This window comes from Camelus dromedarius, chromosome 15 (assembly GCF_036321535.1).
Source record: "Camelus dromedarius isolate mCamDro1 chromosome 15, mCamDro1.pat, whole genome shotgun sequence".
Classification (NCBI taxonomy): domain Eukaryota; kingdom Metazoa; phylum Chordata; class Mammalia; order Artiodactyla; family Camelidae; genus Camelus; species Camelus dromedarius.
The window spans coordinates 41,945,099-42,089,277 of record NC_087450.1 but is presented as its reverse complement, the minus strand read 5'-3'; the positions used below and the strand labels follow the sequence as shown (position 1 = coordinate 42,089,277).

General features: G+C 45.9%; 2 protein-coding genes and 1 long non-coding RNA gene across 3 annotated transcripts in view; 1 reads left to right on the top strand and 2 right to left on the bottom strand.

Annotated features, from left to right (window-relative positions):
• EHD3 (EH domain containing 3) overlaps nt 1-2,058 on the top strand; it is a 25,757-nt gene extending 23,699 nt beyond the window's left edge. The window contains exon 6 of the mRNA XM_010987769.3: nt 1,379-2,058. Within this exon, the coding sequence (XP_010986071.1) occupies nt 1,379-1,906 (528 nt within the window). The 3' untranslated portion in view covers nt 1,907-2,058. The remainder of the gene's footprint in view (nt 1-1,378) is intronic.
• A 46,083-nt stretch (nt 2,059-48,141) lies between these two features.
• XDH (xanthine dehydrogenase) lies at nt 48,142-99,809 on the bottom strand. Its single transcript, XM_064494206.1, has 36 exons — nt 99,771-99,809; nt 99,321-99,378; nt 96,477-96,573; nt 95,054-95,162; nt 91,844-91,970; nt 90,477-90,538; nt 87,260-87,325; nt 86,856-86,945; nt 85,724-85,865; nt 83,486-83,578; nt 82,733-82,884; nt 81,415-81,508; nt 79,967-80,076; nt 77,674-77,858; nt 76,143-76,317; nt 74,635-74,718; nt 72,862-73,031; nt 71,346-71,469; nt 68,853-68,972; nt 68,284-68,380; nt 67,260-67,384; nt 66,415-66,548; nt 65,916-66,003; nt 64,570-64,656; nt 59,654-59,845; nt 59,309-59,454; nt 58,419-58,500; nt 57,758-57,853; nt 57,003-57,131; nt 56,303-56,377; nt 55,890-55,942; nt 54,061-54,175; nt 53,343-53,408; nt 51,789-51,977; nt 50,356-50,532; nt 48,142-48,746 (listed from the first exon to the last, which is right to left on the bottom strand). Exons 1-36 carry the CDS (start codon nt 99,807-99,809, stop codon nt 48,696-48,698), a joined length of 3,999 nt encoding a protein of 1,332 aa, XP_064350276.1. The 3' UTR covers nt 48,142-48,695.
• A 5,184-nt stretch (nt 99,810-104,993) lies between these two features.
• Nucleotides 104,994-143,262, bottom strand: LOC135323083 (uncharacterized). The gene is made up of 3 exons (XR_010384238.1): nt 143,187-143,262; nt 112,431-112,553; nt 104,994-105,115 (listed from the first exon to the last, which is right to left on the bottom strand). It is a non-coding gene; the product is annotated as an uncharacterized LOC135323083 (long non-coding RNA).
• Nucleotides 143,263-144,179: the final 917 nt, after the last annotated feature.

Genomic DNA, 144,179 nt, shown 5'->3' with positions numbered 1-144,179 from the left:
AAATGGTTTCACCTTCTTGCTCATTTGCCAGTCGGACGTCAGGTTCTGTTGTTAGGGATGCTGCATCAGTAATGGAAACAGTTGTCCTGTCGGGGCACATGTGGGTTGGTGGAAGCACCCACTGTGTCCCCTGGAAGATATTGGGACCTCTAGTTGGGAGCCCACCAAACACCTAGATGTGGACAGGCTGGGAGAGACAGAGGGACCTAGAGCAGAAGAAAGGGCTTGTCCTCCCTGAAGGGAGGTGAGCACGCCCAGCCTCACACTTGCTCTTGAAATGTAGCTGTGGGCGTTTTCTGAATTTTTCTGCGGTGACCTCACTGTGCTTGTCCTGAGACTGTCCCCTGTGCACCGGCTCCTCCCATGGCCCTGAGACTGCAGTGGCCAGAGCCAGGGCAGAAGTGGGAAGCTCTCATCTTGTCATTATAGAGGCCAAGGAGAAGCTGGGTGCTGGAGACCCAGGACCTTTCAAAGCGGCAAAGACATGCAAAGCAGGAACATACTTCATTTACAGTGTGGTGGGGTCTTGAGAAGTCAACGAGGGGAGCTTTACAAACCTGCCTGCCGCCCCTGCCTGCTGTGTCAGGACCCTCAGGGAGAAGCCGATGGTTGAAAACTCTTTCCAGATAATCCCGTGAGCGCCCTGATTAAGAGCCGCTGGCTTGGGAATGACCTTTGCCTTCTGCTGTGATTTGTTTTTCGTTGCCTGTGCCTCCGTTTTTCCTTCCCTAAATGGCAACAGAATGTGATTGCCTGCTCTCACAAAGGCACGAGCTGTGGGGGGCAGAGTGAATGAGATCATTAATGGAGTGACAGCACTTCCGGCGTTTTCAGGTGTCACCCTTACCGAGGTGGACACCCACATGACCCAGTCTTCAGCGTTCAAGAACTAGCGTTCAATAGCCAAACTTAGAGAGGAATTTAATTAGTCATTCCCTAGGTATCCGCAGGGGACTGGTTCCAGGACCCTCCACAGACACCGAAGTCCACAGATGCTCAAGTCCCTTAGACAAGATGGCACAGTAGAGTTGGCCCTCCTTATTCATGGATGCAGAGCCCTCGTATACAGAGGACTGACTGTATGTGTTTTCTGGAACATTAAAGGGAATCCAAATGGATCAAACAGATAATTGTTAAGTTTCCCTTTCTTTTCCAATCCCTGTCGCTGTTCTGCTCTCTCCCGAAAAGAGCCAAGGGCCAATGTGCCTTTTTTCTCCTGCTCTCATATCTTTTATGATTTTGTGATGTGGATTCACTTAGCCTCCAGGCCAAAGAGCTGTGACCATTCTTGCATTAGTAGGAGGTAGCCTCCCCAACGGGGGAGGGATCTCCTTCCATTGCCTTCCATCCCCACCTTCTTTTCTCCCCCTCTTCCCAGGACCAGCTACAGGCCCAGGACTTCAGCAAATTCCCACCTCTGAAGAGCAAGCTGCTGGAGGTGGTGGACGACATGCTGGCCCAGGACATCGCCCAGCTCATGACGCTGGTGCGCCAGGAGGAGACACGGCGGCCCATCCAGGGGGTGAAGGGCGGAGCCTTCGAGGGCACCCTGCACAGCCCCTTCGGGCACGGCTACGGGGAGGGGGCTGGGGAGGGCATCGATGACGCCGAGTGGGTGGTGGCCAGGGACAAGCCCATGTACGATGAGATATTCTACACCCTGTCGCCGGTGGACGGCAAGATCACAGGTGCCAACGCCAAGAAGGAGATGCTGCGCTCCAAGCTGCCCAACAGCGTGCTGGGCAAGATCTGGAAGCTGGCCGATGTCGACAAGGATGGCATGCTGGACGATGAGGAGTTCGCGCTGGCCAACCACCTCATCAAAGTCAAGCTGGAGGGGCATGAGCTGCCCAGCGAGCTGCCTGCCCACCTTGTGCCCCCGTCCAAGAGGAAAGCTGCCGAGTGACGGGAGGTGCAAAAGTGCAGAGCGGGAGGTGTTAGAGGAGCTGGGAGAGGCGATGTCACATACACACACACAGACCTTGAGAACAGCACTGCAGACCAGAGGGGACAGTGATCCCCAGGTTTCCAGGTGGATCTTCAAGTTCTCGGCTTTGGTTGAAGCACAGGCGCACTCCCAGGGCCCCAGGTGTCAAGCCTAGGTCTCCAGCCCTCCTTCCCTCCCATATCCCACTGCCCGGAGACCTGCCTTCCCCTGCAGAGGCGGTTCCCTTGCCCACAGATGGCCCACCCACCTCCCGATTCTCCCGACTCAGAGCAGATGGAGAGGGCTTTTCACTGAATACGCAGTCCATTTTCTCCCTGTGCTTTCTCCCCCATCTTTGGCTTCCTAGTACGAAATCTGCTCTGGGACCAGGATATGTGAGGGAAGGTGGGGCGGCCGGCTACTGCAGGTGGGGAGGGGAGAGGGAAGCACCCTAGGGGAGCCAGGCCCCCGACTTGAAGAGACATGGCCCTGAGCCATGTTCTTTCCCCGGCTTGGGCCCTGACTGCTTCAGCAAACCTGGCTTTGAACCCTGCTTGCACTTCATTTCAAAGAATCCCAGAACCAGAGAGACAAGAGAAAAAAATTGGCAGGCAAGAAAGCCAAGAAACTGTCCCGTCATCCTCTGCTCTCACAGCCAGTCAGGGTGGCTTGATTCCACAGATTCTGTGAGATTCGTGTTTTTCCTACCCGGCCTCTCGTGTGGATGCTTGTTCTTGACTCGCATTTTGAGTGCCAGAAGCACTGGATACACGTGAGCCCACGTGGTCCTCACCACTCTCCAAGGAAGTATGCCTTAGTCCCTCCTTTTGCAGGGAGGAGCCTGAGCCTCCGAGGGGTTTAGGTGCCCCTCCCAGCGCCACAGAGCTCACATGCGATCGAGCCAGGGCCACAGACTCTTCCCTCCGTCCTGATAAGGTGCAGGAGCCCAGTGTTTCTGGTTGAGGACAAAGCATGGAGAAGAAGCAAAGTATGCAGGCCCCTCACGGCCTCTCAGAGCAGGCTGGTGGGGGAGAAGGGCCAGCCAGCATTTGGTGGGCCATCAGTCTGGCCATCTGTCACGTCACAGAAGCAAACCATGCCTTCTGGCGATGCGCCCTGTGTTCCTAAAATCGCAGAAGCCCAACATCGCCAGCCGGAGAGTGGGCTGGCCTGCTGGGGGCTGTTTGCCTCTGTCTCTACTCCGCCTCCCACCCAGTAGCCTGAATCATCCCAGCTCAAATGCAGCCACCGACTCTTATCGAGTGGGACCTCCTTTCAGTTCTCAGAGGGCCAGCTTGAGAGGGCTGAGGTCGTGTTCCCTGCAGGACCCCCATGACTCTGCGGTGTCCTTGGCAAACCCACACCATTCTCGGTGCCCTCCTGCCTCCCTCATGGTCCCTCCCTTGGCTTGCTTTGTGGCCACTGAGCCAGTCACTTTGTATGCTATGCTCCTATTGTGATGGAAAACGAAAATAAGTATAACTTATTTTGTACCTACATTCAGACTACATAGAGAATATTCTGTGATCTATGATGTGCTTACTACTGCAGTGCATTTGTCATCAGTATTCATGTCAATATAGCACATTTATCCTTTGGTACCTTCTTGGCCACAGAGCATCATTCCATGGGAGGCTGAGGAAGAGGATCTGGGTTCTTCCTTGGACATCTTTGGCAGAGGATCAGGGCTGTCCGTAGCCAGCATCCACAAACAGTATCCCACTGGCCTGGTGCCTCTCCGGGCTCATTGACTATCCAGGCTGCCCCGGTGGAACCACCCTGCCACTCTGGAGTGGAGCTGGTCCCTAGCTCCTGGGCTTCCTTCTGCATCCCCACGTTTCTCTTTCTCCTGCAATGAAGGCTAAAGGAAGACCGAGGCAGAGAGGTCTAACCTCCTCTAACTCAAGTGCTAGGCCCAGCAGAGGGACCATGTCTCAGCCCTGTGCCTTTACTTGAGCTGAAGGAGAAGTGGGGAGACACAGAGGGAGGGGAGGTGTCTGTCTTTATTTTAGATGAAAGGGGGTGTGTTAGCCCCCTACATCTCCCATGCCACATGTACCACCTTCGTGCCCTGCCTCTCCCCCTCCCTTCTTCAAGGCTCCGCTCCTGAGAGATCTGGGAGGGGTGGGAGTTACATGCTGGCACTTTTCCCATCTCCTGAGAAAGAGGAAATGGTGCCTGAAGCTCCTCCCCATGGGTGAGGGGACACTTGAGGAACACTTTCTCTGGGGCTGTCCCTCTGGCTCTTGCTGCCTTGCCTACTGACCTCTTGCAGGCTCTGGGGTCAGGGGAGATCTCGCGCCTCAGCCTGGAAACCATTTCACGTGGAAACGGAGACACGCTGTGGCAGTCTTAGCAGCAGGACTCCCTAGAGCCCACGCTGGCCTGTGGCTCGTTCCCCTACACTCAGCCTGCACCACAGAGATTATCACTGTCTCCGGGAAGCCTGCCCCTGGCAACTGAGGGCTAAGTCATGACCAAAGCTTAGTGTTCAGGGGACACAGCAGGGCGTGGCCTCAGTTTGCTGAGTGGGGGGAGGTTGCTTCTGCTCCCCTTCTGCTCCAAGAACCGACATTCACGTGTTTGCTGGTCCGAGTTAGCACAGCTATCGGGGGAACAGTCTTATTTTCCCTGTGAGATGTTAACTAGCCTCTATACGTATTCAGTCTTTTATTATTTAATTTGTCCATCCATCCATCCATCCATCCATCCTTCCATCCTTTCACTCACAAGACACTGAGAACACCCTGCAGAAGAGGCCCTCAGATGAGATTTGTACATCCACTGAGCCATTCAAAAGTACTTAGTACATGTCCTCTGTGCAGGAGGGACAATTCCAGATGGATCTAACCAAGTTCCAGCTCTCAAAGTGCCCACAGCCTATTCAGGGAAATGAGACATTTACGCAAACCTTGACAATACAACGAGGGACCATGACAGGTCCTGGAACGGGGGAATGCAGGCAAAGTGGGGGCTCATGAGGGTCAGAAATAGCTTCCAGCTGGGGAGGAGGTGATCAGAGGGAGCCTGGGGGGAGGGTGGGGCACTTGAGGTTGACCCAAGTCCTCCTGGGGGCTGCCCCGTTATCTCCCTTCCCTAAGCCGAGGAAGACAGGATTTTTGTACAAAAGCCAACACACAGCATTCCCAGCCCACGAAGTCCTGACAGACTCAGAGTCACTGATGTATCTGAGGAAAAGCACGATGAGAATTTTTCCCCTGGGGAATGGTTTTTCACAGGCCACTTCCAAGAACAAATTTTATCAGTATCCTTAAAGTTGAAATTTTCAGTGCCTGAAGAAAAAGGAAAAGGACAGCAGGGGAATGTGAGTTATCCCAGCTGGAGCCGTGAGGGAAATGGGAGGACGAAAGGGGCATGCTCACCCCGACCTCCCCTGGAAGTAATGAGGGCTGTCCCCGGTGCTGCTGCGGTCCTCTGGTCCTGCCGGCACAGGGAGGACTGAACTTTCTACCTCCTTCAAGTTCAGTGAGCTGGGGGACTCGCCCCGGCTGGCGAGACATGGTGGTGAGCGCCGTGTCCCTTCCTGGCAGAAACGAGCCTGCTGTTTGCCACGTTCTGCTTCTCTTGCCTGGCGGGAGTGTGTGCGGCAGGCTTGCTGAGCCCGAGTCCCTGGCTCGCTCTGACGCCCATCACCAGCCGGCACTGGGCAGGTGGCACGAGCAAAATGTAAACTCTAGTCATTTTCATTTTAAGCCACTAATAGTCCCGGGCTAATTCTTACCCGGCGTCACCTAGACCATCATGACCCAAATACCCGCGAAGTTCTTCCCATTGTTTAGTCCAGTGAGTAAGTGTAAAGAGAGGAAGTCTTCTGGGAGATTGAGTTCCTGCTTTTTAAAAACCAAGGATACCTGAAGCCTAAGGCATAGGTGATTTGCCCAAAGTCCTTTAGGGTCCTTAAGCCATATTCTGCAATGTCCCAGACCCAACCATTCAATATTGCTTTTTAAGCTGGAGAACTTCACACCGATGGAGCTACACACTGATAGGACCTGTCTTTTTCCTGCAATAATTAAGAACCTGGGGTTTGGGCATGTGTCTGCCTAGAGCTAATCAGAGAGCGCACAGGTTGGAAAGAGAGAAACTACAACTCCCAGAACCCCTTGCAGCCAGGTTCAGGATGTGACTGCAGGTCCTGCCAGGCAGAAATACTCATGGGAGAGTTTGCTGAAGTGGATCGTGCCAGAGGTGGACCAACAGCTAACACAAAAGCTTCCTGACCTCACAGCTTCCTTTTTATGCCTGAGAAACTAGAGGTCTTGCTTGAGGCCAGGTGAAGTGGTGGCCTGCACTAGTGACAGCCCCATAAATGATCATCTGTCACCTGGTGTTTGCCCACCTGAGCAGGGTGCCAGAGCACCACTGACATGTGCAACGGAGACCCAGGCTGCAGCAGGGGAGGCTTTGTGGAGGGTGTGTGTGTGTGTGCGCGCGTGTCAGGAGGATACACTAATGTGGTTCGCGCTGGAGGAGTGGGGAAGAGGGGATAGCAGGGCTTTCCGGAGAGAAGATGGCTGGGGAATTTTCAAAGTAATAATCCCTTTCTAAGAATCCAGAGGGTCTGAAAGTGTGCACTTAGAACACTTGAGATGTTAAAATAAGGAAATTTTAGAAACAGCAGTTCTGTCTCCCCTACTAGAGTTTCATGATGGGAGTTTCCGCCAATGCCGCCTGAGGAAATGTCACTAAAGCAACATGGCGGCAACCACGGCCCAGGGGCAGGTCAGCGTATACACGCATCATTACACAGAGGAGAGATGGAAAGGGCAGGGACTGGGGATTCAGGCTACCCCCGAGTCCCCAGGCTACCCCTGAATCCCAGCGTCAGAATAAGCTGGGGTGGTCTCTCTGTGCCTCCATTTAATTTTCCCCTAAGGAGGGAGTATTTCCATTTTTTGGAGATATTGTGAGAATACAAAGAAATGATAGCTGGGAAGGTTCACCAGTGACATCATCTCTGCACATATGAGTTTCTTTGGCACGTGCTTAAAGAGGATGGATCAGGAAAGAGGTGAGAATCCTATCTATGGAGGGAAGGAGAGCAGCCAGGCCCCCAAAAGTCACAGAGAGCAAGGAGAACGGAGGAGGAGATGTGGAGGCTCTGGGAAGAGCCATGCTGGCAGTGCTGGAGTGCCTGAGAGGTGCCGGGGCCCAGAGTCTACCTGTGGGTACCTGCAGGCCCTGGACCACGGCGGCTCCTGCCACCTGGGCAAAGTGCACAGCCCTGCATCCCTGCCTGGACTCCTGGGCACCACGGTCTGGTGCCAGCAGGGGCTTCAACAAGCCAGGTACACTCACTGGGTGGGTTGTGGGGAGGGACAGCATGACAGCCTAGCTCTAACACAGACCATTGACGGATGTCATAGGTCAGAGCAGATCCTCCAGTATAGTGAATACACAACATATCAAAAGCTTATCTTCATTCATAAACTTTCAGAATCACACTACTGTGTCAGGTAAAGTCTCCTTTTCTGCCAGCCAGTGGGTTTTTTTTGTAGCATTTCTTAATCCTTGTTTAAGACAAGGAGCTAAGACAGTAGCAAAGGCCAGGCCAGCGCAGGAAAAGATGACCTTCATTGCATCCCAACCTTATCACCGGATGGGACTGGGATTTGATTCACCTCGAAGAGACTCTCAGATTTACTGGCGGAACGATAACGCTGGTGAAATCTGACTTCAGTCCAGGCGTCCTTTCTCAGAGGCCACTTCTCTCTTCTCTCTTTCTCTATTCTCCTTCCCACCCCCATCTCCTTCTCCCCAGTTGGGCACTCTGCCCTCTCCAGGCCGGTGACACACACACGCATGCACACACACACACGCACACCTCTCCCATCAGCCATGTTTCTCCATCCCATATAGCTCGGTCTTGCCATGGAACCATCAGCTGATCTGAGGAACCAAGAGTCTGCACATGTGACGTGGGGTCAGATGCTGCTGCCATGACTCTGGTCACAGGTGGGAGCCTAGGAGGGTGGCCCGGCAGGGAGATCCCTGTCAATCCAGCAGAGAAGAAGGCCAGAGTCAGGGTGAGGCCAGTGTGGGGACATGCCAACACGCAGGCACCTGCTCACATGCAGGCTTCTCTCAGGCTCTCATCTGCTTCCTAAATGCCTCCATTGTCTCAGCAGTAAGGCAATTCCCTTCATTCCAGAAAGTTCTACTCCTCAGGAAGATGCCCCAGAGTGAAAAGATATAAACTGCAAGGAAGTCAGCTGGTGCCTCTGGCCCCGAACAGAGTAGCTGTCCAGGCCCCAGAGCAGATGCAGCTCATCCTCTTGATACCCTGGCACGTCCAGGGACCACAGGAAGTGAGGCCTGAGATAACAGTAGCCCTGAACTCTGCAATGACATTTCCTGGAATTTCTTGAGATGAAGAGAAAACAAGCAGACTGGCTCTCAGCTGCAGCACTTGGCCAGACGTCACTCCTCAGCCCCAGGGACTGACTCAGCGTTCAGCCTGGAATCCAGGTCTAGTGGTCTGTGTACAAGAAGCCCCACATTATGCAGCAAGGATTTCAGTCAGGCTGCCTTGACTGAATAATGACAAAAATCCACAAGCCGGGATTTTCCAAGCCCTGATTCAGATACTCCCGCAAGCAAACGTGACACCCACCTCCACCAGCTTCTCCTCCACCTGCAAATCCCTAGGGCTTTGGGGTCTCCATCTGCCGCTGCTACCTTACAGCACCGTCATTCACGTACTTGGGTAATTCCACCATCTAGATAATAAGCTCCTTAAGGGCACAGGACAGGCTCAGCACAGGGCAGAGGATGACTTGCTGTGTCCCCTAGATTGTCCTTGAGTACTCACCGTCCCTGCTGCAGGTATCCCTGCCAGCCCTCACCTTCCAGCTGCCTCCAGAAATTATCCTCTGCTGCAGAGACCTGCCTGCCCCCGTGCCACAGCCTCTTCCCAGGGCCAGCAGCACCCAGTGAGTGCTCAATGAGGGGACATAAAGGCCTGGTCCCTTGCCCCACTTGGAATAGCTCCAAAGGGCCATTAGAACTCCCCACGACCCGGCCGAGCCCTCAAGATCACACGTGCAGCCCACCTGCTCCCTGTGCCCACTCCTGCCTCCTTCCCTCTCTCTTTCCAAGTGTCCAATCCCAAGAGCATCCTCTCATAAACTTGCTGCAGGCTAAACACCAGCCCAGCCTCTGCCTCCCAGGGGACCCAGCCTGCAACAGAGAGAAGGGTCTGGAAAATAGAAGCTGCCCAGTAAATACCGGTCGGCACACCTGCACGGTCAGCTGCTTGGTGATAAATCCCATCAGAGTCTGGCCTCATGGGGACTAGGCAGCTGACCAGGCAAACAGGAGCAGTGGCCTTGCCAGAAAATACCTGCCGCATGGCACCAGGCTTACTCGGCCAGCCACTCTCAATTCCTGAGAGAAGCTGGAGCCCTGGAACACAGGGGACAGGCAAATGGTTCCAGAACTGTTACACCTCATGCACCTCCAGCCAGAGGGTTGTTTATTAGTAAGTGAGGAGAAGGAACTACTCTCCTGTGCAGAATGAGACCATTTTTCAAATCACTCTCACTTTGCAATGTCTTCTTTTCTTACTAAAAGCAATCCCTCCTGTTTTGGGTCGTGCCACAGCTCAGAGAGAGATGGAGACCACAGATGATGGAGAGAATATCCTTTCCTGGGTTGCAGCTCCAGCCAGTTTTCCAAAAAGTAAGCATCAGAGGGAAGGACCCTTCCTTAGGAGCGGATTGGTGAAGATGCTGTCCTTAAGTAGAAGTCTGGAACCACTGCATACAGAGGCAGACTTTTCTACATTTGCTATAAAAGCCCTAGTGGTAAGAATGAGATTTTTTTTTGAACTGGAGGCTTACAGGATATAATAGAAGATGGGTGGATGTCAAAGAACTAGGGCAACTAAAGGAAATCTGACAGAGATCAGGGTACCCACAGCTGGTTTCCACCTCCAAGTGGCCATGGACGGGTAGCAGCTTCCTGGAACACTGATGGGAGAAAGAGTGTGAAACCCAGGGTGCTGTCCATGACCAGTCAGCTACCTCTTTGGTGGCATATTCACCCTAAAGTGTCACCAGTTCTTTAGTGAAGAGGAATCAAATTTAATATGAGAGTCACATTGTATATTATATATGGTTTATTATATAAATATTATGTGCCAGACATAGTTAATAGTTAAATAAACCATGTAGATCTCATTCTATATTCTCAAATTTTTTTCAATTTTTTAATTGAAGCATGATTGATTTACAATGCTGGGCTAGTTTTAGGTGTATGGCTAAGTGATTCAGCTCTGCACACATATATCCATTCCTTCTCGGATTCCCCTCCACTATAGGCTACTACAAGATACGAAACACAGTTCCTCGTGCTATGAAGCAGGTCCCTGCTGTTTATCCGCCCTACACAGAGCAGTTTGCACATGTCGATCCCAAATGCCCAACCTATCCCTCCCCCTCCTTTCTCTTTGGTAACCATAAGTTTGTTTTCTATGTCTGTGAGTCTATTTCTTACTTTTAAATAAGTTCATTTATATCATTTTTTTAAAGATTCCACATATAAGTGATATCATATGATATTTGTCTTTCTCTGTCTGACTTACTTCACTTAATATGATCATGTCTAGGTCCATCCACATTGCTGCAAATGGCCTTATTTCATTCCTTTTTATGGTTGAGTAGTATTTCACTTTATATATATATTTCATTATATATATGCGTGTGTGTGTGTGTGTGTGTGTATGTGTGTGTATATATATCCCACAAATTCTTTATCTATTCATCTGTTGATGGACATTTAGGTTGCTTCCATGTCTTGGCTATTGTAAATAGTGCTGCTATGAACATTGGGGTGCATGTATCTTTTTGAATTAGAGTTTCCTCCAGATATATACCCAGGAGTAGGATTACTGGATCATATGGTAAGTCTACTTTTAGTTTTTTAAGGAACCTCCACGCTGTTTTCCATAGTAGCTGCACCAATTTACATTCCTATCAACAGTGTAGGAGGGTTCCTTTTTCTCTACACCCTCTCCAGCATTTACTATTTGTAGACTTTTTAATGGTGGCCAGTCTCACTGGTGTGAGGTGGTATCTCGTAGTTTTGATTTGCATTTATCTAACAATTAGTGATGTAGAGCATCTTTTCATGTGCTTGTTGGCCATTTGTATGTCTTCTTGTCTATTCAGGTCTTCTGCCCACTTTTTTGATTGGGTTGTTTGTTTGTTTGTTTGTTTGATATAAAGCTATATGAGCTATTTGTATATTTTCCAGACAAGGGAACAGGATAAAATCCCAGAAGAAGAACTAAGTGATGTGGAGATAGGCAATCTTCCTGAGAAAGAGTTCAGAGTAATGATTGTAAAAATGATCAAATATGCAGGAGGAGGGAGAATGCACAGAGCGAGAAGTTAGAAGTTTTCATCATTCACTTTGTCATTTTTGAAAAGTCTTGAGAAAAACAATCCTCTTCAGATACTTCTAAACAAATAGAAGGCTGGACACAGTGAACCCCAATTAATCATCGTGGTAAAGACCCTGCTGGCCAGAGTAGGCAGAATGGGCAAGCAGCACTCCTTATGGAATACGCCTTCTTAAGGCTTGTTCCTCATTGTGTCTGGCCTTGGTTATAGAACCGAAGGTCTTGGAGCTGACTTTGGACATCATCATGTCCACCCAGCCTCAGACACCCAGCAATGGGCTTCTGTATCCTTACAGTCATAAGGTCATAACCCTAACCCTGCCCACCCACATGTCTGGACCAATTTCTTCTAGATGCAATATCTATCAGCAGTCACTATCCTTAATATGCACATGGAACGACATCTGAAAAGAAAGTAGGACCAAGATACATTTCAAAACACATAGGGTATATACAACACCAAGAGTGAGCCCTAATGTTAACTATGGGCTTTGAGTGATGCCAATGCATCAGTGGAGGGTCATCCATTGTAATGAGTGTACCTTTGAGGTGGGGGATGCTGATTGTGGGGGTGGGGGCATATGAGAACTCTCTACTTTCTGCTCAGTTTTGCTGTGAACCTGAAACTGTTCTAAAAATAAAGCCTATTAAAGAAAGAGAAAGAGAAAGAGGAAGAAAGCAAGCAAGCAAGCAAGCAAGAAAAGTCAGGGCCCTCTCTGCACACATGGAGCTAAGTATCTCTGCCACAGCAAAGGGAGCACCGTCTGGCATGAACTCTGGGGTCAATGGGATTGGGTCCTCTGGTTCCTTTCCCATCTTACTTTGACAAAATGAAATCAATGACTGCTAGGTATTTTGAGGGGTTGTTTGAGTTTTGAGTTGGGGGAACTGGGGTCCAGAAAAGAAGGAAAATTTACATAGTGATCATTTAGTTAACTTTCTGCAATGTCCTCATCTTGACAACTGCAGCTCATCTTGGGAGCTCTTGGTTCCCCTTGTCCCCATCCCCTCTTCTCAGCACCCATTTCAGTTCTCCTGTTGAGGGCCTGCCTTCCACCATGGCCAGGCTTTGAGGTCATCATGTCCCATCATTTCCCTCTGTTGTTGGCCTCATTTGATCCAGGCATGGAAAAAAATAACCCAAGATGACTTATTGTTGAAAGAAAAGGAGATAAGTCACGAGAAGGGAAAGAATTTCTTTCCTTTGCAGCAAGGAAATGCAACTCTCTAGATAAGTTTTAAAAAATGAACTCTAATTTTCTTCCAGTGCAAAGATAAAATTTCTCTTGAAAACCAAATGTATCATTCATGTGTCTCAAACCAGAGTCATTTTTTAAATTAAGACAGTGCAGATTTGGGATGTAGGGGAAATGATCAATTTCAGTCCACTCCTTTGAGAGAATTAATTAAACAAGGATGAAAAGTAAGATAATCCTTCCAGTGCCCTTGCCCTGGTTCTTCTCACTGCCCATAAAGACTTCATACAGTTATTTTAATTATTGTAGCTTCTGGCTCTAGTCCAATAATTTTGCCAAAGTCTGTAACTGGAGCACTGCGCGTCTACAGGACTTCAGCATTCATGTGCATGTGTGTGTGTGTGTGTGTGTGTGAGAGAGAGAGTGGGGAGCGGCTGTGAGCATTTGTGTGTGTGCCCTGTGTGTATGTATTTGTGTGTGTGCTTGTGTATGGGTGTTGATAACTGTTTTTGTCCTGTTTCTCTGGTGGTGCGACAGTTTTGGAGGGTACCTGAGAACAACTTTGCAAAACATCTTACCTGAACCTTTATCTCTTGTTTCTGGTAAGCCATTCTGGCTGTGGAAAGGCAACACTAAAAAGTGCTTCCTGCTGAGCAATTTGACGACTAAGGACAAGGTTTACATCTTATTAAACCGTCAGCTCTCTAAGTCACCAAGCCCATTCCCAGCGCCTCTGCAGCCTGTCACCTGGGTAGGTGGTCTCACCCTTCTGTGAACCACATCTGTAAAGTACTGATAAGTATGCCCGCTGTCACGGGGTTCCCATGAGAATAAAAAGAGGCGGTGTCTGTAACGGCCCCAGCACAGGGGAGGTGCCCAGGAAGTAAAACCTGCCTTCCTCTCCTTCACCCCTTTGTGGCGCTCGGGCCAAGGCAGAGCTGCACACCCTTCCCTCCCGCGGCTGCCGCCGACCCCCTCCCACAGAGGGCAGCTAGGGGGGACGCCCTCTCTGGTTGTCGCGACTTTCCCCTCTGTTCAGCCCTAGTCACAGGTCCACAGTGACCTCTCCCTCTCCTGAACATGATGCGCCCACAAATTCAACCCTTAGTGACACAAGACTGAGCTGTCTACTGAGCATCTGCAGTGTCTTTATTTTGTCTGTTGACCAGAATGTTAGCTACCACGGGCAGGCTTCAGCCTCCTATTCCTGTTGTTTCCTCCCAAACTGCCTGCACGAGCCAGGGGCCACCTGCTGGTATCTGGTGCTGGACAGACTGGCACAGGCCCAGTGAATGGAGTCCCTTGTGGGCTGCAGTCAGAGAAGCCTCCAGCCTTGTACAGACGTAGATGAGACCTGAGACTTGCTTGACATCCGTTACATGACAGGGCCAGGACTGGCAACAGCAAGTCTTTCCAAGGGCTGCTGTTCTTATGTATGTCTTGTCCTCCCTGCTCTAACTGGAGACCTTTCAAGAATAGAGATACAGCTTCTTCTGCTTTTCATATCCAACTATATAGCCTTAAAAAAAAAACCCACAAATTCTTTAAAAAGGAGCAAGGACACAAATTTTTTAGAGAAATAATAAGAATTAGAATACAGAAAATCTGAGATTATTTACATAGAGCCCCATTAAAGATCCAGGAGAAGAGACAAATTATTTTTCAAAGTCCTTTCTAGACTTGTGACACTGGATACTAAAATAGCTTAAATATTTAAGCTGTTGACCTTGTTCGTGTCTGAAATTTCTTGTGATCTACCTGATCATTAGTTGCTGACCATCGTGCCCTCACTGCGGCCACACTCTGCCCCTTAATTACAATGGAAACAATAATGAGTCTTCGATGAGTGAAAAGACTTTAATCAGGAGCATTTTTTTCCCACGTTAACAACGCTCCCAGGACTTGACCAGCTGGTCTTCACCTGCCCCCATCAAGGTCCCGACTACACTGTGAGAACCCTGTGACTAGGAACTTAATTAGCTGCTTGGGAGGCGGGAGGGTGCAAAGCCCTATGAGGAGGTGCCTTCTCATCCCCATGCAAGGACAAGAACTCTTCTCCCAAGTCAAGGATGGGATATTTTCAAAAACCCTGAATTCTTGCCTAAGGTATATCCAGATTTACATTCATGCCTTTGGGTGGAAATACTCTATTCCCAGATTGGATCAAATTTACCTCATGTAACAGCCAAACTCCAAAAACACTCAAACCAAGGGTAGCTGATTCTCTTGAAAACCTGCTAAAGTGAACACCTCTCTAGATGGAGCACAGACTCTTTGGTTCACCCCACCCCCTACTCAGCCTACCTAACAGATTATATCACCTGCCTGCCTCTTTTAGGCATTATAGGGGTCAGTGAAAGCACAGGACCAAGACCTGAGCCTTGAGGGGTGTCCTGAATAGGCAGAGAGAGCAGAGAGGGCGGCACTCACTCTCTAGACCTGAGACAGAGAAGCAGCAGCTTCAGAGCTAGAAGAGAAAATGTGATCTCAGAACCCGGTGGTACTCAATGCAATAGAAGAGCTATCAAGAACAAAGACTGGTGAATTTTGATAGGGGAAGGTTCAGGAGTCATCTGGAAGAGGCGCAGGACACAGTGAGATGGCAGACTACATGTGAAGAGGCGTATAAATCCACAGATGAAAAAGAATGGAACAGGAGCACAAAGGAAGCAGAACTGCTTAACGCAGAGGATTTCATGAGCAAATGCACAGGTCAAGAAGGAGTCCGTGGAGGGAAAGATCTTTAGGGTGACCTATGGCCCTGGTTTGCCTGTAACTGAGTCATTTCCTGGGATGTGAGACTTACACCACTAAAACTAGCCAAGTCCGAAGCAAATCAGAACATGTTGGTTATCCTACAAAATGCAAAGGGGACAGCGTAGGAATGCAGAGAGAGAGAATCACAAGATTCTGGGAGAGGTAGAGGGGCTGACTCAGAAAAGGAGGCTGGATGCTTTCTATGCACCAATTTTGATTCCACTGAGAAGGATCTTGGTGCACAAAGAATATGTCGGTTAATGAATTATAGAAACACATTCTCAGTCACTCCGTTAGCTTGATGCCGAGCTGAAGTCTTGGTGTCTCCAGCTACTCCTCATTCAAGCTCTTAGTTAACTCATTCCAGCGATCTAGAAGCTTCTGTTCACTAATCTTCTAACTCTCTGCCATCCACCTCAAGTTCAAGCTTTTGTTTTATTAGTCCTCAGCTCCTGACAAATACAGCTCCTTACAGCCGAGGTCCCAGGCTGGGTCCCTGCTTTGGATCAGAACATTCTTCCAAATGCTGCATGCACGGGAAGCACTCAATCTGCAGCAAACGTGTGACTTGCTAGACTGTCCCCAGCCACCTTCCACTCCCGTCTGGCCACATCCCTGCAGAGCCCACACCTCCAAACCCCTCTTTGACACCTAATCTCCCCCAGCACCCTCCCTACTCCCATCCTGGGTCCACTTCCTTTAACCACGGTTTCACAGGAGCAGGGTTTGGGCACACTTTTCTTAGAGGTTAGGAAACTCTCCCAAACTGACAAACCTCTCCTCTTTCTATTTGTCAGAAGTTAGAAGCAAGCAGGGTGTCCTGGAAAGTTGGAATCAGAGTAGCTGCAGGCTCTATTAGCCACGTGACTCTGGCTAAGTAATTTAAGGGCTCCAAGTCTCCCTTCCTTACCTGCAAAGTGAGACTGTAATGCCTACCTCCCAGCATCAGCCTAATTCAATTAGAAGGGGTAAACGGAGACCGTTTGCAAATTCTCAGGGCATACTACAAATAAGCTAGTAGCGCCAGAGGTAACAATGAGTTAGAAAGACACCCTGGAAAGCCAGCAACAAGTATCTTTTGAATGGATGAATGAATGAATGGGTGAATATAGAATTGCTGAGGTCGGTCAGATCCGTGGAGAAACTAAAAACCAGTCAATGCTAACCTAGGTACGAAACAAGAGTGAGCAGTCCCAAGTTCACGAAGGTGGAATTTGAAGTAAGTCGGAGGCGTAAAGACTGACAAACTGGCAGGACACCAGGTGCAAAGCATGAGCCACAGTGAATGCCCCCACCGTGAGAAGTGTCCTAAGAACGGGGCCAAACACAGGTAAGCCGCACGCTAGACCGTCCAAGAACCATATGCACAGGGGCTGCTGGAGACAGAAGAGGTTCAAACCCGAATGTCAGTGCATAAAGCAGACGCCTGCACAACAATGGGGCTGCTGGTTGCTGGTGAATTGGAGAATGCATGCCCTTTTAGATGGACGTATTTAAAAGTCACTTAAAATCAAAACCTTTGCCAGCCAAATACAGATGAAGAAACCAGCTCAGAGAGTGGAAGAGCCTGCCAGTTACGACAGCCCGATGACCGGAATCCAGATCTTCCGACTGCAAGCAATACATCATCATACATCTTCAAGACTGTGGGGAAGAGAGGAGGGTCTGTGGACAAGCAGGTTCAAACACAGATCTTCTGCCCGTGACCCTCAGCTTGAGCTGAGCTTCAGACCGCTTTCAGCACTGACCTTGTTCTGATGCAGATCCCAAGATAAAAGTGCAATAAATAATGTGCCAGAAGCCCACATGAGGATGTAATGCCCGCTGGTAATGAGACACAGAGACAGGTTGGCTGTGCTAGTCTGCTCGGGCTGCCAGAACACAGCAGCACAGGCGGGGTGGTTAAAACAACAGATGTTTATTTCACCGCGGTCCTGGAGGCTGCAAGTTCAAGATCAAGTTTCTTCTGAGGCGTCTCTCCTTGGCTTGTCTTCTCCACGTATCTTCACATGGTTTCTCCTCTGTGTGTGTCTATGTCCTCATTGCCTCTTTTAATAAGGACATTGGTCATACTGAATTAGCCCCCACCCCTCCACTGACCTCATTTAACCTTAATTACCTCCCTAAAACTATGTCTCCAAACCATAGTCATATTCTGAGGTACTGGAGGTTAGGACTTCATATAAATTTGGTTGGGACACAATTCAGCCCGTGAGACTAACTGCTGGTAGAAATCAACAGTCCTTCAGCATTTTAATGATATCTGTCCTCTCTGGCACTGTGCACACTACAAATAATCAGAAGACCTTATGGGCACAGAACAAGGGGGCCTTAGATGATAGCACAGCAAACCTCTGATAAGCAGCCTCCCCACCTCCCAGACACCTTCATTTTCTCATTTGAGAACGAATTTTTTTGGACTGAACCTACTGTATTCCAGGCATGTCTGCCAGGTGCTGGGGACACATTTGGTGAGCAAAGCCAACCTGGCCTGGGCCCTCAAATAACTCAGAGTCTGTTGAAAACATGATTCCGTCTGGTTCCACATCTTACTACTCACGTGATGTAAACCAGTTTGCTTAACCTCAGCGAGCCTCAATTTTTGACATCCGTGAAATGAAGAAAATAATGCCCCAAATTAGAGACAACAGCATGACACATACAGAGGGTCTGTCACAGCACGCGGAACTCGTGTGTCCTCCATCAGCATAAACTTCTTACATAAGTCCTATCACCTAGGATTCCACAGAAAATAATACTAAAGAATTAAAGTTTTCAAACTTGAAATGGAACATCTTTATTGTGCCTGAATTTGGCACTTTCCCATTCCAGGGCAAGACAAAAACAGGCCCATAACTTATTAGTGGAGACAATGACCATGTTATCAGCAGAAATGCACATTCCGAGATAATGCAGGTCCTGCTTCCCAGGGTCCAGCTGAGCTGTTGCCTCCCTCCTCCATCGCGGGGTTGGGGGGGGGGGGTTGCTGAGGGGGCACTGGCGCCATCTTGGACCATAAATCATCTCCCAACAGTTCCTGGAGGGCACAGACCCCTAGAGCAGTACCTTCCACGCAACTAAAGAATTTCCTGCCAAAACGGATAAGAATTTCCTGTTTTGCTTTTCATTATTACTTTAAGTAATCATATTCGGAGCCTTGCAGATCGTAAGCAGCAGGGGCTGAGAAGGCGCATCAACATCTCTCCTGGATTAACTCTGGACGCTTGCAGCCACTTTAGAAATGACAAATTGAGATCGGGACAAAGTACACAAAATAGGCCAGCTGGAATGAGAGAAGGACAGCTGACACATGGGGCCCCCTTTGTTTGGCACTGGACTTTGTCCATGCCTTTGACCATGACCCCAGACCAGGCAGGAGGGCCCTCCCTGTCCCTCAGCCTGATTCCCCTCTTTGAGTTGAGGGAGCCCCCACAAGCCTCAGGTTACCCCCTTTCCCACCTGAGAAGACCCCAGGTGGCCTTAGAAGCATGAACCTCTCTGGGCAGACCCTGACAACTCCCATAGGGTTAGGTGACAAACGGGCTTAATGGCATCTGCACATGCTCAGAGAGCACAGGCCGGGCCGCGCAAGGATTCTCTCTGGGGCTTATGGGGATGCTGGGTTGAAATTTCACACCCAGAAAGACTGCTTCAGCACAGCTGCACACTCCACAGCCTGCTCTTCTGTTCTCCACGAGCTCCCCTGCCCAGAGAACGGAACAGAGACCCCCTTGTTACATCCAGGACTGAGCACACCTCCCCGCCTCCCTCCAGACCAGCTCCCACCCACGATGTCCTTCTTTCTGTAGACGCCACTCCTTTCTTCCAGGCATCCGTACTCAAAACCCTCTGCTTATCTTTAATTTTCCCTCTTCCTCCTTAGACACCGTCAGCCATCACCAAATTTCAGCCATCCGTCCCGGGTGCCAAGACGTGGGCGGGGTTCTTCTACCTGCAGTCTCACTTCCATCTGACCTATTTCCCCTGCTGCTCTGTCCTAGAATAAAGCCTCAGGGCCTTGGTCCTCATCACCTCCAGCCCTGAGGGTAGAGGCGGCCCCCTACCTGGCCTCCCCAGCCCACGTGCTGTTCTTACTGCTCCTTCTCTAGAGCTGCTAGTACCGTCCACACACCACTAAGTTCACAAACCTGCTCGGAAGTGCCAGGGCCTAGCAAACACGGACACGCCCCTTCTCCTGGCGCTCAAAGCCCTGCCTGATCTGGTCTCAGATTTCTCTTATTATTCGTGCAACTGCACTTCAGCCAAACTAGGCAGTTTCCCATTAAGTTAGCATTTCTTGTCCTTCACCACACCCCTGCTTCTGCTCCTGCCACCCCTCCTAGATCCAGTGCTCTCTAATCCCTGACTCTCAAGTGTGCAGCCTCCTCCATGAAGTCCTCCCATCAAGGCGTCTTGGGGCCAGTGCTCCCATCCCCACTGCCCTACACAACTCTCTGTGTTGTTTTGTCACAAGGTAGGCACCGCATGGCTGGTAGGGCTGCTGTCAGATATTCCAGCCTCTTCTGGGCATATGGTAGCCAACCTTGTGACATGCTTTGGCCAATGAATGTGGATGAAAGTAATCCGTATCATCTTTGGCCAGAAGCTTTAAAAACCACTATATAATTTGCCATATTTTCTTCCCCAATGAAACATGTCAAGGTAGAGCTTCCACCAGCCTGAGACCCTCCTGACACTTGCTATGATCATATTGTGAGAGTGAGAAATGTCTTTGATTCTTAAGCCACTGAGATTTGGAGGATGTTTATTATCCCGCAAAATCTAACTTATCCTGACTGCATAACATGAGCTCTAAGAGACCATCTAGCCTGTCCCCTGCTTTACAGACGGGCAAACTAAGGCTTAGAGGACATAAAATGACCTGCCCAAGGTCACATCATTTGTAGTGTCTCAAGTCTAAGGCCAAGTTCCCCCAATGTCCAGTCCAGTGCTGCTTCCATAGCACCATCCTGTAGGATCCTTGAGACCAAGGACCTGACAACAGGAGTCTGGGATCTCAGCCCCTGCCCTCCACCTCCTGGCTGTGGGATCCTGGATAAATCATTCCTGCTCACAGACCTGTTTCCTCACTTCTAGGATGAGAATATGGGACACAAATCCCTTCGAGGCTGTCTTGCTATGTGCCCCTCTGTGTTCTCCAGTGTTCATGGCAGTGCCCTGTCCATGCTGAGGACCAATGGCCATCTCAAGGGCTTGTTCCATCACTCCTTGGAAACATCCAGGCCTTCTCCAGGTGGGGCAAAGGCCAGACTGCATGCATCTTGAATCATCCTTCATGTCTGCTAGTTCCTCATTCAGCTGCCCACAGGTATGAGTTTATACTTGACTCTCTCCCCCAAGCCCTGCCTTTAACTGGTATTTATTCAGTTAACATTGACAGTCCTTCACTGACTCCACAAAAGTACCTGACCTTTGACAACCGAGTATACGCTTACAATGAGAGGTGCGAGCTTGTTTCTTCCTGTGTGTTTGTTTCTTTTGTTTTTTCTTATCACACCCGTTCTTGGGTATTCTAAGAGCTGTCAGCCTTTTAACCAGGTCACGGATTTCTGTCCAGAACATGCCCTTAATTCCCTTTTGTCTTCTGATCTCCTTTCCTTAGGCAGCCTTGGCATGAAAAGCATCAATTCTTTGGAAGGTAAGACACTTATGAAGGTTTTAAAACATGGCAGATGGCCTCATACTCCTGGCCATAGTATCAAAAGTTGAGGCTGCCCTTCAGCCATCAGCCCCATGCCCAGCATCCTTCAGGGCGTGGCCCACCCCGAGCAGGAAGGATCTCAGAGTGTGGGTGACCTCTTCCTCATACTGGTGGCAGAGAGGACAGGCCAGGACCCGGTGCACTTCCTTTCAGAGCAAACACTTTGCCACAGAAGTGAGTTGTTTACAAGAACACTGGCAGTCGTGGGCTTTCCCATCCCACTTGGGCCAGCACTGTGAGGGACCCCTGAGCAGAAGACCAAGGAGCAGCCAGAGGCAGGGGGCCCTGTGGACACCTCGAGTCTTCCAGTAAGCCCCTTTGTCACCCAACCCCAAGCAAGTTAATCAATCAGGCCCCAAATGGAAAGGAACCCAGGAAGTCTAGTTCAACCTGTCCATGAGACACTAACCACAAATCACCTCTGTATTTTATATTTTAAATATTCTAATAGCCACATTACTAAACAAATCGGTGAAATTAGTTTTAATAATATATTTTTATTTACCCTCATATAACCAAAAATTATCATTTCCATATGTCATCTGTATAATTATTACTAATGAGAAAGTTGACATCCTTTCTCAGGAACCGTCTTCAAAATCTAGCATGTATTTTACACGTACAGCACATCCCACTTTGGACGGGTCACGGTTCAAGTGCTCAGGAGCCATTTGTGACTAGTGACCTCTGTATCAAGAGCACAGGTCTGGTTAAGCCTCTTATTATTAGAGATGAGGAAACTGAGGCCCTGAGATGAGAAATGAGTGACAGCACAATCCCCACTCCAGAAGTTCAAGCCCCAGTGTTAGTTACCCCACTTAAAAGAAACAAAACAAAACAAAACAAAACAAACCAACAACCAAATAGGAACAAAACAAGAATACCGCTCAGCAGCGAAAAAGGTGTGGGTTTATACAAACCTCGCAGGGTGCATTAGCAGGTTACAAGAAGGAGTCATGTGACTTTCAAGTTCAAGCAAGCTGGGCACTGAGGGAATTTCTTTCTGCTCTCTGCCTGGGGTGGGGATTTGTGCTCTGGTTAAAGCCAAGTGAAGGCAGCTGCCCTGCAAAACAGTCAGACGCTCCCTCCAGGAGAAAGGGGTCCTGGCGGGCTGTCACTCATCCAGCTGGCACACCCACCCTAGTGGCCACTGCATCCATTAGCCTAGCTCCTGACCTGCAGCAAGGTGTTGAAAAAGATATTGCTGGTAAAGAGAAACGAGCGTGAGTTCCGGAATCCAGCTGACAGAGTTCCAATCCCTGACAAGCTCTGTGAACCTCTGCTCTCTCCTCTGGGAGACGGGGAAGATCTCCATCAGCTGACGGTGCTGCTGATTCTGTCCCCGGACGGCTGCTACGAGATGGAGTGGGCTGACCCTGCCTAATGAGTCCTCTGCACACGGGCAGGCCTCAGCCAACTTTAGCTCTCCTTCCCTGATGGCCCCGAGGCTGGTTTCAATGCCATTCTCCTAACTGCGTTCCTGGCTTCGGGACCCCCGTGGCCAGGGCCACTCAGTCAACTGGGGCCACCTTGGTGTCTCAGTGAGTAGGTCTCTGGAGTGTCTTTCTAGGCCCTGTCGGGACGTGCGGGGAGCATCAGCCCTCTGCAGTCATAGGTGGTCCTCCTGGCAACCCTGCTGCCTGGGGTTAGAAAGAAAACCAAGTCGGGGTGTCCTAGCTCTTTGTCTATCTGTGCCACTGGGGCCAGGCTCACAGGGAGCCGACCCTGGGACCAGTTTGGAGGGGAGCATCTCAGTGGGGGATAAACTTAGTGCCCAGCTTGGCTATCGGAGTGCCTCCCTCTCCTTGTGGTATTTTTAATTCTAACATCGAGTAAAAATAGAATTTCCTGTTGATCTGATAAGAAATTCCTGTTTTTCCAGGGAGCAGGCAGCCTCTATCGGGCAGCACGGACAGCAGGGTTTACCAGCTACTTCCGAGATAGATGATTAAAGAAAGGAGGGGCCCAATGGGCCTGGGTTCACATCGATTTATTTTCAAAGTGTAAAGACAACCGTTATGCTCTCTGCCCCATGCCTTCTGAGACGGCCTGCACTTCATCTCTGGAGTATGTATCTACCTTTACTTTAAGCTGAGCACCCAACCCCGCACCTCATGGGCTTTTCTCTTGCCTTCTGAGACAGCCTGCACTTTGTCTATGGAATACGTATCTCTATGAATAAATCTACTTTTTCTTAAAAAAAAAAAAAAAAAGAAGAGAAAGACAGCTACCAAGGAGCATCACAGGGTGTGATGAATCATCTCTTACATACACTGAAGACCTGCTTGGCTTTGGGCAAGCTCTTTCTGCGGGTTCCCGGGAGCCTGGGTATTTTTAGCTGCCAGATGCAGTAGGTCCAGCTTCTCAGGCAGAGCTGCTGGGCCTCCCAGATGGAACCTGGCCTGTGAGGGCAGCACCTTGCAGGGGTGTGTGGGTGTCAGGCCCCCACCTTCACCCAAAAACCAATCTCCACTACCTGTGCTCTGCTTCTAGGGCAGCCCTCGAGCCTTTGGCTCAGCTGTCCCAGCCTTGCTGGCTTGGGCATAAATAGTTCAAAGAGTTTGTCTTGAGTGGATATTTGGGGTTTGGGGGTCTCCCTGCATCCACTTTCTATTCTTTCTGTTATTGGCCCCCTCAGTTCCATTCGGGGAATCACCTCTTCCCCTCAACATGCAGGCTTGCTGGCCCTCCCCGAGTCTTGCCCACCAATCAGGCCCTCTCTGGGGATTTGGAACCTTGAGTGGAGTGATGTAAAGACAGGAAAATGACCGATGCTCATTTACCCCAGCAGTCAGCCTCCGACCCCGGGACCCCGGGACCCTGGACCCTGTCTGGCCCCGGCCCTTTGGAGCCAGATGATTCATTTCTCCAATCTGCTGGTCTACCCAGGTATCATCGGAAGATCTCACTTTCTAATACTCATAAATAAGCCCCGTGACAAACACAGCAGCGTACGGACGGTGAGTCAGAAGTGTCACCTCGCTTCTCTTCTAACAGGGAAGTAACAGTCACAGCACAAAGTGTGATCCCTGACTGGCTGAGAAGCACCCCGACACGAGGCAGCTCCTCAGCCGTTTAACAGCTGTGTGAGGAAGGCAAGCAGCAGTCACCACGCCTTTTGAGAAACCAGGAGGCTGAGGTTCAGAGGCCCGCTTACCCGCTGCACGGCCTGGCGATGGTGGAGCCGTCACTTACACGTGGCTCTGTCTCCCGACTACAGGATGCTCTCCCTGAGACCACTCTCTCTCCCGAGCCTCTGGAGCAGAGCTGGAGCCGTTTCCCCAGGCTGGGGGGCGAGCCAGTCTTCAGCCTCCTCTGCCTATTTATGTCCATGTCCTGGCTCATCAGTAACAAAAACTGGGACACTGACCCCTAAGCTGTATTTCACAAAGTCTGACTTGCCACAGCATCCAAGCAGAAACTCCATGAGAACACATCTTCAAAATCATCTTTAAAATGTGATCGGCATTGTATGTGCCTGGTCCCATTGCCTATTCACAATAGTGAAAATGTGGAACCGTCCAAATGTCCATTAATGGACGGATGGACAAACACATTTTTGTATATCCATACAATGGAAGAGTTTTCTGCCATTACAAAGAATTAAGTCCTGCTGTATGCTACAGTGTGGATGAACCTTGAAAACACACTAAGTGAAAGAAGCCAGACACAAAATGTCACATACTGTACGATTCCATGTATACATAGTATTTGGAAGAGATAAATCCATAGAGACAGAAGACAGTTGTTGGTTACCAGGGGCTGGAAGGAGTGGGGAATGGGGGAAACGGCTTAACGGGTACAGGGTTTTACTCTGAACGGTAGAAAAGTTTTGCAACTAGATAAAGGTGGTTTTCGCACAACAGCATGGGTCCTCTAAATGTCACTGAATTATTCACTCTAAAATTGTTCATTTTACACTATGTGAATTTTATCTCCATAAATCATATAAAAACTTTAGTTGATAAAATAATAAAAAAAAAAAAAAACTCATTTGAACAAAGCAGAACAAAAATATCATTGGGACTCATCCTTTCAATTCCGGTTGGCGTCCCTGGCTCCCTTCTCTTCCTTGGTTGTGTATTCACATTCACCTGCCGGCACAGGGCTTCCGTGCACCGCTTCCACTCACACTGCTCTCTCAGCAGTGCCCAGTGACACCCTAGTGACCAGAGGTGAAGGCTCAGCTGTGCGTTCAAAATCTTCCAGTCGCTACATCTAAATGGCCAGCATCCCCTCTACTTTACCCAGACTGTTGCCCTCAACTGTCATGGTCACCTCAGTAGCTATGCTCTTCCTGACCCCAGCCCTCCGAAGAGAGGCAGTCGTCAAGAGCCTTTATCCTCTGTAAAGGTGGGTGATGGCGGTGTTACAAACCACTGCTGCAATGGCTCCTAATAGCTTCCGTTCGTCTGAAACCTTAGATGCCCCAGCTCCCCCAGGTGTTTTACATTGGGGTGAGGCTGCTTCCCACCAAACTGAGACAGTTTTCCTGAGCTCCCTGTTTGTGGGGTGGGCTCTGGCGTTAAGCGCTCTGGTGACTATTTCTTGCCCTTTTTCCTTTGCATGAGATAAGGTGCAGCTTTCTCTCACTCTGCATGCCTACCACGATAACCTCTACTCTTCTTTGTTTTACATTTCCCCTTGACCTCTGCCTTGGTTGATATGTGGCATTTGGTATGTGTACGACTTATGGAGCCTGGACCTACTGGAGCCAAGATACCAGGACAATCACCATCTATCAAGAACCTTCCCATGGGGACAGCGCTGTGTGTTAACACACTGAGAGGTCCCAAGAAGAAGATAAAATGAGATCTCTGAGAACAAACATCTTTGACTTGTGACTTGTGGGCAAAGTTCCCTGGACAGGCTGTCTTCCCCTCTCATGGCTGTGGAAGGATGTAGCTTGATCAGAGGATGGGAGGGGCTGGATGGAGACAGTTGTCAAATGTCGCCATGGGGGTCCCAGGTTATTTGTTTGAGGTTTTAGCTGGTTGAATGGCTGTTTGTTTCCTCCTGATTTCTATGACACACCTTTGAGCAAGGCCACGAGTTGAACAAAGCCCATGGTCAACAGGAGTCAATGAGCACTGAGATTCTGAGAGCCAAGATGCAGAGACATGGCCAACAAAAGATAAAAGGGTGTTCTGGTAACACTTTACATATGCTATTTTATTTAATATTTATAATAATTGTAGCTGGAGAGAAAAGTAACTCTCTCCCCATTATAGATGAGGAAACAGTCCCAGAAGGTTTAGCCAGATCGCCCAAGCCACATCACTAGGACACGTGGAGTGCGGGCTGAGTTCCAGTCTCACTTTTCCTCCACTCCGGTATCAGTTTCCTGTCTTCTCTCTTTTCTTACTTATTCCTTGGGGCTTTTCTCTCTCAGAATTAGCTGGCCTGAGATTAGCTCTCCCACTTCTTGTGGGAGACTCCTACAGTGCACACGAGCTGCGTTACTCACTTGAACGTTGACTTCAGAATCCTCTAATATACTCTAGTCTAACCGAGTCTCCTGACATATTACTTCTGGTTTCAAGCATGCTTATTTTGTATCCTCGATAAAAGCACAGACTTCTTGAGAGAGGACAACTGCTCTGCTCCCCTCTCCCCAGCTCCACCTAGAAAAATGCTGACTAAGCAGGAAGTGACCACCATGTCCTGGAATCTGTGAATTTAATTGGTCCTTAAAGATTGTTCTCACCCAGGACTAGACCACTGCAGAAACTCAAGAATCACATGAACAAATGAAGAAGGAGATGTATTGTTTCACCTGACTTCACTACCTCTGGTTCTTTTTGCACTTAAATAGCAATCTCTACATTCTTCTAAGAGGATAGAGAGTTAATTCCATTCCTTGCAGGGTTTTGGCTCTCAGAGTTCCAGAGTTGACAGTTGACAGTCCCTCCTGAAACTCATTTAGGGGACGCACTAGCTCTGCTTTTAAAAGCACTGCAGGTTCACAGTCCCTCATCCTAAACTCTTATAACCGGGTGTGTTTCAAACTCCAGATTTTAGGAAGGTGACCTGGTGCACATTCACTGTATCATGAAACAACCCCAGCAGGGTCCAGAGCAGCACCTCGTTACTATTTTTAAATATAGCTGCCTGCCGCTTCAGGAGAGGTTTTGCTTCCAAATGAGTTTTGACACCAACCATACAATTTTCAGAACTTGTTGACCAGAATTGTAGATAACAAAACGTGGACCCCTAATAGACGACAATTATTGGGTGCTTATTATAGGCTAGACTCTGCTAAATGCCTACTGTGAGTCACCTCATATAATCCACCAATGGCACTGGTTCTCATTTTACTTCCGTTTCACGGGTGAGGAAACTGACGCTAAAAGAGGTTAGCACCTTGCTCAAGATCACACCCAGAGTGAGCATCGGAGCAGGACCCTAGGGTAGCTATAGGCATCCTCTTCTTCCCCCATTTCTGTGGTCCCCTCTGGGGGCACCTAGGATGGTGGGCCCAGGAGAGGCAAGTGACTCCCATGGGACCACTGGGCTATAGGCCTGGGCAGAGTTCACCCTCAGACGTGAAGGGGAAGAGCCCCAGGTCTTGAAAGCAAGAGTCAAGAGGAAATCAGCCACCTTTCTGAACTAACTGAAGGGCTAAACCTCAGCCTTGACTGTGAGTGGGACAAGCGCGACCTGGGCATCACCGGGCCTGGAGGGTCCGCAGACTGTGCTGTGGTTAACAGCAGGGGCTCTGGGGTCAGACCATGGGGGTCCAAGCCTGTAACTAGCTGGGGGATGCTGGGCAAACTTCTTTCCTTGCCCAGTTTCAGTTCCCTCTTCTGTAAGATAAGGTTTCCTGATGCTTTAGCCCAAGGCTGTTTTGGAGATTAAATGTGACAATCCATGTAAACACAATGCCTGAAGCAGAGGAGGCCCTCGATATTAGCTGTGGGTAAAAGCCTGGGACGGAAGGGAACAGGATGGTAGACTGAGATCATCAAAGAAGAGAGGAATCGATTGTCTGAACTTTTCAGTGTTCGAGTGCCCAGTCTGAATCCTTTCGCTGCTATAACACCCTCGTTTCAGTCCTTCTCTGCTCAGCCACACTAGACTGATGGTTTGAGGAGGTAAGGGCAAGGCTGTGGGGCTGAGGGAAGTCATGTGTGTCCAGAACAGGCCATGTGGAGATGGTGCGGCCTTTTCACCCTGGCCTGGTGGTAGGTGAGGGTTATGGTGCCTGGTCCCGACAAAGACCTTGGACTTGACCTGCAGTCTCTCAACAGCTCAGAGACAAATGGATAGGTCACTACTCCTGTCAGTTCCTGCTACACAAACGCCCTGGGAAATGGCCTTGGTCGCCCACGGTTTCCCTCCGGTACCCCTGAGAATAACTGAAACGATGGTGGGCCTTACCGACAAACAGTTTGCCCTTCCCCCCACCAAACACGGCAGAAACGGCCCCCTGGGGCAGCAGGGACAGCCACCCATTCCATTGGCCCTGAGGCAGCCAAGATTTGCCCGGGGGAACGCTAACAGGACCAAACTTCCCTGAGGTCTTCCAGGGCCAACACTGGAGTCACCCCAGGCCTGGGGCCACATTCTATAAGACACTCCCGGAAACTCTGCAGCTCAAAAGCCTTCCTCTGACCCACAAACTCATGGCCAGACATAGGCACCCAACGAGGGGCAACAGAAAACAAAATTCCAGGAAGATGGAGCATTTGACCATTCACCATCGTGAGTCCCTGGTCACCACTGAGTCCTCAGGGAAGAATGGTGTTCGGCAAACAGTTGGTGCTTAACAAATGTTTGTTGAGTGAGTAAAGAAAAGCACACGCACCTTTTGGACACTGCAGTCGGTGTACGGCTCAGCCTCCCCTGAGGGGTGTCTCTGCCTTGTCCTCCCGGTCCTGGCTCAGGCATGTCTGGCCAGCGCTGGGGGCACATCTGACCACAAAGGCCCACACCGGAGGCAAGAGGCACCCACGCCAGAGGAATCGGCCGGATTGGCTGGGCTGAATCGCTGTCAGCTGTGGCCTGTCAACCCCTACTTAAAGCTCACAATGTCTACTCTCGCTCCACAGGCAGACCTGCCATTAGGAGGTTTCCAGACCAACACTCAGCTGCTCTGAAGAGCAGTAATTAAATCAGCAGAGCGCGATGTCCGCCTTCTGTTCCTTCCCCACCTGTCTGCCAACAGGATTACTGGGTGAAAGATCTTGGTTCTGCCCAGATGGGCGAGGACTCTACAGAAAAATCCAGAAGGCCTGGGGCTGGTGGGGAGGGAGGTGGTGGCCAGTCACATGCAGGCCAGCTTCTGAGACCCACACAGCAACTCACTGACACTGACACTGGGGGGCTGCCATGTGGCCCGGGGGAGCTGTGGTGGGCTGGAATGAAAGCAGCTCACAGAGTCAGTCATAGGCTATAGATTCCGGCCAGGAGTCATGGCTCCTTCCCGAGGATTTATAAGGTGCTCCTAGGTGTCAGGGCTGTACCGGCGTCTCTCTCTCTCAGCTCCCTTCTTAAGTGGCCCAGAGGTTAGCAATTTCCCCAGGCGTGCCCACCAGAAATACTTCCAGACTGGGCAGAGGCAGAGGTGGGTGACAGTCCAGATTAGACGCCAGGGCTGTAAGAGGCTCTGCTACTGGGTTCCCCTCCTTTCCTCACACAGCTCAGTGACCCGCCCTGGACAGTGTCCTGGGTTTGGTGCCGTGGGCTCGGAAAAGCAGAAAGGAGAAGCCTCTAGGCTCCCAGGGGCTGTGGGAGTGGAGGTCAACATGTCACTTTCCTCTCTCAGGACCCCACGGCCTTCCGCAAATACGGCCTGGAATTCCCCAAAGTCCCAGCTGATTGTCCAGGAAAAAGAAAAAAATAACCACAGAGCCCCCACTGAGCCCTGCCCTGCTCCAGGTCCCATAAACACGGGGTGATAAAAATACCTGGAGCCCTTGAAAGGATGCCTTCTGCACCATAGCTGAGGGTGAGGCCCCAGGCTCTGAGACAGGCAGGAGCTGCCCTGAAAAGAGAAAGCGGAGGCTGCGACCACCTCCAGCCGGGCCTGGGGGCCTCTGCCCTGAGAGGTTCTGGTGAGGAAAGCCGGAAGTAGAAGCATCTCTGGAGCCTGGGAGCCAGGACACTCACCTGGGAGGCCCTGGAAGCAAATGATGTAGGAGGCCTGCCAAGTCTTACTGAGAGAGAAACCCAACTAAGGTCGGTCATGGTTTTTCTTTGTAGCTGAAAGGTCTAATGAAATAACAAGCAGAAAAACCTGTTATCATCAAGTGGCTTTTCTGAAGGTGAGCCTCCACCCAGGGTCGGGAAAGAGCTCCTTTGAATGATAAGCTGCTGCTGCACCAGACACAGCGAGTTTTTGTCACGAGCTAGAAAGTAAGAAGTCACGGTCCCGGCAGGGGTGCCTGACGGGACGGCAGGAGGCGGTCGGGCTGTTACCCAGTGGGGGCAGGGAGCAGTGATGACACCAGGGAGTTCGCCAGGCCGTCCCTTGGTGCTCTGGCTCAGTCTTGACAGCACATGGGAAATGAAGCAGACATGGGCTCAGAATAGCACTGAAGAGGCTCCAACTCCTCAGGGATGCGGGTCTATCTGGGTCTCACCACCAGGGATGCTGTTGAGACCAATAGGAGGGCGGACTGAGGATGAGGGCGACTGGGATGGAGAGTCAGGAGGGAGACCAGCCGAGGTCTGTCTCATTTCCTCTTGTAAGCTTCCCCCAGGAAGAGAGACCTCCAGAATTCTAGACAAGCTGCTTCCAGAACTGACGGGAAGACATGGGTCCAAGTGGCACAGAAGACGGACCGTTGAAGACGCTGTGACGAGCAGCTGAGATGCCCCTTCAGGGATAAGGGACTGATTCCCTCTGCTGCTGAAGTGCTGCCAGCTGAGAACCCCCTTCAGCACTGCCTTCAGAGTAGAGAGCTGCCCTACTTCAAACCACACCCTCTTCCCAGGGCATCCTGCATGGACACTAACCACAACTCAAGGCGACTCTGGAGGCCCACCCCAGCTTCCAAGCTCCCCACAGGGTTGGTTGAGGCCTCTGTTGCCTCTGCACTGCACCCCAACTCCCCCCGACTTCCCCCTCCCTCCAATCCTGCTTCCTCCTTCCCTCCCTTCCGAGACATCCTCGTAAACCTGTGCTGCCCTCCGGTCCCGCCTCCGCCTGGCGTACTGGCATGGAGTTAAGCACCCCCATGTGTTTGCTAAAATAAATACATCTCCTGAAGTTTGTTCACTGTGTATGCATTACCTGCTAAAAATTTAAATAATATTACTAGAGCAGGTGGAAATGATCTCCTTCCCCCGCCCCCCTACACACACACACAAACCTCCTGGAGAAGCCCTGGAGTCACCTCCAGGAGACCTCTGGACTTCTGAAAACCAATAGTGTAGGTCATCACTTGAGGCAGAAGGGAGGCTGGGGCAGGGCACTGGTTCAGGGCTAGGGTGCCCGAGTTTGAGCTGCGCTTCTATCCCTGCAGCTGGGTGAGCTTAAGTGTCAGCCCCCTCCTCTCCTGGCCCCTCACCTGTCTCAACTGCCCCGCCTCCTCCCTGGGTTGTGTTGGAGAGCAAGTGAGATCTTCAAATATTATATCTGGAAGGGCATTTAAAACCACAAAGGGCTATGCAGAAACAGAGAACATCCTTTAGCAGATGGTCAATGAACTGTGTTCACTCACTGTATTCCTGGCTAATTCTGGACACTCATCCGCCCCCGCCTGGGGTTGGATAAACAAGACAGCAGTATGATCTGCCCTAAATACATCCACTGTCTTTCTCTTCTGGTTCACGTTGGAAGACTCAAATAAGATAACAAATGTGAGAGTGCTTCAGACATCATACTAGTGTGTTTAGGTGTGATAAACTGTGTATGTGCATGGGGCTGGGGAGGGGTGGGCTGGAACCAAACAAGAAGACCCAGGTTCCACACTTTCTCTGCCACTTACTAACTTGGTGGCCTGGGACAAATCACCTAACTTTTCTTCTGTTAAATGAGACTGGTAACTCAAGCTTTGCTTTCCTTACAGAGGTTACCCACCCCTCCCCCATCCTTTTTTTGAAAGTCAGTGAAAATACATATTTGGAAGCATTTGGGATAAACAGGAGGTCTGGCCCCCACATAGCTGCCCAGGATCCCAGTGGGAAGGGGAGCTCACCCTTCTGGGGTGAGAAGGGGAGTGCTGGGCTTGTATCTCAAATTCTCAGCACACAAGCCCAGTCGCCTCCCTTGCCCCTTCTCTCTCCATTCATCATACATCCCTTTATTCTGGGTGTGGACCAATGGCATCCTGCCTTGGTGGAGAATGACCCAAGTCCTGTGATACGCAGGGTTCCATCCACTGCCAGCAGCTGATAGAACAACTCAACATCTAGCTAACGTCAGGTAGCAGCTGGTAGGTGAAGGCAATCAGCTCAGACACCACTCTGTGCGTTTCTAGGTCAGATGAGTTTCTGGGTCGAGGGGTCAAGGTATTATCTGAGAGCACAGAGTTTCAAGTCAGCTGACCTAGATGCAAGTTCTGACTCAGCCACTCAGCCACTCACCCACCCAATTCGTGACTTCAGTGACTTAGCTAACCTCTCAGAGCCTATTTCCTTATCTAGAAAATAGGATTAAGACCCACGTCATTGACTCAGTGCAAATTAAAAACAAAAGTATTTGTGAGGTATGAAAAGCTACAGGGAGGTGGGATCGCTTGAAGGTGAAGAATGTGGTATTTGGGTCCCAGCTCCACTGTTCACTCACGCTGGGACCTCGGACAGGCACTGAAACTTTTTTTTTAATATGGACTTTATGTTTTAGAGCGGTCTTAGGTTCACAGCAAAGTTGAGCAGAACGCAAAGAGACTTCGGTATCCCCCATTTCCCCACCTCCAGAGCCTTCCCACCATCAACAGCCTGCCCAATGGCGGTGAGACAGGAGGGGCAGGACACAGCCATTAAAGGAATGATGCAGTAGTTTGTGCCAAGACGGCAGAAAGGTCAACTCCCAGGAGACCCCGAGGCCCAAGATGGCAGGAGAGTTGACCTCCAGTGGACCTTAAGCTTCATTATACACGTTGTAATGTACTATCGTGGTGGCTGACACCCCCACAAGTGCCATGACAGTTCTAAACTAACCATGAAAGGTCAAAGAGAGGCTGCAGCCAATTCCTGGGAATCCCTGCCCCTTCCCCAAAGCAGCTGGAACAATCCCCTCACTTGTTAGCATATAAAAACTAGTAACACCGTGTCTCGAGGTCGTGGCTCTCTTGCCTCCTGAGACAGCCTGCACTCTGTCCGTGGAGTGTACATCTCTCTAAACAAATCTACTTTTACTCAGCTATGGCTTGCTCTTGCATTCTTTCCTGTGTGAAGCCAAGGACCCTCACTGGGCAGGGCATGTCGCAGGGACTCATCCAAGACCTGGGGACATGGCCATCCTCCCACGCCCCATTTTCCTGTATCAGTGGTATATTTGTTACAACTGATGAATCTACATTTTCACCCAAAGTCATTATCACCCAAAATCTAGTTTCCATTAAGGTTTACTCTTGGTGCTGTACAATCTATGGGTTCTCCTCCACTGTCTCCTTCCCAAGTCCACACCCCAGGCAGCTTCCCCCACCTCTTCCTCTGCTTGACTCATCAGAAGATAAGCCCTGCCCCTAACCAGAAGCTCAGAGGTGGCAAAAACAAGGCTTTTTTTTCTTTTCACCTATTTCCTCTGAACTCACTTCACTGTTCCCAGAATTACCAGGTCACCAGGAAGCTTTGCTAGCTGTTTTGCTGTTGTTGTTGTTTTGGGGTTTTTTTTCGCTTTTTGCTTCTCTGATGACAAGGTTTACTTGTGGTCTGGACTTGAGTATAAAATGTGAGCCAGGAGTATTTCTTTGGAACCCACTTCTTGGGTATTTCCCTGGAGAGGCTGAGTAAGGAGATGGGACTGGATGACAAAATGAAGCTCCCATGTGGTGTGTGGTTTTCAGATGGCAAAACATCCTTTCCTGCAGAAGGGACTGAAGACACATTCTCCAAGCCTCCAGCCCTGGGCCATGTTAGCCAGAGACAATAATGGTGGTTATATTCTGTATCTCATGCTTCCTTCTCCAGGCTGCTATGAAATGATTAAACAGTCTGAGTCAGAATCAGACCTGAGCCTTTCAGGAGCCAGAAAGCTGGAGTTTCCACCAATGACACTTATAAAACAAGCAAGTGGAGGAGGCTGCCATCTGAGAGCCTGGCTTGGGTACCACTCTAGTGACATCATCAGAGTGTCCTCTGGCACGTCACCTCCAAAACAAGGGTGTTGGACTTGATGACCTCTTTGATCTCTTCTAGACCCATTTTTAAATACTCTTCCAAATGACTTTGGCACCATCCAGTAGCAGTTATTGCAATGATGGGCATTTGCACTAAAGCTACACTGTCCAGTAATGGCAGCCGGTAGCCACGTGTGGCCACTGAACACTTGAAATATGCCTCATGTGGACAAGCAACATTTTAAATTTTGTTTAATTTGAATTACTTTACTTTACTACCATAGGAGTCAACACAGGTCCAGAGAGTGGATCCTGTCGATTCTACGAGAAAACGATATCACAAGTCTGTCCGCTTCTCCTCACTTCCAGTTTCCACCCTGTGCTGAACCATCACCATCTTCTCCTGCCTGGTTTTTCTCCTACTTTCAGTCTCTGTGATCCTTTAGGTACAGTGCAGAGTCAGCTTTTTCTTTTGGTGATGGGGAGGGGGGTTGGTTTTGTTTTGTTTTGAGTGAATGTCTTAAAACATAAAATTGACTAAGTTACTCCTCTTCTCAAAACACTTCAACAACTTCGCCCTTGCAGTGGAATTGAAAACCCTCTGTGAGGCCTGGACACTCTGAGCCTTGCTTGCATTTCCCCTTCACACCCCAACACTTTATAAGCTCCTGGGAGCCACCAAATCCTCTTCCAGCTCAGGTCCTTTGCATAAACTTTCCCTTTGTCTTAGAGCTGGGCTATCCAATACAATGGCCACTAGCCACCTGTCGCTTTTTACATATTATACACTTAAATCAACTGATCTGAAATAAAGTTAAAAATTCAGTTCCTCAGTCACATGAGACACATCTCAAGGGCTCAGTAGTCACATGAGGCTTATGGCTACCATACTGGACAGCACAAATATGGAATATTTCCATCATCCGAGAAATTCTGGGACATTCTTCCCTACACTCAAGCTTGGCTAATTTCTACCCAACCTTCAAGCCTCGGCTTAAATGTCATGTTCCCACAGAGGCCTTTTCTGATCCTCCAGTCTAAAATAAGTGCCCCTGCTCTCTTTCTCTTTCATATAGAGCCAACAGCTTTCTTTTTCAGTTCTTACAACTGTTTGCAAAGTTACAGTTCCATGTGTGGTTGTCTGATGCTTTTGTCTATGAAAGTCTAGGTTAATGTCTTTTCTTTTTACCAGTCAATCCCTGGACCTTACTCAGAGCCTGTGACTTAGCAGTAGCTCATTTGGTTGGGTGAATAAATGAACTAGTGAATAAATGTAGGGATGGGCGCAGCAGTTGCACGGTATTTACTCGTCTTTCAAAGCACTCGATAAAGAGGAAGAGCTCAGGAACCGCACGGTCCTGGACTGAAGTCCCGACACGCAGACTTGTTTAGCCAGCTGGTTCATCTTCCCGAGCCCGCGTCTGCCCACACGGAAGAGGGCTGGCCACTGCCCGGCTCAGAGCGCGCGGCGAGCAGCAGAGGCGGTCGAGAAAGCTCCCAGCACACCATCAGTGCCTTGCGGTTCCCTTCTTTTCCTTTCTCACTTCCCCTGTGTCCTCCCAGCCTCCTCCATGCTCTTCTCCCTCTCACACTGCATCTCTGGCCTCGGCCTCAGAGTTTCCTATTCTTAGTCCCATCTCCCCTGAGAGGCCTCAAGTTCTCCTTGAGCTGCTCAACTCAAGGATCCAACCAAAAGATTTCTCCAATACAGAGAGCCCACCTTGCTTGGGCCCGACCTCACGGCCCTCCCTGCCCCTGGGTGTCTAACCAGCCTGACCCACCTACCCACCCCGGACTCATCAAGGCGCACTCCAGTCCCGGAAGTGCCCTCCCCATTGCAGCGCACGCAGCCTCTGCTGGAGAGAGGGCCTGCTCTGTTTCCAGGTGTTCTTGGCCAGTTTCTATCTGTGGACCACCGACATCGGCCTCCCCTCCAGTGCTTGTTTAAAATGCAGATTCATGGGCCCCCACTCCTGACCATTTCATCAGAATCTCTGCGGGGGTGCCTGGAAGCTACATTTTTCAATAACCAGCTCAGGTGAGTCTGTTGCTCTACATCAAGGCTTCTCACCGTGTAACATTCAGCCCCATCAAGCACTGGGAGGGCTCTTCTGAGAAGTCACTCACTGATCCTCCCTTTAATTTGAATAAAATTTCATTTTTGTATCAAAAGATGATTTACCAAAAAATTGTGCTCTACACTGGAATTTGACACATCATTGTAAAATGATTATAAATCAATTTAAAAAAATTACATTAAAAAATTTTTTTAATTAAAAAAAAGGATGATTTACCAAATCCCAACCAAGTGAGTTCTTAAGTCGATTCCTACTATTATTTTGGATTCATAAACTCACCTTAAACATTCAGTCAGCTTTACAGTGGACCCCACTCATTGTTCTCCAGGGAGGGAGGCAGCCGTGCAGCACGAGGCCCTCCCGGGTGGACCTCCACCAGGCACGTGTCTGCAAAGACGCTCCACGTCCCGAAGGTGTTTAGGACTCACTGCAATCTGAGGCCCCTCACTGTCTTGAGTCAGTCGTGATTCTGAATTGCCACTCTTCATGGTCTTTAATGATAACTTGTGGTTGGTTTGCCATTGTTGACTTCGTTTATTACGGATTGTACGGTGAGCCCTACAATATGGCGGGGTGCAGGATGTCACCACAAGTGGGGCTAAACATTCCAAATAACTAGACTTTAAGACTTACAGCTTGTTGTTAAAATGTGAATAATCTTAAGGCTAAAGTAGATGTATATATATATATATATCCAAATTTTGCTTTAGAGTATTTGATTGTAATCAGTTTCATTTCCCATATGACAGTATAAAGGGCCGGGTCTGTGGCTGCAGGCAGAGTCCTCTAACCAGCCGGGCACTGCACAGAGCTGCTGTCACTACTGTTTACTGCCTTTGCACCCAGACCTACCCCCTTCGGTCAGAACTGCCAAGTCCCCAGGTGTCTGTCCTGCCCCCTCACCGAGTTCTCTGCACTGACCACTTACCCCAGTGCCCACCCTGGAAAGGCACAGCCCCACAGTCCTGGGTGGGGGTTTCTCTGGCACTCAGAAGTAGCAGTGAGGAGCATCCCCAGCCCCTCTTCCCAGGGGCCCCTTGACTCTTCCTCATTCCCTACAAGAAATCACAGAGCCTAGTAGCAGCCCAGAGCCAGCTACAGATCTCCCTGAAAAAGTTCCCGTCGGTTCAGGACTGCCTCCAATGTGTTGCGCCCTGGCCTGTGTCAGGCACGGTGCTGGGCTGTTACACAGGGGATCTTAATCCCTTACCACGGCACCAAACTCTAGGTGGGGATTCGGCCTGTCTCCATGCAGGTGAGAGAGCTGACTAAACCGAGCCTCTTTCCAGGGACCCTCCCTCACCGCCTCTCTCAGACGGTCAGTCCCTGGACAGCCCCTCCTGTGCCTTTCTTCCTATTTTTACTCCACCTTGTCACATTTTTGTTAACTTGCACAAAAATAGCAAGGTCCTGCTGGTTTGCCAATGCGGAACCTATTTAATTTTTAAAAAAATATTGATGAGTATTTACACAGAGTGAAATGCATGGCTCTGAACAGTCCGTGAGCCTGGAAAGATGCATAACCCACACCCCATTCAGCAAACAGAATGTTTCCATCGCCACAGAAAGACAGATCCCTTGTGCCCTCTCCCACTCAGTCCTCACCCTCCAGAGGAGACCGTGGAGGAAGGTGTATGTTTTAAGATCTCCCTGTCTGTTCCAGCAGGTGGAGGCAGGGGAAGGAGCACTGGGGAGCCAGCGGAGGGAGCACAGATACTCTCAGGGTCCAGGTGGTGCAGCCTGTGGCAAGGGTTCAGTCTCCCTTCATCCTACTGCAGCAGCATGCCTCTTGCTGTTTCTTCCCTTCCCCTCCAAAAGGAACAGCTTCCAAGAGAGGCTCTCCAGATGCTCTAGCACATCTCCCTGGTGGCCCCTCTCACCAGGGCTCGAAGCCTGCCCTCAACCCTGCCACCCCCAACACAGCCTCGGGGCTCACCCCACTCCCTCGAGCGCCCGCTCAACTGCAGCTCTGACTCCCCCTCCTCCTGCTTCGGCTCCAGGGCCCCAAATGGAGCCCTGGGGGGCAGCTGAATCAAGTCAACCACAAAACAGGACACACATGGGAACGGCCAAGAGGCCCCGATGAAGAGACAGGCAAGCAGCCTTCGCCTTCACAGCTGTGACTGCATCCAGGCTCCCCTCTGCATCCCGCTGAGAGTCTGAGGGCATCCTGTCCAACTTGTCCACAAAAACAACCCTTGTCAGGCTCATCTCAGCCTTGTTTATGATGGTGAAACAACCTGGGAACGAGCCAAACGTCAACATTGGGGGATTCATTAAATAAACCAGGGTGCCATCTATACAATAGAAAACTGTGTTTCCATTAAAAATAACATTGAGGAAGAATATGAATAGACATGGAAAGCTGGGTGGGTATATTGCTAAATTTTAAAGGCACCTCACAAAATAACAAAGCATTAACTGTTGTTCTCATCTGAGTGTTAGGATTGTGGGTGATCATTACATCCTTCTCCTGATCTGCCAGTACTTTGTGCAATGCGTATGGAATATTAAATAAAACTGATTTATTTATTGAAGGTGCCCAGCTTTACACTGTTAAATGGGGAGGAACACAGCATACACAGGAAGCATAGAAATGCTACCACAGCAATTTCATTTGCAGAATTGAGGCGAGTGGCACTGCGCTTGCCACAGCCCTCTGGTCAGGAGTCTGTGGCTGCCTCACTCTCTCTCCCAGGATCTTACTCCACCCAGGAGCTTGCACGCATACCTCACCTTTTGGAGGACATTGGTGGGTTTACGCCCTGAGGAAGGCTGGCTGTGCTCACTGTCCCTTGTGCAAGATCGCCAGCCTCCTGGCTTGATTTTTTCCTCTGCCTGAAGAGCCCTCTGGCACAGCTCAGCATACATAAATTCCACCCATTCGTTGTAGGCAGGAGAATGGCTCTCCAAGGATGTCCACGCCCTAGTCCCTGGATGCTATAAATATGCTACCTTGCAAGGCAAAAGGGACTTTGCAGGTGTAATTTAGGTTACAGACCTGAAAATAGGTTGATTAGCCTGGATTAGCTCTTCCTCCAGCTGGGGCCAGAAGACAAGGCAGAAGTCAGAGACATTCAAAGTGGGAGAGGACTCAACCCCCACTGCTGGGGGATGGGTTGGGGCACGTGAAAAGCATGAGGAGGACTGTGAGTGGCCACGAAGAGTAAAGACAGGCCCCCCTAGCTGACAGCCCGCAGGACACAGGACCTCAGCCCCGCCACCACAGGAACTGAATCTGGCCAAAACACGAATGGGCTCAGAAGCAGATTCGTCTGTGGAGCCTCTAGAACGGAATGCTGCTCTGTCCGCACCTTGACTTTGACCTTGTGAAACTAAGCAAAGGACCCAGCAGAGCCACATGGCACCCACATAGCCGACTTGCAGAACTGTGGGATAATTACTCTCTTGGCAACTCTCAAATACACAGCACAGTATTATTAACTATAGTCACCATGCTGTATCTCACAAGGTGGTTTTTTGCTGCACCAAATTTGTGGTAATTTTTAATGGCAGTAATAGAAAACCAACACACCATCCTTCAGCGCCATCATTCAGTATAAATGCCACTTTCATGAAGCCTCCTCTGGTTTCTCCATCTACAGATGAGTGTCCCCTCTGAAGCACTCTGCCCATGAGTCTCTTCAGCCATTACCATGGACCACCTGGCATTAGGGTTATTTATGTACATGTCATATTTCTCTCATTAGACAATGTGCTACTCAGGGCAGCATCTGAAACTTACCTTTATTTTCTTTCCAGGGCATAGCATATACCTCATATGTAATCAGTGCTAAATTTTTGTTGGAAGGATGTTTCACAGCCTCTACAAGATGGTTATTGTTTAATAAAATGAATTACTGTGGCAATTAGGAATTGAAAGCTGGATCCTAGAAATATCTGCACATATAGAAAGGAACAGCTGATTGATGATGGATACTGACAGCATAAGAAAGACTAGAATGTGCAAAAGCAGGGTATACTAATTTGGGGATGCTTGGAATTGTGCTCTGGCCGTCAGCTCTGAGATGTAAATGAATACACAAAATAAACAAGATTGAAAGTTGGGATCTAAATGTTTTAGAATATAACCTCTTAAAAGATTCAACTTCCTGGCAACATGATGTTTTAATTAAATGAATGTACTTTTTCTGCTTCAAAAGGATAGAAACGTTGTAGAAAATGTAATGTAACACCCAGCTGAGCTCAAAAGAGAGAAAGGGAGACCCTCCTTGAAGTTCCAAAAAGAAGAGGGAGCTTAAAGTCAGAACATCAGGAACAAGAGCCCCCGAGAGACCTCACAGTCCATCTGGGGCAACTACCAGGTGATGGAGATTCTGTTACCCTTGGGACTATGGTCCCCAAGGGACTATGCAGAGTGGACCCTCACCAACACCCTCTGATGTTGACAGAGGAATGAAGAAGCAGAGTGAATCCCAAGCATCATAAATAAACAGTTAACTCATACCTAGATAACGGAATATCATAAATAAAATACCTGAACAGAAGAAAAGCCACCAGTGAGAGATATATTACCTGCAAAAGAATGGCAATTAGACTGACATCAGAACAACATATTCCAAGGACAGAAAGAAAAATAGCTGCTTCCTAGAATTCAATACCCAACTACATCACTATTTGAGGATGAGGGGAAAATAAAGATATCTTTACCAAAAAAAGACTGAGTTTACCATTCAAAAACTCTGACTGAAAAACTACTAAAGGACATGTTCCTTAAAGAAGGAAACTGAACCCAGGAGGAAGGAGTGGGATATAAAGGCAGTGATGGAAAAAACAAAGGTAAACAAATGAATAGGACGAAACTGTACCTCAATAACAACAACGACTAAAGAAAGTGTTAAAACAAGGTGACGCTCCTTAGTTACAGAGACATGGAGGAAGACAGGGGATGTTCAGAGTCAATGCATTGTAAGGTTCTAAACCTGTTTGGTTGCAGCATATAGATATTAATTAAACATAGGTCTTTCTAAATACAGTGTGAATGTTAAAAATGTAAAGATCACCTCTGAAAAGGAGAAACAGAATATAGAACAGTCAAACTAGTAGAAAGAACAGGGTGGGAAGGAGGGAAAAAGCTTGATTCAGCCTATGGAAGACCATGAGAAAAAGAAAGAGAACAAGTTTCAATAGAGAAATACTAAATGAAATGATGGAAATAAATTAAAATACAGTATTAATCCCAATTACTGTAAATACATTGTTTTGCCAATTAAAAGAGAACCTCACATTGCATTTAAATGAACACACGCACAGCCATCACATACACAGTTTATAAGAGACTCCACTAAAACATGACATGAATAGTCAAAAATAAAGGAACAAAGAAGACCCAGAAACGTCAGTGTTGGGTATGGGCCTTAGAGAAAAACTCTCATGTGTTGCAGAAGGAGGTATGTTCAAGGATGTTTCCCGCAGTGTTGTGGGTAACAATGAAAGACTGGAAACAGCATGAACATCCACTGGTATGGGGATGAAAAAATAAAATATAATATATTTTATTAATACATATAATAATACATATAATAAAACTCTATATAACAGATAAATAACTGAACTGGATCAAATGGGTCAAGATGGATACATATTAGAAGCATAATAAATGGAAAAACAAGTTGCAGAAGGATTTCACCCTATGATATTATGGATGTAGTTTTCTATTTTTTTTTTTTTTTTACAAATGGAGCTTTGTACTGAAGAGCAATATACATACATAAAAATGTACAAATCATAATGAACATAATGAATTTTCCAAAGTGGCGTGCACTGTAACCAGCAGCCAGACTAAGAAATATAACATTACTGAGCATCCTGGAAGACCCCTGCCCTTCACTCTCCTCTAGTTTCTACACCCCTCCAAAGGTCACTACTCTTGTAACCTCTCCTATAGGTTGGAGTGTGTCTGGCTTCTTTAGTTCTAGATTATGTCTGGGAGATGCTTTCTTACTGAAGCACATAGCTGTAATTTATTCATTCTCTCTGCTACGCTAGGATTCCATTGTCTGCATGTGCCACGATTCATTGATGCCCTCTGTTGCTGGTCTACATTTGGGATTTTTTTTTTAGTTTGGAGCTGTTGGAAGCAGTGCTGCTATGCTCAGCCTTGGACTTCTCCTTCAGCGCATATGTGCATGCATTTCTCTTGGGTAGACGTTCAGCGTCTGCTGGGTCAAGGGGAAGGCAAACTTTCAACTTTTGGCAGAGACTCCAAAACAGTTCTCCCAGTGGCTTTTACCAATTTACTTTCCCAGTAGTGTGTGAGAGTTCCAGTTACTCTCCATCTTATTCACTTTTGATTTTTTAGTCTTTTTAATTTAGTCATTCTGGTAGTTGATGGGTGTGAATTTTAAAACACACTCATATACAACTACTGTACATTGCCTATGAATGAATATATATATTACATAATGTGTGTGTGTGTGTGTATCTAAAATATAAAAACATGAATGGGGAGGACATACATCAACCTCAGGATATTGATTACCTCAAGGCAGAGAGGAAACTCTGAGAGTGGGGAAATAAAATGCAAGGCTTCAACTGCACTTACTAATTTTTAAATGTGGGAAACAAATACGGGCAAACATGTCCAGAACTGGGTAGGAAGTCTACATGTCTTTTATTTTTTTCTCCATCTTACTTCTGTTTGATACCCTGAAGTGGCTGTTCAGGGTCTGGAAAGAGATGAAGGGCTCTGCCTCCTGCTGCAGGTACTTTCCTTCCGGCAATGAGGCAGGTGTCCCCCTTACCCTTGGATTCAGAGACTGGGTGGAGTGGGTAGAAGATAGAAAGACACGTCTGTAAGTGTGCTTTCCAGGGCTAGCAGCTAACTGAAGTGTGCAAAGTGAAAAATTACAAGCCAGCACCACCCGGTTGAAAGAGCTCAAACTTTGGCATCTGGAGATCTGGGTTTAAGTCACTGCTCGGGCAGCTCTGCTGTAAAAGTAGCAGCTTCCTCGCCAAGCACTGAGTTGAGTGCTTTACCTGCGTGTTCCAATGCCATCCTCCCCACAACCCGGTGGGAGAGCCAGCATTATCCCCATTTCACAGATGAGAAAGTGGAGGCACAAAGATTTAAGCAATTTGCTCAAATCACACAGCAGCTAAGCAGGAGTCCCAAGACTGGAACGTGTCTGTTGATTTCAGAGCTAGTGCTTTTGACGGCACAACTGCGCCACCTTCTCCCCAGTGCCTCGGTTTCCTCATCTATAGAACGGGTACCATTGTAAAATATACCTCATTGGTCTATTGCAAGAGTTACAGGAAACAGTGCAAGATAAAGTGCCTTGCAAGTTGCTGTACAAGTGTCAATTGTTGTCATTATCAGACAAGTTTAAACAGCATGAGTCACACAAGTGAGGGACTTTTCCCTTCCAGCCTTTGACAAAAGCCTATGAAGACAGCTGGGTGACCTGATGGTCTCTCTGCCCTAACTGCATCCATGACAGTCAGCTGTGGGGAGATGAGAGCCAGCCTCCCGCCCTAGCCCAGTGTGCTGGGAAAATCACATTTGTGTGAGAAGCTGAGACATGCTCATCAATCACTTTTGTCATTTGTGTCCAAATATAATAATAAGAGCTGGTCTTACCTGGTTTAAGACCACAGCTATCTGTAGGCTGCCAGCTCCCCACCACCCCACACTTCACTACGGTCAAGAGTTTGACCCATTCCTGCATCTTCCCTGGACCCGTGTTTTGGAAAGCTTACTCATGCTCTGCAGGCCATCAGTCCCCTTAGCTGCGGTCAAAGGCCTGGGAACAAACACATGCTCCAAAGCTTGGTTTGACCTCACTCACTCTTTCAGTCCTCATCACAGCCCAGCAGGGTTGGTATGATTATTCATGCCTATTTTACAGATGAAAAGACTGAGGGTCAGAGAAGCTAAGTGGCCCAACAGAGAAGGAAGAAGAGGAGAAGCAGAGGGGCTGGGCCTGCCCACACGGGATACTCGATTCCTAAATGACCAAGCCCTGCCTGCAGCACCCCTCCAGTATGTCACATGGCCAGGAGGGCCCCAGGAAATATACATCTCAGGGTAGGAAGAACACGGGGCACATGCCTGGGTCAGTCTGTTTAAGCTCCTGGGTTAGGATAACTGGCTGCACAGAGAAAGGACCCTGGTCTCCAGCCCAGCTGGGCTGTGATGGAGATGGGGAGGCAGGAGGAGAGGGCAGCAAGCCACAGGCTGCCCAGACTCTCAGGAATGTGCTCTGTGCTCCCAGGGCTGATGTTCTGAGCACATCAGGGCAATGGGAAGAGCCTGGGCACCACTCTTCTTATGCCCCCTCCTCCAACACTCAGGGCTCCGTCTCAGGAAAGATCTCAGAGTGAGAAGTCTCACGTCTCAAGCTCGGGCCATCACAAAGGCACAGTAGAAAGCTCTGCTCCCTTCCTCCCTGCTGAAAGATGTGTGTGTCGGGAGTGAGGGGGTACGATGGTGAATGTCAGGTTGGAACAGAGGAGGCAGGGCAAGGATGTGTGAGTATTTCTCATGGGCCACACTGGAGCAAGCTCTCCTGAGACTATTTCCATCCTTGGGCATAAAATGGTCCTTCCCTCTCGGGATTATATTGCCCCCTCCAGGCAGTCCTCCTGAGTGGCTTCCTCCAGTGTGGCCATACTGGTTTGCCCTGAGGCTGGGGGGAGTGCAACTCACCCTCGCCCCCTTCCTCTTGCTGCCTTGCTGCCTCAGGCTGATGCAAACAGCCACTCCAGCAGCTCTCAGGATCTGAGCCTCTGAGCGCTCCTCCTGAATCTCCCCCTCCCCAGCCTGGTGAGGGAAAACCCTGCCCCATATGCACACACTCTTTCTCTTTAACAGGGAGGATATACATCTTGCTGTCTTCAAAGACATCCCTCAAGCTCTACATTTCATTTCTTTATTCCCTGCAGTAGGTGATGAGCTAAAGGTGGCAAAATTAGTTTCCAGCCACCAGCCCCCGTCCCTGGCAAGTCTCGCATAGATGACTTAGCCCCTCACTTTGGAACAAGGGGATGCTTCGCACTTACTGTCTCGTTCCCACCTGTAGGGCTTCAGAAGGATTCCCATTGTAGCCTCTGGCCCTGGAACCTCGGCAACAGACAGTAGAACGTAAGCCCCTCCTTGTCACAGTGTTTGCCTTGGGCTTCATGGTTTCCGTATCTCCTTCCCATCCCGTGTGACTAGATTTCTATCATTTTCCCTGTAATCTAACCTAAAGGTTGGATAAGAGAAGGCTCACTTGACTAGTGGGTGCATGATTTAGTTTAAAGCATCTGGAACAGGAACTAGGCAGCCTTGTCGTAAGCCTGTCTCTCCCACTAAAAGGCTGTGGGAGCCTAGATAAGTCAACTACCCTCTCTGGGCTTACGTTTCTCAGCTTTTAAACAAAAAGCTGGAGCTTAATGGTTCCCAAGGTCCTTCCAGCTCTGGGATGCTGAGTTGGTCTAAATTCTACAAGGTCAGGGCCAGGCCAGTTTAAGGACAGAGATGATGCCAAAAACACTTTGGGCAGTGCCTGACCCTTCCATTCCCATCAGCGGACTGCTTTGTTTCAGGTGACAAGATTGTCACAGGATCTTCTCCTGCCTTGGGGACATGTACTCCCCCAGGCCAGGATAGAGACGAAACAAAAGGACAGGTCCCTGATCCTGGGGGGCCCCAGGGCAGCGTCAAACCTCAGCAGGTCAAGGAAGCTGCGTGTTCCAAAGAGCCTTGTCCCAGGGTCTAAAATAGGCAGTAAAGGGAAGGGTTTCCAGGCTCCCCCTCTGCTAAAGATAAAAATATCGTGGGCTCGGGGATGTTCCCAGTCGTAAATCAATCGGCTCCAACTATTTCTGTCTTTATCCCTTGCCCAGGGTTCCTCCTGCGACCTCCAGCCATCCTGTCCTCCCGTCCTGGCTTCCTAGCCACCTTAGCTAGAGTAGGATGAAGTTCACCAGCTGCCTCTGACAGCAGTCCACAGCTCGGCCATGCCACTGGGAGAACCCTAACCTGCCTACAGGTGAACGGATAGGCATTCTGGGCCTCCACCAGCCTCTGGGAGCCTGGTGAGCATGGGTCCACTCTGACAGGTTTCCCCTCCTGCATGGCCTGGTCGCAGCCCGTTTTCCAGGAGCTGGATACCCGTGAGTGACCCCTCTGCACGGCTGTTTGTAGGGTTTCTCCCTCGTGTAGTTACAGAGACTGAAGTACTACCTCTTGAGGCCACTGGGATGATTAAATGAGACCCCCTAGAACATGAAATTTGGCACCTGACAAGTGGCAGGTGCTAAGAAAGTATGACTTGCCTTTCCCAGCCAGTCAGTCACCTCAGCTCAGATTCCCACGGTCGGTCCACATCTTCAGAGAGCTTCTTTGAGATTTTTGTCAGTCCAAAACCCTAATGCAGCTCCAAATTCTGGTCTTTAAGAGATCTTTGAAGACACCTGGTCTACTCTAAAGTACTCAATCAGCTCCCTGGTAATTGCAGTGCTGCAGGGCCAGCTGGAGACTATGGTCTCATGTCCAGTCCTCCACTGCCCTCTGCAGGTTTCAGTGCAATACTGCAGGCAGTGCCAGGCACCCCTAACACGACACAAGACCAAGGGCCCACACTTTCTATAGAGCTGAAGCAGTTACAGGTGAAGACAGCAGGGCAGGGCCAGGTGTCTGAAGAGGGCCACATCCCGGAATAGCACAGCGATTTATAGTTCACAAAGCACTTGCTTCTTGGATTTTCATGACTACATGCCTTGCCTCTGTTCCTAAGCTCAGAAGGAATTCACAGTCATTGTTCAGCCCTGACAGTCTCACTAAAAACAGCTGACACATTTCAGTTTCAGGCCATGTCCTAGAACAGTCCAGAAAATCAATGAAATGAACCTGTGCAAACCTCAATGCAAATACTGGCTTTATTTCTGAAGCTCTTCAGTTTTAATCATGCTATAAGACAGTCTAGAATATTCTGAGGAAAGGAATTTTGTAAGCAAGCGTGTGTGTGTGTGCATGCATCGGAGTGTCTGGTGTGAGCACTCTCTAGCAATGAAGGCTGGCTGAGATACGGCAGATGCCAGCGTTTGATGTGATTATGATGATTAACAAGCATTTCTCACTTGCCAACCAGCTGACAGTTTCATTTCTTAGTGATATCAAGCACCCGGGCTCAACTGCATGGTTTCCACTCTCTTCCGCGGCCAGAATCACAGACCCCATCTGGCAGAAGGTTGGATGTTTTAAAAGTGAAGGCACATGACAAGGTCACACTGCCCACCCAGCACCAGACAGTAACGAAACCACCACAGGCAGAGGAGAGCCTACCTTTCTCCTGTCCTCTTTTCCAACCTCAGGAACACAGGGGCATCTAAGCCAGGTTCATGAGGGCCAGGTACCACATCATAGTAAGGGAGCCAAGTCTCTGAGAGCTGCAGATCCCTTATATAACTGGAGTTTTCAGGTCATATATTTATAGACTTTTATATCCAGAGAAGATCTGAGAGATTATTCCAGGCCAATCCTTTCATTTTGCAGTAAAATGAAGCACAGAAAAGGGAGGTGACAGTCTAAGATCACACAGATAGCCAAGAGTCACGGCTGGGATGAGAACCCAGGCTCCCTGACTGTTTTTCTCTGGCTGATCTGGACTTGAGTAGCCTCATTTCTAGATGTAAACTACTGGCTTCAATTGAAGAGTTTTAAATCTAATCTTTTTTTTTTTTTTATAATGCACAAAAAAGAAGAAACCAGCACATCGTAGGTACTCAGAAGCTGGGCTGGTTGGCTTTTGGTCTTGGGGAATAGTCTTACTTTATGCAGCTTAACAAGATTAAGTCCAATTAACCTTGAATTTGTTTCATTCTTTATTCTCTCCAATGACCCCAAAGTGGTTAGAGGCATGAAGCTCGCTCCACTGTCCCACTGCAAGTCTGAGTGTGGATCTGAAGTTATACTATGATGTTCACAGGTTTGAAGGAAAGGCTTTCTGAGGAAGGGATGTAGATTTAGAGTAACTTTGGTTCACTTCAGAGATTTGTGGGAGTCCTCTTCGAAGCACAATGTCAACACTTGAGGTTACACAGGCTGTCCAGGAGTTGGGATGGAGCACAAACACTTCTTACACCTATTTCAAATACATGATTAAAGTAGACATGAAGTGACCATAATTGCCTATCAGCCACTTGGGCCTAACAGTTCTGAATTTGCTTATCATTATGTTTACAAATCATATTTTTGATCAAAATCTTCCAATTCATTCAATGTTCTTCCAAACACCATCCTGATAAATCACTGTTGTCATCCTGCAAATTTTACAGACTCGTGTTCTGCAGGACGGGTTCCATCCTCTATGGAATCCCCAGTGTAGCGTAAGACTCCAATGGAGGCTCTTTCTTCAAACCCTCAGAGACCAGGGTTTACAGTTTGCTGGTCCATCAGTGACACACTAGAAAGGAATGATGGAGAACTTATTGCCAGGGTCCTCCCACAGCTCGGGATATGGTGCCACCTCCCACTGCTGCCAACCACCATTCCAAGATCAACACCACTCTGCAGTCCCAGCTGTGGGGAGTGCCCACCAGGCAGGACCCTGTAATTTCCTAGCCATTCATTTATTTGTATTAAGCAAGTTCCATGTGGCAGGTACTGTGTGGTGGGCTCTGGAGATACCGGGATGACCAAATACAGAAGTGGTCTTTTCTCACATGGCACTCAGTCCTTCAAAAGCCTGACCAGCTGCTCATGCAAATCCATTGCAGGGAATTTCAACCACTGGTGTGTTGTAACAGAGCAAAGAGGTTTGGGTTAGAATCTTGGCTTTAGGTCTGGGGCCTCAGAGGGAGGGGCTCATTGAATCACTGAGCTCTGCATCAGATTATTTGCAAGGAGCTAGCTTTGCAAACTTTGCAAGCTTCCTGGGAGCCATGCAGGACCTCTCCTCCCAGGGAATGGGGTTTGGGTAACTGTCAGCACTGGGGCCATGGTAGGAAGGTTCTGGGCTACGGGAAGTTTGCTGCACAGCTGTGGGCATCCTCACTGCCTGGGAGCCCCACACATGGTCTGTGTGGTTCTCACCCTGTAGCTAAAGTTAGTGGAAAACCTGAAGGGAGGCCTGACTGGGGACCCATCAATGCTGATGCAGACTTGCCAGCCCCGGGGGCTCTCCTGCACCCTCTGCATGCCTGGAACACTGGGTTCGTGAGCACTTACTTCATCTAAACCCAAAAGGCCTAGCAAACTTCCTGTCGACTGCCCATGAGGAAATACAACTGGGATATCAAAAAGAATCCAGTTCTGCTAACTCAACAGAGGCTGCAAAAGCATTTGGAGAGCCCTATGTGCACGGTGCCCACTTCAGCACAACTCATAGACAGGCCTGCTTCTGAGGCTCCACCAGTGGGTGAAACTGTCCTAGCATGGTTGTCTTTTGCCAGGCACAGTCCACCATGAGTATCACACAGGAGCTTCCCAAAATGATTCTGCTGACCATGGAGTTCCCATTGCATCCTGCTTCACACACCTCCAAGATAGTAACCAATCACCATGTAATGCAATCATCTGGTTTCCTAAAAGGCTGCCAGGTCTTCAAGGGCACCTGTGTGTCCCCAGGATCAGCATGGCACATGGTAATCACAGAACAAATGTGGTCCATCTCATCCATTAATTCCTCTTTTTCTCTCCATCTCCTTAGAAGCTCACATAATGTCTTTAACAAAGAAGGGTCTCAAAATAGCAAGGGATTGACATGAAAGATTAGGCTCTTCTTGGAGTTTTATCCATCACTCCCATCTTTATGGAAAATAACGAAATCTGTGGGTGATAGCTGTGCATTAAACAGCCCTCCTTCCTCTCAGGAGGCCTAGCTGCAAGCTGCAGCTTTAAGGGGATTTCTTGTTATCTTCCTGAAAGTTTGAGGGGATGCTTTACCAACACAGCAGGGGGCAACGTGGACCCAGGGTTTCCCAGTTGAGAGAGAGCCCTCCCTCTGCAGCAGAACCAAACCCTGCTGTTGGCAGGCCTATGCTCCCCCTCCCCAGACTGAGCGAGCATCGTACCAGGGTGGTAAACTTGTCCACACAGGCGTTGCGGATCTTCTCCGGGGTGGCGGGGCTGTCCAGCCGGAAAAGCTCCTTTGTGTTGTTATCCGTGTGCTGGGCTCGAGCTGCGCGGATGGCGTCCTTGATGGCAAAGAAGATGGAGGCGCCCAGGAAGAGAGGTGGTTCCCCGACAGCCTGAGCAGACAGAGCCAGAGCACGGGCAGGGAGTCAGGCAGAGGGCGTGGCCTCCGCACCGGCACCTGCCGCCACCCAGAGCAAGGCAGGAAGGGCGGTCAGAGTGAATCAGGGGCTGAGAATAATCAGCCTAGTAAATAACTCAACCTGGCTGGCATATTTCTTTTAACTCTTACTATGTGGTTTTCCCTGATGACACCGTACGAATATAATGCACCATTTAAAGTTATATTAGATAATTACATTTTACAAACAAAAAAATCTGAAGTTGAACCCTTTTCCACAATGATAAGCCTAGGGGAATAATCTGCCTGCAACTCCGTCACCAACACTTGCAGGCACCATAACTGTACATGCAGCGTTTGCTGGAATACAGACATTGTGACAAATAGGAATCAAAATAGTTTCTAGCAGAGATTGTTTTATTCCCCAAAGCATAGATCAGAGCCTGCCTATATCAGAATCACTAGGGACACTGGCTAAAAAATGCAGGTTCTGGGGCCCTACCCCAAACCTACCAAATCAAAATTTCTAAAGGTGGGCCCCATGGAGCTGCATTTTCATCACGAGCTCCCAGCAATCCAACATGCTAACACGTGAGAGTCAAAAGCAAAGCTCACAAAGTGTCCCAGGCCCTCCCACCATGAAGCAAACCATGAGATGAGGAAAGGGGTGTGTTTCATCGGATACAAGTAATTACCGGTCTTCCTTCTCAGACCAACAACTGTATCAATCAGTTTAATTGATTTCCAACTATCTTTTCATACTTATTGGGGACAAGGAGGAAATGGAAAATGGTTATAACCCTCTAGACATGCTGATCAAGCCTTAAGGTCTAGTGGTGGCCACGGAAGGAGGCGAAAGTGTGTGCAGAGGCGCTGTCCCGTGTGCAGTGAAGATGCCGCTTCTCGTGGGACAACAGGGGGGCTGTGTCATCTCTAGGACCGAGAATCAGGCATGCACACCTGAGACATGGGTGTAGGTCAGGATCTGACCTACAGGACTGAACTAAGGCATCCCTCTGATTGCACCCAAATCAGCTGGCTTTGACCACACAGAGGTGGTGTCGTCCTCAACCCACTTTCTTATGTTCCCAGGCTGGACTGTCCACCCCTCCATTGCCCTCACCAAGGGCATGCCAAGCCCTCTTTTCTCTTCCACATGAGCCCCTGCAGGCCCACAAAGCAGGTGGCTGGAGCCCCTCATCCCCACCCATGGCTTCCCACAGCGCAGTGCAGGACCCAGGGCAACAGTACCTTGGACGCGTAGATGGCCTTCTTGTTGGGGCAGTCACGGAGCAGGGACACCCTGAACTCAGTGGGGATGCTGCCAAACGCGGGGATCTTGTAGGTGCTGGGACCACGGGTGTGCAGGCTCCCCTCGGGGGAGTAGTGCAGTTCCTCCAGGGTGAAGAGGCCAAGGCCCTGGACAAATGCCCCTTCCACCTGCAGGGCAGACAGATCGTGGCTACCCTGCCTCCCACTCCCCGAAGGCAGGAGATGCTTCCCACAGCAGGCACCAAGTCCACCTGCACCTGCAGCAGGGCCTGGAGACAAGCTGCGAACAGCCCTCCACTGCCTCCCCAGCTCCTGCCCCAGCCTGGGGTTGCCTGTCTAGGCCTTTGCCAGGCATCAGTGTAGGCAGAGCAGAGGCATTAACACTGAAATTGGTTTCAGAACTTGTCAGGGATTCCAGGAGGGACATGCAGTGGGGGCATAATTTCCCATTAGAACCTGTGCAGGGCAGGTGGAGGTGTTCCTTCCACACTGCCGCCGGGGAAGTGGGGACCTCAAGCTGAGAACGGAGCTCATGGGCTCGCAGCAGCTGTGTCCCTCAGTGGCCCACACCCCTCCTGTGTGCTACGTGGGACCAAGCAAGAGAGGAGGGCTTTCCTGGACTGTAGATTCCGGGCTTTCTGAGTGCCCAGTCCTGCCTACCCCCTGGAGAAAGAGCACCCCTGCTGCAGCTCACAGATGCTCTGCTGGCCCACACACCTGCTCCCCAGCCTCACTATTCAGGATTGTGCTCTAGGGCAGCCCCTAGCTAAACAAGCATGTTCACAGGGGAGACCAGAGCTGACCCCTCTGTGTTTGCCGTGTCAGCTCAGCGCCTGCCTGTAGGAGGGGCTCCCGGCTTCCTGGTGGTTGTTCAGTGAGTTAATGGACAGATTAATAACTAAGTTTCTGTATACTCAGTGATTGTCCATTTTTGAGAAATACAAGGAACATTTTCTGCCCGATGTTCAATACTTCAGTTCTTGATTCCTCCCTCTGTCTCTTTTCTGATCCACCTGCTCTGCCCAATACTCTCATATTTTCCAAAAGTGATTTTCTTCAGGCCATCCCTTTATTCCTCTCGCTCTGTTGTCCCCCGTACCCTCCACCACCCAATGCTTGGGAGCATTACGTCCTAGAGTGCAACAGCTGTCCTCAGTGGAAAAGGAATAAGGAGGGAGAAGACTCCTCTGAGCTGAGACCCCAGTGCCCGCACATTGATCCCAAAGTCAGTCTCCATTTCACCTCGTCCTCCCTCTCAAATGACGTGTGTGTGTGTGTGCACGAGTGTGCACGTGTGCACGTGCACCTAACATTTCCACCATTCATCTTGTTTTCTGACGCCCTTTCCAGGTTTATCCACATGGATTTGTCTTCTGCCTCGAGAGCTAGGTGGGTTCTCATCTGTCTAAACCCCACTCTCAGGGAGACTCAGTTGGTACCATGCTCAGACCCACTTAAAAAGGACATTGGACAAGATGCTGTGGCATATCAGTGGCCAAGTCCATCACCACCCTGGTCCCCCGTGAGTCTTACCTGCCCAATGTCGATGGCAGGGTTCAGACTGGAGCCAACATCCATGACAATGTCTGTGCGGAGGTTCTAAAGCAGACACCAGTAAGAGAAACAGTTTGAGAAGAAAGGGCTGTGCGGACTGACAGATGGGTCTAGTGACCCTTACATTCTTGAGTGCCAGCCGGAACAGCACTTCACAATCAGAGTGCTGTGGGCACACTCAGGCAGGAGTGTCAGCAGGGAGGGCAGGTCCTTAGGTTTCTGGGGCTCCGAACCTGAGTCTGGGGCAGGTCACGTAAGGAAGGGATTGACAAATTATGTTCCATAGGCTGAGTCCAGCTCAACCCCGGTTTTTGTAGGGCCTGTGAACTAGTGATTTTTATGTTTTTAAATGACTGACAAAAATAAAAAGAATATACTGTGTCACCTCAAAACTGTATGAAATTCACCTTCAGTGTGCACAAGTTACATTTTATCGGAACACGCCCATGCTCGTTTGTTTCCGTCAGTTCATGTCTGATTTTGCCCTACAATGATAGAGTCGAATGACTGAGGCAGAGCCTCTGTCTCCAGAAAACCTAAAATGTTTACTCTCTGGTGCTGTGTAGGAAGTTTGTAAGCCATGAGATAGGGCACGGTTCTCCCAACCGGAAGTTTCTGCCCTATCAGCTCTTTGCATCACAATTAGGTATTTCTCTTCTCTTTTCCCCCTTGTACTAAAGTTTTGCAAACTTCTTACCTTATGATCCCCTGTTAAGCAGTCGATTTCCACTTCAGAGCAAGCCACCCCATAGGTGAAGTAGTGGAAGGCATTCCCTGAGTTGGTCTCAAAGCTGTAGCCAAGGTTGGGTGTCCTGGGGGAGAAAAGAGAAAATGCGGCACGTGTATTAAGATGAGCGTGCCCCTGACTCATATACACACAGTCTGTCCCATAAAATCTTAAGACCCGAAAGGTTTTACTTTTTATTCTGCTGTTCTTCAAAAAAGTCCTTGGGTTGTGAACATTTCGAACCTGTTTACGAAACCCAGGCATTCTGGAATATTTTGTCCCTTGTCTCTGTTCTATTTTGCCAACGGCCCTTATATGAATTACTCTGTGGAGCTGAGCAGTGTAAGGTGCCAGCACACTGGTCTCTACATGGTAGAAACAGAGGTGAAAGATTTGCCTGAGCTCATGAAGGATGTGAAAGTCACACTGCAAAGGATCTACTGAATTAGAATTCAAGATCTCAGAGCCAAAGGATCTTCCTGTGCTGGCTCCTGGCTGTTCATACAAGTTCACCTGCTCAGGGGGCTGCTCACCTTTCTCAAGGTGAAAGTCAACAAGATTAGAACCTCATAGCCTTGGTGCATCTTTAAGCAGCCTGGTATTACTCCTTATCTACTGGCCCCTTCTAAATTTCAACAAATGATTTGAGAAAAGCGTTATTAATAAAAGCAGATGCTCTTTGATTATTTTTTCTTTTGCAATCCTGGATATCTTACGCAATTTCAATTTTGCATGAGTCACATATATGAGTGTGTGTGTGTGTGTGTGTATTTTCACACCAGGAGTTTTTAGTATTCTGTGTCTACATTATTCTATACATTACACAGAAATAACAATGTGAGCTGATATACTCTGAATCTGCATGAAAACAAAACCAACACAGGGCTGAAGGAAAAGGCTTTCCCCAGGAGAAACAATCACCTTTGACCTCTGACTCCACCATCTTCATTTGAGTGTTCCCTGATATAACCCCAGTTTTATCCCCTCCAAAAATGAAATAGGAATTTATGAGAAAATCTGCACTAGTTTGTTTGTGTAGGTCAAATATTACATAACCCAAGGAGCACTGGCAAAACATTACTTTGTCTATATATATATTTATATTCCTATATTCACACAAGACGTTTTAAAGCAAACATTGGACTATTTTCCAAATCCACTGATCTGTGAAAGAAAAGGTCTAGTTAAATTTCCCAGAGAAAGCTAAAACACTATGGCTGACAGTAAATTTGATCATATCTTTTTACAGCTTCTAAATCTGATAGGCAGGGTCCCAGTTACTGAATTTTAAATTTGCAGAAGATAAATACTTTTTCTAAATTTCACTTCAAGTTTCACTGAATTTTGCATTTTGTCACACAGGACCACATGCTCTAAATCCTCCTCTCATTCTTTTGAAGGAAAGATTCCCTAAAGAAATCTGGGAACACCAGGCACCCCGGCTCTTGCAGGAGAATGCTGAGGGGGGGAATGGCTGGTCATTGTCCCACGATGTCATCAGTGAGAAGACAGGTTCAGAGAGAATCACTGATCTCCCCGAGTGGACCAGCATACCTTCAGACCAGAACTGGAATGGAGGTCTTCCAACGTGACAGCTCATACTTTTGGCACATAGTTTCGTAATCCCGTGTATTTTAGAGCATCTTTAAATTGAAATTAGTGGAAGCCCATTGAAGGGATAAGCGTTTCGAGAGGAGTGTTGTCTCCTGACCACAGGCCGACAGAACTCAGTGTGGAGGGGACCTCAGAGGTCAGGATGACAACACACTGTGAAAGGGTGAGCTCAGTGCCATACTTACTTATAAAAGCCAGTAGCAGACAAGCTCACTCTACTGAGGTAGGCTGCCATGACCTGAGGAGAGGAAATGGCCGTCAGGAAGGGGGAAGCACAGTTTCCAGAAGCCCTGACCCAGCACTGAGCTTTCAGGAGCTCATCCTCTTCATCTGGAAGCTAGTGACTCCCACCTCCACCCCTTACCTCACATTCTCACCCCCTGCACAAGTCCTCATCATCTGAAGCCTGGAGCACTAACGTAGCCTCTTCACTGGTTTTCCTGCCTAAAGTCACCACATAGCCCAGCCCAGTTAGAGTGATCATCCTTAACACACCACACCACCCATGTCACTCCCCTGACTCCAGAGCTTTCGATGATTCCCCATTGCCCATTTTCCCTTTCATTTACAAAAGCAACTTGAATTAGCTTGGACTTACCCAGTCTTCCCAGGAGCCACCAGGATTCTCTCTCCTGAAGGGCTCCAGCCTTTTCAGGATGGTCTGACAAGCCTCCTAGAGAACACGTCCCCACACACCAGACACATCAGTCCTCAGAATTCCCCAGTCCAGGCAGAACCCCAAAGACCTCCAAGCAACGCTGTGCACAGGGTAATACTCAGACAGCCTTGCCACCCTCTCCGGAAAGACCAAGGCCCAGGGTAGAAGCTGCTGGCCCTTGCTCAGAGAGCACTTCCCCACCCAGTTCTCAGGCTGACAGAGGGTGAAATGTGGAGGGATCCCCAAGGAGGTGTCCTCTCCCATCAAACTCCTTTGTTTGATGACAGCCCCCACCCTGGGGAGAAGTAAGTGGGTCTGACCTGGCTGACCCCACAATCAAATTTCAATTTCACTCCATGGTCTTGTGTCCGGTTCTAATACCAGGGTGTGTGTCCTCCCAGACCTCTCTGTGTTTCCTCCAACTCCCCTCCCCCTCGTACGCTCATCCTTCCTGGCTTCAATGGAAGTGATGATGGTTCTTGGGCCCCTCTTTTAGCTTGGTGTTCTCCTGGAGAACAGAGCCAAAGGCATGGCCACAGCCAAAAGCCTGCAAGGAGCCATTCTAGCTCCCACCCCGGGGACTCTCGCAGCCCAGAACCTTGGGCTGGCCCTCAGCTCGGGGGCCCCCGAGGCTCCTTACATAGACAGCCTGTCCGTAGACATCGGTGCTGACAGAGGCGGCTGTGGGGGAGGAGTTGGGCACGGTGTTGGTGCTCGTCTCACTGATGTAGATCTTAGAAGTAGGGATCTTCAGAGCTCTGCTGGCCACCTGCAAAGAGAGGGGGCATCACCCCTAGGGGAGGGGCTGTCAGCGGCTCACTGCCTTCTCCCCAAGATGGCATTCAGTTTCACTAATGCAGACAAGAAAATAATTTCATAAACCCTAACTCTACTGAGACTGGGATGTTCTCACATCTGTCTGAATCTGAAGCAGCACGTTATGGAGTGGTTTTTATTGAATAAAAAAATTCATAAACCTAATGGTGACAAACAGTGCCTTTTTAAACTAACTCTGGCTTTAAAAAAAATTCAATTTAGCCAGTGGCCATGAGCCAGGCAGATGCACCAACTCTAACCCAGCCCAGCAGGAGGCGTCTCATGTGTCTGGCTACTTTTATACACATCACTCACACTCCTTACACAGTCACAGAGCACTAGGGTGTTGGTGATGAAAGCGGCCTGAACCATCATCTGGCCAATCCTTTTACACAGATGAAGAAACTGAGGCCAAGAGGAGGAGCAGACTTGCCCGAGGTCACCCAGAAATGAGCAGCAGAGCCAAGCCAGAACTTGGGCCTGCCTCTGCTTCTGGCACTGCTCACATGCTCATAGCATCTTCCCTCATGAAGACACCATAGTGCCAGGGAGGACTCCCATGGTCTCCAGACTGCTCACCTGGACCATCTTGGTGTGAAGGCCCTGGCCCATCTCTGTGCCCCCATGGTTCACCAGCACAGAGCCATCTGTGTACACATGAATCAGGGCTCCTCCCTATGGGAAGACAAGGATACCAAAAACAAAATTCACCAAATCCCAGCTCAGCTTAAGGCCTGGGACCAAAAGTACTGGAGCCCAAGGAAAAGAAAACTGGTGGCAGCATTTTGGATAGAAACCTCAGACAAAAATAAAAGCAGTGTCAATCTCATGATTTAATTATATAGTCCGTTAGTAGTTTGCAAAACTACTTTCCCCCACTTCCCCCCCATATCTTTGTCTCCCATCCTCAGAGGGAAGTAGGTCAAATATTGTCCTGACTCTGTAGATGAAGAAATGGGATCATGGGAACTGAAAGGCAGAGTAGCTGTCCATGGTCCTGCCGTCAGGAAGAGTAAGAACCAGAAATTGAGCCCAGGTCTCTGAGTCTCGTGTTGCTTTCACCGTCCCATGACATAATGGACAAATAGGAATGTGCAGCTAACTTTCATTTAAACAGCAAAGAGCTCCCCTGGTCAGCGCTGCTGCCATAACAATTGGTTTTTCCTTGCAACAGTGTAAACAGAGGGAAAAATGGGATCCCAGTGCAGAGGAGATGGACACAATTATATAAAGCAATTACCTGATTCAGAAAGGGAACTGTGAAGCTTATTCCAAATTTGGTAGGAATTATGCACAGTCCTCTCTTTTTCCAACAATTCTCCCTGGAGGAAAAATAAAAAACATTCTCATTGCAACTTCTCAACCCTTATTCATGTCAGACTGGACATAGTTTCAGTCAACATCTTTGTAAAATTGGAACAAGGGATCCTTGGAAGTGCCCACACAGTCTTTTTTGTAATTGAGTTGGGCCTCAGTTGTGTACACAAAAATGAGAATGGTGGGAATTTGGGTTCTGGATCCTTCAGTGCAGCTGGAACAGGGCCCACCCTTGAAAGTCTCGACTTAAAAGTACCACCTCTCTGCTTCCCTGAGTGGTATTTGGATTGGATCAGAGTGCTCTGTGATCCTGGACTGCAGTCACCCCAGGGAGGAACCATATAGCTCATTGATGATCATAATATTTTCTCTATGCTTTGTATTTGGCTCTCCAAGTGTGAAAGACAGAGCCAGCACAGTTGTCCCCACTTTGCGGGTGATGAAACAGACCCAGGAAGATGGAGTGACTGCCAGGGTCACATTTATAGATTAGTGTCAGAGGCTAGCTTGTAACTGTGATGTTCTTAGCCTCGGGCCGGTGTTCTCTAGAACATCATCTGCCCAGAAGGCAGACAATTGTGTAAACATGAACCACTCTGATGGGCTATGATGCTGAGCGCTGTGAGCCCCTGGCCCCTGGGGTTAAAGATCATTTCAGGATCTTAAAGAGATGGCTATGAATGAGTTAGCAAATGCAGCAGCCTCCTAAGCTATCAAATTATCAGCTTCTTATTTTGAGTTCAGCAAAAAGGCTATAGAACATGAAATCCCAGAGAGCCCCAGAATGTCAGCCCCTCCCCTCCCTGGGCTTACCTGTTGAACTTATCAACCTCCTTTTTCCGAGCATCATACTGAGAGCTTTTCAGGCATTCATCCCAGCACCGGGGCAAGTTGAACCCCTCGAGCCTCTGGTTGAAGTGTGTCAGGTCCCCTTCTCGGTAGAGGTTCTTCCTTCGCACCTTCCCAAGGAGAGAGACTCTGAGGCCATGTTAGTGGCAAGAGACCAGGGGCCATAACCTGAACCTTGAGCTTCCAGCCCCTCTCCAGCACCTGCCTGCCTATCCTCTGTGCCCATGGGGGATGTCCAAGATACAAAGCCACCGTCCCCTCAAAGCAGGCTAACCCACTCTGACTTGTGCCCCCAAACTTCCAGCTTACCTCCTCTGCAGGCAGCCCACAGGTCACGGCGACCTCACTCATCCAGTACTCAGCAATGAACAACCCCTGGGGCCCCCCGAAGCCCCGGAAGGCCGTGTTGGAGGGCAGGTTGGTCTTGCACAGTCGCCCAGTGCCCCGGATGTTGGGGATTTTATAGCTGTTGTCCATGTGGAATAGAGCTCGTTCCATTACCTGAAATGGAAGAAACAAAAATGGCAGAGAACAGAGCATGGATTTCATTGGCTTCTCAAAAAAGGCCAAGCTCCTCCTTGCTTGGCCAGCCCCACTGTCAACTGCTATTCCTCCAGCCCACATTATTTATTTCCTGGGATACTGCAGCATCCTTAGTGCACTCCCAGCTTTCTGTGCCTCCCCCCTCATCTATGCCTCATACCAAAATATAAGATCATAGCAGATCAGGCGCCTGCTTAAAAATGGCACTTACTATCTCCAAAGTAAAGTCAGTATATCTTTAAGCATGGAACTCAGAGCACTTTACGACCTTTCCCCAATATACTCCTTATCCTCCTCTCTGACTTCATGTTACTCTCACCTGTAATGCCTGCCCCCACCATGTCCACCTGCTAAAATCCCCAGTCAACTTGTACACGGGGATGCCCTTCTTAGATCCTCTAGTTGGAATTGATCATTTGCCTCTTTTAAAAAATTGGTGATTTTATGAACCAATTTTCAATTAGCTTTTATTCCCATTAAAGCTATACTACAAATAGATTCAAGACTCAAATACTTCCTTAAGTCATGTTAGGCAAAACAGTGGTCCCCTTCACTTTCCTTCCTTCCACTCCCCAGAAGCAACTACTTATTCTTTGTTAGCTATTTACCTGGTCACCCACATCTCTAAATAATGTGTTTCTATTACCATTTCTTTTTTTTTAAATTGAGATATAGTTGATTTACAATTTGTGTAAGTTTCTGGTGTGCAGCATAGTGATTCAGTCATATATATATAAATTCTTTTTCATGATAGGTTATTAACAAGTTATTGAATATAGTTCCCTGTGCTATATGGTAAGACCTTGTTGTTTATCTATTCTGCATATAGTAGTTTGCATCTCATATTGCCATTTCTTGACTTGTTTGGCTTTAGACTTTTAGATTGTTTTCCCATCATGGAAAAGGAGGGTTTGGTTCCATCTAATCCTCTTTCTCTACATACACCAGCTTCTTATCCCCCATCCCCCCTATACAGTTCTACTTTGATCTGATCAACAGTCAGTGTAATAATTCTCCAAACATTACTTACAGCTCAATCACATAGTTACACTAGGATTACTTCTCTCTTTATTGATAATATTTCCCCCCTGGAGTTAATCATTATCTTTCTTCTTTTTCATTGGCTTCATTTTCAATGCACATATTAGTAGAAATCTGTTCTCAATATGGTCAAGCATTCAATTTCCTATCAGTCTCATCTTTTTGAAGAAATTGTTTCTGGAGCTTCTGGCCTGCCCTGGTTTAAATCGGCTGCCCCTAGGCTTCTGTTCAGCTGTTACACGGGGGTTTTCCCCTCACATCCACCCCAGGGGTTCCCTGTGTCTCTCTCTATATCGCATTTCCTGTTCCTAAATCCCACGCCTTCCCCTTTCTTAGTTTTATACCCTCGTGTTATTGGAGTACAAACTTCAATATCTTCACACACACAAAGTATATAGAGAGGCACATTTTGGAGAACTTGCACATCTGAAATGTCCTTATTCTACTCTTATCTTTAATTAATGCTTTGGCTGTATACAGAATTCTAGGTTGGAAATAATTTCCCCAACTGCCCTCAGCGTTTTGAAGGCATTTTAGTGCATTCTAGTGGATTGAGAAATCCAGTCAATACCTTTCCAACTCTTAGAGTGAGTTCTGTTTTTTCCCTCCTTCAAATTTATAAAATCTCCTTTGTCCTTAGGTTTCTAACATTTCACAGTAATATAAATTAGCATACATCTATTTTCCTCCCTGTGCTGGTTAGTGGCTGGGCTCTGTTGATCTCAGAATGTATGCCCATTAGTTTTGGGAAATTTCTTGAATTCCTTCTTGATAGTTTCCTCCTCTCATTTCTTTCTTTTTGAAACTTCTATTATTTGGATCTCCTTGAATGGTTCTCAAATTTTCTTGCATTTTCTCTCCTATTTTCCCACATTGTTTTCTTTTTAAGAGCATGCTTCAAGTTTCTTTCAACCCTTCTGTTTTCACAGTTTTAATTCACAACACGGCATTTTTTTTCTCAGACTGTTCCATTTTTATAGCATCCTGTTCTTTCTCTGAGGTGTAATAACTCATCTCTCTGATGAGCTAAATAGTAGCTTTTATTTGTTTGTCTCATTTTGGTTTTAGTTTATTTCCTGATTTATAGTCTCTCTCCCACAGGCTGCTCTCTGGGTCTTTGATTTTTTCAGTCTTAGACATCCTAGATGATTTTTATATGTCTCAACTCCATTTTTGCTTTCTGTTAGCACTTTGTCAAGCTGTATCTCTATTTCATTTTGTCTTTTATTTTCTGTCTTCCCCACTATACTGTGAATTTCTTGAGGGCAGAAACAATGTCATATTCTTCTTTATGTTGCCACCCTAGGCACTCCATAAATATTTGCAGGATTGAATTTTAAAACTTGTAAAATCTTTGGGGACAAGTCCTGTATCTTTTTCAGGCTGATGTTTCCTACAACACCGAGAAGCAAGTATTGCAATCGGTGAGAATGCCATATATGTTTTCTTTTTGAATAGTTTTCACACTAGATCTGACATATAAAGTTTCCTAAATGAGCCAATTCGAGAAGCCTCCAGCACATCCAAAGTGAGGAAAATGGGGAACTTCTGCTTTTCCTGAAATGTTTGACTTATTTTATCTAACAAGACTCAATGTACATACAACTAATATGGTTATAAAGTTAAGATTTAAAAATCTTAAAAGGTTGTACCAAGGTAACTTTGTTAATTTTCAAAACTGACAAAAATATACATCTATACCAGATTTGTATGAGGTGGTTCAAAGTAGCGTTATCCATAAAAGCTAAAAGCAAGAAACAACCCAAATGGCCATCAAGTAGTGAAAAGAAAACAAAATACAGTCTAGCCACACAATGAATATTCTTCACCAATAAAAAGGAATGAGTCATCCATACTGTGACATGGGTGAACTTCCAAAATACTATTCTGAGAGAAAAAAGACTGCAGAGTATATGATTCTATTTATACGAACTGAACACAAGAGGAAAATCTATAAAGACAGGAAGTAGATTAGTGGTTGTCTGGGACAGAGTGATAGGAACAGAGATGACTACAAATGGGCATAAGAGATCATTTTGGGGTGATGGAAGTGTCCAAAAACTGGGTTGTGATAATGGTATACATGGCTCTTTAAATTCACCAAAAATCATTAAATTATGTGCAACTGACCCTTGAACCACACAGTTTTAACTGTGTTTATCCACTTATAAGTATATTTTTTCAATAAATATATTGGAAGATTTTTGGAGATATGCAACAATTTGAAAAATCTCACAGATGATCCTCATCAGCTAGAAATATCAAAAATTAAGAAAAAGTTAAGTATGGCATGAATGCATAAGATATATGTAGATACTAGCCTATCCTTACATAGCTGTAATGTGAGCAATATTTAACATAAAATTAATATGTTAGCTTTCTTACTGTTTTATACTTTTGCTTTTGAAGAATTAAATTACCATACAACGTGCCTCTCTGTTGCAGTTGGAGAAACTGTGTCAGCCTATCGCAGGTGAGTGGGTTCTTTAATGTAACAATATTCTCAATACTGTATTATGTATATGACTGTAATACTGTAGGCCATACAATTTTTGTAATGATTTGTTCATTAGTGTGTGGGCTAGGCTACACTGAAGCAATCACATCGATCACGTTGGGCTACTGTTAAAGCAAATCACATTGCTTCTTCCTCATTATCAATGCATGGATTGCTGTATCTGTAAATAAGTATGAATTTCTCTTTCACATTATCTTCTCATTGCTGATGTCTAGCGTTAGTGATACATGTAACACCTACACCTACAGTGTTTTGTATCATATAAGACAATACTGATGTAGGTACTTATAGACAGATGGTTTATCTTGTAAGCAGGCTACTTAAACTTACGGAATCCATAAATACAGTACAGTACTGTATTTTCTTTTCCTTATGAGTTTCTTAATAACATTTCTTTCCTCTAACTTACTTTATTTTAAAAACACAGTATATAATATATATGATATACAAAACACGCGTTAATGGACTGTTTATATTATCAGTAAGGCTTCCAGTCAGCAGCAAGCTGTTGGTAGGTAAGTTCGGGGGAGTCAAAAGCTGTATGCAGATTTTCAGCTGCAGGGCAGGGCGGATAGTACCCCTAAGGCTTGTGTTGTTCAAGGGTCAACAATTCTTCAAATGGCTCAACTTTAGGGTATATAACCTATATTTCAATTAAACTGTTTTAAAAAGTGGTAAATCAAGTCATTACTTAAAATTCAAACATCACAGAAAAGCATGACATGGACAATGACACCATGAACCTCCTTAATCCCACCCAATCACTGTTTGGTGTATGTTCTATCAGAATTTTTTCATGCATATCATTACACACACACAAAAATTTAATATTATATGCACACAGTATCACCATATTATACATAGTGTTTTGTAACTAATTTTGCTTGCTTGGCAAAATATCTTGCACTAGAAGGATGACATTCTAGTCAGAGAAGTAATACGATCATCTCTGTGCTTTAGAGATTAAGCAAGCGTGGAGGACCTGAAGGTGAGGACCAAGTAGGAGACTATTGCAACAATAACAGGCAAGAATTGGGGACGCCTGTTCTGCATGTGCAAAAGGCTATATGGCACACCCACGACCTCCCACTCATTCCGGGATGCAGGGGCAGGTCCCACATACACTATGAGAGAGGTCCAGGCTGTTGCCGGCATTGCTGTAGTGATCCACCTCCAGAGCCACAATCTTCCCAGTCTTCATGAAGCCAACCTGAGTCAAAGGAGAGGGAGTTCTCAACAGTCCCCTTCCTTTGTCTGCCTCTAACCATCTCCTCCCACTTATGCTACCCACAGGAAAGAGAAAGAACAAGACATCACACCATGAAAACAAGGAAAACTTAAAGGATCACCAGACTTCACAGATGAAGAAGAGAGGAACCCACATCTCCCCAGTGATGTACCCTGGGCTCCTCCCCCCAGACACTCTTTCTCCCTACATCCTCCTTCTTCCTCCCTACTCCTGGCTTCCAGTTCTTCCAGAGGGAGTGAGGAGACAGAAAAGAGAACATTGGTCATAATAGGACAGGGAGGGGAAGGCTGGAAAGAGAAACTAGGAGAGAAACTGGAGATGCCTCTCACAGCTTTTGGACAGCAGACAATAAAAGTTACACTCTGCACAAACATGAATGTCCTTTTATATCCTTAACCTCATGTTAACCATCTAAATAAACCCTTACAGACCATCTCATGAGTAAGGAAACTGGGACCCCAAAAGACCAAGTTACTTTCTTGGACCCCACAAGAATTTGGGAATAAGAGAAATACAATCCCTTTTGGGAGTTAAATCGTGAAACAAAAGTCAGAAGAGGCCAAAGAGTAGATGTTCAGAGCCAGCTTGTGGAGAGAGAAGGCTCCCAGGTTTATAGAGCTAGACTAGGACCTGTAAGGTTATACTGGTGTGCAGAGGGAAAGACGCATGGTCAGAACAGGAGCTGGCCATCCACAGAAGCCTAGAAAAGGGACAGTCCCACAGAGAACCTGGGCAGTGCCCAGCCATACATGGTCTGGCAGAGCAGATGCCCTAACAGCTTATACCTGTCCAGGCCCCTGGGAAGTTGTATTTCTCATTGCAAATTACAAATTACTAAGTGATCATTCCGACTTTTACATCAGGCTGTAAACACATCAACAGTAGGTCATCCTGCAGGATGAATTTAGCCCAGATCTGCTGGCAAATCATGTTTCTGAGCCTGAGTGGACAAAGACCAGATTTGGACCATAGCAAATCCACAAAAGTCATGCACAACACCCTGGGACATCTCCTGGGAGGTAGCCTGCCAGCCTCCCCCAGCTTCACCCTTCTGTGCTGCTGTTGGCTGCTTTGAATTTCTCTCCTTGCTCTTTCTTCTTTGAACGTCTACAGGGAGTCATGAAAAACGTCAGAGTACACCCCAGGATCCCTGAATCTTCACCCACAGTTTCCTAAGCAGATGGCACTGCCTGCCCGGAACAGCCCCCGACATCTAGAACCTTGTATCTGGCCAAGAAGGGATGTCTGCCACCGGTTATCAGCATGTCCTCATCCCGATCCAGCATGCAGCGCACAGGGTGGCCAGTCCTGAGGGAAGCACCAGAAGGTAAGAAACCTCTACAACAGCCCAGCCCAGTGAGTCTCAGGGATGCAAACAGCAAGGAAGCACTCTTCTTCCACCTGGCACACTGAGCAGAGTGCACTGGCCTGCTTTGTTGTCTAGACACTGTTCTGGACAAGGTAGGGAGTATATGGGTGGGGTGTGTCCTTGCCATTGGGGCCCTCCCCGCCAAGTAGGGGAGATAGGGCATGGACACATGTGTCTGAACACAAGAACCAGGTGATGTTGCCCTCACCCCTATGCCCAAGAGTTCTAAAAATAGAGGGCTGGGAAATTTCAAAGCAACAAGTATTTACTTCCCAAAGAGGGAAATCCAGGAAGCCTTCCTGCCAGAGGCATCCTTATTCTTCTTCCCAGAGCCCACTGGGGGAACTCACTTGTATGCAGCCAGGGCCACTGCCACAGTCATCACGATACCCCGGGTCTCCTTCCCTCCAAAGCCTCCTCCCATTCTCTTCACTCGGACCAAAATCCGGTTTACTGGAACCCCCAACATGTTTGCAACAGAAGACTGTGGGCAAAAGAACAAAACACTCCCAATGAACGCAGCATCTGGACTTACTCCTTCCCTGACTCAGAGCCTGCCCAACATGCAGAAGCCTAAGTACTGCTGTGAATTCTGAGACTCCTTGCTTTGAGAATCCCCTTCCTGCCCCACAGCAGCCCCTGGGTAGGTGCCATGGCCCGGTGCTTATCAGTCACAACCACCACACTGGATTCAGACTCTTGTTTTTAACTGAAGGGGTGAGCAGCTGGTCATAGCATACTTTCAGAGCCAAAACTGATTCCATTTGGCAGGAACTGGTGGGTCATGAGGGTAGACCGGCTGTCAAAAACACTGGCGACCACTGTCATATTACATGCCACAGGGACATGGGGAATATGTGAGCTACTGCAGATAATTTAGTGGTCCCTGTGGCTATCACTTAGTACAACCCCTTTATTTAACAGATGAGGAAACTGAGGCTGGATATGATTTGACCCGAGCAATATGGCACTGGAATGATAAAAGCTGAACTTTTCTAGGCTCTATACACGTATTAAAGTTCACTTAATCATTACAGCATCCCTGCCAGGCCCCATTTTACAGATGAGAATGGTTACATAACAAGCTCGGTGACACCAGCTTTTTGGTCACCGAGCCTGGCTCCTCAAATCCTCTCCTGAGCCAGCCCAGACCTCCCTCTTCCCAGGCCTCTGGGCCGACTCACAGGACACCTACCTGGGCCTTCATGGCGTTCTGTGTAGACACAAAGAGCTCCATCTCCCCTGCCTCACCTTTCGGGACAGCAACGGTGCAGTGAGTCTCCAGGTAGAAGTGCTCTTGGCCACCGACGTACAACTCACCTGGGGAAGAAACAAGACTTCCCATATAGTCAGCCCAACGCTGCAGAGGCAGTGAGTTTACTTAAGGAGAGAATGTATTCATCCAGGGCCCTGGGCAGGAGCCAACTGTTCACAGGTAAACTTTCAGTTGCCCAACTCACGTAGGAAAGGGTCTCAAAGTCATAACCATCTAGGAGCTGAACCCGCGACCCCAACAAAGAAACCAGAACGACACTGAAATGCATCAGGTGTGAAGGTCCCTTCTCACTGCAGCCAGTGGAAATCAAAGATTTTTAAACTATCATTATAAAATTTGGGAAAAAGTAAAAAAAGATTAACAGATGCAATTGAGAAGCTGAAAATAAATAGCATCTTCCAGAGCTCAGGCTATCAGGTCAGTTGGAGTGGTGGCTTACTAGTAACTTAGCAAGGCACAAAAGCCAATATAGAAAACAGTCCCCAAAGGGGGCTGATTGGCAGCCTTGCCCTGGGGTGAGAGCTCTGGACCTAATCTCACAGCGGGGGAGGAAGAAGGGGAGGAGAGGAGAGGGCACTAGCTGAAGGTGGGTGAGGACTGCCTCGAGGCAGATGAGGAGGACTGGGAGTCTGTCTAGCTGGAGGCCTGGCAGACCCAAGGCTGATCAGGCGTCTGTGACCCTTATCTTCCCTAGATGGTCTTCCAAATCCAACACACTATGATCTCTCCAGACTCACTTAGGTGTGTCCAGTCTAGAGACAGGAGAGTGGAGATTAAGATGCTGAAGCTTTTCTCATCCACTTGTCTAGTATTTTGTTACAAACTTCAGAGAGACTCCTTTGTTAGGAAATCACTCCCCTGCTCCAGGGCCAAGGTACAGCTGCTAGATTTAACTCATAAACTAGGGCCATGCCACCCCTACTGCTGCCTGGTGCAGCTGTACCTGAAACAACGTTATCCGCTTCCGAAAACCCCTTCTTGAGGTCTCCTTTCTCGATCTTCAACTCAGATCCATAAAAGGAGTTGTTTTTTATAGCATCCTGAAGATTAAAAAGAAGCTTCAGTGCCTTGGCTTTCAAGGGGTGGAAGGTGGTTTCTGACTGGGGAAGGAAGCTCTTGGAATTGTAACCTCTCTCTCCCTGCATAAATCACACAGGCATCTCCATCAGTTTCTTATATAGACTTGAAGTAAGTTCAATTGTAGCCCAGGGTGTCCTATTTCTCCATTCCCTCTGATACAAAGGGACAACCCTGGATCTTGAGGAAAAGCAAAGAATCCCTCACAGTTGGAATTGTCATTGGGAAGGAAGAAGTTGGCTTGGCCATTAGTGGACTGAGTCTAGGATCATGATGAAGAAGGACCCATGGGACCACACAATCACAGGGCTGGAGGAGACTTAAAACCTACCTAGTCCCACCTGTTGCTTGAATCTCCACTAGAGGCTCCTAATAAAGGTGCCTCCAGGGACAGGTAGCTCACCCCTCTCCACAGGCAGCCCATTCCCCAGTTACCTCAATCGTGATAATGACTGGAAGATCTTCATAGGAGACTTTAACCCCATGGGCAGCTCTCTGTGCATGTTCTGGGGTGTCAGCAACCACAGCGCCAACGACATGCCCAACACAAGTGACCTGGGAGCAGAGCCAGACTGTTCAAGAACATAACACACTCCTCATGAAGCAAGTTATTTTGGACTGCTCAAAAAAGCAAGGGAAGTCCCTGACAATTTTTTTGGAATGTCCTGGAGACTTTTCATTTTCTTATCCTATTTGAGGTTTTGTGCTTCTTCATAAGTGTTTAGAATCAGCAGAACTGAAATAGGATAACTAGTATCAGGATGACAAACTTGCTTCATCTCAAGGGCTGATTCTGATGATTTAGTACTGGCACCCTATTGAGAAGCTGCCCAGGATAAAATGTGGTGATTGATTAGCAATGTCTGTCATGAGGAGCAAAATGGAAGGTATGGCACCATGAGGTGTAGCTGTCAACTCAGACTTACCCCAACACCCTCATCCTTCATATGAAGAGATGGAGACCAGGACAGCAAGATCACAATTGGCTTGTTACTAGGCCATGACTAAATCTTAGGCCCTGATTCCCAGTTTTATTTTCTTTCTATCACCCCACTCTCTTTTATCTCCTGTTTCTCAAATTTATACTAGAAGCTTCTCAAAGGCAGCAATCATGTCTTATATTTCATCTAGATGCTTCAAAGCAGTAGTTCCTAAATGCTGGTGCTCATACTTAATGACCCATAAACCAAATTTTTCATTGTTAGATTTGTAAAATAATTAATGATTATTGTTTTCTTTTCATTTAGTAAATTCCATTCCTATAAAAACTTAGTTGATTTCTTTCAGGAATAATTTTTTCCAACATCTCCACAAAAATAAACCAAAAACACATCACTTTGGAATATGAGATTTCTGATCTCCAATAAGAACCAATACTTAACATGTCTGTCTCTGATAATTACCTCTTTTTTATTGAAGTATAATTGGTTTACAGTCTTGTATTAATTTCTGATATATAGCATAGTGATTCAGTTTTTTTATACATATATATATATATGTGTATATACCTTTTTATATTCTTTTGCATTATAGGCTATTACAAGGTATTGAATATAGTTCCCTGTGCTACACAGTAGGATTTTGGCATTTATCTATTTTATATATAATAATTAGTATCTGCAAATCCCAAACTCCCATTTTATCCCTCCAGCCTCTCCTTTCCCCATGGTAACCATACATTTGTTTTTTATGTCTGTGAGCCTGTTTCTGTTTTGTAAATAAGTTCATTTGTGTCATTTTTTTTTAGATTCCACATATAAGTGATATCAAATGGTATTTTTCTTTCTCTTTCTGGCTTACTTCACTTGGTATGACTCTCCAGGTCCATCCATGTTGCTGTAAATGGTATTATGTTATTATTTTTTATGGCTGAGTAGTATTCCATTGTATGTATATACTACATCTCCCTCATCTATTCATCTGTCAATGGACATTTAGGTTGTTTTCATGTCTTGGCTATTGTACATAGTGCTGCTATGAACATTACAGTGCATGTATCTTTTTGAATTAGAGTTTCCTTTGGATATATGCCCAGGAGTGGGATTGCTGGATCATATGGTAAGTCTATTTCTAATTTTTTAAGGAATCTCCATTCTGTTTTCCATAATCTGGTAAGTTATTGGCACAGTGACTGTTGAACTGGTCTGATTCTCACTAACCATAATGCTAATAATGGTCTTAGAGGCTCTTGAAGTTTGTAAAGCAATTTGTCTTCTATCAGATACTCTCCTTTTGGAGTCCTCGTCTCAGGGTTACAGTTTTTCATTCTCTCCTTCACTTGTATGTCAATAAGGTGAATTTGTACTTCAGCAACACCTACCCACCTCCAATTTGCACCATGTGATCTGTATTGGAATTTTAAAATGACTGACAACTATCCTTAAGTATATGGATTTTTATAGCAGCTGTGTTGAATGTTTGGAATTCTTTTTTGGCAGAACTCCCTATACGATTGCAATTAATATAGATGAACTTTCATGTAAGTGAATTATCAATATACATAGTGGTGATATTGTAATTATAATTTCTATTCCGGTTAGTTTCTTTAATGCATTTTTACTTTTTTTTTAACTTTCTTTTAATAAAGAAGCTTAATATTGTACCCTTAAGAATCTGACTGTTAAAATACAATCACTAGGCTTTTTTTAATGCGACTTTGGCATGGAGTCATCCTACTATGTATTATACTATGGACAAGCAGCAGCCATCAATTAAATATGTAAATAAACACTAAGCAAAAAGTAAAAGTGCTATCAGGTATATTCTGTTCCTTTACTGATTGTCCAAATACTGGCTAATTGGATGATGCCCACAATGTGTGCAAATGCATAATTTTTTCAAGATTAGAGATTTGGAGGGATGAACACAAATTAAAACTTAAATACTCATTCCACTAACTTCATATTTAAAAAAAAATCCAAGACATACCTTATCCTTCGCAAAGACTGTTTCATCATTAAAAAGTCCAGTTTTGTTACTCCCAGGAATATCATCAGCAGAGAGAAAGCAAACAAACCCTGGCACCTTCTGAGCTTCTGAAATATCTATGGACCTGCAGGAGTGAGCGGTGTGAGGAGCCAGGGAGGGAAACTGAAGCAGAAGACCTGTCGCCTGACAAAATGCTGGACTACACTGCACTTCCACCTTATGTATCAATAATTTTCCCAGAAGATTGAATAATAGAGATTTCTGAAATATCTTCAGCTGTGTCTGTATATCTTATAAATCTTGCTCCTTGCAGTTCCCCACCCAGTACCACCCATCCCTTCATAGGAAGAACAGATACCATCATCTAGAACAGGGATCTATGCCCTCAAGGGTCTGCTGATAGAATTCAAGGATCCATGAACTTACATGGAAGAAAATTTTCATCTTCAAAAAAACAAAAAAGGTCCATCACCCAATTGGATAACACTGTCTTCTTTTTGACAGTTTTTCCTCCACCCTAATTCTTCCCTTTTCTACCTCCTATCCTATCCTGCAAATGTTGATTAAATGCTTACCATATGGAGGCCACTGTGCTGAGTGCTGCAGGGGATATAAGATGAACAGGACAGGTCTGCCCCCATGGTCCTTGTATAATGCCCTGCTCTGGTCTCCAAGTACAAGTATCCAAATCACACAAGTGGCATTTACTCTGGAGAGCTCCAACCAAGCCCACATCACAGCTAATACCCAACCAGGATCAGCACATTAGGGCCCTTGCTGTACCACCCAGATTCCTCATCTAGAACATGAGAATAATAATAAGACCTGCCTACATGATTACGATGAGGAATAAATTAGCCAATACATGTAAAATGCTTCAAACCAAGCTGCAGCAAATATTAAGTGTGATATGAGTCTTATATAGTAACAATCATATAATAATACATTATTATTATTACTATTATTATTATAGAGGTGATAATTCTTGCCATTTGGGCTCTCAAAATTCAATAAATATATATGTGACTATTCTCTGTTGGGTCTTTCATGGACACTATTGCTGATTCTCAAAAAATAGCCAATTACATATGGGAAAAAATGAGAGCTTAAGCACACAGGCCAAGGTCACAGTTGCTAAGCACAGTCACAGGGATTCAATGCCAAGTCTGTCACACTCTAAGGCCTCATTCTTCCCTTGAGTGCTGACTCAAGTTCTTCTGAAGATCTGCATTGAAGTTTAGCCCAATATCCACAGTGCAGATCTAAGAAAGGCCTTTTAGCAGCTCCCCCTTGCTTTGTGGGCCAAGTGGAATGTCCCTATTCAGTACTCTAAGGCCTTCCTGATCTGGGCCCTGCCTACCTCTCCAATATCATCCCCCCTGCCCTCCCAGGCACCAGTGAGCCCCTAAGTCTCCTGCTCCTCTCCAGACTGCTTTCAAGATGAGTTCCCACATTCCTCTGTGCCTGGCAGGGTGCTCCTGGTGCCCTTCTCCCTGAGTGTCTTTACTGCACTCACTTGATCTTGGCGTGGGCCTGGGTGCTGGTGACCAGCCGGAGAAACAGCTCATTCTCATAGCAAGGGATGTCGTCACAGTATACGGCCTCCCCAGAGGCCTGCATGGCTGCGGCCAGATGGGGCAGGGGCCGGCCCACCATGTCCTCCTCAGACTGACCCTTGGGCACCTCCTGGAACAACATGGTCACCAGTCAGGCTGAGCTGCAGAGGACACTACAGGCCCAGGGAAACCATGGAGAGCTTCAGGCCAAGCGAATGTGAGGAGTGAGAATGGAGGAGGCAGTGGGGGCACAGGACAAAGGAAGCAGAAAGGCAGGTAAGAAGTCATTGAGAAGAGTGGTCACAGAATCACTATACAATCATCCACAGGTATCCACAGGGATTGGTTCCAGGATCCCACTTCCATGGGTACCAAATTCCGTGGATGCTCAAGTCCCTTATATAAAATGGTGTAGTGCAGTCAGCCCTCTATACCAACGGATTTCACATCCACAGATATAGAGGGCTGACTGTATATCGGACAAATGAAAAAGGAACCTACATGTCCATTCGGTGAGGATTGGGTAAATAAACTATGCTATGCTCATGCTATGGAATAGCATACAACTGTTAAAACATACTTTTGAAGAACTTTAATTAGAAGGAAAGAAGGCTCATGGTACGTGTAAAAACAGGACATACAACATTGTGCATGTGTATATATAATATTTCAAATTCCGTAGAAAAAATATGTTATAAATACAGTAGAAACTTGTCTATATATGGATAGGAAAAAAATGGAAGGAAGTAAATAAACGTAATGATGTTCTCTTAGAGGTGGGATTTGGGATGATTTTTATTTTCTTCTTTATACTTTTCTATATTTCTCAAAATGTTCTAAAATGTATTCAGTTTATAATAAAATGCTGTTTTATGTGTTTTTTTCAAAGTAATAATAATGATGGTTAGTATTTATTGAGTGTTTACTGTATGTCAGGAACCATTTAAGCTATTTACTTTTACTAACCCATGCTGTAAAACAGGGGCCGTAAGTACCCATATTTGCATCTGGGCATAATTAACTTACCCAAGACACACAGAAAGGAAGTAACTTGTCCAAGGTTACATTGTCATATAATGGCAGAGGTTAGATTCACGTCCTGGTCATTAGGCCCAGGGTTCATGCTTTGGACCATTACACTCTAGAGCAAGGGTCTACAGATTGTGGACCATGGGCCAAACCTGGCCCATTCCCTGTTTTTATAAATAAAGTTTTATTGGTACATAGCCCCACGCATTCATTTGTGTATTGCCTCTGGCCCCTTTTGTGCTATAATGATATAGCTGAGAAATAGCAGCAGAGACTACATGGCCCAGAAAATCCAAAATGTTTATAGGAAAAGCTAACACTTTACCTAAGTACTCTCAAAAAGTTCCTGTTGATAGAAATTTGTTTTGTTTTGTTTTGTTTACATGTTCAAGAGAACTCCTGGTTTTACACATCATCAGTCCCACAGAGGAACCAGAAAAGACAAAATGGAAAAAAAAAAAAGTTTTTTTCTTTAAGAAGGAGGTGAAGATGAGAGTAATCCAAAGAGAGAAATTTAGGTGAGCCAGTGAGGAAATAGTTTCATCGGCATTAACATAATTCCCATTTTCTTCAGATATGTATGCACAACAGTAAGGAGCTTTAAGCACCCACATACAATGTGAGATGGTCATCACCAATGATCAGCATCATCTGAGGTGTCCTGTGAGGGTCCCTGATCCTAGATGTATACTGTCTGTACTCACTTGGAAGAGCTGGACATTGGCAGGAGGGTCTTTATGAAAGAGTAAGGTGGCGCTGGCATAGGTGGGGTCCAGTTTACCACACGTCTGTGGAGACAAGATAACAGGTGATCAGGACTGTTTCTATCACTGATCCCATCCTTGATGGTCCCCCAGTGGTAACAACTTTCTCATCTCCTTGTTTACACTCCTTCCAGTACTGGCTGGATCAAACTCGACATCCAAATGTGGGCTCTGGCAGTGTCTCTTCCACCACCTCCACACCCTGTGTAACGAATGATTCCTACTTCCTCCGACACTCCGAACCAAGGTTTCCCTCCTTCCTGCATGTACGCATGCTGCGCTCTCCGTTAGGAATATCCTCCTCCCCCAGCCTTCCTGGAAGAGTCGTCCTTTTTCTCCTCAGTTCTGTGGGACATATTTAATGATTTGGGATATGTTCACAATATAATCTCAACAGAATTAAGGGGGACGTGAAACTCTCTATGTAACATGACCCAAAATCTGTTTAGAAAATGTTATATCCAGATCAAAAGATAGGGAGATGATAGGTAGACAGACAGACGGATGGAAGGACAGATAGAAGAGAGAGTGAGATGGAGCAGACAAACCGGATGACAGCTGGGCAAATAAGTGTAGAAAAAAGATAAGAGGAATAAGCAAAAACATCAGCAGTGGTTTTCTCTAGGATCTGAGAGTAATTTTAATTTTTTCTCTATACATTTCTGTATTTCTAAAGTTTTCCACAAGTTTGTTACTTATATAAGCTGAGAGAGTATTAAGTATTACGAATGTTTTCAAAAGAGGGGCCTCACTCTGCTGTCCCCACAGCTATGAAGCCTTCTCTCCTTTGTGGTCCCTGCCCCCATACTTCATCTTCTCAGTTGTCACATCAGACTGGCCTTTACTGACCCCATTCTCTCCCACACTAGGCTACCCCCCTCCACCCAATGCCTAGTGCAATCTTACATTGTAAAAGGTGCAAAATAAATGTTTGCTAGTGAACCAATCTCCAGAGCTGGACTCCACCTCAGCCAGCAGTCTCTCCTGAATGCACATCCTTACAATGACCACATCCCCCCAGCTGTAGCAGCCCCACCTTATATTTTCATCACACTGCATTCCAATTCTAACTGCACAACCACAGTTATATCAGCTACACAGCTGGAAGGGTCATCTGGTCTACCCCCACCCCCTGAGTTTACAGCTGAGACTTATGAAGAGTTGTGATCTATTCAAGTTCTCATCTGAGGTAATGACACAACCAGGACAAGAACCCACATCTCCAGCCCTCAGCACAGTGCTCTGCCTCTCAGCCACCCAGTTGTCTCCCATCTCTATGTGGCTCCCTAGGCTGTGTCCCTGCTCCCTGCTCCTCTGCCCTTAGACGTCCAGAGGAGAGGAGCATTTACCACCTGGTCCACCACACTCTCCCACTCAGGCCAGCTTCCCAGATTCCTAAACACAAGTGCTTCAGGGAGTCTCTGCCTCACCCAGGCCCCCATACTCACATCATCCAAGTCCTCTTTGCCCAGATTCTGAAGCACTGTCAGGTAGAACTTGAAGAAGAAGCTGAGAGTGAGGGTGCGCCGGAACTCAACCATGCCACCTGGGGCGTCTGGGGACAAGGACATCTCCTCTGCCAGGCCTGTACACACATCCTGCAGCAACTTCTCATTCCAGAACCTGCCAGAGAGCAGGCCATGGAAGAGTGCTCCCATCCAGCTCCCAGAATCACCTGTGTGCAGTGGTTTGCACAGGGCCTTGGAGTCACATGAACCTCGGTTCAAAATTTGGCTCTAATACTTATATATGAGACTTTAGGCGAGTTACTTAACCTCCTTGAGCCTCTGTATCCTCACCTTTAAAAATAGATACAATTTTTTAGAAGGCCACAAAAATAATAACAGCTAAATCTGTTGAGTTCTTAAAATGTACTAGGCAATGTCCCAAGTGCTTTATATAAAACATCACTTTTAATTTAAATTAGAAGTTATAGCATGGGGAAATTTATACTCCTTTTACCAATGAGAAAGCTGAGGCACGGGAAGATGAAGTGACTTGACTTATACGACCCATCTGGGAACTGCTGGAGCCAGGGATTGGAACCAAGGAGCCAAACTCCAAAGCTAAACTTGATCCATGTGGTTATTGCAAGGATTTCATTGGATGCTGCCAGAAAAGTGCCTGGTACCACTGTCGCCATAAAATGGCCATAGTAGTAACATACCAGCAGGAACAGCAATAGTGGCAGCAGCAGCAACAACAACACTAGTAGTAGGAGTACTAGCAGCGACAGAAGCAGTAACAGTGGTGGTCGTGGAAGCTACAGTAATTGTAGAAGCAGAAGTCGTAAAGCAGTGGGAGAAGCACCAGGAGTAACGGTAGGAACAGCAGCCCCAGCAGCACTGTTAGTGGCAGCAGCAGCAGCGGTGGTGCAGTCAGGAGCAATGGGCAGCAGCAGCACTAGGTGCACTGGTAGCAGTGGTGGCCGCGGTAACAGTAGCAACAGCAGCAACAGTAATAGCATTCATAACAGCAGCGGTAACAGCAGCGCGGCGGCAACACCCGTGGCAGGAACGCCAGGAACAACAGCAGCAATAGCATTGGTAGTAGGAGAGAGAGCGCTCGTAGTAGCAACCGTAACAGTAGCCGGAGCCACAACAGTAACATTAGTCAAAGTCGTGGCAGCAGTAGGGACAGCAGAGGCGGCAACAGCGGAACAGTAGTGACAGCAGCAGAAATAACGAGCAGCAGTAGCTTCAGCGGTAGCAGCCACAGCAGCGGTAGCAGTAGTAACAGGAGTTGTAGCTGCAGCAGGAAGCAGTAACAGCATTAGTAGGAGCAGCAGTAGCCATGCCAGTAGTAGCACGGCAGCCAATGCTGCCAGCGGTAATGCTGCGAGTGGCAGCAGTAGTCAGCCACACCAGTACAGGAGCAGCCATGGCAGCAGCAGCAGCAGTGATGGTAACACTCTTAGAGTCACAGTGGTAATGTTGGCGGCGGCAGCAGCAGCAATTTCCTTTTGCCGTCAGCTCTTACTTTGACAGCTGCTTCCGCGTGGTCTTGAGGGCTGAGATGGTTCTGTCCGCCATTCCACCGTAGCAAAGGGCCAGCTCCTTTACTTGTGTGGTTCCAGGCTGGAACAGGACTCTCATGCCACAGGTCACCTTGGCTATGTCATCTTCTCTCCGAGAGGCCTGCTTGAATGCTGAGAAAAACTCACCCTAAAAATAACAGAAAAGTACCAGTTTCCCACCTGGTTTTGCAAGGGCTGTACACAGAGGGCCTGAAGCAGGGATACGGGTGAGGTGAGGAGGTCAGACCATCACAGAGCAGCAAGGAGCTGGTGGCAAGGATCAAAGATCGAGGCCTAACTACCGCCTTTCCAGAAGTTCCAGATAACATTCCCAGAAGCTGGGAACAGGCCAAGATTTCCCCGTCAGCCAGGAAAATGTAAAGTCAGAGACACAGGAGAACTGGGTGCTCTCAGCCCAACAGCTGGAGGAGGAAAGGTGCCTCCATGAAGGCTCCTCAGAGCCCTACTCGGCCCCCCACGTCTTCCCCATTCTGGTGCCCAGTGTCGTAGTCCACCTGGCCTCCCCCAGGGCTGTGCTGAAGCCTGTGTTGGCCTGACCGCCTCTCAAGCAGGGACATTGAGATGCCAAAGGGTGTTTGAAACACAGCTTCAGCTTTCGGCCTCCACAGATGCTCTCCCTGACTTGTCTCTCTCACCTGACTACAGTTAGAAATCTTGTTTCCTGAAAGAAAGACTTGCTGTATGAGGCAATAGCTGCCTTTGTGCTTTGAACATACAATTCCTCTGGGTTTAAGCCAGGCTCTGTCTCTGGGGACAGGAGAATGTGAGTTGCTTTCCAGGTAAGATCCTTCTGTGTCAGGTTCTGCTTTGAGGTTTGAACTTCTCCCGGAACCACAAGTTCTGATTAACTTCCAAGGTGGGAAGTTTAAGGAAAGGTTTATTGCAGAAACAAGGAGCCCCATTGTTGAAGTCCAAAATGGCCTTGGGCTTTTGTTGAAGAAGCCATAGAGACCCCGCCTGATGGTAAAGCTCGTCCAGATTCCCAGTGTCTAACATGGTCCCAGGGCAACGAGCCCAGAACTTGAACTCAGTTCTGGAATAGAGGTTCCAGCTGCTGCCTTCCGGACTGTGCCGGTCCATGGTGATAATTTACCCCGGGGTTCATGCAATGTCATCATCAGGTCATCAGCTGTTCTTTCTTGAGAAAACCTTCCTAATTCTGGGTATTAAAATCTCCTCCCATTTATGAAATGTTTTTTGTTAATGCCCCACCTGGCAAGATAAAAACTGGGCAGTGCTATGCCCATTTCCTCCTCCTTTCCCCACCTTCTAATTTTAAAAAATTACTGATTGGTGAAATACAAAAACTCTGGGAATCACTATTCAAAATTGTTTATAAGGATAAGCTGGAAAATCATTAAGACACGACCTCAGGGACAAAACTGCTCTAATTGAATCAGAACTCTTGTTAAGGATGTCAAAGTCAGCAAGGGCAAAACATGTCTTGTAACATCCACTAAAGAACTGCCTACAGTAAGCCCTTAGTGCTCTCCTTTACCGCTGGCTCCTGGACTCTCACAGATCACTTTTCTAAAAGGCCCATTGCAGAAAGTGTGGGACAAAATCACACCAGGTCAAGATGCCACAGGCCCTGGGGAACAAGAGCAAGGCAGCCAGAGGCACCCAGACCTGCCCCAACAAACCAGAACACCTGCTCGTGAAGCAGAAATCCATCTGAGCTAACCTGGGGTGAGGTCCATGAAAAAAAAACACCTCGCCAAGCCCAAGGTCAGCATGTGAGGACCCGACTCACAGGTAGCTTCTCCACTCAGCATGCAAACCCCACACTTCATCATATGAAACCTAGGACAGGGACAGCTGGATGTATTCCTGGAACTGTGTTGCTAGCTACCAGCTGGTAGTCTCCACCAGCTCCCAGACATCTGTCAGGAACCATTTGAATTATTTCTTTTCAGTCCTCTCAGTAACCTGCACAGTCAGTAACATTTATTGGATCCATTTTACAGAGGAAATCGGGAATCAGAAAGTCAAATGACTCACTCAGGATCACACATCTACCTGTCTGGTTTCCTAGTCTATGCCCTGTGCCTCCTACCCTGAAACTCCTCATTGTCCAGAGAGGAATATGGTTGGCTAAAGGCAAGGTTCAGAGACAAGAACATCAATGTTAAAGCTGAGAGATGCTAAGTTTGGTCCCTGCGGCAAATTCTGGTCTCCCTGTCTGGAGCGTGGCAGGAGTAGGAGTGATTCAAGATGCTTCAGACAGCATCTTACCTTCCTGCTATAGGGGATCTCAATGGAAAGCAGTATCTCCTCTGGACCTAGGAGGGTCTTTCTGTAGCCGTGGAAGAAGGTGTGATCCATTGGAATCGTTCTCCTGGTGCCTGTCCAGAGGCAAGAAAAAGAGGGACCAATGTGAGGAAGCATAAAACAGCTCACCAGCCAAACTCTCCATCCTGGTGTCTGATGCCCACAGGCAGAGGGAGTGGCTAGCACAATGGGGACCAAGGTGCTCCATCTGAAATCCTTAAGCAACAGTGTGCTGCTGACTGTTTAACTATCAGTTCTTTGAGAAAAAACCCTGATTCATTTTCTGTGGTATAAATACTCCTACCACAGCCAATGTCAAGTTGTCAGAGCTACATCGCTAAATATGAAGTTAGAAAGAGGGTGGCAAAGAGTTGACACAGCAGACCTGCTATCCTCTAAAAGGCCTGCTAACAAGGTTGGCTGTTGGCTGTCCCTGGGAATTTGGATTTCAGGAGCGCTCCCACCATTCCCTGATAAGAATGGCTCACTGTGCCTAAAGTGTTTGTACAAATGGTTTATGCTGAACATCTTGCTTTCCTTCTGGGAGTCTGGGCTTCTGGTACGTGCCAGGCAGAGCTTCACGACTGGTCCCCAGGAAAAGCCCTGGGTGCTGAGTCTCTAATGAGCATCCCTGGTGGACAACCCTTCACATGTGTTGTCACAGCTTGACTTAAGACTGGGGAAACGGAGCATGTCCTGTGTGACTCCACTGGGAGGAGGCTCTGGAAGCCAGTGCCTGGTTTCCTCCAGACTTCGTGCCATGCGTCTTTTACTTTTGCTGATTTTGCTTTGTATCCTCCTGCTGGAATGTCATAGCCATAAGTAGGACTCCTTGCTGAGTCCTGTGAGTCCTCCTTGACCTCTTTAGAGTCATCAAACCTGGAGGTGGTCTTGGGGAGCCTCCAACAGGGAAAGATGCACAGGAGCACCCCACTATGTAGCATCTCCACTCCACAAATATAATGAATGGAAAACCACCTCAAGGGCATAGACAATGGTAAAATGAAGTAAAATAATCAGGAAGTGGTGAATTCTGAGTATTCATTACTTTTGTTTTGAATATAATTTATTTCATTGTAAGTTTATATAGTATAATTGTTAATAATGGCCACGTTTAACAAATGCTCAAAGTCCTTGAAAATGCAGCAATCAGCTGTGGTGAGTGGCATGTGTACTCTGGCCCCCAGCCCACCACTAAGTAAGGATGACAGGTCCTGCTGTGAATTCTTAGTAAAGTGATGGTCCAGCTCTCCTGGCCTCCAAGCTCTGTGCATCTCCCTTGCAGTTGCCAGAGATCCAAACTTAGGGGAAGCTGCATCAATGAGCCTCAGGCTCTATTTCCCCAGAAAGTGAGACTCCACCCGCTTCCCCCATCAGGCCCTCTTTCCTGACCTCTGCATGAGGCAGCTCACCTCTGGACACGATGGTCAGCTTGGTCCCACTGGCCATGAACACAGGGTTGAGGTCGGAGATGGGGCTGGCGGTGATGATGTTCCCTCCAATGGACTAGGACAAGCAGAGAGTGCGTGAGAGCCTGCCCCGGGAAACTCCTGCTCACACAGCCGGCTCCCGGACACACTGAAGGTGGGGGACACCTACTGAAGGGAGAGCTCTGAGGTCCTCCTACCCCTGCAGACACAGGATCAGCACGGTGAGAACGTGGGCATTTAGGCATGCACAAAACCAACACCTGGGACTGGGTCCCAGCTCTGAAATTTACCCATTGGTAAACAAGGGTCAGCCCTTTTACATTTGTTTGCTTGATTGATTTCACCCAGACTTTTTCTGAAAGGGTTGAGGTGGTTTATCACAGAGGACATAGAGAGTTAGTAAAAGAGAAATGAAAGATAAAGATCAAGGAAAAAGAGGAGGAAGCCTTAAAGATAAACAATTTGTTCTCACTGAGCTTCCTTGGCAAAGAATATAAGGAGTATCAGACACAGGGTTCCCATAATTAGGAAACAGGAAGAAAACCACTTGCTCCAGGAAAAAAAACATCCTTCCTGGCAGCAGATTACATCGGAGCTGGGGGACTCAGTAGAGCTTCCTGGGTTTATGTCTCCTCATCCATACTCGGAAGAGGCAGGTGCGTGGGGTGGGGTGAGGGGATGAGAGGGGCCTGTTTTGCTTTGTTTTTTCGTTCTAATTTAAAACAACAACAAATTGGAATGGAAGGGCCAGCTTTCCTTCTGACACTATCAGTGGTTGTGAGACTCAGCACCAGGTGTGTGAGCCCATTTGCAAACTGGGAATTTGAGGACTGGTCTGAAGGCTGATTGAGAACAGTCAACAGTTGTGCCCCTCCCTTCTCTCAGGGGGTCTATCTCTGGTTCTCCCCCGGACTCTGAAAGGCAGTCCCCTGCCCTGTTTTGGCTTCTCCCTAACTTAGCTCTCATCCACCTGCTGGCAGCCTCAGTCAAGTTCAGGAAGAAGGGACAGGCCTCAGGAGTAAAGACTGAGTCACAGCTGGAGAGCTTCCCAGAATGGCCCGCAGGCCACCTCATCAGAAGCACCTGTGGGGTTTGGTAAACATCTGCTCCCTAGGCTCCATCCCAGACCTGCTGGCAGAATCTCTGAGGATTGGATCCAGGAATCTGCATTTTTAACAAGCACCCCAGGCAATCCTAAGCGCTAAAGTTGGAGGCCCATGGGTTCTGCAGCAGAAGTCAGACCAGCAACCCCTGCATGCAGATGAAAATGCCTATCCTGGGCCCCCAAAGAGGGACTCACAGCCACAGACTTGACTTGCTTCCCGGCAAACCAGCGCAGCTGCTCCAGGACACCTCTGAACACCTCTACTTTGTGGGCAGGAAGCTTAGCAACTGCATCAAGCAGGGTCTTTTCCACGCAGCTCAAGCGGCAAGCGGCTCCAAAAGAGATACCTGGGAACACATGCTCAGGGTAACAGCTATCCCCATCACAGCTGGGAAAGCCCTTCCACACACAGCCCCTATGAAGCTTCACAGCAACCCAAGGAAGGCTGAACCAGGACTCACATCCTTATATGGATGAAGAAATTAAGGCCCAGAGAGGCCAAGTGACCTGTCCAATGCCATACAACTAATAAAAAGGCCAGGACTCAACCCCAGGCCCGTTGATCCTACAACCAGAATGTTCTTTTCTCTAAATCAGTGGTTCTCAACTCAATAAAGCAGATCTCTGAGGGTGAATCCTGGCATTTTTTAAAAAAGCACCCAAGAACCCCTCCCACATACTCCCAACTGCCATGAGCGATTCTAATGTGTAGCTAGGATTGAGAACAACTATTGAAAATCTCAAGCCCCTTGCCCACTCGCACCCCTTCACAGATGCTCAGGGGAGGAAAGCAGGGACGGGTGCCTGATTGCCGTGTGCAGGGTGGCTCCAGAAAAGGCAGGAAGCAGTGAGAGCCAGAGGGGAGGCTTTCCCAGTACCCACCACCCACCATGGGACCCACCTCCTGCACCCCAGCCCCTCTGTGGGCTCAGGAGAACCTCCCCTTACCCTCCGGTCCATGCTCCACTGAATTCAGCTCGGGGATCCAGGCTGGGCAGATGATCACAGGAAACAGCTGATTCTTAAACTTCATCTCAATGCCTCGAGAGAAATGAGAAGCCTCAAGTTATAGGTCCCAGTTCATTTGTTTGCCACCACTATACACAGGATGGAGGGCATATTCACAATTGTAACGTACTCTGAGGATGTCTGGGGATTGGGGGTGCAGGGGATGGGACGTGGGATTAAATGCAGTTTCCACACTCTCAGCCTGAAAGCGATGTCTTTCCCTCTCAAAAAAATCCCACCAGCATTCAAACTGGACAAACCTGAATTCATGTGTTTCTGTGTGTGCATGAGTGTATGTGTGTGTTTAATAACAATATCAGAAAACACAGGGCATTAAAATAAGTCAGGAACCCTTCTAAGCACTTCATATATTTTAATTCATTTAACTTTAACAATAACCCTGTGAAATACTGTCATTTCCTCTGTTTATAGATGAAGAAACTGAGGCACAGGGCGGTTGTTTTTTGCCCACATTACACAGCTAGAGTGGGCACATTTCAGCACTGGAGCAATTATTAGAGTTGGGATATAAAAATAATAATAACATGAAAGTCTAACATTCGGACAAAAATGGAAAATTGACTGAAAGAGATAACTTCATATCTGCCTCCCAGCCCCTGATAGCTGTCTGAGTTCTTAAGGTGCATGGCTTGGGGGGACCGCATGCCTGTGTCCAGTTTCTGTCCTTCCAGCAAAAGAAGTTAGAAACCCCTGTGAACAGACGTGCTCTGTTCCTCAGACCCATGAGCACAGCGCCGCTCCCAGCCCCGCCACAGGGCTATAGATGGAAGAGTTAGGAAAGAAACGTCTGCCTTGTCTCCACCTTCTCTCCTGCCGTGCCGTTGAGGGTCTCTGAAGGGTGGCCCGGCTCTGAGGAGTCTGGCCTGTTTGAATATTAGCTCATAGGATAAAGACTACAGATGGAGGCAGTGAATGGCCCATCCTGATAAGGGTCTCTCTACGCCAGCTTTCCCTGACATCAGGGCTGTAGGTGGGTACCCCGCGGGGGTGTGCAGAAGCAGGGAGTGGGAGCAGCTGTGGAGTGGTCTCAAGAAAATATTTCTACCTTGGAGTTTATAATATCTTTGTGAATTCCTTTCCCTTGGAATCTAACTGGGTCCAGACATCGTGTGACTCATGGCAAGGAACATGTCATACGTCAAAGGACCGCAAAGATTCTTCCAGCTGGTCATTCTCCGCCTTGACTCATGCTACCTTGGGCCCTCGGGCCATGGCCACGCTGATCAGCATGATCACATCACCTGAGGCACATCTCACAGGCCACTCTGCCATCCCAATGTGTCAAACTGCAGAAGGGGACTCTGTACTGCACCTGAGCTCACCAAGGGGCCCAGCTCTGCACTCTGCTAGCACGGACCTGAGTCAGGCCCTCCTGTCTGTGGCTGCAGATCCAACCAGAACCCAGAGCTCAGGGGCTCCTTCCAGAGCCAGAGCCTGGAGACCCCCCACAAGCTAGACTTGGCTGCTTAAAAGCATGTCAAGTCCCCTCAGACCAGGGGTCCTCTGTGGCAGACCTCGGCTGTGCTACGATTCTTCCCTTGGATCCTCAGTTGTTTTGGGGCCCAGCCAAGTGGAAACTGGCCAAGCTGGGTTTAGAAATGGATGGAGATTAGCAGGGACCTGGGCACCTCTGCTCCTGTGTCTTCAAGCACCAGGGCCGAGAGCCATCATCTTGAGTCTCCTCGACTCCTCACATATCGTGGGCCTCATGTCACAGCTGGTGGCACCACAGAGCAGGTGGCCACGGTCACAGGCAACATGAGCACAGCCACAAGTCCCCTGCCTTACCACACCACCCCCAGAAAAAGGGGGATGGGCAAGGGAGTGACATTTATGGAACCCCAGTGTCTGTCAGGCACCAGCCCAGACCTTTGACCTACATGGCCTCCTCCTTCCTCAGGCTGGGAGACACTCAGGGAAGGAGTCTTGTCCAGGTGACCTGGAGACACCAGCTCTCCCGGAGGACCTGGCCCATGGCTGGCTCTCTGAAAGGTTTATGGAGAACAGCCAGCAAGGGTCTCGGTTAGCACTCAGAACAACCATTTGAGGGGGTATTGCTACCTCCACATATGAAATGGGGAAGAGGAGACAGAGGAGGAGAAGTCCATTTTCTGAGGACTCAGCTGCCAGGGCAGAACCGGGCAGACGGGCCCTTACCGATCTCCGTGTTCCCCACCACCAGCTTGGCCTCGGGGTGCTGTGCTTTGAGGTCCAGCAGCTCCTTCAGGGTCGAGGCCTGGATCCAGGTCACACGCTCCCCTTCAAAGCGCAGCTGCTTCTGCGGAATGTCTTTCAGCCTCTGGAAGAGGTCGTTTTCTTACTGTGCTGCCTCCGCCTTCCCACTGCCGTTCCCAGGGCTGCTGCTCTGAGTTTGCCACGGGATCAACTCTGCCACTGACTTGTTTAATACTGAATTCAGGATGAAAATGCACGTCAGGGCAGAAGCACCGGGAAACACTGTGCATGGCAGCAGGAAGTACGCTGCAGCTGTTTTATAGATGTCATTTCACTTAGTCTTTAGAAGGCCTCAGTGAAGGGGGCACCGTTAGCTGCATCTTTTACAGGCGAAGGATGAGCCTGAGACTCAAGGTTATGGGACCTGCCAAAGGTCACCTGCCACAAGGTGACTTGACCTGTCCCACACTGTTTCCAGGAGGTGCGAGAGGAGACGCAAGGCAGGAAAGAAGGGGTGTCAGAAGGGAATACAGTGGAGGGCTGGGTCTAGTGCACGAATGGTGATGCAGGACTAGGAGACAACCCCCACCTCCCTGAGCCAAAGTGTCGGTTTTTCCAAGGTTCCACAATCCAGAGAAAGATATTCCAGCAGCCTGCTGCAAAGCCACTCTCTCTGGCCCACTGAAAGCAGTCTGTGTGTGCGCACCAGCGCCTGAGAAATCTACACTTGAAAAGCTCTGAGTGGCTTATTTTTTGTCAGTGTCCTTTGAACACAGCTCTCTTTGCTTGTTTGTTTGTTTATTTGCTTAAAAAATGGACTGCTTACAGAGAGGAGAGTGGGTTGCTTGAGGGTTATACATTAGATTTAGCCAGGAGGTCAGCAAATCCTCCTGGAGCTCCTGTTGCTGGACATGGTGTACCAGAGAGACCCACTGCCTGTCCTCAGAGTGTCACGTGTGAGGAGAGGAGGGTGGGTCCCTGTGGGAGAATGTGGCACAGGCTCTGAGAAAGGAAGGGAAACTCAGGCTGAAATCTACAGGACAAGGAGGACCCAAAGGTCCCAGCAGAAATGAAATAAAGCAGGTCTCCAAGGAGCTCCAGGGGCATCACCTACCAGCAACTCTGGGGGGAAGATGGGCTCCTGGGTGGGGTCCAGGGGCATGAACTCCTCGGGGTTGAATAAAGATGGCGAGAGAGTGACCTGCTGGAGAAGGGAACATATGAGTGGTATGCCGTCCCTTCCTTTAAAATGCCCCATAGGACCAGCCCAGCCCTTTGTCCAGGTGAGCTCGGCCACAGCCCCCAGCAGGCTGATGGAAGGGCAGGTAGCTCCTGGGAAGCAAGGACAAGGAGGTCTTGCCAGAGGACCCAGGGGTAACGTGCACACTCACTGCCCTCGTGGTCTGGCCTAACCAGTTCCTCTCCCAGCCCCCACTGCCCAGAGTGTGGAGGGGGCCCACCCGCTGCTTTAATCTGAGGTGGGCCCCCAGGCTTCTGGGCAGAGAAGGACCCACCTACCTTGTGGTTATTCTGGTTCATGCAGCAGTTTGGGTTGTTCTCATTTCCTCCACAGCATCCACCATCCTAGAGAGATGACCAACACTCACACAGAGATATCTGCAAAGAGTTCTCACAGAAGCCAGAGAACCGAGATTATTACTATCAGATGAAATCAGGGTGTGACACCTGTCCCTGCACCAAGGGGAACAGCAGCTACCTCTGCCCCCTCCCACTCACCTCTGCTTACAGGTAAGGCCTCTGCTTTAACTACTTTCTCTCACTTAATTAATACAGATGAGATAATGTGAGAATAAACAAACAGGCCTCTCCTGGAAGCTGCAGGGAAATTCAATTTTAAGAAACTTTGTCTGTAAAAGCTAGATCTTATTTTACCAAAGCACCTCTTTGTGCGCCCTTTCCCTCTTCAGTACCACTTCCTGAGGAAGCCCCCACAAGAGAAATCCCCTTCAGTTTTCTCAGCACTCAAGAGCCTCCATTTCTAGACCAGTCAAGGTCTACGGGGAATGCCTCGGCACCTCCCAGGCTGGGGTCTTTGTGGGACTCCTGCTAAAGGGGTCCAAGACCAGATCTGGGCCCAGAGATGAGGCCAGCCCCTGTGCCTGATGGCACTTTTTCGGCACTTCTTGCCAGAAAGCTCACCCTCCATTCCTCACTGTGGGCCTGATCTGGAGGAAGGGTACAGGTCTGATGACCCATTGCCTACGGGGAAAGGACTCGCTCAGGACCTCTTGGGGTGCCAGTGACAGAGCACGGAATAGAGCCCCGACTGCTACCTCCTAGAACCAATGCACTGAAGGTGGGGAAAGGGTGTGTCCATCTGCCTGATCTGCCCCAAGGAGGCAGGAGTCTCAGCTCAGGGCCTCAGAAGAACTACAGAATCGTAGGGTTGTGCCAAGAGGCAAAAGTGGGGAAAACTCTCAGGCACAGACCCAGACACATTTCCGGGGCAGTCAGATCCTGGGGGAGGAGGCTGGGGATGGCCCTTTCAGACAGGAATCACGGGACACACCATGCATGCTGACAGTTCCCAAAGAGTGAGTCACAGCCCACCGGTTTTCCCAAGGAAGTTCTCAGAGGGCCAAGGAGGCCAAAGGTGTGGCCTTTGAGAACCTGAAAGCTCTGTCAGACTTGCTGCAGCCCCTGAACATGCTGCCCTGCGGGCAGACCCCTCCTGCATTCACTGCCTGACCTTTGGAGCTGCTCTATCTATTCAGGACCTCCCCACCACCACCTTGACCTCTGCCTCTGTATCTGGACGGAAAGGAAGAGAGAGAGGCTCCTATAGTGCCTCTTCCCATCCCTCTTTCTGGAGAGGGAGTAACGTGAAGGGATTACCAGGCCCTGCATACAGTAAGACGACAGCCTCACTCGCCCAGTCCTTGTGGGGATGGATGCATATTTTCCAGATAATTAAAGTACCAGCACATTCTTACATGAATCTTTTTTCTTGATAATTCACTGATAGGTTCATGACATAAGTTATTGGGATGTGCAATAATGTGTCACCGCCCTCAAGGCTGACAGAGGTTGGAGAAGGCTGGGTTTTTCCCTCGAGAGATTTCCACTTTTCTCCGATGGCAAAAACTACAGGGCTTGTGCGTTTCCTTCCTTGCTGCTCGATGGCTGTTGTCCTTTCTTGCTGTGAACAGGCCGCCTCCCCTTAGCAGACCCTCCTCACCCTTCTCTAGTGTGTGCTACGGCCATGAAAACTAGACAATTGAGTTTGTTAGAACTGTGCGTAAAGTAAGAGTTAAAAGGCTCTGAATAAAGGCCTTGAGGGCCCCCAGTGAGTAACATGCATGAGCTTCTGCGCACACACTGGGTGCCAGTCACTTTGGCTGCTGAGAGCACCCAGCTGTGCTCTGCATGCCAGGCAGCCACAGTGCGGGAGGTGCTGCCACACACTGGACTCAGGGACCATTTGACTGAGCTAAACTCTGACGCTCGGAAGGAGCATAACCGTCAGCTACACTCAAAAGCCCTTCTCTTTTGAGACTCTAGCAGGGCTGGTTAGACTGTATCTCTGAGAAGCCGCCTATGAAATAAATACATGGACAAGGTGAACAATTCCTGGCTCTCAGGGAAGCCTAAGCAAATATTGCATAACGGAAGAGATATACCAGCACCATAATTTATGCTGCCATTTATTTCAGCTGTGCCAGGTGTTGTTCTAAGGGCTTTACAAGAAATACTTCCCACAAACACTGTAAGGTAGGTATTATTATAATCTACATTTTAGAAACAAGGAAATTTGCTCAAGGTCATCCATCAATGAAGTGATGGGACGGCACTTGAACCCAGGTTTGCAGACACTAAATCTAAACTTTCAGTCACTTTCATTTAAATCCATACTTTCTGGTCCCTCCTCACCAACAGCATTTACCAGGGTGTGGTGTTTTCCATCCTTAGAAGCCCCATCTCCACCTCCACCCTTTTGGACTATTTGGACACAATACCCCTTTCGCACTGTACCCAACTCTAAAGGTCAGTAAAAGGCACGGGAGGCTGTGACTCTCCCGTCAACCCAGAATCAAATTGAGATGTGACAGTTTGGTTGGAGTCAGGATCAACTTGACCCACCTGGGGAACCAGGTAAAATCTGGGCAGATGAAGCCAGCCCTCTGCCCTCCTTCCCAGATGGCAGGTGTGTGTCTGTGTTATGTAACCAATGCTCATGCACCCCAGCTGTGGTTTCTCACTTAGAGTTCTATGAACGGTGCAGGGGTTCACAAACTGTCTGGAGATCTAATTACCAGTTTCATAAACCCAGGGGAGTGCCAACTGCAGAAAGCAACCAAGACAGGAAAAGAAGAGGGAGGTGAGTGCTGAGTCAGGCTGGTTTGCTGTTAAATGCCAGGTTCAGCACCTGTGCCATGGGCTGAGTGTGTCTGTCTCGCTCAGGAAGGCTGCCAAGCCCGGATGCCCTGCAGGAAGTTAACTCTTGGGCAGTGTGTTTCTTCTAGGAACCAGCTGTCCAGGACGTCCCTGGAAGGAAAGTCTCCATGCTATTGATGAGAACGTCCCCCGACATCCCAGAATAAGAATGGCAGAGTCCAACGCTCACGCCAGGCACCTGCAGCAGGAGGACTTGATCACTGGCCATCTTATCTTTCTTCTCTGTAACATAGAGGCCCTTGGCATCCCTCCCAACTGTGATCCCTGAGTGTTGCTGCCTCAGGAGCAGGGCCACTGCTGTCCTGGGGCCCCCACATACCTTGGCGAAGGTCCGGAAGCCCTGGAGGATGGGTCTGTAGCCTGTACAGCGGCACAGGTTTCCTGTGGGCCAAGGAAAAAGCTGTAATGTCAATGCAGCCCCAGGGCAGGTAAGGGGTCTGTGGCTTTGCTCCCAGCTCAGATAGATGCTCTCTTTACATATTCTGTTTTCTCTGCTCAGAATGGCCCTTCCTCCTGCTTACATCTCTGACTTCAAAACATCTACCACTCCTTCCAGGAAGCCTCCCTAGAATGCCTAGACTGAATCAAGTACCCCTCCTAAGTGCTCCCATGGTCCCTAGTCATAGATTTATCAAACTACATTGTAAACTCTCTTCCCCTTCACAGTACAAATTCCTTGAGAGTAGGGGCTGAGTCTTTCATCCCTGTGTCCCTTGTACCTTTTAGAGTGACTGACATACGATAGGACTGAATATAACTGATTGCATAAATGATGGATTGAAACGATGAATGGATGGGGAGCCTTCTCCATTCAATGCAGAGAAACAGACACCAGGTCCAGACACCTGAGCCCATTCACAGAAGGCAAATTGGGTAGCCAGTCCCTGCCTGAGGCTCAGAATCCCAGCCACCTTCTTCATATATGGCCTTCGCCCTGCAGAATCCTGTTCTGGGGAAAGCTGCAGGGGAAGGAAGCCGTGTCACTTAAATAGGTTGTCTGTTTGCTTGGTTTTTAATTGAAGTGCAGTTGATTTAAAATGTTGTGTTAGTTTCTGGTGTACAGCATGGATGGACTTGGAAGGCATTATGCTAAGTGAAACAAGTCAGACAGAGAAAGACAAATACTGTAAGATATCACTTACATGTGGAATCTAAAAAAATACAACAAATTAGTGAATATAACAGAAAAGAAACACTCAGAGATGTTGAGAAGGAACTAGTGGTTACCAGGGGGGAGAGGGAAGGAGGAGGGGCAAGACAGAGATGGAGGATTAAGAGGTACAAGCTATCAGGTATAAAATAAGCTACAAGGATGTATTGTACAGCATGGGGAATATAGTCAATGTTTTATAATAACTAGAAATGGAGCATAACCCTTAAAAATTGTGAATTGCTATATTGCATACCTGTAACATATAATATTGTACATCAATTACACTTTAATTTTTAAAATATGATATTGCAATATAAATACATAAATAAATAAAGTTTAAAAAATTTTTTTAATAGGAAAGGGCCAGCCTTCCAATAAATCTTAGCCACTGTGCTGGGATGGCCCAAGCCTTTCCCTCAGAGGGCAGTGCCTCAAACCCCTAGTCCACTCCTAGCTTCCACTCTGGCCCTGCCTGCCCTCCTCAGAGCCCCACTTGCCACCCCACCTCCTGGGCTGGGCCTCAGGGCCCGTACCTTGGAAGGCATCCTCGATCTCCTCAACAGTGGGCTCGGGCTGATTCCGAAGTAGCGTGTACATGCTCATGACGATGCCGGGGGTGCAGAACCCGCACTGGGAGCCATGGCTTTTGGCAATTCTCTCCTAAAAGGGACAGACAATGTAGACATCTGTTTTGGCAGAACCCCTTGAAGGCTCCCTACATGGCTCAGCTGAAACCAGTCCTGCTGACAGGCAGTGTAGTGTAGCAGTCACTGCACAGTCAAATCCTACTGCTGCCACTTACCAACTGCGCCCTCCGCCAGGTTCCCAAGCCTCCCTAAGCTTTGTCTGTAGGATCGTCCTAGCATTTGTGTCTAGAGCTGTGCTGAGGCTCCAATGAGATTATTCATACAAAACTCTTAACATCATGCCTGGCATAGAGCAGGGAGTCGACCAACAGTAGTTATTAATAGGAAAGCCCCCCTCAAAGAACAGCGACTATTAGGGCCAGTCCCTTCACTAAACAGACGCAGAAGCAGGCCTAGAGGTTTAACAGGTTTATGCAAGATCACACAAGGTGAAGGCGAGAGCTGCGCCAGGCTCCTTTCACTGCACTACCCCACAAGATGAAATCAACCAAATGAATGCATTATATTTCAAATTAGAATGCTACTGTATTGTCCAATCAAGACATAAGATCTGGGAAATGTGTCATGTAGAATTTGTGCTTTCATTGAATGTCACAGAATTCTCATTCAACCCTGCAAGGTTACAAGGAGAGTCTCCTCATCCATACTATTCTTCAGTCCCTTGGGAATCTCTCTTGGTGCTTATGTTAAGCAAAATTGCTAGAATGTTGTATTCCCAGTGCCAGGTATATACAGTTGTTCATTTGACAAATATTTACTGAGAACTTATTACATGCCAGCTGTGGTGAAGACACTGGGGCTGGAGAGTGAAGGAGACAAGGTCCCAGGTCTCATGAAGCTCGTATCCTAGTAGGGGAGATACTGACAAAAATGTAAAGTGGAGGTCAGTGCTATGTAGAGAATTAGTACAAGACGACATGACTCAGAGTTACTTGTACCTATTCGGAGTGGTCAGAAATGGCCACTCTGAAAATATGACCTTAAAATCTAAGTTAATAATGTGATTTGGAACAGGAAACAGTGTATCCCAGGAAGAGGGAAGAGCAGGTGCAAAGGCTCTGAGCACCAACAGTGGAAGAGCCTGGTGTGCTAAAGCCACTGAGAGGCCAGGGTGGGTGGAGTCCCTGGGAGAGAGATGCCGCCAGCTGGGAGAAGGGGCAGCAGCCAGACCGTGCTGCCTGTCATAGGCCAGGGTTAGGAGCCCAGATTTTTACTCTGGGTGTGAAGATGGGAGTCTTTTAGGGGAATTTCAGGACTTGATGTAATCTAATTTGCGTTTTTAAACAATCACTCTAGCTGCTGGGAGTGGGTTGTGGGGTAAGAGAAGAAACAGGGGACCAGGACACTGAAGTGGCCCAGGCAAGAGGGGGTGGTGGCTGTGACCAAGCAGCAATAGGGGAAGCTGAGAAAAACATGGAGGTTTCACTGCAGGTTTTGGAGGAAGAGGAGATGCTACTTCTGGATGGATTGGGTGTGGTATCTGAGAGAAAGTGACACAGATGACTCCTATAATTTTGTCTTGAGCAGTTGGGTGAATGCCTTTGCCATTGACTCAGAAGGAGGAACAATGGGAAGAAGGAAGGTTGGGGGAATAGGGTTTTGTTAAGTTGGAGATTAGACGTCCATCTAGTGATGTCTAGTAGGCAGCTGGAAATAGGAGTCTGACCTCTGAAGAGAGGTCAAAGCTGAAGAAAGAAATATGGGTGCCTTCACATGTGGATGGTTATTAAACTCACCTGGGGAGAGTGTGAAGATGGGGAAGTGAAGGGGCTCAGGCCAGATCCCTGGGGTGCTGCAGCGATTAGGGACTGAGCAGAGGAGCCGCCGCACACAGTGCAAGCATGGAGATGGGAGGAAGGAAGGGAAGTGTAGTGTCACAGGAACCAAGAGAAAAACGTAAATGGACAAGGCCAAGTGTAGTCTGGCCCTACAGCTTATATGGAGCCAAAAGAAGTGGATCAGGAATAAGGATCTGCACCACTGGAAACGGAGGGTTTTCGCCTGATTATAGGAGTATGATCTCAGCATTTAAAAGTTTCATTCGTTCATCTATTTGTTTCAAAGAAAACTACAAGCCCTCATTAATCCTCTCATACTTGCTGCAGGTTGGACAATTTTAGTAATTTGCCCTTTTCCTGCCTAGGAAGCAAAGTCACAGAGATGAAGGAATCCCACCCCACCCTGCTCTGACCCCCTGCAACTGGTCCAAGATGCTCCCTCAGAGACGTATAATTAGCTGGCTCAACCGTGGCCCAGGCTCCAGGATGCACGTGAGTGGCCCAAGGGAGGCATGATCTGAATGGCATGTCTCCTCAAATGGTCAAGGGAAGATTAAGAAAAGGGCCTGGCTCAGGCACCTTCTGTGACTGTAATCTCTCGTGACCTCCTGCCTTGGTTTCCCTAAACAAGAAGCACAGCAAACAGTGCCCTTCCCTTCCCACAGTGCTCTGTTCCCATGTGGGCTCCATTCCACCTTCTCTCCAAGCATCATTTCTCTCTCCATGAACCCCTCAGACTACTGCCCACTCTTCCCCGAAACATTCCCGATTTCAATCCCTCCTTAGGTGCTTGAAACCATCAGAGAGAAAGCCTTGATTAGACACCCGGGTGTCTCTTTTCTCTGACTCAGCCCTGGCTGAGCTCACGTTTGTATGATCTGTGGGTGGGAGGTAACAGGGGCAATGGAATTACCATGGGAGGGAGCAGGGAGTCAGTGGGCTTTTATCAAGGGGCACAGAGCTTTTGGAATCGTCCATCTGAGAAGGCAGGGGTTTCCTAAGCCCACCTGGGCACAAGGAGAGGAAGTGCCCCTGCCCCTCCTCCCTCCAGCTCTCGCACAGCTGGACTTCCCAGCCACCAGATTCAGTTCACCTCTTGGTTCCCTCAGAGCCATGCAATGTTACATCCACCAGGCCACAGGAGGGGGCTTCGGGTTCAGGTGCCTCCTCTTTCTCCCTCACAGCCACCACCATCCCTATGCCCACCCACAAGGAGATGGAGAGGTGGTCAAGCCAGAATGCCTCCGTTGCCCAGGCAGTGACACTCAGCCCAACAACCCAGAACAAGTCTGCAGCCTTGGTAAGAGCCTCCGGTTACCTGGACAGGATGCAGCCTCGTCTTGGTGCTTCCTATTCCTTCCACGGTTGTCACGGCAATATGGTGTAAGGAGCAGATGGGAGCAAGGCAGGCATTGGCAGAAAAGTGGCTGGAACCCCAGATTAAGGTCGTTTCATTGTCCTCTCAGGTCATCAGAGCAGACCTGAGTGCAGGGCTTGGGAGATCTGTAATGCTTTGTGTCATTTCTCTTCACTCTACATCATGGTCTTGTCTTTTCCACAGGTGTCCTCACCTCTCCACCCAAGGCTCAGGGCCCGAACTCCTTCAGGGTCCTCTGGGATCAGGCATCAGTGCACCTAGGCATTTGAGCTGGAACACTGGAGCCAGCATCAATTTCAGCTGCCTCTTCCTTAGCCCCACCCTGGAGGCTGAGTAAAGAGGAAGATTCTGGCAGTTTCCAGGCCCAGCACGTGTTCCTCTCTCTGCTGGGCCCTTCCTTAGCCTCCTTAATTTCAGAATTTCCTGTCACTTTTGCTTCCCTGCTTTCACCCACCTCCATTTCTCCCCTTCCTCTGCAGGGAAGTGGAGAGGAAAATCCAGAGGTGACATTAAACACCAGCCCCTTAGAGCTTCCCCACATCCACCCCTTTACTCATCAGTCATTCAGTCATACATACAGCCAACGTGAGTTACTGAATACCAACCATAAGCCAGGCACCCTGCCAAGGGCTGAGGAAGTAAAGGTGAGTAAGACGAAGTCTCGGTCCTTTGATAGCTGGCCTTCAATTCAAGAAAATAGAAGCCAGTGTGAAGATGCAGTTTAAATATCTTATAGTAACTGCTTCAGGAGGGCTGTGCACAGTGCACTACAGGGCTAGCACAGACAAGGTGCATCTAACCCAATCTGGGAAGTCAAGGAAGGCTTCCTGGAGGAGGGGATATTTTGCTCAGTCCTAAAAAACTATTAAGAGTTAGCCAGCTAGAGAAATCCTGGAAGAAAAGACATCCAAGACAAGAAACAGCTTATGCAAAGATCAAGAAATGAGTGGGTATGGAGCATCAGTAGTTCACCAATGCTTATGCATGAATGGAGTGCAGGGTCCATGAAGAGAAAGAAAACTGGAAAGGGGAGGCAAATTGCAGGGCCTCATGTGTTGAGCAAAAAGATTGGACTTTAATTTGGGGGCAATGGGGGCCAACTGAAGGATTTCACAGGATGTGGAATGAGTCTGCATTTTAGAAAAGTCATTTTATCAGCAGTTCAGAGTCTTGTCTATATTTATAAGTCAGGAAGATACTTCCCAAGATGTCATTCTATAATGTGCTTGTCCATGATCAGAGCCTGCTCAGAAACGCAGGGGCTCACCCACACGTGTGCACACACACACATGCACACCCAATCAAAAGCTGATCCCTGCACCCTAGTCCTCACAAGGGCAATCCACCTGCAGGCAAAGGATACACGATCTTGTCCTGCAGACGATCATACTTGGAAAGCATCACCGTGCAAGCCCCACAGCCCCCTTCTCCACAGCCCAGCTTGGTTCCTCTCAGCCCCACTGGATGGTCAAGATTAAGGAACATGAGCACAGAGGAAAGACTCTTTGCTAGGCTGCTGAGAAACGAATGGGCTTACCTGTGAGTGCAGAGCCATCCGTCCACACACAGGTTCAGGCTCCTCGACCCAGGAGGCAGCAGACCCAGGTGCCCTTCCGTTTAGAGAGGCTTTCTGTCCCTGGGGAGGCAGGACATGCGGCCAGCCCCACTGGACAGAGAGAAAAGGCATCCGCACCCAAGTCTCATCCCCTTGGACTGGAGTTCTATTCCTCTCTAGTCCTGGAGACTCTCCTTGGGATTGGGGTTTTCTAGGCGTGGTCTTACAGAGCCCCACCCCTGCGGTCTCACTGGGCAGGTGAATCAGGCATCCCAGAGACTGAGCGTGTGGGGCAGCCCTCATGTCCCCCAGCCCACGTGCAATGAAGCCATTCGGACCAGAATGAGCTGTTGATCTCTTCTGGGACTTGCTGAGTCCAGCCTTCCCCCCAAAACCTTTTGGGCTGATGAGGTCCAGGGAACAAAATTAGGGCTGGACTAGGGCTTTCTGAATCTCCAGCCCATATGATATGCGAATGGAATTAAAATGAAGATATATTTGAAGTCAGGAATCAATATTGGAGCCCTTTCTTACATAGACTTGGGGAAATGAAGACTCTGATACTTTGCATTTGAAAAATGCCTAACAAAGAGATAATTCTGGAGAACCGTAATTATGGCGGCCTCTTTCCCTGGGACACGTGGGCTCCTTTGCTGCTTTCCCCTCAGGTCCACAGGCCTCCAGACCATCCAGCTTCCTACTGAAGATGGAGGGAGCTGATGAAATTAACAGAGATAAAGATGAATGGATTTAGAGACAAAATGAATACTAATAATGACAGAGCATCTTATACTTGGAAAGCACTTATCCTTGGACCGGTTTCACTGACACACTAATCTGGTTAGCAGGTGGGGCATAAACCACCATTTCCTCATGTATTAAAAAAAAAAACTAAGACCCAAGACGTGGCATGAGCCCTGCAAGGTAACAGTCACTCCTGTTACCCTGAGTGTTAGGGCCCAAATGCAGTCATCTGACTCCAGACTGCCGCCTCTTTTAAAACACAGCTGAGGAGGGCTTACTAGATCCTGAGTGATTTTTTTTTCACTAGTCAGGACGTATAAGATCAGCAGTTCGGACCACTCTAGGGGCACACTGGAACAAATGGAAGGTGCCCAGAGCAGTCTGGAGGTCGCCTGCTGGCCAGGGGATCTTTCTGGAAGCCAGGGCAGAAGTTGAGCCCAGGGTCTTCTCTCTTGCCCGGAACTCCCACAGATGAACTCAGCACGGGCAGCAACAAGCCACGAGGCCTTCAGAGCTATACGCCAACTTTCTGGTTTGGATTTCATCTGAGATTTGTCCCTCAAACCAGCCAACCACTATGGTCAAGAATTTCTGAGGCTTTCCAGCCTTCAAAACTTTGTTAGAAAAATGAAATAGATGTTAACAATCCCTGAGAATGAGCCTCTCTTCCCAGACAGCCCAGGTAGATGGGCTGGAAATGGAGTTCCATGCAGTCCCCTGACCCCACTGAGCAATTCCACCTCTACAAAAACGCCATCAGGTCTGTGTTCTGTGAACCTCCAGACCTGCCCCCTCCAGGTCAAAAATCCAGGACGAAGTACATGACAGCCAGCCTCTCTCTGACAGGAGTCAAAAGAACCAGAGGGAAGGCCATGGAGTCCAGGCTTGCCTCCGTGGGTGTTGTTTGTTGTTCCCAAATACATCACCAGAAGGAGTCACCAGACACTCCGCTTCTGGGAGCGATGAGGGCTTGCTGACAGAGGTCAAGAGGAGCATTGGTCCACAACAGGCCCCCAGAGAGTTGCCAGTGTGGGAGGGAAGTTAAGAGTGTGGCTCTGGGCTTCAGTCCAGGTCTGCCAGCATGTGCCCAGAATACACGTGGGAGAGGAGTGTCTCATAACACGTCCAGCCTCACTTCCTCCTCCATCCAAGGGACGGCTGTGGGATCAGTGAGGTAACCTACGCACATCACCTTGAAATCCACCTCTATGTGGTCAGTTGCCATCAAAAGCTCCTATCTTTGCTGTTTTTTTTTTTTTTTTCTGGGGCCTCAGAATACTCTCCTACTTTGGAAAAACCAAAGGTATGGGGGTCTTATAGAAGCTCCACCCCAACACCGGGAGCAGAGCAGCACCCCAACCCCCTTGGGAGTCCCTCAGCCCAGGCTTCCCAGTGCCTGCCACTCCCACAGTGCAGGGTGCCTCTACACAGTTCCCACCTGAGGCACCCCTTTCCCAAGAAACACCCCTTCCCTGGACTTCCCCTCCCACTTGGCAGAGTTGGAAACGCTCCCTGGGAAGTCCATGTATGTGTTCACAGAGGTCTGCGGAGGCAGGGCCCACTCCTCCTGTGGGGAGGGATGACCATGAAGCTGGCCAGGGCTGATGAGGGCCTTACGGAGCCGTTTGTTCTACAGGCCCAGGACTAAACCTGAGTCTTAAATGCTAGAGACCTTGAAGAGTATCAAGAACAATATTCTTACTGGACAGCTGAGAATTTCAGAGTCCAAATGACTTCCCAAGTCACATAGCTGCCAAGTGACAGAGCTGCAACGAAAATGCAAGTGACCAGGGCCCTGGCCCAGGGCTCTTTCCTCAGCACTTCACGGCCCACAGACCAGTCACTAGCAAATGGCATAAGGCCCAGAGAATGACCCTCGGCTTCACCCCCACTCCAAAGTCAGGATACACTTTCTTCTCAGGTAGGCCAAAAGGGTTGTTTCTGGATCTGCATTTTTCTCCACCACCTATAAAAACAAAAACAAGTGAAAACTATATCATAGGTATATTCAGCCACTGTCTCATCCAAGAATTTGTCAAGTTAATGGGGACGTGCTAAACATATCACAAAAATGAAGGTATTTTTCTTGATAATTCTGTAAGATGAACACAGGAACTGCAAGCCAAACTGTGTACATGCTGACACTCTGTGATCCTAAATTTCGCATCAGTGCTCAGCTCCGGGCCCACCACAGAACCCAGAGGTGTTGCACCTGCCCTGCTGGATTGATCAAGGCAAAGTCCCTTTCAAATGGAGCGTGTCCTCTCATTTCCAGCTGCCAGATCACATCTGTGACCACCAGGGACAGCTGAGCACTGCAGCAAGCAGACCTCTGGCTGAGCCTCCTGGTGTGTTCACTCTCAGGCAGTAGACAGCAGTCTGTCGGCCTGTACTCATAGCGGAGTGTTGTATGTGTTGGGTTATCACACTCAGCAAGATTAACACAGGTTAGAAATGGAGGGGAAATCTCAAGCCAAAGTCCCGAACAGAATATTCAATAAGATGGAAAGGAGGTCTATAAAGTGCAGGGCCAGTTCCTGAAGGAAATCAGGGCCAGTTCCTGATGGAAATCATCAAACGAAATCTATGAAAATCTGTTTCACTTCTCCTTGTGCATCATCAAGGGTAAAAGAGTTTGGGTGATTGGGGTGGTCAAGGGGAGAGAAGGTGTGATAAGAGTTGGAAAGAGCAAAGGATGTGAAAGTGTCAGTCGTGGACATGCAGAGGCCATGCATGAGAGAGACAGCTTGCTTGAGGTGTCTAAATAACTCCCAAAAGACTGACTGCAGGAGGTGATGGGACCTCCATCAGAGTCTGTGTGAAGTGGACCTCCCAAATCTAAGGGCTGAGGAAGAGCAGCCAGACTGAGGAAAACACATCTCTTATGTCGTGAGACTTGCAATGGAAGGATCCCAGTGGTGGGAAGCCATCTTACACCGGCACCAATTAAATAAGAACTTTCTCACTACCCATTCCTCTCTGTCCCAAATTCAGACTGTGTTTGGCAACTTATAATTGCCCATAGAATTTTTTTATTGACTACGAGTAATCCAGGAGGTCATGAAACTACCAGAATTTACCCCTTGGAAGATAAAATTAATCTTCTTTTATGATTACACCTCACATGTCCAGCTTGTTCAAAGTCCTGATTACAAATTTCACACAAAGAGTCATTATAAATGCACAAAATAAAGATCCTTATTACTTTCCTCCCAGGTGGCAGGAAGAGCCTCTTTGCACACTACCTTCCCCTCATGTTGTTCCTTCCTCCTGTCCTGCTGCTGTCCTTTATCACATCACATCAGTTCCCTGCCCGGTGCCTTCAGTGACCTCCCACATACTCAAGGTAGCACCCAAGTTCTTTAGATTGTCTTTCAAGGCCCTTCAACGTGTCCCCAGTCTTCATTTTCAGCCTTTCCCCCTCCAACTTCCTTACCAAGCTGGTCTTCGTATTTCAGTGAAAATACAACATTTACCTTCTGATCCTAAGCCTTTGGCCACTCCATTCCTCTTCCACCTTCATCTTGACTTATCAGAAGACCCCAAACACTTCCCTAGTAAGGGCTTTCCATACCACCCCAGCCACAAGTGGTCCGACCTTCTTTGAATTCCTACAGAGAATGTCCACGTCACTCTCATGGCATGTCTGCAGCATTTGCCCCAGCAAACTCTGCCGAACCCTCTCCCAGCAGGATGCTCAAAGGAAATGGGTATTCCAAAGGAAAAGCACTGTGGGGAAGTGAGCTCAGGAAATTTGGGGTTAAGCAGATTGCTCTGGTAAAACTCAAGCATCAAAACATAATAACCATAATGGATTACAGCCCATTAAATAGAAATAAAACACATGAGTCCAAACTGATCATTAATAAATAAACAAGAAAATAAGTAGGGGAGAAGGGAAAGTTCTTCCTGACAGAGAAATGCCAATTTGTCCACATGGTTGGCCATCGTGTAATCAGCACAATACTGGATCCAGTCAGGAATCATCAATGGGAGCCAAAACTAGTGGGTGAAAGCTTGGTAATAAAAGTATGTACATAGCCTCAAAGTATCTTCTCACAGATTACTCATTAATTATAATGGGAAAGAGTAATCTTCCAGTGGAGAAACCTGGTGGACACCACCTTAACCAAGTGATCAAAGTTCACAACACAATAAAGGGGGACATTTATAACATGTGCCTCCTGATATAACCTACTGAGAAAGACATATCACTTCTCTGGTATCCTGCCCAAAATGCACACTCTGATCTAATTATAAGAAACTGTGACACCAATTCAAAAGGAGGGACATTCTAAAAAAAGGCTTGTTCTCATCATAAACATCAATGTCACAAAGACAAAGGAAGCTCAGGAGCTGTTCCAGATGAAAGGAGACCTAAAGAGACATGACAGCTAAGTACAAAGCATGATCCTGGATCCCAGATTTGGAGGGGAGAAAGTCATAAATGACCTTATTGGGGAAATTGAATAATCTTGCATAAAGCCTATACATTAGATACTAGGGTTATATTAACACTCGATTTCCTGATTTTTATAAATGGTTGTGGGTAGTTCTGTAAAATGCCTTTATTTTTAGTTTAAGGGTTAAAGGAGCATAATGTCTGAAATTTTACCGTTAATGGTTCAGAAAGAAAATTTTATAGTTTATGAATATATTCTGATTAATTATATGCACTAAATAAATATATAAAATTATTTTGTACTTTATAGATCAATGCTAGAGAGAGAAAGAGATAAAAGAAAATGTGACAAAATGTTAGGTGTTAATGTGGGTAAAGGCTTTTTTAACATTTATTTGTATTCTTCTTGTAACTGCTTTGTAAATTTAAAATAAATTTAAAACACAAAGTTTAAAAAATAATTCCTTCAGTGGAGGATTTCTCAAGGTTTTAACATTCCCCCATTCATTCTGTCCACATTAATTGGGCACCTACTATGTGCCCACACTGTACAAAGGGTCTAAGAATATCTAGAAGGAATCTCATGGGGATGGTTGTCTCTGAAATACATTTTGGAATACGGTACTTCATCTAGTCATAATCCACCTCTACAACTAGTTCCCAAGTTCCCAGGTGGTAAGTGCCTGTCCTTAGAGGTGTTATTCATCCAGTGCAGAATGTGTCCCAAGGCCCAGACCTAGAAGGAGCCTGTAAATGTTGATGACGTGGGTGGGTGGGCGAGTGAGTGTTGACTCACTTGCTGACTGCTGCTTCTTGTGGGGGTCACTCCTGGACACCTTAAGTTGCTCCCTACATGCTGAATCTTCCCAGATTCCTCCAGGGGGGGGGTGCATCATCTCCACTAACCAGAGGGTGACTGCTTGGAGAAAACAAGAATCTGCCCTGCAAAAGGATGGTCACTACAGTGAAACCAAATCCTGGGCAGCTCTCTCCCTTTGACTCTGACTATAGATCAGAAGATGTGGAAATGACAGTCAGCAAGGCCCGTCACCACCACAGAAGGCCCTCGAGGTATTTGATTCATTTGCATCTCACACCCTCTCCAGGACCACAATGAGTAAAGACAGTCCTGGGCAGTGGTCTGAAACAGGGAGAGTAGGAAGCTTGTATTTAAGAGTGAGTCACCAGGTTCCAACAACTCCTTTGGCAAAGTCCTTGCCAATGCCAGGTAACAAAGATCTAGAACATTTTTGGGAATAGAATTGGGAACAAATTTACAGCTGCCTCGATTTGACTGGGAATTCCCTTGCTTGGTCTAGCTTTTCTAACGCTGCATTCACCTCATCTCTCCTTCATTGCCTCTCCACCTTTCCAGCAGATTCTCAAGGGGCCAAATGTTTATAAAATTAAAAGCATGGATATTCATCACAGAAACTGTTAGTAGCAGCAGCTTCAAGAGATGGTCGGGTTTGATGTGATGATACCATTGACAATTTTTAAAACTGCTCTCCTAACGTGAAGATAAAATACATGGGGAAACAATTTTTACCAAACTAGATTTATGTTGAAATGCTCCTTACTAGATCGAGTGCATCATAGCATAACCATCCCTAAAGAGGAGCAGAAACTTGTCCTGTGACACACGAGTTGATGGCTTGATAAACATGAAAACTTAGAGTGAGACTTTGCCTTGGAAGTCATTGATCCAGCTGTTCACCCAATGTAAAAATTGCTTAGAAAGATGCCAAAGAAGATGCCTCTGTGTAAGTAATGTGTCAAGAAAGCCAATTCAACAACTTTTGCAAATCTCTACAGTGTAGTTGCTGAATGTAACGAAGTTGTCAGAATTCTTGGCTGCAAAAGTCTTACAACCACCAACATGGAAGCTTTGCCCTACCTCTTGGTTTGCTGCCAGAGGCCAATCCTGAAGGAAGTTGGCACAGAGGACAACTCGAAACCTGGAAGAGCATGGCGGACCCCATTTCCCCGGTCCCACCCAGTGCTACCACTCAAACTGAATCCAACAGACCTGGGCACACTGATGTTACGATGGTTCATAGAATTCCCCTGCTAGTCCCCCAAACACACCCTAACAATTTAAGCTCTGGACGTCTATGAAGCACATTTTATTTCTTGAAAATTGCCTCCAAAGTTGTCCAGTTTCTTAAGGCAAAGTGCCAATATAGCAAAACAAATAAAATTGCTCTTTGACCACTGGGTACAACCATTACTCACACTGTCCACATGGCCTTTCACAATGTGTAAGCCACGATTGCCCTTTTACTGTCCCTTTCTTTCCCAACCAGAGAGCTGAAGTAGATGCAAGCAGCTCAGCAGGGGTGTGGGGGGGGGGGGTAAGTGGAAAGTGGAGGCAATGTGATGTACTTGCACACTCTCTCCTTGGATCTGCATTGAAATCTGCAAAGATTCTCATCCTTCCAGTGCTGCAAGAACTGGTACCCATATCATAAGACCCACTCTGCCCCACCTCACCCCCACCTCCTCTGGGTCCCTCCAAGTGGGCAATTTTTATCAAAGAGATTTGCAATATTTGTATGTATAACTAAGTGTCAGGTATGGGGGGGAGCATGCCCCTTATGAAACAAAAATTATAGCTTGCCACAAGATGTCAGTATATGTCCTCATACAAGTTAGCTGTTACATTTTTAGAGATGAAATATGAGAATCAAACCTAATGTACATCTTATACCCTGAGATTAGCAAGAAAACATGTTCCTGTTCATTTTTTCAGTAAAGAGAGCAACAAAAACCTTTGGGTATATTTGATTAAACACAGAATAGAGGTGTGGTGGGTGACCTTCAAGTATCACTAGAACCCCGTCCACCTTTCTCTTCTTCATGCCAGTGTCTCTACTACTGCAAAAAGTCGGCAGGGAGCATGGGTGGAGCTCACAGACACCTTTCTGCTCATTTCCCTCCCCATCACTCCTTTGCCCCTTGAGTATCTTGACAGCGTTCTAGTTCTGAGAAGGTCTTCTTTCCCCAACGTTACCCCAAATGCAGCAACAGCTTTGAAGGAAGAGAAAGAAAGAGAGAAGGTGAACAAATGATAGAGAACACAAAAGAGAAAGAACAAAAATGAGCCATTTCAAGAGGATACATACCCCTCCCAGGGAGCAGGGGGACCAAAGGAGAGGTCAGTTTCTGCTTACCTTTTTGCCATTCACAAAGAAACCAACTCATCTGCTGTCATTGTCAGGGGTTGGAGGGTCTCTGAACTCCAGGTACCTCACACCCAAAAGACACTGCCAGTTATCACTGCTCTGCAACCTGAAAAACACTCCTCCCCACAAAATGAAATGAAGTCAGCCAATGGGAGGGACACAGCTTAGAGCTTCAGGGCACGGAGAGTTCTTGGCAAAAGCCACCGGTTTACATAATCAAGGAAAATGCAAACAATCATACATAGCACATCACATCCCTAACACCTTGTCAAAAGCACAGAGGAAGACACAGACAGGTATCACCAAGGCGGGGGGGGGGGGGGGTGCCTTGGTGCCAGATGACCATGGGTTTTAGGCTGTATCCTCGTGGAAACTACATCATCCCCCAACTTGGTTAAGACAGAGAAGGGGGCAGGGCCATGGGCATAGTCATAGTCATAGCTATAGAGATGATTCACAGCCTCTGCATCTACACTTTCATTTTACCATTTAGGTTTACAGCAACCCAGACTCAGCACACACATGCAGGACTCATTCTCTCACAGCCTGGAGAAGGATGGGAGTCACAAAGTGCAGAGCCCAGTGATTCACATGCGAAATTCTGGCATCTGACCTCTGCAGATCACTTACCACTTTCAGAACTCACTTATTTTCATCCTGTAAATAGGTAAATGAATGACACCAAGAGCAAAAGGCCAAGGGATGAATGATGTATTTTGGAAGTGCTTTGTAATTTGTAAACAACCCAAATTTTTATTACTATTGCAAATGTATTCTCAACAGCACAACAAAAATAATTCTGATAATGAACCACTTTTGAGACCTTCCTTTTATTTGTTTCTCTCATGGAAATGCCCTTGATTAAATTGTCAGCATACCTCATAAAATATTTCAAATACGGTACCAAATAAAATGCTCATATCTCATAGGCATAGGTCAAATTAATACAGAGCTGAAAAACCTTCGCCATCCAGTACCCATTAACTCCGAGTATAAACATAAATGCATATCACCCATCCGGGCAGCACCAATGGGCTCTCTAAAGTCCAGCACCCAACTGCCCCTCCCAACACACACATACCCACACACACACACATACACACACACACACAACACACACACACACACACACACACACAAACACACACCAGCATTCCCTCTGGTCTTCTACTCAGCTAGCCTTTCAAAGGCTACAAGGGGGACAAAAGCAGTAATGGGAAGATGTGCTTGGTATAGAAATAACTTAGAGAAACTGAAGACAGCCAGGATAACATCCATGTTATCGCACAGACCCCTCTCCACAACAGCCTTTATTTAGTCAGGAGATGAAATTCCACTTGCAGGGGGACTAATCATCCCAGTTTGTCCCCAACTGTCTTGGTTTTAGCACTAAATCCCTGGCAAATTCCCTCAGTCCAGGGAAAATTAAGATAATTGGTCAACATAGAACAGTGGTTCTTAACTGGGGAGTGGGGATGCCCACCCCGGGAGTCTCCTGGCAGTGTCTGGCGTTTTGTTCTGGTGATATGTTTTGGTGACACAAGTCATCAATAATCAATCTATAAAAATAATAGTAATAGAAGAGTTTTATTTGAGCCAAACTGAGGACTATAATCTGGGAGACAGTCTCTCAGATAACTGAAAAACTGTTCAGAGAAACACGGTTTTCTAGAACTGTTTTATACTTTGTCAGAAAAAAGAACATCTAACATGACAGGAATACATTTCTTCATGGTTTCAAAAAAAATAAATAAATAAAAGACAGATCAGCACATACACAGTAGGTCCATATAGCCCTGGCACCTGGAGAAAGGAGACATATCATCAAAGGAGTACTAGACTGGTGTCCCCGGAAGGGAAACACTTTATCTTTAAAATGGACATTCTTACTTCTGGTCAGTGGGCCCTTTTCTTTATCAGTTAAAGCAGAAGTACAGTGTATGTTTAATAGGCCATAACACAGGCTGCTCTGGTTAGCATAAACTTAAGGTCATGTATAAGCCAGAATGACTTCCCTATATACCTTGATATGTGAAAATTTCTTCCATCATTTCCTTGTTTTGATTGAAAACAAAATCTCTCAAATGAAAACAATGATGATCAAAAAATTTGTCCCTTCATGCCAGAATGCTTGCTGCCTGCCCAATATGTTTCTCAGGACTAGGACTTCCTCTCTTCTTTTTTATAGGAAAAAGGAGTGAAGTGGTCCTAGGAAAGTTGTGTCTGGTCTCTAAAGACTGAGGACTGTATCAGACAACGGATGCACACATTAATATGTTGAAGAATTTGAACCTGAAATGTTAGGCCAGAGAGAGGTCAGTCTAGATGAGTGGTAATGTTAGGAGCATTGACAAGTCAGTGGCGGGTATTATGAGGGGCTTTTGTCAGTCTTGTATGACCAAGGAATTTGATGACAGATTCAACAATCTGTTATATCTCCCCCAGTAGCTATACTCTGTGACTTTACTAGAGAATGTTCTTTCCATCCTGAACACTGAGACAAAAGTATAGTCAGAAATAAGACAATTTTCAATTTGATAGGGAGACAAACATTTGGTAAACAGTTCAATAGAACTAGGTCGGATGAGTCTCTGGATACTTGGGTCAGCTGCCTACCACTGTCGTCAACTTATCCTGGCTTCGGTGGTGCTTGCCTTAGTCAGTAGAAGCCAGGTGCCAGAAATAGGTGTCAGAAATAGGCGTCAAGGTCTACTGAGGTGGAGGGGCCTTTTCTAAATGACAGATGTGAATCCATGGGTCTATGCCTTTTAATTTGCTAGCACATGGATTAGTAAATAATACCCTGATAAGGTCCTGTCCAACATGACTGCAAAGAACATTTTGATTTATTTCCAATGTGCACAATCTCCTGGTTGCAGGTCATGGGGGCATCTGATCTTTGTTCAAAGATAGTTTAATGAGGTAAGCTTCAGAACCAAGCTTAGAATGTCCTTTTAATAATTCAATTAAACTTTATAATAATGCTACACAGAAAAAAGGAGCCATCTGGGAAGTGAGTCTCAGGCAGTAAATACCAAACCTCACAGATAATTAACTACATGAGAACTTAATATCCATGAAGGTATATTAATGAAACGTAATTTCTTCTCTCTAAAATTATCTTCATTTCTACAAAATACAGCCAAATTAAGACTAATTTATTTGCAAAATATGTCTGATTTCAACACACTTACCCTATTATTATTTGATTATTTGATCTTACAGGCTCTTTTACGTTTGACTTTGTTGGAACTTTTCATAAGGAATCCCAAAATTGAACTTACAAAGGGCTTCTCAAGGCCAGGAAAGCCACGTCAAAGACTTGCCATCAGATTCTGCCTGCAATACCTATAGGTTTGGGAAGGTTTCTCTCTTCTCAAGATCCAAAATATCTTGAGGTTCCTGCAAGTGCCAGAAAGTAGCCTTCCTTATTAACCTGGTAAGATTGCTGGAACCCTGTAAGCAAGGTACCAGGAGCTTTATAGTTCCATAAAGTCTACCCTAGTTTCTTAAAACTAGTCATATTTCATCTTATGTATAGTCCTGAATATGACACTTCAGTCAAAGCCATGATAATATAGTCAATGTTTCCAATTGTGTCTTGTTATAAGGAGAACAAATTCTTATTGACTTATGCAAATAACTATATTGCCATGAAAATAAGAGTATTCACTAAGAGTTTCCAAATTCTGGTGGGATCTGGTAGGGAGAAAAGATAAAGATTAAATTCTGAATACAAAGGTGTAATTTACCAAATTGGTGTAAGTCATAATTAGCTTAAGAGAAAGGTTTCCTTATAACTGAAAAATAAAGATGAAAAGTTAGTAATATTTCAGACAAAAATATCACTAAAATTATCATTATATTTATCAGTTCATTCAATCCCATGTAACTAATTCTTGTTCTGCTTGAGCCCAGTTTTTCCTTTAGTTCTGTCTACCTTGCCTGATGATTGAGGGTGATAGTGTCAGTGACAAGTTGAAGAAGTTTGCAAGGCTTTTGTTAAGGCTCATATGTTTTGCCCAGAAATTGGGGTGCACTGATCACTGGAGATTGTAGACAGTATACCTCAAAAAAAATCGTATTTTCTAACAGTTTCTTTGTCATTGTGAGGGGCAACAGCCTTGCAGTAAGGGAAGGCTTTAACCATCAAATGAAAACTGGGGCTTGCCAGGGATCCAGGAAGAGCCAAGTGGTCATCTTGGGTTTCCCAAGGCCCAACTTTGTAATTCACAGCTATTCCTTACTCATCCTAATTTCTCTGATCTGGGAGCAGACTGTTGCCATGTTTCAAGGATATCAAGACGGCAAAAGTCTGACAATGGGGGATTAATTTTTTCTGCAGAAGAAGACTGGACTTAATTTATACATGCCATAATCTTTACAGATTCTGTTGTTGCTGCCTTTTCATGAAAGTCAGCTAGGGCATTTCCCTGATACTTGGGTTCAGTCCCTTTAGTCTAAGTCTCAATTTTGATGACAGATACTGTTTTATGTCAGGACATGTAAGACTCCTAGGACATGCATTATAATGCATGTTTACATGGACACTACATAAAGAAGACTGAATGCTACTTTTTATTTAACAGTGCTTCCCATGACATGTGCCTAATTAGTTTAATACATCTCTTTTTATAAGGAGGGAGAAATATCTCAAAATTAGTTCCAAACCAAAAGACTTCATTTAGGATTTGAATATAGGAAAGTTTTCCAAAAATACAAAAAGATTTTTCAAAAGTTTAGTCAAGTAAGTCACTGTCAAAAAAATGCTTAGTCATTCACTTAACCAAAGGGACAATATAAAATATTTCAAATGCAAATACAGAAAGACAACAGATTGCTCAAAGTGTAAAGAAACCTTTACAATCTGTTATCAAAACAAATCAATATTCCAAGAAAACTTTATCATCCTAACCGAGAGAGAACCAAATTCTAGTTTTGCTGCACCTTACCTTTAATATTAAAATTTATTCACTCAGTTAAATTCAGTCTAATCTTAGCCAGTCCTGACTACACACAAAGCTCTTTTCTCACAAACCTCCCACAACTTTCTATACCCAGATTAGTTTGTCCTCTTATTTTCTTTCCCATTTAGAAATAACTAAATTCAGGACAAAATCATTTTCTTTTTACCTTAACAAAATGCATTTCCATTTCTCACACCTTCTTTTACTGGAATCACACAACCTACTTTCCTTGCATACTGAAATGTTTCCCTTATTATTTCTAGTAGGTTAATTTACATATATATATATATATGTGTGTGTGTGTGTGTATATGTGTGTGTGTGTGTGTGTGTGTGTGTGTGTGTGTGTGTGTGTATATATATATATATATATATATATATATATATTACAATTTTTAACCCTTGAGCCTTAATCTCTAGCAAAACCCAAGAAGCAACAATTGTGAACTGCCATACTAGCATTTCCTGATTGGCAATGTATATACAATATTCCATAACTTCAAGAAACATACATACACTCACAGCATACTTTCTTTCCTCAATATGATATAAGACATGTGTGCAATAAACCAAACATCTTTAGTTTTTCTCTAATAAAAGACAAAAGTAGGTAAACATTGACTTGCTTGGCAATTAATATTTCAGTATCTTATTATTAAAAATGATCTAGACATTAAATGACTTCCCATCATTAAACTTAATTTAGCAAAACTCTAAAGTTTCAAGTAATAAAAAACCAGGAAAAAATATTTTTAAGTAGACATACCATAAAACATAATTATTCTTAAATAATCTGCTTAAAAAACACTTATCTCTATTTTATTACTTATGAAAATAGTATCATATCAAGTTAATTTTCTTGTTGACAAGTCTTCTAACAGAGATAACATGAGTTTATTGACTTTCTGTAAAGCCAGGTACAATAAAAGTATTATTCTCAATGTTGATGACCCTAAAGACATGTCTGTATTAATTATATCAATAACTTAAACTAACTTTAGTACTGAACATTAATAATGAATATTTCCCAGATCAAATGAACCCAGAATTCCTTTGAACGAGTTCCTATTTTATTTCTGAGAATTTATATAAGCACTTACTTGTTTAAGCCAATGAAATAGAGCTCTTTTACAAATTAATTTTGACAATACCGTCCAAAGGTAGAGACATATCATGTCTATAACCAAACATAGACATACATATAACCAGATAAACACAGATAGAGATCTAATAGTTTTCCTGCTTGAGTTTGAAAAGGCCTCTTTCCTCTTCTTCTTCTTTTTTTTTTTTATTGTTTTTCTTTTTTGTCTGTTTGTTTTAAATTTTAGGTTGTACTGATTAAACCAAGGCTATAGTCTCAGGTAATGAGGGCTATGTTTACATTTCAAGGACATGGTAAAAGTTAGAATTTTAAGCTTTCTCCAAGAAGTACTTTGTTGCCTCTGTGTCAGAATTTTGAAAAGATGTTTTATCAAGCCAGCTTTATTTTCCAGCTGCATACATAAAACCAGTTTCAGAATGTCAGAAGAGCCCTACCCTGATCATGTTAGGGCCAGGTTAAGTACTTGATAGTATTGGTTCAGTATCAACTTTCCATGAAGTGAGTCCGACTGCTAGTGGGTAGCTGCCCAGGTGGGAGCTGGGAGGCTTTAGAAGTGCTATTTCCCATTTTCCTTTACTTTCATTTTATTTATAAGGTCTGAACAGTTTCTAAGGGCAGTGTAGTGGGTCAGAAGTGTGCTACCTGTGAGCTTAGTTTATCAAGGTATCACCCTTCAGTTGGTCTAGCTTTTTCATGTCTCATCTTCTCCTGTAGTGGTCTAAAACCTCTGTGGGGGCTCAGAGCACTGAAAGACCATTTCTTATGTGTACATCCCAGGAGAACTATAAATTACATCAAGTGTCATGATGGGGTTCCCTATGGGACCACTACTCATCACTATGATCAGTTCTCAGATGATTCCTCCAGGTTGCCTGAGAATGTCTCTAGGTTGGTAGGAACTACCGCCCTTCTCTTGAGAGCTGAATGGATGCGATCTCTCATTTTGCTGTCAAACAGCTACTTCATAATATATATACACAAATCTTTCCAATTTAAGCCAAATTGGAGAAAAAGGTCAGCCAACCCAGTTTACTCTAAAGTTCCTTCTAGGCTTTTCCAGTCTAAGAATTCCCTCTAGGTGTCTGTGTAAGAAATCACCTAAAGGTCTCTGCCTAGGAAAGCACTCCAAAGTTTCTTCTAGGCTTTTCTTGCTTAGGAATTCTCCCTAGGTCCTGTTCACCTAGGAAATACACCGAAAGTTTCTTCTAGGCTTTTCCTGCCTAGGATCTCCTCCTAGTTCCTTTTTATCTAGGAAATGCACTGATACTGCAATAAAATGCCAAGTCTTAAAATAACAACTAGAATAAAAGTCAAAGGAAGGTCAAACCTAAGATAAGGAGGTCCATATATCAGAAGAACTCACCAAGGCACCAGAAGAATGTGGTGAAGCTGGGGTGGTGGTGCTCAGAGTCTGTGCTTGGTACTGAGAGCTGGTCCATAGTAGGCTCCAGGTGACCTCAGGTGGGTTTTTCAGATATCCTGCTGACTACACCGAGTAATGTGAAAGAAAATCATCAATAATCAATCTATAACAAGAATAGAAGAGAGTTTTATTCAAGCTAAACTGAGGACTATAGTCTGGGAGACAGCCTCCCAGATTGCTGTGAGAAACTGTTTCAGAGAAGCATGGTTTTCAGTACAGTTTTATAATGTGTCAGAACAAAGAACATCAAACATGACAAGGGTACATTATTTCTAGGTTCCAAAGAAGACAGATCAGCACATACACACATGTGTACGGTGAGGCAGTATGGCCCTGGGGCTTGGGAAAGGAGCCTCATCATTGAAGTAGTACTAGCACTGGTGCCCCAGGAAGGGAGACATTTAATCTTTATCTTTAAAACAGACATTTTTACTTCTGGTCAATGGACTCTTTTCTTTATCAGTTAAAGCAGATGTACAATGTATGTCTAATAGTCCACAAAACAGGCTGTTCTAGTTAGCATAAAGTTTAAGTTAAAAGATATATAAGCCAGAATGACTTCCCCATACTTCAATATGTGAAAATTTCTTCCATCGGTTTTATTGTCATGCCTAGGGAAAGGTGTTAGTGGCATCTAATTAATAGAGGCCAAGGATGCTACTGAACATTTAACCTTACAGGTGCACGGGAGAGCTTTCTGCAAGGAATAACTACCTGGTCTAAAACGTCAATAGAGCCACTACTGAGAAATCCTGCCCTAAAAAGAATAAGAAAGGAGTTGGAAAGACGTAGAGGGGCTCAGCTTGGGGTGGTGTTCTGTAATGGGTTGATTCCCCAGACAGTGCCCACACCTCTGGGATTGAGAAGCTTTCCCTCTATTCACTGATCTACTCAGCTTTACCAGACCTCCACTTCCTCCCAGCCAGTCTCTAGCCAAAATCTCAGAACACTTTGAAGGTAAAGGGGGAAGGCTGACTAAAGAGCTCAGGTTTGGGGTTAGGCAAACAAACCTGAATATTAGCCCTAACACTTCTGTGTGACTTATGGCAAAAATAACTCTTGGCTTCACTCTCATCTAGGAAGTGGAGATGACTATACCTACTTTGTAGGAATCCACTCTGGTGAGACTTAAATAAGGCAGAGGTAAGATGTGTTGCCCACAGTAAATACTCAATATGTACAGTTGCCCCACAGTATCTGCGGGGGATTGGTTACAGGACTCCCGCAGATACCAAAATCTGCAGAAGCTCAAGTTCCTTATATAAAATGATATATAAAAGTATAGTGAATATAGTTGGCCCTTTACATCTGTATTTACAGTTTAGCATGCAGATTCAACTAATCCTGGATCTCACTTCCAGCCCTCGGTTGGTTGAATCTGCAGATTTGAAATCCGTGGATACAGAGATCCAACTATAGAGATTGATTTACTTCCCACTCAGCCCCCTTCTCTTACTTGAAGATGAAATTCCAGTTACTATGGAACATTGAAAATGAAAGTGAAACACATTTTCAATAAGGGCTTATGTTGTCATTCAGATTTTATTTCTATAATAACTCTAATAACTAGTTTATTTCTGTAATGCTGAGACTCAGCAAAACCTTTGACTTAGTATGATTACTTCTAACTCAGAAAAATATTTCTGACTATGTCTTTCTCTGCAATTTTCCAAGATGCTATAAATTAGGGGGACACAGACTAAAATAAATATCACCCTCCCTAAGCTGAAGATCTTCTGTATGTGCTTTCAACGTTGGGATGAATTCTTAAACTTGGGCTGAATAATGGAACTTCATGGTCTTGAAATAGGCCAACTACAACTTACATTACATTAATTTCCTCCATTTTCCTAAGGACTGTCTTGGTGTATAATATGCACTTCATTGGCTTGTGGGGTCCCAAAGTCCACAGGAAAACCCTGAGGCCTCCTGGATACAAGCCTCTTCTTCTTAGAACAACATTTTCAAGAAATCATAAGAGATAAGAAGGGGGAAAATGCTGCCAAGAGCCAAGTCGTTATTTCTGGAAGAATGAGCTCTCCTGGGGCCCAGTGCTCCCTGCAAAAGGAAGAGTAATTCAGGAAAACTCTGGAGTGTTCCCTGAAGGCTTGATCAGGGTTGGGTCGACAGCTATAAAGCCTTTACTGCCTTTGAGTTGATTCTCAAGTAGCTTGTGCCCTGGCAGACCACCGGATCCTTGCAGAAGTCTCACTACCAGCCTGTAACCTGCCTCTGCAGCCATGCCTCTGGTCTGCTCACTCCTGCTCTTTGAATCCAGATGTGCCTTTTTGTCTACGCCCGACAGGCATCTCCTGTCCATTTTCTTCACTTACAACAAACTTTACTTGAAAAAAAAAATCACTTTTCTTTAAAAGAAAAATAATCCTTTGTTCAGATTATTTTTTTTTTTACTAAGTTATTGGCTTTTTAAAAAATAATACTGGTTTCCCTCCTACATATGCCCGTTCCAGATGAAAGGACTTGCTATATTCTCAGAGCATCACTGCCCAGCACTCATGTCCTCCCGTGTTCTCCCAGATGTCTACATTACTAACCAGTCCTAATAATAGTTCTTGATGCCTGAATAACATTTCTTTTGCATAATGTGATTTATTTGATCCTTATAAAATACCTGCAAGATAAGCAGGGAAATTATTATTATCTTCCCTTTCTAGACAAAGAAAATGGTGCTCAGATAGGTTGAGTTGTCAACTGTCATATAGTAAGCAAGTACCAGTTTCTACATATATCACCCACTAGCCAGCATAGAAATCATCTCTTTGATGGTTCTTCACTAACTAGGAAGCATGAAACCCAAGATTGTTAGGATAGCACTCCTGAGCCTTCTCGGTTGGGCTGAAATCCAGCCTTCTGGTCAGTGAAGTGTCTTTCTCTCGTGCCTGGATGGTGAACCCCTGAGACCAGGAGCAGAATTGTTTACAGCTATATAGCTGGTGCCCAGCATAAGGCCAGGTATAGAAAAAGGATGAATACATTCTCATTGAATTGAGCCCACAATGCAGGGAATAAGTTGAGGTTTCAGAAATGTCTAAGCCTCTGCCTTTTACCAAATAATGGAACTTTCTTCCATCACTTCATATATTCTTAGCACCATTTAATGTCCCTCACCAGCTTCTTTCCAACTAATCTTCTGTCGTTGATATTAGGTAACCAGCTAGTATTCTTCAGCATAAAGGCCACACTACTATTACTATTACTACTGAGAAAATCAACCTTTTATTTCCTACATATGTCTGGGAAGTAGATCCTTTTATAATCAACAAGGTAGGATTGTCTAAAAGTGGATACAGAGTCAAAACTAAAAGCATCTGAACTTCAGCCTGGGCCAATACTTCAGACAAAAAGCTCAAAGAACAGAAAAGGCCCAGAAGCAAATTTAAACCCACTTTACCTGTGTGCATCTATTATGTCTTTCAATATACTCTGTAATCTTACCATCAATGTGACAATGACAGCGTGGGCTTGTCTGGATACCAAGTCAGGTATCTCTCCAGTCTGAGCTGCTCCAGCACAATTCAGGAAGGAGGGTCCTTACTACTTGGCTCACTCAAAGGATCAGTTCGCCTATTCTCTGTAGACAGTATGGCTGGATGAGGACCACTGGGGAAAACTATTTCCACAATTGTTTGCAGCCCCTGTTCCCCTCCTCTGACTTATTTTTCTTATTATCATCTGAAATCCTATATAATGTGCTCACTTACATGGGTATTGTCTGTCTCCCTGCACCTAATAGAAGGTAAGTGTGGCAGACATGTCTACCTGCCCACCAAATATTCACGCCCTCCTCTAATGGAGAGTTTCTGCTGGGAAACCATTGCCAGCCAGAAGCGACATTTCCCAGCCCTCTTATTGTGGATAAAGCTATATTATTGAGTTCTGATTAATGTAATATGGGTGACAGTGATATTCACAATGGCCAGGCTGCCATTTTCTCTCCCACTGTCTACCCTTCTCTCTAGAGCCTTTAAGGACAGTTGATCCTTGGCATTTGTGGATTAATATTTGGGATTTTAGCTCTTTGTGAATAATTCCAAAGTTTTATGACATAATATTTGCCATTTTTCCAAAGCATGATTTTTTTACTTGATATTGAATAGAGTATCAATTCTTTTTTTTAATTGAAGTATTGTCAGTTTACAATGTTGTGTCAATTTCTGGTGTAAGCATAATGTTTCAGTCATACATGAACACACATACATTTGTTTTCATGTTCTTTTTCATTATAGGTTACTACAAGATATTGAATATTGTTCCCTGTGCTCTACAGTATAAACTTGTTGTTTATCTATTTTATCTATTATTTAGTAGTATCTGCAGATCTCGAACTCCCAATTTATCCCTTCCCACCTTCTTCCCCTCCTGGTAACCATAAGTTTGTTTTCTATATCTGTGAGTCTGTTTCCATTTTGTAAATAAGTTTATTTGTGTCTCTTTTTTTAGATTCCACATATAAGTGATATTACATGGCATTTTTCTTTCTCTTTCTGGCTTACTTCACTTAGAATGACATTCTCCAGGTCCATCCGTGTTGCAGCAAATGGCATTATTTTATTCTCTTTTATGGCTGAGTAGTATTCCTTTGCGTGTGTGTGTGTGTGTGTGTGTGTGTGTATATCTGTATCTATATCTATCTATCTATCTATCTATCTATCTATCTATCTATCTATCTACCTATCTATCTATATCTCATAACTTCTTTATCTAGTCATCTGTCAATGGACATTTAGGTTGTTTCCATGTCTTGACTAGTATAAATAGTGCTGCTATGAACACTGGGGTGCATGTCTTTTCAAATTAGAGTTCCCCCAAGATATATGTCCAAGAGTGGGATTGCTGGATCATATGGCAAGTCTATTTTTAGTTTTTTGAGGAATCCCCATACTGTTTTCCATAATGGCTGCACCAAACTACATTCCCACCAATAGTGTAGGAGGGATCCCTTTTCTCCACACCCTCTCCAGCAGTTATCGTGTGTGCACTCTTGCGTGTGTGTGAAGGCCATTCTGACTGGTGTGAGGTGATACCTCATTGTCGTTTTGATTTGCATTTCTCTGATAATTAGTGATATTGAGCATTTTTTCATGTTCCTATTAGCCATTTGAATGTCTTCATTGGAGAATTGCTTATTTAGTTCTTCTGCCCATTTTCAGATTGGGTTGTTTATTTTTTAATTAAGTTGTATGAGTTGTTTGTATACTCTAGAAACTAAGCCCTTGTCAGTCACATCATTTGTGAATATTTTCTCCCATTCTGTAGGTTGTCTTTTTGTTTTGTTTATAGTTTCCTTTGCTGAGCAAAAGCTTATAAGTTTAATTAGGTCCCATTTGTTTATTTTTGTTTTTATTTCTATTGCTTGGGTAGACTGTCCTAGGAGAACAGTGCTAAGATTTATGTCAGAGAATGTTTGCCTATGTTTTCTTCTAGGCGGTTTATAGTGTCTTGTCTTATGTTTAAGTCTTTAAGCCATTTTGAGTTTACTTTTGTGTATGGTGTGTTGTGTATGGTTCTAACTTCACTGATTTACATGCAGCTATTCAGCTTCCCAAGCTCCACTTGTGAAGCATGAATTTTAATCTCACGAGCTCCAGTGCTGCATCCACATCACAGCACACTAAGCAATCCTCATTGAGAGATTTGAGATTTCTTATACTATTACCTTTATTTTAGTGCATTTTGTGATTATTGGGAAAATTAAGACATGCACATCTCCTTACTGATATAGCAAGTAACCTTAAGCTCTTCTAGGAGAGTATATAGTTCTTACTATAAATGCTGCAATGGAAGGCCTCCAGTCCTGAGGCTAGTCTACTGGTCAAGGTTAAATCACCTTCATAGTGGAGACATTCTGAAGAGGACAAAGATTTATGAAGCTGCTAATAGTATTAGGTCCTAAGTTAGGGGTTCTATGTGGAGCTCACTTACTTTCTCCAATATCCGTAAAGACAGATGAACTTTGTTTTCTATGTGAAAAAGCTGTCTGGACTCAGAGAGGTTAAGTAATTCACATGGCTGGTAAGGGAAAACCAGGATTTGAACTGAAGTTCCTCTGATTCTAGAATCTTCTGAAACCATAAAGAGTAGAGACAAGGTTTTCCTAGCTCACCACCACCCATTACAGGGGCTGGAGACAGGGGAGAAACTGCTTCATTGGTAAAGGTCTCACTTAACACTGAAGAGGTATCAGCAGTGAGAAACTTTGGCCTTAAGAGGATCAAAGCAGGGAGAGTAGAGAATCAAACAGCAAGGGGACTGGTGTGCAGTGGGGCAGAAGCCGGCTTGGAGCCCTTCAGATCTGTCTTCTGAAAAAACACACAGAGATAGTTTATATCTCTGTCTTTCTTCTTATAGTCCTCATAAAGTGCTTCATGAACAGAGATCACACAGTGAGCAGAAACCGGGCCTCAGACTACAAGAATCTTAAGGAATTCTATAATCCCAAAGGAAATGGAGAGTGTAAAAAAGATCCAGGGAGAGAGAAGAAACAGGCAGTGGGAAGTCAGTGCAATCATAGCTGTCACATCTGACAACTGACTCCTTGGTGACCAAGATAAAGGTCCCAGGTCCCAGCCTCCATCTGTCAGAAGAAGCAGATGAAACAGAACTTGTGATTACTGCCGTTCTCCTCCAGAACCCCAGGCCCAGGATGTGCAGAGAAGGGCAAAGGCTGGAGCATTCTTGCAGGATCTACCCAACACTGGAACTTGGCCCTTTTTCTTTAGGAGAAGCAGGAAGCTTCTAGAAGGCAGTGCCCCTGGGTAGCATGGTAGCTTCCTGGAACATGGAGGGAACATGAACCTGGATGGGAAAGGTTTTAACCCCCCGTAGTGACATCTGTGGGCCCAAGCAGAGTACTGATAGATTTAGGACATGAGCAGGCGAAAAGGATGACAGATCACCCAGAGGAAGGAGTAACAGGAGTGGACCCCAAGGATGATGAAAACAGAATGGCAACTGAGGTTACCTCAGGGACCAGCCCAAGGCCTCTTAGTCAAATTTCCTATCCCTGCTGTTCTTGGCTGTCTTCTATACCCAGGTGAGCAGCCAGACCAGACTAGTTAGTGACCTGGCAACTATAATTTTTCAGTCTCGATCACTATCAGTGATTTCACTTTATAAAAAGTTCCCTATTCATCATCTCTATCTAATCATCACCATTATTCTGAGAATCTCTTATGAAAGTAGGAATGAGGGTGATAAGAATCTTCTGAATGACCCACACAGCCCCAGTAGCCATGTCCGGGGTGCCAGTTAAGTATTAGCTCCCAGGAAACGTGTGAAGCGCCTCGCCTGGAGGCTAAATCAGAGTGCTTCAATGATGGGTCTGTGAGCAGAGCTTGTGAATTTGTTTATTTAAAAAAAAAAGAATATCTTTTTCCAAGGCAAAATCTTACCAGCCTCCCATGCCTTTATTATAAACAGAGCCCCCATTCAACTGGCCTAGAGAATTCTGGCAACTGAACACTGAGTTGAGATGAAGCCAAGGAAAGAGTCCCAGTCTAGAAGACAAGAAACTCAGGTGACAACCAAGGATCTGCTCCTCCCTGACACTTCTGGCAGGACCCCTTCCTTCTATAAAACCCCACATACTCTCCCAGCCCTGGCATTCCAGAGTAATACGGCATGGAATAATACTTGGACTTTTTTTTTTTTGGCATCCTTCTTTCCAATGGCATAGCCTGTTCAAATGTGCAGTGGTCCTTTTTAGTCATGTCCCCTGAGCCTCACCTATCTCTGAGCAAGTTGTGCCTTGCTACAAGACTCTCCCACTTCCTGTCCAACATCAGTGTAGCCAGAGTGTTAAGGAAAAGAAAATAATATCAGATGATAAAAGTGCTTTATTTTATGCTTATCATTTTCATGTAACTGTCTGGACCAGTGATCCCTAATATAGAGTGTTCTTGGGTAATTCTCTCTTTAATAAGCTTCTGGAATACTCATAGCATTTTGTGGCATTCCAAAATATGTTGTCAGCCTGAGGCTTGTGTCCACCAATGTGTAGAGTGGACCCCCTTAAAAGATCCACTCTATAATGGAGGGATGGAGGTGACAAGAAGTATTCCTGCTGGCAAGGTCAGGTACTCCTACAAAGTGAGCCTAGTAACCCTGAAAGTAGGACTCACCAAGGGCAGGAGATGCTCATCACAGGCCCACCCCGAGGCCCAGGCAAGAGGTAGTGCTGCCTTGGGCCTGCCTTTTAGAGGGCCCTTCTCTGCTCTTCTTGTGGTTATTCCCCTCCCCACTGGGTGAGAAGTCCTTTGGGCCTAAGGAAAGTAACCATTCATAGCCTACTTCACTGCCCCTTTTATAGCATGCTCCACACACACCCGGGTTCCTGCCAAATGGCCCCCAGCTCACTTCAAGGCCCAAGCTGGCCATTTTCCTTGGTCTTTTCCTGCAAAGGAGAACTGTACTCTTATCATGCCTGCCCCTCGGCTCCTCACGTGTGCATCCCGAGGTCCCCTGAGGGCGACTCCTGGGAATAGTGGGCATAGCTGGGACAGGTGGGCTGCACTGTCCACTCGTCTGACTGAGAGAAGACCATCACAGGGTGAGGCAGAGCTGAGGGTGGGAAGGAGAGATGGACTATGAGGCAGGGGAGGGCAGTTCTCTGGAGAGTCTGAAAATTATAAATTAAAACCTGGCCTTCAAGGTGCTTATGAAGATGCATTTGTCAAGCGAGGAGCATAGGACCTTTTGATTTAACATTTGTTAAGTTGGTTTACAACTTTTAAATATGTGAACATTCAGCATATGGGCTTCCATTTATACCTTTGCCCTGCAGATACTGGGAGTGCGTGTGGAAAGTGATGTGCATGCAACAGTTTTGAGTGTATATATATTTTTAAAGAGGAGGGAAAGTATATGATCCATTGCAAAGACTCACAGCTTTAAGGGAAAAGCTGCCCTAAAATTCAAATCAATGTAAACGGGAAGACTCCAAGGACAATGAGAAGGCCCCGGAGTCCAGCACAGACCACTCTGCCCCAGCACACAGGGCTGTGCCATCAGGATGCATCCAGACCCGGCCCACCTCCAGTCACACTCTCAGCCACCTCACCCACACATCCCATCTTTTGGCCATTAGACTATTCCCCAACCCCCGAACTCAGCACCACACCTCCATGCTTCCCAGGTCACTCCCTCAGCTTAGAACTCCTTTTCCCCACTTCTCCCCCTAATGAAATCCTTGAAAGCTCAGCTTAAATGCAACCAGCTCCTCAAAGCCCACAGCCTCAGACTTTCGCACACAACCACCCTGAGGAAACATCACTGCTCCGTCATCTACTTCCATGGTGTTGTATGCCTACCTCTATTATGGCACATAACACAGAGACCAGCTCCTACTTTATTGAATCCCTACTAACACACAGTAGAGGTCAATAAATATGCTCAGTGACCTCCGCTCAGCTCTAGAGGGCTGAGGGAACGGCACCGAGTCTTCTCACACAGTTCGGCTAAGTCGGCTTCCCTCCCAGCCAAAAGAGAAGGTCAGCTTAACCTCAGGCTTATTTTCATCGTGACTCTGTCCTCCACCGTCATCACACGCTACGGCTGTACAGCGCCACAGTTCTCTTATGTGCATCAATGCAAGGTATCCTCATAAGCACTACATAAAGCTGTAAGACCCATTTTCATCTGAAGAGATAGGTTCTGAGTGTGAGCGAGCAGCACAGTTTGGACTTGAACCACAGGTTTTAAATCCAGGTCCACGGCTCCTTCCTCTCTACTGGATCCCCAAGATTACAACTTGAACACCCACATTGCTCTCAAGACTGAGAAGTTCACGTAGATCCTGGTAACTGGCCAGTCCACAGATCTAATCAATATTGGATTTGGACAAATGAGGAAGAGTCGGGGAGGAAACCCTTAACATTTATAAAACAAAATGGCAACAACCAACAATGAAAACCCAGGAATCAGAAAGAGAGTTTGGCTTCAGTAAACCCCAGTCACCAGAAACGCTAGCTTATGTGAAATAGGACTTTTCAGAAAACAGTGCGTCATATGGGAGTTACTCATGGTTTGGAACTCTGTCGTGGGGGGTACTGGGTACTTCCTTGTGAGGAATATTTCAGAATGAGTTTGGAAAGAATGTTTGCTGAAGGGATGGAAGTGTTCCAGAAATGGATGAGTGAAAGTTATAAGGATACTGAGAAAGGAACTGGTGGCAAAACTGGTCTGGGCAGAGGTTGAGGAAGGAAACCAGGAAGTGGCTCAAAGAAAGCCAACCCTAGGCAGAGGGAGGGTGAGCTGAACACATTTGCCCTCTCCTAGGCCTCATGGTTTCCAGTGGTATGATGCCAACCTAACTGCACCCAGCCAACCGAGTCAGCTCTGGCTGGAAGGGCTCATGTCACAGGCTTGACCTTACAAAAATCCGCAGTAAGCTAAGACAGTCTCTTCTTACCTCCCTCTGGAAAGGAACAACCCCCCTGCTGGGCTGTCAGACCAGAGCCTCCCTTTTCCTCCAGAAGGTCTCCCCAGGTTTCTCCTGTGCCCCCTCATTAAGTAAAAGACCCCCACGTACAGTCCCTTTCTGCTTGGACACAAGGTGTGGAAGCTGCCATTCACTTTAATATGGTGTAGGAAGCAGCATGGTGCTGTACTGAACTGTGTAGGATGAGACAAGGAATAAGTTAAAGCCCAGCTCCTGTCGGTAATTACCAACCCAGTTTTCAAGTGTAAGACTAGGACATGGAGGCAGATATCAACTCCAAGAAACAGTAATTGGCATGGCATCCATTTGCACACAGCCAGCCCCTGCCTTCTCTTTCAATACGGGCCTAGAGATCTAGCCCTCTCCTACCAGCATCCGCTGAAAGGAAGGGAAAGGTGGGGGAGAAGGGCGGGAAGACCCGCTCTGTACAAAGCTTAACATAATGCAGATCCCAGGGATGAGATTTAGAGACGGGAATATTAAGAGATTAGTTACACATTAGTGGTATGTGCACCATCACTAGTACATAGTCAAAGAGAGGAATAGGGAAGGGGGAAAGGAATTCAAACATTTGTGCTCAAATCCCACGCTCTCCACGCACTAGCTCTGCACCCGTGGGCGAGACTCCTACGCGCTCTGAACCAAAATCCCCATCTGTCTAATGGAGACAATATTTTCCTTACCTGGTGGTTGCAAGGAGAAATGTTTGTTAATTGCCAGGAATAGAGCAAGTATTCAGGAAATGTTTCCTGAAACAGAAGTTGGAGCTTGGCAGTATGTCTGTTAGCCTCTCTCCCAAGAACCTCCTACACATGCATCTATCAATAGACTGGTGATGTCAATTAGGCACTTCATGGGGGAAAGGCCCTGAATCCCACACTGGGACACACCAGCAACCACCAGGGGGCAGGAAGAGAGCGTGAATGCCTCTTGAGAGCCTGCCTTAGGCCACACTGCTGCAGTAAGGTACAACATCCCTTCACTTCACGTGTGGGGAGCCACGCAAAGATGGGACTAAGTTTCTGACATCCAGGACTTCAGGACCCTTAGGGCTGGTCCTATACAAGAAAATGCTGAGTGGCCCAAAGGCAGCAGTAAGGATTTGGATGAGAGTCAAGGCACATTTGAATAAGATGCAAAAATTTCTTCCAGGCAATCTCATTTTCTCCTTCTTTACCAAGTCATAAATATCTAATCTTCTCTACATCTTGTTCCTGATTCACTCCACTGCATTTGGACCCAGAAGCATGACTTCTGAAGCCTAAAGAGATATGACTAAGTGATGCACATATCCGCTGCTCACATTTTCTTGGCAGAATTAGTCATATTGGCCACATCTAACTTTAAGGAAATCAGTCTATGGGTCAGTGTAGGTTGGGTTAAACTGTAGCAATGAGCAGCCCCCAAAACCTCAGTAATTTACAGAAACAGTGATTTATTTCTCATTTATGTGACTTTAGTAGCACTGTATATATAAATATAGAGGGCTATAAAATATAACTTTGTAGGAAGAAATGATACTCCTGCTGTGCTAGGGATTAAGGCAGTAGAGAGAGTTATGAAGAAAAATAAAATAATTGATCCTGCCCTGGGGTTGGAGAATTTATCATTATCTACATTATATTCAATTTAAAAATTCATTCAACAAATATTTATTGAGTATCTACTATGGGCCAGGAACTATACCCACTGATACACAGTGGAAAAAACAAACAAACAAACAAATAAACAAAAACAGCCTGATCTCTTTCCTCACAGAGATTAAAAATATTTAGGAAAAAACTGACATTAAACCAATAAATATACAAATTAATATATATTTACAAACTGGGCTGTTAAAATGAAAACAATGGGCTGTCAAGAGACAGAAAAGCAGAAAGTTAGTTGTACTGAGGAAGTGATGTTAGAACTGAGTGCTGACTCAGAGTTAGCCAGGCAAAGATTGGTGGAAAGAACATTCTCTGTGGAGCAAACATGTTGTACGAACACCCTGAGATGGAAAAAAAGATGTTACTTGAAGTACTGATGGGAGGAGGGAAATCAGTGCACAGTGAGTGGAAAAGCAGCTCAGGGGGAGGTTGGTGAGGAAAGCTAGATCACTCAGGACCTTGAGACCATGGTATGGGTTTTATTGTGTTTTAAGTGAAATAAGCCATTGGTAGTTTTTCATCATGGTGGAGTGCAATTTATGTGTAAGTGTGAGACATTATCCTATATCTATTTATAAATCATTTTTATTGCTACATGGAGAGTGGATTGAATTTGGGCAGGAGTTGAAACAGGAAAATCAGTTTGGAGGTTGGGCAGGAGTTAAAGGATGATGGTGACTTGGGTTAAATGTCTAGAGACGGATATGGATGTGTCTGTAATAGCTCAAAAAACGTGTTTTAGAGACAGAATCAGTAGCATTTTGTGATGAATTAAAATGTGTGTTGAGGAAGGCGTTAGCAGTGAATGAGAAGAAGGCAGCAGGAGAGATGGAGCTGGTTCCACCTAAGTGAAGTTTACCAAGATGAAGAATGATGAAGGGGCAGGAATAGATACTACACCTCAAGACGTTTTTTGTCTTAGAGTCTATTTTATCTGAAATTAATATCTTGTTACCAGTTTTATTTTATTTAGGACTTGTACATTTTATATTTTTCTATCATTTTTACTTTTAACCTTCTAATGTCTGTAAGTTTTCATTACCTCTTTTGTAAAAGCACATGGCTGAATTTTGTGTTACTGTTCTCAAAACCATTCTAAATCTATTTTAACTAACATATTTAAGTCATTACATTTTATTGATTAAATATTTGGGCTTGTTTCTACCATTTTACTTTGTGTTTTCTTTTATAGGATTTTTTTTTAAAATATTGAGTTTCTGGCATGTTTATTTTATTTTTCCATTTCTTTCTCTTCTCTAGTTTGGAAGTTTTACACTCCATTTCAATTCTTATAATGGGTGTCCTTGAATGTTGCCATTTATAGGTGTTTTTAAAACTTTGCTTTGCTTCACTTTAAATGTTCCATTCTCTTCTAAAATAGCTGTAGTTTTAAAACTTCCACCTTTTCTAAGAACAGTTGGTCAAAAACCTGGCAATAAAAGTGACAGAACAACAGAACTGTTTTCAAAAAGTGTTTTGTAGGTATGAAATATAAAAAACACTGTATGCAAATTGCGACTACTTATAAAACAAGAAATATCTAGACTTCAAAATCTTCATAAGGTAAAGACAGAAATGTTGACTTGCGAGAAAAAGGAAAATGACTCCCTTTTATCTGAAAAAAAATTTTTTTAAGCTGGAAGGAACTTCTGCAACCTAATCCAAGCTCTTTATTTTAGAGTTGGGGAATATGAAATCCAGAAGGTGGAAATAATTTGCCCAAAATGTTGATTTGTGGGCATGAGATACACTGTTAGATAATTTCTATTTCTGCAACTGTTCCTGGATGGAGATACAGGTCAAAATTCAAGCATAAAATGATAGCTGTGAAAGTAAGATCATTCCTTACATCAGCTTCTCCATCCACGCAGGACTAATAGACCACTTACATCAGTCAGGGTAAAGGGGAGCCCTTGGCAGATTTTTAAAAAGTCAGTTGTGGGACAGTTATTGTCACCTGATTGACTTTTATTTGCAGTCCAGGTCGCTGCCATCAGAATGACAGGGGTTGACTTCATTATCAGCAAAATCCAGACTATTTTCAAGTAGCTGGGTCAGAGGACCTATCCACATGCTAATAACTTTTTATTTATGTTCTCTTTATTGTACTAACATAGCATAACAAATTAATCTCTAAATTCTAATCACAAAGTTCACTAGGTCTATCTATAAAGAATGGAGTTTCCAAAGAAAACCATCCATTACTTTTTAGACACATCTCCTATACAGGTTGAAGAAAGATTTAAATAGTGCTTTCCAAGCTGATAGCTTTGCAGAATACCATTTCTAACAGGAGTTTAAGGGAACTCTGGGAAAAGGTGTTCCAGGGTCAAACACATATGTGAAAATCTGGATTAAACAAAGCTTAAAATTTTTCAATGCAGGTCTTGTCAGAGACTTTTCTATACCTAATGTGCTTTGTATTTGGGGGGTTCCCTAGCTGATTCAAACAAAAGAATCTTTTTCTCATGAGTACTTTCACGGAACACGTGTTGAAGAACATGATTCAAAGAAATGCAAAATTTTGCAAACAGCACATCTTTCTCACTAAGCTTTGTGTGTGTGTGTGTGTGTGTGTCAGAATATACATAACACAAAATTGAATCGTTTTTGCCATCATAACCATTTTTAAAGGTACAGTTCAGTGTCACTAAGTACACTCACAAAGCTGGGCAATTATCATCATCATCCATCCTCAGACCTCTTCTCATCTTTTCATGCTGAAACTCTGCACCCATTAGACAATAACTCTTCATTCTGCCCTCCCCCAGCCCCTGGCAACCACCATTCTACTTTCTGTCCCTATAAGTCTGACTATTCTAGGTACCTCATATAAGTGAAATCATGCAGTATATTTGTAACTGGCTTATTTCACTTGGCATAATGTCTTGAAGGTCTATCCATGTTGCAGCATGTGTCAGAATTTCCCTCCTTTTCAAGGTGAAATAATAGTCCACTGTCTGTATATACTACATTTATTTATCCACTCATCCATCAATGGACACTTACGTTGCTTCCACCTATTGGCTATTGTGAACAACATTGCTGTAACTCACAAAGCTTTATTTACTATACATTTCACTATGATTCTACTCATGAAGTTGAAAAAAACTAAGTCTGAAACTTTACTTTCACCCACGGAATCCTTTCTGATGAGTAAGGATTTCTGGCCCTGACTAAGGCTCTTAAAAGCTTTGGATAGCCTACTGTCAAAATTTCTCCCAGACACTCTATTCCACTCTTTCAGGGGAAGCATTTGGCAGCCACAAAGAATCCTCCAGAGAGCACATGTAGCTGTCTGACTATTCCTACTCCCCTACTCAGTGGTCTCTTCAAGAGTTTCTTATGCCACATGACTTCAAACCCAGATGGGGAGCCCGTAAAAGCCTCCTGTGGGCACCAGGCAGAGAGCTGTGTGACTTTCCTTGAGGATCATTTCTTTCTAATTGGAAGAAGATATTCTCTCCTCAAGGGAAAGGGCCTTTTGTCAAGCATTTAAAATCCTGCAATTAACTTATTTAGTGGGACAGAATTTTATTGTTCTCCATCAAAGTTCTTTTAAGACTTAAAATTAACAAAGAAGAGGCGCAATGTGTCTTTCGAAGCCAGAGAAGCATGAATCGGTATACCTCCTGTCGTGTACAGTGAGAAGAAAGCACAGGGATGCTTTTAGCAGGTTTAGCAGGAAAGCATGTTGGCCAGTCAGACAACACAGTGTGGAGGGGGAAAGGGTCTATGAAATACTAGAAGAAAAGCTTCCCTCTCTGTCTTCTGCAAAGTTAAGTTATTAGCACCTTCCAAGAGGACAAGGGGAATATCAAGAAGTTACAATATCTGTTCTAAGGGCAGGACACAAGGGTTAATTACACTGTCTTGTACTCAACACCCTCCTTTTCTTTAAACCAACCTTGAAGCCCCTGACTACACTGATGCTGGGTGCCCTGTGCTCTCCAGCACACCCAGATCACCTGTCATTTAGGATTTAGGTAAAGGTGGGTTGAACTCGATCCTGAGTATGATGCATGCTCGGCACTCTCCTTCTACCACAATCACTGGGGATTCTTAACGGCTTATATATCCCTCCTGGTCGTCGCTTGATCCAAATCCTCCTTTCACAGAATTCTTGCACACTGTGCCACCCTCCCTCCTGCAATGTCTTCTCTACTTTGCAACAACCCAAACCTGGAGCTCAGTCCCTTTCCCCTGTTTCTCCAAAGCACCACCACATAGGCAGTTATGAAGAGGAGGGTTTTAATGAAGACCTTGGGACACAGGCTGGAACGTCACGGCTGCCACATATTTCCCAGGTTGGGTATAGAACCTCTCACCTGCCTCCCCTCCTCAGCTGTGCTCATCTTGCTGTTGCTTGTACTGCCTCCCAAGACACCCTCTCTCTTTCCCTCAGATTACTCCTTGTGTCCTTGGAGGAAGGAGGAAGATAACGGAGATGGAGGGTGTTCTCACTTTATCCCTCCTTAGATTACCCTTGGTCACTCAAACTTCTCCTTTAATTATTTGTACAGAAATGGTTTGGTCTTCTTAGATTGATGTTAGCCAATCCAGAAAATTCTCTGAGGGCTACTCTTTCACGTCAAAACATAGCTTACTGAGATGTTCTGCTAAATATAATCATTTCTCTAAGAGCCAAAGTTGACTCTTCATTAATCAATATTAAGCCTACTCCTCCTGATGACAGCTGACCTTTGCTCAGATCTTGCACATTTTTCCAAAGAGAGTGAACGTTAGGCAGAAATTAGAACAAAGTCCTGTTGGAGTCTTTTGCTGGCAAATCGCCTAGAGAGACACAAACCTATGTTCATATTGCAGTTTCCCCCTTGCCTGCCTGCATGTCTTGTCTCTGTGTCAACACTTCCCAGCCCTCTCTCGGAAGCCCAGTGACATTTTCCCATCAAGCATGGACTTCTAAGGGCTACTGACTGAGGGTCCTCATCTCTGTACCTAAGGCAAGGTTAAGATGCCATAAGAAGTGCTAATATTCACAGCTTGAAAACACACAAGATTGGCCTGAAAAAGAAGAGGTGAGGTGCCAAAAACCAAGTCTGGGAATTACAGTAAGCCAAAGGCCCAACCTGGATCTCAGTGTACTCACCAAGGTAAACGCCGCATTATACTGTGAGGCTGCTTCGTGCTGAGTCAACTGGTCCTTCCCAGGCAGCACTCCTTGTGCCTTTCTATGGGTCCCCTTCTCCAATTCAGGAAAAGGAAACTACTTTGAGAATTTTAAGCAAGAAAGGATTTGATTCAGAGGATTAGTTCTTTTCAAAATCATCAGAAGGGCTTTAGGATCAGGTTCCAGACTGGCCCTTCTGGAAAAATCCCCAGACACAGAGAACTGATCCCGCTGTGGGAGCTGTTCCTCTGAGCCTGTCACTGTAGCTATAGAAACAAAAACCCATAACCCTGCCAACTACCTCTTACGCTCAGAAAACTGAAGAATGGACAGTCCTTGCTATCATCAGGATTAGAAGTCATACCAAGAAGCTGTGGACACTACAACTCTTTCTCTATCCTCAGGAAGCTGGAGGCTGGACCCTACAAACATCTATAGGGATGCTGTATGTTTCTACAACTTCTTTCCAGGAAAATGGCCTCCTTTCACCTCTAAGTTACTAAAAATATACACGTGTATCAATTGGTAAGACAAAATTCACATCTTGAACTGAGAAATCCGAGAAATGTAGTTTTTAGCCTTCCAGCCTCTCCAGCAAGAAGAATGCTAAAATGGTGACCAAGGGACCCAGCCCAGAGCATCCAGCACAGACGCTTGTTTTTGGACATATTTCTTCCTCAGCATGCTCTCTGTAAGATCTGGCTATTGGCCAAAGAGAAAGTGCATAATCTGTAGCATACATGCTTTTGTCCCCATTCCACAGGTGAATTTTTTCACCTGTGGAAGAGGGCAAATAACTTAAGTCTATATCTAGTAAGTGAAAAAGCTGGGACTTCTGATTCATACTGTTTTTACTCCACCATTCTGATATTCACAAATCTGGACAATTCACTTTTGCAAAGGGTCTATTCCCTGAACATGAGGTAACCACTGCAGTTCAATTACAAGTTTCTATGGAGTCTTGCCTCTTTCTGGTACCACTACATATGTGCAGGACCCATGCACAAAGAAATGAGTAGACTCTCATCAGTCGCCATAACAATGCTCTGTCTCTCCTATGGACTCAGCTCCCTCGCCTATGCCAAGCCCCACAAGTGTGTCTCTGACCTTGTTCTCTGATGTCTACTCTGCCCACTCCTTCTGAGTCTCAACCCCTAGAAGTGTTCCCAGCCATCTCATCCCCTGTCTGTTCCCTCCAGCCTCTATGAAACTTATATACTGATTTCAGCTTAAGCCTCTGGGTATGTGTTATTTACATACCCCTTCTTAGAATGGCTGGCCTCCCATCCTCATGAGAACTTGACTGGCCCTTGGTCTTCCCTGTGTGGAGGCTATTTATAAGCCTGGGTGATATCAGTAGTATCTGATAAATAGGGTCAGAGATAGGCAGAGGCCAGATCTATAGACTCTCTGGGTCATGCTAAGAAATTTGCATTCTATTCTAAAATAAATTGTGTATGTATTTTTAGGGGGATACAAAAATTAAAAGATGGAGGCCAGTTAAAAAGCTATTGCATCAATCCCAATAAGAAATAATGGTGTATACAGTGGGTTGAATGGTGCTCCCCCCACCAAAAGATATATGTACACCCTAACCTCTGAAACTTGTGAATGTGACCTTGTTTGGAAAAAAAGATCTTTGCACACACAATTAAGGATCTTGAGGTGCGATCATCCTGAATTCTTCAAATGTGCCCTAAATCTAATGACAAATGTTCTTATAAGAGACAGAAGAGGAGAAGACATAGAGACAGAGGAGAATGCCATGTGAAGATGGAGGCAGAGACTGGAGTGATGGAGCTCCAAGCTAAGGAACGCCTAGGACCCCCAGAAGCTGGAAGAGGCAAGGAAGGATTTCTCCCTTCAGAGGGAATGTAGTCCTGCCAACACCTTGATTTCAAAGTTCTGATCTCCAGAACTGAGAAAACAAATTTCTGTTGCTTTAAGCCTCCTAGTGTGTGGTAATTTGACATGGGAACCCAAGGAAACTAATAAAGTATATTATTTATATATTGTTGAATTTAAAAAATCCCCAAACGTACCAGCTTAAAATGATAGACATTTATCATCACACACATTTATTCTCCAGGAGTAACTTAGCTGGGTACTTCTGGCTTAGGGTTTCTCATGAAGTTACAATCAGGAACGTCAGCTAGGGCTGACATTAACCGAAGACTTGAATAAGCCTGATGCATCCACTTCCAAGATGGGCCACTCAGTCCCCTACCATGTAGATTTCTCCAAAAGGATGCTTGAGTGTCCTCATGACATGGCAACTGGCCTTCTCCAGAGCAAGTGATTTCACATCATCACTTCTACCACATGGTACTTATTATAAGTCACTAAGTATAACCCACACTCAAGAGGAGGTGAATTAAGCTCCAACTTTTGAAAGCAGATAATTAAACAACTTATAAAAATATTTTAAAACAACCACAATGACACAAACCAGAATGGTAAGAATGAGATAAAGTTCAATGGAAAGACTAAGGATATATTTTGAAGATATAGTTGAAGGATTAGCAAATGGATTATATGTGAGGTATGAAGGAAAGAAAAGAATTAAAATGACTCCAAAGTTTTGATCCAAGCAACTCGATAAATAGTGAGAGATTAATGGGAGATGAATGGGTTTGGAGGATGGCAGATCAAGAGTTCTGCTCTGGATCTGTTACACTTATAATGTCTATTAAATATTCAGGTTTACAAGATTAGAAGCAAGGGGAGATATCAAAAATTGAGATATAAATTTAGGATGTGAGAAGGATAAGGATTCTGAGGGGCCAGAGTAGAATGCTATAGACTGAATGTGTCCCCAACAAAATTCACTGGGAGATGAGGCCTTTGGTAGGTGATTAAGTCATCAAGGCAAAGCCCTTGTGAAGATGATCAGTGCCCTTATAAGTGCCCTTATAGATCCTGGAGAGCTTCCTTGCCCCTTCTATTATGTCAAGACACAATGACAAGATGGCCTGTATGAACTAAGAAGTGGGCTCTCCCCAGACACTGAATCTGCCACCACTTCGATCTGGGACTTTCCAGCCTCCAGAGCTGTGATAAAGAAATGTTTGCTGTTTAAGCCAGCCAGTCTATGGTAGTTTTGTTACAGCAGCCTGAACGCACTAAGACAATATAAACGGTATTTAAAATCATGACATTATTTGAGGTCACCTGGGAAATGAGAAGAAAAGAGATTATAAGACTGAGCTCTAGGGAACTCCCAGATTAGAGGTTAGGATGAGCAAGAACCAGAAAGGAGATGAAGGAGGAGTGAAGTAGAGTGCGGTATGCCAGGACCAAAGTGCCAAGGATGCTGGTCAGATTGTCACAATGGGTTACAACAGATGGCTGTTTCACCCCTACTGACCATTTCACTAATGGGGGCCATGTTGTCTCAGGCAGCTTAGTGCCGACACTTGGTCTTAGGCACTTTTTTAGGGTGCATTGTAAAGTGGCATCTATCGCTTTCTTTCCCAGCCAGCAAGAGACAGGCAGTACAGAGTTTTACAGAATTATGGTGTTTCCCTCATCAGTGCATTCCTCAATGCTTTGGTTCTTCCTGGGGGCATAGTGGAATGTGGGGTGGAGGGGGTCACATCTGAAAAATGTATTCCAATCTTCTCCCTAAGCCTTTGGATATCTTCCTTTCTGTTACACCAAAGAAGTTGTAGCATGTCAGCTTCATTGAATCAGGCCACTGTGGAGTCAAGGTTTCAGTTAACCAAACAAGCAAACTGATAGTAACCCCTCCAGCCGCTCAAGATAATACAGAAGTTTCAAAATCCCTGTCAATTGCACCTGTATCAATAGATGTACTTTGATCCAATATGATGTGTCATCATCGTTGGAGGCAGATACTCTGTCAATCGGGATTTAGTCAGAAAAAAATGGAAATCACCTTAGGCGCTTTTCAGCACAAAAGAATTTAATGCAGGAGATACTGCTTAAAAGTGTTAAAAAGGACTAGAGAACCAACATGGGAAGAGGTGGGGAGAGGTACTGTCACCCAGAGATCAGGCCCTGCAAGCAGCCACTACCATCTGTATTAGTCTGCTCAGGCTGCAGTAACAAAGTTGGAAAGCGACTGTCATCACCAAGTGGCATCATCATGGCAGCTGGGATTGGAATGATAGCTGTGGGTCATCAGGAGAACATGGATTTGCTGATGAACTTGATGCGGGGTGTAAGACAGGAAAGTTGTGGATGGCTCCAAGACGGACAAGTGATGATTCTTAATACAAAAGCCAGAGTGGCCTTTGATCCACAGACCTCTTCTCTGCCCCATCTACCCTCACCCCCATAGTGATCTCATCCAGTCTCACAGATAGAAATGCCACACATTTCTGTACATACCTCCAGTCCTGATGCAGTATCTTCAGATTTGTGTATCTAACTGTCTTTAAAATAATTTCACTTGAATGACTAATAGATAATATCAAAGTTATTCTATCCCAAACTGGGGCTTAAATCCTCTTCACCCTTTTCAAACATGTTTCTCCTCAGATAGTCCCCCATCAAAGTTTCAAACAATTGCTCAGGCCAAAAACAAACAAACAAACAAAAACTATCTTGGTATTATTCTTGAGCTCTCTTTGTCTCACATATCACATCTAATCCATCAGCCATCATATTGGCTCTGCTTTCAAAATGTAATATAAATCCAACCACTTCTCACTCTGTCCATCACTGCCACTTTGGTTCTTGCCATCATCCCATCTCACCTAGACTACTGCCATACCCCTTGGCTGGTGTGCTCTGTTTTACACCTGAGGCCCTATTGTCTATGCTCTACAAAGCAAGCAGAGTCATCCCTTTAATGCTCAAGTCCAATCATGTCTGGCACCTGCTCCTTAATGCATAGAACATACTGCTTTCTCTATCACTCACCATTCACATCAGTCTAAGTCAAGGAACCACAGAACTCTTCCAAATACTCCAAAACCATCAAAACACAAGCTTAAGCTTCAGGAAATTTACCAGAGCTTCTTGGAACTTGCATTTGATTCTCAGCCTTTTACAATGATACTTCTTAGCCTTTCATCCTTAACTTAGCCCTTTGAGCCCCACACCTCCCTTGCATCAATTTTTGAACAAATCCCTGAAGTGGATGGGTCATAATCTTTAAAATGTGTTTCTTCTCACTTTTTCTTATTCTCTAGGTAGTAATAGAAAGAATATGGGTTTGGGAATTCGCCAGTCAGTCTTTCAAAGTCTCATATCACCAGGGGACACAATACCTACTTATCAGGGGTTTACGACATTAAATGGGATAAAATATACAAAATGCCTCGCTATACTCAGTTCTCAATAGATGTTTCCTTTCCCACTCCCTTCACCCAGTAACTACTTACTCTTCCTTTCTTCTCTTTTTATCCTGCTTTCTTTTTGAATCAAGAGTCAACTTCATATACACTCATCCAAAGGAGAGCTGCCAAAATAAAATGAAAATTGGAGCAGATGGCCAAGTTGCTTTGACATTCATTCTCAAACCCTACTTTTACTTATGGAAAGTAAGACTCGGGTTAAAGCAGCAAATGGTGCCATTTAAGACTACCTTAATTCTTTGGCTTCCCTTGAGTTGAGGAGACCAGGTTTTACTCCCCAACCTGTCCAGCCTGAATTACTTGTAAGAGTGACCCAGTTTCTTCTATTGCCAAAAGTAGTAAGATCTCAGAAGTTTGGTGGCTCAGAGAGGGTAAGTCAATGTGTAGCTGATTTAATTTGATAGGATACTTAAATCTCAGTGCCTGCAGAGAAACTTTATTTTGTTGAAATATGAGTGTATTTGGCTCACAACACATTTTTATGTATTTAATATAGCTTAGTGTAGTGAAAAAGAGAAAAAAAAAACATTATGTTGGGATCTTTTCAAAGAAACCAATTCTTAAAATGTGTCCCCCATTTTATGACAGGAAATGGGAGAGCAGTACATAAACTTTTGTAAGGAAGGGAGACTTCTGGAAAAATTAGGTTCCTGGAGATCTTTACATGTGGATGAAATAGGATTGTAAATAAAACCAGCAAACTGCAGGCAGACAAGGTGATTTGTGGCCCAGGTTAGCAGAGCAGAACCCTGATTACACCTGCAAAATGTTATCAGTGAACTGAAACAGATTAAACAGACCATCTATCACTTAGTAGCAGTTTTCTGTGTTTATAATCTATTCCTACATGTTATTTATCCCTGATTTAATACTATAATAAATTCTTGTTTGGAGTTTTCAAAAGCATTGTTTTCTGTTTAAAGAAACAGTTGTTCAGGCTCAGGCGTGGGCCCTTGGTATCCCTGTTACATCCAGCTGAGTTTACCAACCCGTAACCCAGTATTTCCAAAGCCTGGCACTCTCTCTTACCTAGAAGCTCAGCTCAGGAAGGAGCTAAATCTCCAAAACGTGTAAGCGACTGCCCTGCTTCCTGAGGACTTGACTCCACCCCCGCTGGAATAAGCCAGTGGTGTAGAAAAGTGACACACACCTTCTATCAAAATGGATGACCTGGAGAACTGTATTCGGCAGCAACCCATCCGACTCAACTAAATGGGCCCAACCAAGAGAGCAGAAATCACTGAACAAACCTGGGTGGCTTGTTCACTGAGCTTGGATGGGGTCTCACCATAGGTTTTGGACCAAGTATGCTCTAAGTTCTCTAAATGCTGAACAAGTGCAAACTCATCAGGCAGCTTATTTGCCATGTCTAATTCACAGCATAAACCAGACCAGGGGCAGGGAGCAGCTGCCACAGATACTTCACTCCGGAAATGACTTCAATTTCCTTCAGGTAGTGTTTGAGCTGGAGCAATGTAAAACCCACATTTCCTATACTATTGCAATAGTATCTTTATTTTTTGCACGTGCAATGAATAATTCTGCATTTTTTAAAGAACCAGCATGTTTCCAGACAAATCTATGATACACCTTACTACAAAGTCTGTGCAAGTAATTTTTAAAAAGCAAAGCATGTCAGGTATCTTGTTGGAGATCAACAGGCAGGAGTGGGGACCGTGACAAATTGCATAGCAGATTGGGTGGCATGTGCTTAGAATAAACAGGGTAGCTGCCACTCAGCTCCCACTTACTGTTGTCAGGTGGAAATTTGGGGCTAAAGGGTAAGTGAAAATCTGGATTTTTGTCATTTTTCTTTTTCGTAAACACTATTTAGTTTAAATAAACAATGTATTCCTGAGGTTCCATAATTTGCAACCTAGAGTTTAGCCAACAATTCTGATATTGCAGAGACTCCTGATGTTGGGGAGCAATTGAGGTCCCAGACCAGTCACTGTCATGGTGACCAAAGGAGGACAGGTTATAAAAGGAAGATTATGAGTTCAGCTTGGGACCACGCGGTTTGGGAGAGGAAATCAGGGAGCTGTGGACATTTTCCTGGGAGCACACTAATCCTCAGGAGGAGGAGGAGGAGGGGTGGAGGCTGAGAATTAATCGCCCAAGAAGTTGGAGGAAATCCAAAGGAGGGGATGATCACAAACACCAGGAGGGAAGAGAGGGTGGTCAGGTGAGTGAAATCCTACACGGAGATAAAATTCCTTGTTTGGTATCTTAGTTTGGGCTGCTGCAACAAAAATACCACAGTCTGGGCAGCTTAAACAATAGAAATGTATTTCTCACAGTTCTGGAGATTCGAAAGCCCGAGATGGAAGTGCCAACCAAGAGAACCTTCTTCCGGATTACATCTTCATGTGCCAGAGAGAAAGAGGAAGCGAACTGTCCCATGTTTCTGCTTCTAAGGGAACTAATTCCGTGAGGGCTCCTGCTGCCACCCCCACCTGCTGGTGTTCACACCCTGCGCGATCCCTCTCACACCGTGCCAGGGCTGGTCTGCATGACCAACAGCATGTGATGAGAGCAGTGATGAGTCACACCTAAGTTTGGAGTATAGAAGATTGTGGCACCTGTCTTGGGTACACTCTCTCTTTGTCTCTGTCTCTGTCTCTGTCTACCTCTCTGGTCTTTTGCTCTAGGAGAAGCAAGCTTCCATGTTGTGAGAAGCCCCATGGAGAAGTTGCATGTGATGAGAACAGAAGCCTCTGAACAATGGCTAGGGAGAACCGAGGCCTCCATCAACCATCTGAGGGAACGTGGAAGTCTACTCCAGCCTCAGTTGAACCTTGAGATGACCATAGCTCCACTGGCAGCTTTACCACAAGCATGTGAGAAACCCTGAGCCAGAACCACCCAACTAAGCTGTTTCCAAATTCCTGATCCTAATAAAATGTGTGAGATAGCATTTGGGGTAATTTGTTACCCAGCATTAGATAACTAACACCCTGAGAGCCACTCAGTGGAGCATTGGGGTGGAATCCAATACACAATAGGCTAAACAGTGATTTATATAAGAGGAAATGGAAAATGGAAATGCAGGTGAACTCTTTCAAGAACTTGACTATAAGGGATTGATGGGTGACTGACAAAAGTAGCACGGATTTGGCATTAGGAAAGAGTTTGCTTTTATTCTTTAATGGGAGAGGCTTAAAGCTAATAGAGTTTAATGATAAAGATCATGCAGGAATGCATCAAGGTCCTCATGGAGGCAGAGGAAAGGTAGACATGCCTTCATGGCATCAAGAGGACAGTGAGGATGTAGTTCAGATAACTGAAGCAGTTGGAGGGAAGGAGTCAAAAATCCTAGTGGCTCCTGCATGTGTGACTCTGCCTCTTGCTGGTTCTAAGCCACTGCTGTGCCGTCTATAAGGTACCTAGTCTTTCCAGGTTCCAAGCACGTTCATGTGCTCTCAACTCTCCATCCAAGAAGAAAATTAGGGGCCTAGAACACCAAACTGTAAGAAAGGAAGAAGTTCACAACATGAAGTTTCAGTTTTGCTTTAGGCATATTTTTCATATGATCAGAGCTAGAAGTGTCTGACAGTGTAGGAGACACGTGGTTTTTGGGGTGGTTGGATACTGAAGGTAGAGGGACCCTCTTTGGACTACAGCAAAGTCATTTAATAAAAGGAATGGGCCATGGTTCCAATCCCATCTGTTCAGATTTTATGATAATTCTCTCCCGGCCTGAACTTCCCTCTTCTGTGCCTTGTGCACTGTTTTCCCACACTTGGGATGCTCTGTGCCCTGCTCTGTGCCCAGGCCGTGCCTAATTACTTGTTACCAGTTCAAAGGCTTCATGGTTTCTGAGCGCTGGCCCCTGGTTTTGACATCTCTTCCTTTGATTCCTGTAGCATTTTCTTTAAGCCTGGCAATTTTTGTTTTGAGGTGTGTATTAGCTATTTGTGTACTTGTAATATTGCCCCTGTTCCTCTGTCATGCCTCTGATTTGGTGACTATGCCACATTCACCTCAATACTCTTAAGTAGAGCACCCAGCACATAACAACCTGGTTACAATTATCACACAATACACATAACATAGCACCTGGCACATAGTAGGTTCTCCTTTATGGTTTGCCTTCTCTTTTGACTGGGTGTAAGGATGAATGTCTGGATGGATAAATGGATGTGTGGACTGACTGACAAAGGAAGGAACTCTGGCAATTTTGTCAGTCCTTGGAGCACCTCCATAAGCAGAGTGCTGTATCCCTTAGGAAAATCTTACTTCATTTGCATATCTGTGGGGAACACTAGAGAATGTTGTGCTGAAGATGATTTCAATTCTGACACCTAGCTGTCATTCACTGGGAACTGGTTTAAGGTCATCCTGATAATAAGCACCCAAGATCTCTGCAGTTCCAATTCTTGGTTTCAGAGCCCCCTCTGCCTACACGTTTTCCACTTCGGACCTGCCAAAATGAGGGCAAGTCCCCCAAATCAACTACTGCAGACGAGGCAAGGATCTGTCAGTGTCCAGAGAAGGCTTTCCCACTCATCATAGAAGTTGTTTTCATAGCTGCTCTGAGAGATCAGCTAGACAAGTGTTATTTCCATTACACAATAAAGCTTTGCTTAAATTCCATCCTGCCAAAATAGGTATATTCATTATGTTAGCAGTCTTTCTCTTTTCTCAGGGACACAGTCACATGTGTTTGTGGTGTGATTCTTATTTGAGCTGAGTTCCTCTTCTGGCTTTGAAGTGAGGAAGAAAGCAGGAGGTATATGGGAAGTCTGAGACAGAAAGGAAGGGAATGAGAATCTGCACTAAAGTGCATGAGCCTACAGTTTATAGAATGTCAGCTGTGCCAGACACTTGGTGTGTACGTCACTGTGAAGCTCATAACGACCCTGAAGGGCAAATACTGTGACCCTTATTTCACAGACATGAGCACTTAATGCCATGGCTCAAGGGTACACAGCTTAAAAGCAGCCCAGCTACGATCTGAACCTGGGTGGTCTTTCTCCGAAGCTTTAAGCATGCACCACTACCTCAGGCTACTCTATTTCCAGCTCATGGTGTAAACACAACCCCCTTCCCTGCACATTTCTTTGATTGCAGTATCTTCGCCAAGTCTTTGAAATTTAGTCTTTTAAAAATCCGTCTCACACAGTAGAGTCTCACTATTTATGCGAACAATTTTTTAACATAGAGAAGACTATAGAGAAAAAAATCGCACATGATATATCTATGTACTTTATGGCTTTAACAAATTCTAGCAATTTGCCATTTTTGCTTCTAATCTTTTTTTAAAAAAAATAAAATGTTAATAGTACAGTTAAAGACTCTGATATAACTCTTCCTAAACTCATTTTCCTCCTTCCATTCCCAGAGGCAATAATTATTCCAAAATTGGTTTGTATCATTCCTGTGTTTTTATACTTCTACTGCATATGTATATTCATAAACAACATTTGTTATTTTTCTGTGGAGTTTTTAAAACATTAAATGAATGATATCACACTCAATGTAATATTCTACTACCTGTATTTTTTTGCCTAAAATACTCTGCATAATATTCCATAACCTGTTTCTGAGCTTTCTCCTTGCTTACATAGGTGGCTCTAATTTATTTATTTTAACTCTATATAGAACTTCACTGCATGGACACAAGTTATTAATAGTCCTGTTGATCAACATAGAGGTTGTTTCTAAATTTGTGATTGCAGAAAAATGCGACCACAAGCATTCTTGTACATGTCTTCTTGAGTAGATGTGTGAGAGTTTCTCTAGACAAGCACTGTCTAGTAGAAATAAAATGCTAGCCATATATGTAATTTAAAATTTTCCAGTAGCCACATTTTAACAAATTAAAAGTAACAGGTTAAATTTTAATCCTAATACTATGCTGTATTTAACCAACATATCCAAAGTATTATCATTCCAGTAAGTAATCAGTATAAAATTGTGAATCAGATACTGTATATTCTTTTTCTTATACTAAGTCTTTACAATCTGATGTTTACGTTTAAATTACATCTCAGTTTTTCAAGTGCTCAAATAGCTACATGTGGCTAGAGGCTACTGTAACAGAATGCAGCTACAGGCTATGTGCCTAAAGGTAGAATTGTTGAATTGTAACATAAGCAAAGTGACTGTATGAAAGTTTCCATTTCTGTGCATCCTTGCCAACAATTCAGTATTGACAGATATTTTAATTTTGTAAGTTTGATGGGTGCAAAATATCTCATTTTTTGTTTTTCCCCAACCAGTCATGAAGCTGAGCCTCTCATCATACAGTAATTGTCTGTTCAGGTTTCCTATTCCATGAATTGCCTCTTCAAAATCTTTGCCATTGGGGGATTACTGGTTTGTGAAGGTTGTGCACATAGTCTCGATTACTGTTCCTGATTGGATGTGTTTATTGCAAATACATTCTTTAAGGCAATGGCTTGTCTTTTTAACCACCTCTATTGTACATTTTTTTCTGCAGAAGTTTTTTTAAAGTTGTTATCAATTGTTTTCTTTTTTGCACTTTTTTTAGTCATTTTTAAAGAAATTCTTTCCTGTATCACAGTCATAAATATATTTTTCTATAATTTCTCCTAAAAACTAACTTTCACACATTTAGACCTTTAATCTAACTGTAATTTTTTTTTTGTATGAAATGAGTTCAAAATCCAATTTTTTTCCCAAGTGGACAATTAGTCAACTGTCCCAGAAATGACTGTTAGTGATCTTTTCCCCATTTATAAGATCTGCCATTTCTGATTATATATATATAAAATATCATCATCATCATTATGAATTTATTTGTTTCAGGGTCCACATTCTATTCCAGTAGCCTAATTGTTTCTCCCCAACTCAATTGCATACTTTCCTTAATATCTGTATCTTCAAAATAAGTTTTATTTCTGCTTAGGAAAGGCTACTAAATTTGTTCTCCCTTAAAACTGTCTTTGCTCACATTGGCTTTTTCTTACTTGTTTCCTATAAATTTTAGAATCATCCCATAAAGTTCCATGAAATACCCTGTTGGGATTTTTACCAGAAATACACCAAATTTATGAAGTGGTACACGGACACTTGATAAGTTCCTATTTTTCACTCGTCTCATCTAGGAACACAGTATAGCTCTCTGTTGATTCAGGTATAATTTGTCCTTCAGTATGTTTTCTAATGTTCTCTATAAAGGGGCTAGTACATCTTTCATTTTTAATGAGATTTATCCCTAAATACCTTTCAGGTTTTGTTACTACTATGAATGGCATTTTATTCTATTAAATATTGATTATTTCTAGTATAAAGGAAAACTATTAATTTCTGTTAATAGTTCTTTTAACCAAAACATTTCCTTAATTCTCTTTTTATTTCTACTCATTGTATTCAAATTCATTGGAATTCTATGAAAACAAAAATATACCTTTAAATAAAGATGGTTTTGTGTTTTCCATTTCAATTCCCATACCTTATTTTTTTCCCTGTCTCCTGTTAATGGCTATGACCTCTAATGCTATTTTGCATTGTAAAGGTAAGCACGCTTCTCTTCTTCCTGAGGTTTAGCTCTTAAATGTGATCCTCTCTGTAGCATTTGAAGGGCATTGTTTGTAAAATCGAGAGGAGTTTCTTTTTTTCTTAGTTTGTTAAGAGTTTCTTTTTAATCACTAACAACAAGTGTTGATTCTCAAATGCTTTTTATGCACCTATTTGAATCATCATATAGCATTTCCTTTTATCTGTTATGTGAAGAATAACACTAATATCCTTTTGGATGTTGAGCCATCCTTATATCTGTGGAATTAATCCCTCTTATTGTGATATATAATATATACATTGCTAGTTTATGGACCGTGGCTATCACAAGCAATGTACCTTTTTAATCACTTTGGGTCTCTGTTTTATTATCTGTACCTACTCCTGGCTTATAAGATCACTCTGGTGTTTCCTCTTGTTTGGAAGCCCCTTATTCTGTCTCCTGACCTCCTGGGAAGTTTGAACCCCAAGTATGAAGGCAAATAGATTGACCTAGGTGACCTCTGAACAGGACGTTAGCAAGGAAACCCCTTCCTCCTTTAGTCTTTGATGAGCTTTTCCTTGCCTTTACTTCTCTTAGCCTTCCCTCACCTGGGAGGATGAGAACAGGGAGTGGCCCAGGACAAAGTGATCAAAAGACCCCCTTACCTGCTTTTGATGTCAGCATTAATCCATTCTGAAGCTGAGTGGTCAGCCAGCTCACCACACATCTGAGGGAAAACCTGCAATAACACATTGTTTTTGCCTGAGGTTTTTCCTCTGTATAGCTCCCTGGAGAGCCTGTGCTGGCCACGGTAGCTAATCTTGGGGGTTCCTGGGAGCTGGCAAAAGGTCAGCTCAGTTGAACAAACAACTGATGTAAGAATTAATTCTCATTGCCCAGACTTGTGTTCACTTTTACAACAATACAGGAACCATGAAGACAAAAACAGCATGACAAGCATCTGACTGCAATCCAGTCTTCTTTCTCAAAGCCCTTTCTCTCTTGCACATCCTGAGAGACACCAGCATAGGCAGCCTCTTCCCACTGGAAAGGCCCTGAACCAGCCCTTCTAGAGGAGGATCAATTAGCAAACCAGCATTAGATTGTTCTCCTGTATTCCAGGCTGCAGCAGTGTAAGGTGCTCATTAATAAAATAGACACAGTTACATTTAATATGCATTCATAAAATAGACAGAGTCAACGGAAAGACTCAGAGAATCAATTATTTGTCATATTGATTATGATCTTTTTACACAAATTGTGGGCTCTGTTTCTGATAATGAAGACTAACTTAACAGAAAGAAACTAAGAAGGATTACATCACATTTCCATCCATCAGATCTCTCAGTTCCAGAGCACTTCGCTCTCCATCTAAGCTTCAAATGTTTGTTTCCTAGAGAAAACCTGCAGTAAGCCATGAAGAATCCTTTAAACATTCATTCCCTCCTGGTTGCAACAGATGAGGCAGGCAAATTACTGGGTACAGAGATAAGCTTGAGGGGCGGGAGACCCAACATTGCTTAAAGGTTCTCTTTGAAGGAGGATATGAAACAACCAATAGTTTACAGAATAGAGACAATGTCTTAAGAGAACACACACCACCCTACACACTATTCCATCAGGTATATCCTTGGTCAGATGTCTACATTTCCAAGCAG

Bases quoted from the DNA above. Each gene is read 5' to 3' on its own strand.
- XDH (XM_064494206.1), bottom strand. From the start codon at position 99,809: ATGAGTACAGGCCGACAGACTGCTGTCTACTGCCTGAGA. The intron at 87,326-90,476 runs GTATGTGGGGGC...TCATCTCTCTAG, and splicing joins GCTTCCGGACCTTCGCCAAG to GATGGTGGATGCTGTGGAGG. The intron at 80,077-81,414 runs GTGAGCTGCCTC...GCCTCTGGACAG, and splicing joins GCTGACCATCGTGTCCAGAG to GCACCAGGAGAACGATTCCA.